The sequence below is a fragment of the Salvelinus fontinalis genome, chromosome 31 (assembly GCF_029448725.1).
Source record: "Salvelinus fontinalis isolate EN_2023a chromosome 31, ASM2944872v1, whole genome shotgun sequence".
Lineage (NCBI taxonomy): Eukaryota > Metazoa > Chordata > Actinopteri > Salmoniformes > Salmonidae > Salvelinus > Salvelinus fontinalis.
Window position 1 is genome coordinate 16,675,775 of NC_074695.1, and position 144,179 is coordinate 16,819,953.

General features: G+C 43.4%; 5 protein-coding genes across 8 annotated transcripts in view; 3 read left to right on the forward strand and 2 right to left on the reverse strand.

Annotated features, from left to right (window-relative positions):
- Window positions 1-1,949: 1,949 nt before the first annotated feature.
- LOC129829663 (tachykinin-3-like) lies at window positions 1,950-16,397 on the forward strand. Of its 2 annotated transcripts, XM_055891511.1 has the most exons (8): window positions 1,950-2,077; window positions 2,611-2,735; window positions 3,957-4,056; window positions 4,447-4,479; window positions 4,682-4,735; window positions 7,566-7,607; window positions 15,305-15,383; window positions 16,025-16,397. In XM_055891511.1, the coding sequence occupies exons 2-8, from the start codon at window positions 2,625-2,627 to the stop codon at window positions 16,041-16,043; spliced, it is 438 nt and encodes a 145-aa protein (XP_055747486.1). In that variant the 5' UTR covers window positions 1,950-2,077; window positions 2,611-2,624; the 3' UTR covers window positions 16,044-16,397. The 2 variants fall into 2 exon arrangements, with proteins under 2 accessions (XP_055747486.1, XP_055747487.1); XM_055891512.1 differs by lacking the exon at window positions 7,566-7,607.
- Window positions 15,947-36,055, reverse strand: LOC129829662 (glycoprotein-N-acetylgalactosamine 3-beta-galactosyltransferase 1-B-like). Of its 2 annotated transcripts, none has more exons than XM_055891509.1 (6): window positions 35,751-36,055; window positions 33,366-33,516; window positions 27,739-27,892; window positions 27,307-27,468; window positions 26,586-27,088; window positions 15,947-17,989 (listed from the first exon to the last, which is right to left on the reverse strand). In XM_055891509.1, exons 2-6 carry the CDS (start codon window positions 33,444-33,446, stop codon window positions 17,639-17,641), a joined length of 1,251 nt encoding a protein of 416 aa, XP_055747484.1. In that variant the 5' UTR covers window positions 33,447-33,516; window positions 35,751-36,055; the 3' UTR covers window positions 15,947-17,638. The 2 variants fall into 2 exon arrangements, with proteins under 2 accessions (XP_055747484.1, XP_055747485.1); XM_055891510.1 differs by lacking the exon at window positions 35,751-36,055 and adding an exon at window positions 35,040-35,347.
- Window positions 36,056-39,898: 3,843 nt separating this feature from the next.
- Window positions 39,899-62,296, forward strand: LOC129829664 (beta-1,4 N-acetylgalactosaminyltransferase 1-like). 2 transcript variants are annotated; one of them, XM_055891513.1, is made up of 11 exons: window positions 39,899-40,206; window positions 44,393-44,638; window positions 47,061-47,243; window positions 47,680-47,786; window positions 47,959-47,996; window positions 50,318-50,498; window positions 51,322-51,414; window positions 52,489-52,676; window positions 52,921-53,061; window positions 54,577-54,814; window positions 58,547-62,296. In XM_055891513.1, the coding sequence occupies exons 2-11, from the start codon at window positions 44,421-44,423 to the stop codon at window positions 58,753-58,755; spliced, it is 1,596 nt and encodes a 531-aa protein (XP_055747488.1). In that variant the 5' UTR covers window positions 39,899-40,206; window positions 44,393-44,420; the 3' UTR covers window positions 58,756-62,296. The 2 variants fall into 2 exon arrangements, with proteins under 2 accessions (XP_055747488.1, XP_055747489.1); XM_055891514.1 differs by lacking the exon at window positions 39,899-40,206 and adding an exon at window positions 40,549-40,894.
- Window positions 62,297-112,871: 50,575 nt separating this feature from the next.
- On the forward strand, window positions 112,872-115,932 carry LOC129829665 (transcription factor Sp5-like). Its single transcript, XM_055891515.1, has 2 exons — window positions 112,872-113,324; window positions 113,901-115,932. Exons 1-2 carry the CDS (start codon window positions 113,271-113,273, stop codon window positions 115,074-115,076), a joined length of 1,230 nt encoding a protein of 409 aa, XP_055747490.1. The 5' UTR covers window positions 112,872-113,270; the 3' UTR covers window positions 115,077-115,932.
- A 5,142-nt stretch (window positions 115,933-121,074) lies between these two features.
- Window positions 121,075-144,179, reverse strand: part of LOC129829666 (rho guanine nucleotide exchange factor 25-like) — a 103,136-nt gene continuing 80,031 nt past the window's right edge. The window contains exons 4-16 of the mRNA XM_055891516.1: window positions 142,768-142,892; window positions 140,906-140,972; window positions 140,239-140,342; window positions 140,069-140,138; window positions 135,486-135,575; window positions 134,859-134,951; window positions 134,123-134,173; window positions 133,801-133,878; window positions 133,106-133,297; window positions 130,906-131,080; window positions 129,507-129,751; window positions 127,290-127,439; window positions 121,075-123,700 (exon numbers count right to left, since the gene is read on the reverse strand). Of these exons, the coding sequence (XP_055747491.1) occupies window positions 123,572-123,700; window positions 127,290-127,439; window positions 129,507-129,751; window positions 130,906-131,080; window positions 133,106-133,297; window positions 133,801-133,878; window positions 134,123-134,173; window positions 134,859-134,951; window positions 135,486-135,575; window positions 140,069-140,138; window positions 140,239-140,342; window positions 140,906-140,972; window positions 142,768-142,892 (1,569 nt within the window). The 3' untranslated portion in view covers window positions 121,075-123,571. The remainder of the gene's footprint in view (window positions 123,701-127,289; window positions 127,440-129,506; window positions 129,752-130,905; window positions 131,081-133,105; window positions 133,298-133,800; window positions 133,879-134,122; window positions 134,174-134,858; window positions 134,952-135,485; window positions 135,576-140,068; window positions 140,139-140,238; window positions 140,343-140,905; window positions 140,973-142,767; window positions 142,893-144,179) is intronic.

The window sequence follows — 144,179 nt, forward strand, 5'->3', positions numbered from 1 at the left end:
CTAGTGCGCTTGCTAATTCAAGAGGGAAAATGGACGTTCTAATCCAAACAACGATTGTTCTTGACAAAGGACACCTTGTCCAACATTCTGATGGAAGATCAGCAAAAGTAAGAAACATTTTATGATGCTATTTCATTTATCTGTCGTGCATGTGAACTAGTCGCCGGCGCCCAACTTTGGGGTACTCTAACTATACCGAAGCTGGATGTCGTAATGAAGTTATTTTTTAGAATTCTAACACTGCGATTTCATTAAGAACTAATGGATCTATCATTTCCTATACAACATGTATTTTTTAGTTATGTTTATGAATAGCTATTTGGTCAGAATATGTGTGTCAGAAAAAGTGTCAGAAAAATATCGTTGCTGTTTAGACGTTGTGGAAAAAGTAGCTACGATAGCAACATGTATAACCACTGATTTCAGCTCTAAATATGCACATTTTCGAACAAAACATAAGTGTATGTATAACCTGATGTTATAGGACTGTCATCTGATGAAGAATATCAAGGTTAGTCAAAAAATATATATCTTTTACTGGTTTGTTACGATCGCTAACTTTTGCTACTGGGAAATGGCTTGTCTTTCTGGCTATTGTGGTAAGCTAATATAACGCTATATTGTGTTTTCGCTGTAAAACACTTAATAAATCGGAAATATTGGCTGGAATCACAAGATGCATGTCTTTCATTTGCTGTACACTATGTATTTTTCAGAAATGTTTTATGATGAGTAATTAGGTATTTGACGTTGGTGTCTGTAATTATTCTGGCTGCTTTCGGTGCAATTTCTGATTGTAGCTGCAATTTAAACTATGATTTATACCTGAAATATGCACATTTTTCGAACAAAACATAGATTTATTGTATAACATGTTATAAGACTGTCATCTGATGAAGTTGTTTGTTGGTTAGTTTGGTTAGTTCTTGGTTAGTTAGGTTGGCTTTGTGCATGCTACCTGTGCTGTGAAAAATGTCTGTCCTTTTTTTGTATTTGGTGGTGAGCTTACATAAATATACGTGCTGTTTTCGCTGTAAAACATTTTAAAAATCGGACATGTTGGCTGGATTCACAAGATGTGTACCTTTCATTTGCTGTATTGGACTTGTTAATGTGTGAAAGTTAAACATTTTAAAAATAAATAAATAATTGAATTTCGCGCCCTGCACTTGAGCTGGCAGTTGTCATATTGTGGGCGGCCTCGGGCTTGCAGCCATATTAATCAATAATCGTATTCCTTGTGAAGAATGGAATCGTACTCTTTGGGTCTAATGTCATGCTTGGTGTAAGTTGCAGAACCGATGTTTGTTCGCAACGGCTGTCAAACGCGCTTAAGTAGGAATTTAGCAGCAGAGGAAGCAATTTAAAAAGACCTTTGGAAACACACACACACACACTGACTGACTGCCAATCACTTTGACATCTTTAGAGGATCTCTTTCTGCTAATCAACCCGGCAAGCGGGCAGCAGCTCAATTAGCTGTCTCCAAGACATCCATCCATGTAGTCTCACGGTGCTGTGGCAGCTCCTATCTCTATAGTCTATAATGACTTCCTAGACGGATTGGGCACTTGTCAATGACCACCACAATTAAGCGTTCAAGAGCACAGGCCACCACGATGAGAGCAGCTTTTTAGCAGTTAACTAGGGCAGAGCAAAAACCAACTGAAACCATAATCCACTTATCTTCAGTACCAATTAGATTTGTGTCATGTATCAAATAATATGACTATGGAACCTTTGAGGCCACTGAATGGATCGTGGTGTTCGTTTTTCCGATGACAGCTAGGCGCCACGGGCTCCATTTGAACAGCATGGTCATCATCACGAGTATTATGAATATGAGTGTACACGAGAATGTGCTATGACGTCGAGAACCCACCTACGTTTCTGCAGCTGATTGGACTCGCGCAGATACCCAGCTATCATTTAATAAACAGAGGTGGACTGGACGTCTCACTTTCGTCGCGGATCTCGTCGCTACACTGCAGGAGCTATTCACGCCTTTCCTCACTCCAGAACGCACCTGGGAACACGCGCGGTGTAACAGAATATTACCACTTCGATCGGAAAACAGGTAAATAAGTATTTATTTTAGCTAAATATGCCCTGTATTGATGTATTATATATCTAGATGTTTTTAAATGATTGCTATGCTTGTCAAATGGCGTGCATATTTCAGGGACATTTGGAGACGCTGATAACCCAACCTTGGACGCAGCTGGGAAAAAAACAGAAATGTTGGACTGTTGTTGTTGAAACATGATTGATGTCCTTGAAAACATCCGAAAAAAGCAAAATAACTGCCATTGTTTATTAATATAGACTTTAAATTAAAAATGCATGGCAACATTTCCGTGCGCATTATGCGTAATTTCAAACAAGAAGCCATTTCCCTTTGAGTCTTTTTATTTTCAAACATTTTTTAAAGATTGTATTGTAGAGTCATATCTGTCAGCTATATTATATTTATTGAGGGACAATATTAATTCGCGTAAAATCAGGCTCAAATGTGATGCGAGTTTGGTTTCCGCGGAGCTCTTATGATAATGCAAACTTTTCAAGTTGTTTGGCTATATTGTTGCTAACCCATCGTCACTCACCTTATAGGTGGTGGTAAAAATATGAGAAGCGGCTTGTTGCTGGTGGCTCTGTTCGTCGCCATGAAACTCCACGCAAGCCAGTCCAGCTGCGAGGAACCTGCGGCTGGGGCACACAGATCAACCGACTCAGAGGTATGAAACAGATCATCAATGGCTGGTGTTTCAAAACTCCCAAGTACATTTTCAATTGACTGAGTACAACAAGCTAATTCACAAAGTCTCTTGTCCACTGCACCAAATCACTCTTCCAATTTGGATACATATTCAATCTAAGTATCTTCTTTTCAAAATGTAATATCCTCTTTACTTGTTTATGTCATTTGTTAACAATACAATTAACTATCACTTAATCAAACTGCTCAACACTGATAACTACTGAAACAAATGTATGTAGTGCCTAGTTAACATTATAGTTTGATTACTGCTGAACACTGTACATTCTATATATTTACCTCATAAATGTGTCAATTTGACATAAATTTATGTTGGAGGGTAAAAGCTAATCATATATGAATGTGGCTGTAAATACTCCATCATCATTCTCCATCAGCCAGTGTTCTTCAACAGGACAAAGTAGAAATAGTCACTATGTGCTACCATTTGGAATTATAGTGTAGTGTACTGCTGAAATACCTAAATATATATATATATATATATATATGTATATATATATATATATATACATATTATATTCCACTCGTTTTCTGAATTGCATTGATACACTGTAAGCAGAGAGACAGGCAATACTGTATCAGTTGACAAGTCAGGTAAAAAAAAACGTGATCTTGAAAAATGTTGCATGAGGCACAAATGACATACAACACTGTGCTACGTTTTTACAGTAGCCAACTGCTTTACAATACCCCTATTTTTGATGATTTGTCCTACGTATGTCATTTATAAGGATAATTAAAACTATAAGATTTACATATTTCTCAATATGCTCACAATCTGCAATTGGATACAAATATACTGTATGGGAAATTATACTTACCATCTACTATTCTTTCTATTCAGCACTATAAAAACAAACTTCATTTTTTTTCTATTGGATTAAATGGTAGTTAAAATGACTAAATGGTTAGCCTATCGTTATCTGATGTATTGGGTACCAAACAAAATGTTCTCATGGTATTTCACAGAAAAGGTTTTGGCATGGATGACTCAGGTGTGAAAGATGTGGGAAACCCCAATGTATGCACCATCAAAGGTTTTGAACGTAAAATAGGAGGCATTACAAGTGTTATCAGTTTAGAGTTTTGTACCTGGGAGAATACCACTTACATCTAAAAACTTCTACAAGTGATTGAACAAAAAAAAAACACTGAATACAATCATGTGTCATCATTACAGGAGGGTCCCGGTTTGGGAAATCTCCAGCGGACCATTCTGAAGAGATATAACGGTCTGGATTATGACAGCTTCGTCGGGCTGATGGGGAGAAGAAGCGCTGGTAAGCGTCTGCTCTGTCTACTCCACATCCTAGATCAATCAAATAAAGTTATTTAGAAATACCTTTTTACATCAGAAAGACAACAGTTGTCACAAAGTGCTTGCCCTGGCCTAAAGAGATGGTGTTGTGTTGACTCAAGCAATAGTCTTTCATGATGGATAGAAGTGTTTATACCAATGATACATTGGGTTGTACTGATAATGGTATTGTCACTGAGACTTCTCTGTTTTGACAAGATTGACAATTTGTCTTTATTTATTTCATAACATGTTCAATTCTGATGCTGGTGTTCACTGCTGGTAAATGACATTCTTCATAGGACTAATTCACTTTTTATTGGAGATCTATTGGGATTTATGATTTTTTGACAATTGACTTGTTTTTCCCCAGATATAAATGGTCTACCACCATCTCCCCATAAAAGTTAGTAATAACCCTTCATTTGCTGTTTCTTTTACATATCAATAGAATAGAATAGTTATTATCTTTAATAGAAAATTATGAGGCATTTCGTGTCATATAATAATAATTCATAAAGTGCTTTTTTCATACCCAAGGTACTAAAAAATGTAAATATACTGTGAGCACCTACATTTGATAATGACCTAAGCCTTTTTTGTAACAGGGGAGATGGACGACGTCTTTGTTGGGCTTATGGGCAGAAGAAACTCGGAACTTGGTGAGTGTAGGTGGATGGGTATATGTTACTACCCTCAGAATGGAGATCTGAGAGCAGTAAGGTAGCAATATGAAATGCGGTGTAAAAAAGGAAGCACATGAGAATGTTTCAACTTTATCAAGTGACTCCGTTTTAATAATGAATCAAAAGTTAAATAAATGAATATTCATATCAAATAAGTTTACCTAAATAGGAAATTATTCTTAGATTGAATTTCAAGAAATAACAAAAATATGATTGACATTACCCAATGAAACAAAACACCATTCAGTATTTCAATCTCCTCCATGAACACACTAACCTTCAGTCTCCCAGTCTTGTATAGCAAACGGCTTCCATTTTATGATGACCACATCAGCAAGAGACAAACAGTTCAAAAGAATGATGATAGAACCACGAAAGAGTATTACCTTGAACCATGAGATGACATTACTCTCCTGTTGTACAAATAAACCATCCAATACATTCACTGTAATATACATTAGAAAATGGTTACTTGGATATGGACACGCATTGCCCGGTCCACGAGCAGGCACCCTTTGAAGCTAGCTAGCAGCTCCTCTCAATAGCTAATGTAAACTCACGTAAACTCGTACATCGCCTTGGTCCGTACAATTGCCCTTATTTTAGCGCCCCAAAAACGTAATACTTCCAGATCAACTGTAATGTCAATACCATTGTGAAGGACAATTTATCCCCTTTCCAACATTATCAATTACATGACCTAAACGCTGCCCATTTCTGCATAATTCAAGCAGGCAATGAGCCCCGTCGGGTCTTTTTAAAAATGGCGGGTGGGGAAGCGAAACAAATGCGTGATAGTGAGAAGGAGAGATGTTGTGTGGGAAAATTGTTTTTTTTCACTCGATCTGTCCAACTTATCACCTTATCGCCTCTAAAATGTAAATAAAACACTATAAAGAGTTTATATAATGTGTTATTACATACCTATTTGAAGGTTTGTGTGGAATTTGAATCGGGTTTTAAGGGCGGTGCTAAAGTGATCTTAGAAGTAAACAGCGGCTTTGAGAATGATGCATGCAATGATGAAGCAAAAAATGACTAGGTATTACCCCCGTCACTGTCCATTTCTTGTTTTTAAACGATGAGAGAAGTGCTACACCTGGTGGAGAGAGATTGTAAGACAAAAATAGTTGCTTTATGCGTGCAGTACGTTACGACATGACACGTCACGATATAACGGAGGGTCCGTTTTTTCAACTTTTCTCCAATACTATAGAGCTATTACCATGTCGATCAACGCTTGAATAGAAACCTAGTTTGAAGTCAACACAGTCGCTACAGTCCCATTAGTTTTCTTTGTAGCCTCGTTTGAATGTTGCGGTTGCACACATTTGTACGGAATGGGGTGAGTTTACGTTAGCTAGCCTAGCTCACGAGCTTGTTAGCTACATTGAACTTTCATAAAAAATATAACCCCATGACCTATAAACATTATAAAGAATGTCAGACCATGTTCCTAAAGACCTTGTAACTCATCAACAACAAATAAAGGACAAATAAAGGAATATTTACCTGAAATGAGGTGGAAAAAAGGAAGCACATGAGAATGTTTCAACTTTATCAAGTAACTCCGTTTTAATAATGAAGCCAGCCAAGGTTGCCAGGTCGAGCTAAAATGTATAGGCCAATGACCCCTGAAAACCCACAAGACCTGACCAGTAGCCCCTAAAACATGTTTGTTGCAAGAGTTGACACATTTATCCAATAACCCTTTTTCCATAAAGTTATCAACCGAATGAAGAAGGAATATCAATGTCATTTTTAACGACTTAGAATAAGAAGGAAAATTCGTTTTTTCATCAAAATAACAATTCTTGCGAGTTTAAGAATATGTTGCAAGAGAAAAGATAAAACACCCTTATTAAACTCTCCAGATCGTTGTCCATCAATGGATACAACAACAAACTGAATGATATCTATTAAATCCGTTTGCCAGCTCCAGGTAGGCTACACAAGAGGCACACGTTGATTTGCATTGACTCCAGTGATATAATCATTTCAACATACTGTATTTATTGTATCAAATGGCAGGCTACAGTAGCCGACAATGGCATATAAATTAATAGCCTACTTGATGGCTATCAGATGCATATGTCGCCTATCAGTCTCCACATGTAATGTGATTTTCATTGTGGACATTTCCCCATAACACAAACACGCTAGGGAGTTCCATAACTTCCATTTCAAATGCAGTTTACTTTAAACCACATCTGAGCGAATTTATCTAATGTGCTCTAGTGCGCCTAAAGTCGTTTTCAAACGCGTTCTCGCCGTTATCAGTTCTAGCTTGTTAATGTTTTATGGAGAAAGGGTGCCTCCATAATGACCCATCTAAATAGCCTACCTACAACCGGTAAAAAGTTATCACGATGTTCGCGCGTGCTGCTCTGTCTCCCTGACTCAATGAAATATATATATATTTTAAAGACAAATACGATTGCGGTGCAATTGAAAGTAGCCCAAAAACCCGCCACCCGCGACCAATACATTTTCACCCGCAACATCGTTTTCAAAGTAGCCCAATTTCGCTGGAAGTAAATAAGTACTTACTCCCTTGATTCCTAGTCCAACACCAAAGTTAGAGCGCCCTCTTGTGTCCTGACTGTAATTGCATCGACTGCTGCATAATAAATACCTGACTGAATAGGAATGGATAGACTTAGAAAAGGTATCCCCTGAATCCCATGTACTTTTAGTTCTAAATCAATTATTTGCAAACCGCTACACTCTCGCCCTCTTTAAATAGTCCCTCCTGTTATTACTCAGTAAGTCTGTAACTGAGCGGTATGTCTGGTGTTTTGTATAGGTTTCGGCACTGGTATTGATATTGGTCACACTGCTGACATTGGTAAGTAGACATGCATACTGGTGGAGTAGATGGTAGAGTTTGCTATAAGGCATGAATGTTAGGTCTCCTTGGCTGTCCCAAGTGTGTCATAAGTTAGCTTGACCCTTGGTTTTTGGTAGTGGTGAAAAGTACTTAAGTAAAAATACTTTAAAGTACCTCTTGAGTTGTTTTTTGGGCTATCTGAACTTTACTTTACTATTTATATTTTTGACAACTTCTACTTTTACTTCACTACATTCCTGGAGAAAATAATGTACTTTTTACTCCATACATTTTCCCTGAAACCCAAAAGTACTCGTTACATTTTGAATGCTAAGCAGGACAGGAAAATGGTCCAATTCACACACTTATATCCCTGTTCATCCCTACTGCCTCTGAACTGGCGGACACACTAAACACAAATGTTTGTTATTTCGCTGAACACTAGATGGTTTAATTAGATTTTTTGGGCAGTGAAACGAGGCTACTCAGGCAAGAAAAAACCCTTACACAAATGTATAGCCCCGTTGGAAAATATAAACGGACTGTTTGAAAATGTGAAGAAAAAAACAAGGAAACAATAATAATATATATATTATTTTAAAAAATTGTGAATCACATTTTCATTTTTATTTGGCGTACCCCCGACGGCATTGCACATAAAACGTGCCCCCAACAGATTGTGTTTTCTTGTTTGTTTATCTGCGTTGTTTGTAACTTCTTTTTTTACTATTTTTGTACATAATTTTGCCGCTACCGTCTCTTATGACCGAAAATAACTTCTAGACATCAGGACTACGATTACTCACCACGGACTAGGAGAATCCTTTTTCTTCTTTCACGACTCTGGCGAGCCCGAGGCGGAGGATATACGGCTCCCTCGGGAACAGGACCCGACCCCAGTGATCTGCGTGAAGAGGAGGCGGTGAAAGAGAGGCCGGAGTGCGGGCTGCCTTCTGAGGAGTCGGAGGCGATCGAATAAACAACCACTCCCCTTAATTCTGCTAGCGAACAATAAAATGGATGAGTTATTGGGAAGATGAAACTACCAACGAGACATTAAAAACTGTAACATCTTATGCTTCACGGAGTCGTGGCTGAATGACGACAACATCAACATACAGCTGGCTGGTTATACGATGTACCGGCAGGATAGAACAGCGGCGTCTGGTAAGACGAGGGCTGGCGGTCTATGTATTTTTGTAAACAACAGCTGGTGCACGATATCTAAGGAAGTCTCGGGCTATTGCTCGCCTGAGGTAGAGTATCTCATGATAAGCTGCAGACCACATTACCTACTGAGAGAGTTTTCATCTATATTCTTTGTAGCTGTTTACATACCACCAGTCAGAGGCTGGCACTAAAAGAGCATTGGATGAGCTGTATTCCGTCATAAGCAAACAAGAAAACGCTCACCCAGAGGCGGTGCTCCTAGGAACCGGGGACTTTAATGCAGGGAAACTTAAATCAGTTTTAACAAATTTCTATCAGCATGTTAAATTTGCAACCAGAGGGAAAAGAACTGGACCAGCTATACTCCACACACAGAGATGAATACAAAGCTCTCCCTCGCCCTCCATTTGGCAAATCTGATCATAATTCCATCCTCCTGATTCCTGCTTACAAGCAGAAATTAAAGCAGGACGCACCAGTGACTAGATCAATAAAAAAGTGGTCAGATGAAGCAGATGCTAAGCTACAGGTGTAACGGCAGACACAGACACGGAAGACAATCACCCACAACGAACACTGTGACAACGCCTACCTAAATATGACTCTTAATTAGAGGAACGCCAAACACCTGCCTCTAATTAAGAGCCATACCAGGCAACCCAAAAACCAACATAGAAACAGAAAACATAGAATGCCCACCCAAACTCACGTCCTGACCAACTAACACATATAACAAACTAACAGAAATAGGTCAGGAACGTGACAACAGGACTGTTTTGATAGCACAGACTGGAATATGTTCCGGGATTCCTCCATTGGCATTGAGGAGTACACCACATCTGTAATTGGCTTCATCAATAAGTGCATCGATGACGTCGTCCCCACTGTGACCGTTTATACATATCCCAACGAGAAGACATGGATTACAGGCAGCATCTGCACTGAGCTAAATGCTAGAGCTACCGCTTCAAGGAGCAGGACTCTAACCGGTAAGCTTAAAAGAAATCCCGCTATGCCCTCCGACAAACCATCAAACAGCCAAAGCGTCAATACAGGACTAAGATCGAGTCGTACTACACCGGCTCTGACGCTCGTCGGATGTGGCAGGGCCTGCAAACCATTACAGACTACAAAGGGAAGCACAGCCGAGAGCTGTCCAGTAACACGAGCCTATCGGACGAGCAAAACTACTTCTGTGCTCGCTTCGAGGCAAATAACACTGAAACATGCATGAGAACACCAGCTGTACCGGAAGACTGTGTGATCACGCTCTCTGCAGCCGATGTGAGGAAGACCTTTAGACAGGTCAACATTCACAAGGTCGGATTACCAGGACATGTACTGCGAGCATGCGCTGACCAACTAGCAAGTGTCTTTACTGACATTTTCAGCCTCTCCCTGTCCGAGTCTGTAATACCAACATGTTTTAAGCAGACCACCATAATGCTTGTGCCCAATAACACTAAGCTAACCTGCCTAAATGACAACCGACCCGTAGCACCCTCGTCTGTAGCCATGAAGTGCTTTGAAAGGCTGGTCATGGCTCACATCAACACCATCAACACCATCATCCCAGAAACCATAGACCCACTCCAATTTGCATACCGCCCAACAGATCCACAGATGATGCCGTCTCTATTGCACTCCCTACTGCCCTTTCCCACCTGGACAAAAGGAACACCTATGTGAGAATGCTATTCATTGACTACAGCTCAGCGTTCAACACCATAGTGCCCTCAAAGCTCATCAATAAGCTAAGGACCGTGGGACTAAACACCTCCCTCTGCAACTGGATCCTGGACTTTCTGACGGGCCGCCCGCAGGCGGTAAGGGTAGGTAACAACACATCCGCCGCGCTGATCCTCAACACAGGGGATCATCAGGGGTGCGTGCCCAGTCCCCTCCTGTACTCCCTGTTCACTCATGACTGCATGGCCAGGCACGACTCCAACACCATCATTAAGTTTGCCGATGACACAACTGTGGTAGGCCTGATCACTGACAACAACAAGACAGCCTGTAGGGAGGAGGTCAGAGACCTGGCCGTGTGGTACCAGGACAACAACCTCTCCCTCAACGTGATCAAGACAAAAGAGATGATTGTGAACTACAGGAAAAAGAGGACCGAGCACCCCCCCATTCTCATCAACGGGGCTGCAGTGGAGCAGGGTGAGAGCTTCACGTTAACATGGTCCAAGCACACCATGACAGTCGTGAAGCGGGCTCGACAAAACCTAATCCCCCCCAGGAGACTGAAAAGATTTGGCATGGGTCCTCAGATCCTCAAAAGGTTCTACAGCTGCACCATCGAGAGCAACCTGACTGGATGCATCACTGCCTGGTATGGCAACTGCTCGGCCTCCGACCGCAAGGCACTACAGAGGGTAGTGCGAACGGCCCAGTACATCACTGGGGCCAAGCTTCCTGCCAACCAGGACCTCCATATCAGGCAGTGTCAGAGGAAGGTCCTAAAATTGTCAAAGACTCCAGCCACCCTAGTTGTAGACTGTTCTCTCTGCTAACACACGGCAAGCGGTACCGGAGCACCAAATCTAGGTCGAAGAGGCTTCTAAACAGCTTCTTCCCCCAAGCCATAAGACTCCTGAACATTTTGTCAAATGGCTACCCAGTCTATTCACATTCCCCCCCCCCCCTCTCCACACCACTGCCACTCTCTGTTGTCATCTTTGCATAGTCACTTTAATTATCTCTACCTACATGTACATACTACCTCAACTAACCGGTGCCCCCGCACATTGACTCTGTCCCAGCACCCACCCTGTATATATTGTTATTTTTTACTGCTGCTCTTTAATTACTTGTTACTTTTATCTCTTATTCTTATCAGTATTTTTTAAAACTGTACTGTCGGTTAGGGGCTCATAAGTAAGGATTTCACTGTAAGGTCTGCGACTGTTGTGTTCGGCGCATGTGACTAATAACATTTGATTTGATTTCAAGTCAAACCCATTTTGTTGTGGCTTACCACCTCCTTCCTTTATGAGCTCCTCAATAACATTAAAGCCTACAAGTGGGAAGTCAACAGAGCTCTGGCTCACTAGCATGGGAACCTTTATAGTCATATTTGGTACTTTGGATGTCCACCAGCACCTCAATCCACCCCTCAAAGGGTACTCTGATTCCATTTGCTGCTTTCACATTGCGGTGTTCTTTACCTCCAAGTAATGTGTCAATGGTGGGCAGTGTCTTCTCAAGCCATTTCTTTCCCACTATACTAACCTGTGCCCCTATGTCTAATAGTGCCTCACATGACACTCCATTCATGAGACATGAGAGCAGACACTTGCCCCCAATTAACTGTGCTATGTATTTTGCCCATTACTGTATTGTCCGTCTTCTGAATAAAGTGAGAATAATTCTGTCACTAGACCTTGCTGTAGTGTCGGTTTGGTCAGTAAATACCTCAGGAGGGGACTTTCCCATGTTTGAGGTCACTGGTCGTCCCTGCCCTGTGACCTCCTCCAGTTTCCCAGTCTCTATCCTTTCGGCAGACAACCCACTGCTCGGTGGCCAGCCTGTCCACAGTAGAAGCAATAGATACATTTATCTTGTTTCACACTGGTGTTCCATTTTCCCTTATCCTCCTTCTTCAAACACTACTGTGTTTGCTACCATAGAGTCAGCACACTGCTCACGCTCACTTTTTGGTCTGATCATTTTTTCCGGGTTCTTTGCGAGGACTGTGACTTGGGTAGTTAACTCTTGGATGGCTACTCTGTTTGCCTGTACATCACCTTGTATATGACCTTGGTTTTATTCCGTCACACTTTCAACTACTGAGCACTGTCTGTAAGACTCCATGGAATCTTGGATTTCTGCGTCATCCCTTGCTGGCTCAGTGATTAGATCTACAAGGAAATCATCTTTAATCTTAAAATCAGATACATATGCTTTTAAATCACTTCTTATATTTGCATGCTTGACACTGAACCCTTGATGTAAAGTGCAAAGGAAAACATGCTGGACCAATGGTTTGTCATATGTTAGTGTGTCTGTGTAACAGTATAACTGTAGACCGTCCCCTCGCCCCGGGCGCGTACCAGGGACCCTCTGCACACATCAACAACAGTCACCCACGAAGCGTCGTTACCCATCACTCCACAAAGGCCGCAGCTCTTGCAAAGCAAGGGGAACCATTACTTCAGGGTCTCAAAGCGAGTGACGTAACCGATTGAAACGCTATTAGCGCGGACCACCGCTAACTAGCTAGACATTTCACATCCTTAACACTCACCCCCCTTTCGACCTCCTCCTTTTTCCGCAGCAACCAGTGATCCGGGTCAACAGCATCAATGTAACAGTATAACTTTACGGCGTCCCCTCGCCCCGACCCGGGTGCGAACCAGGGACCCTCTGTACACATCAACAACGGTCGCCCACGAAGCATCGTTACCCATCGCTCCACAAAGGCCGCAGCCCTTGCAAAGCAAGGGGAACCACTACTTCAGGGTCTCAAAGCGAGTGACGTAACCGATTGAAAAGCTATTAGCGCGGACCACCTCTAACTAGCTAGCCATTTCACATCCGTTACATCTGCACCCTCGTGGCCAGCACTATGCGCTGGTTCAACCCAATAAGCCTATATGCAAATTGCTGTGGGGTCTCTTTATCTAGTCGTTTTGCACTGCTTAGTTTCTGAAACAGCTCACTAATGGCTTTATCTTTCATGTGTGATTTGAGAAATTACTTTAATTCCTCAACTGTAAGTCCTTCATAGTTAACTAAGATCTCTAAGAATGTGCCTGTTTCTGATGTGCCTGAACCTTGAGGACAGCTCTAACTACCTCTGATTCAGAAATGTTTGCGCTGGTTTCCTCTATTTGCTTAATACTATAACTAATATCAGCACCTGAATCGGTTATTTGACCACCAAAGACCTTCAATTCACGTTGTGGCAGAAGGGCTGCCACGTCTGACACTCACCAGAACACTAGGTCTCTGGATTTCTGGTGTCAGGAACGGCGACTTCCTCAGGAACCACCACATTGCCGCTGTACGTTGGTGTGTCTGAGAGTTTGTTGTCTGTTGACTCTCGTTGTCCTTGTTCGTTGTCCTTTGATGGAGTCCAGTTCATCTCTCTGGCTGTTGTGTAGTCGTCGGTGTCAAGATCCTGCAGAAATAGCAGCTGACCAACACCCTCATCTTCCAGCTCACTCAGCTGTTTACTGTTCATGTAACACAATGTAGTCATGCATTTCTGCATCAGTAGCCCCTGTGACAATGGGAGCCTCTACAAGCGTTTCCCCAATCAGGACAGCTGCCAGTTTGTTTAACTGCATTTCGTTGAGCTGGATCAATCGTTTTTGAATGTCCTACACTAGCTTTTTACATGTGTTAACTCGTGCCATTCCCCCTACCATCTATTGACTTCTCTGTGTCTACGTCGAACACTTCTGGAAAGGGGGATACCTAGTCATTTGTTCAACTGAATGCATTCAACTGAAATGTGTCTTCCGCATTTAACCCAACCCAGCTTGCTCTGGTCTCCAAGCGTTTGTCGCCGTGGTTCTTCCACCATCCACAACTCTGGTCATTGTTGTAGATCCCAGACGAGCCCCCAAAATGTTACTACCCTCAGAATGGAGATCTGAGAGCAGTAAGGTAGCAATATGAAATGCGGTGTAAAAAAGGAAGCACATGAGAATGTTTCAACTTTATCAAGTGACTCCGTTTTAATAATCAATCAAAAGTTAAATAAATGAATATTAATATGTCATCAAGTTTACCTAAATAGGAAATTCATCTCAGATTGAATTTCACAAAATAACAAAAATAGAATTGACATTACCTAATGAAACAAAACACCATTCAGTATTTCAATCTCCTCCATGAACACACTAACCTTCAGTCTCCCAGTCTTGTATAGCAAACGGCTCCATTTTATGATGACCACATCAGCAAGAGACAAACAGTTCAAAAGGCTGATGATAGAACCACGACAGAGTATTACTGTAATAACAGCCCAACTACGTTCTGCATCTCCCTTGAACCATGAGATGACATTACTCTCCTGTTGTACAAATAAACCATCCAATACATTCACTGTAATATACATTAGAAAATAGTTACTTGGATATGGACACGCATTGCCCGGTGCACGAGCAGGCACCCTTTGAAGCTAGCTAGCAGCCCCTCTCGATAGCTAGCTAACTCACTAGCTTGTTTGCTACATTGAATTTTGTTAAAAAATATAACCCTGTGACCGATAAACAGACATAGACGTAGTCCATCAAATCCGCTACACATACATGAGAATATAGTTTATATAATGATCCTCTGCAACTCAGCTTGTGTGGCTCAGTTGATAAGAGTGAGGTGCTAGTAACACCAAGGCCATGGATTCAATTCCTACATGGATCATACTGTATGTTAAGTCACTTTGGATAAAAGCTTTGGCTAAGTGGCATACATGATCATATTAATTAGTCTACGGTATCTATACCTCTATAGTAATCCAATGTACAATGGAGAAAATGTACAGTATCTTTTCAGCTAAGTCACTCAGTGTGGGCTCTGTCTTACAGGTAACATGCATCCTTTGAGGAAGGAGGTGTACCCGGAAACAAGAAAAGGAGGTCTATTCTTTAACAGGTGCAGACTGAGGTGAGTGTGTGTGGGTGTGTGTGTGTGTGTGTGTGTGTGTGTGTGTGTGTGTGTGTGTGTGTGTGTAAGGCATCTTCTCTCCCACGTCACTCAGTAGACTGCATGCATTTTATTATATTATATACTGGTTTCCATGCACGTGTTAATTACAAATGCATGATCTTAATTTGAGCCAGTTTGCTTGGCTTTAAAACAATCGTTAAGAAGCCAAGTCATTTCAACCATTTTACAATCATCATGACATCAAAAGCATCTACAGATGTAGGATCTTAATTTGAGCCAGATTGCTACAGCAAGAAAATTATCCTGCAGCAACAGGAAATGTGAATTATGTGGATTAAAACTAATGGACATTTTTGTAGGGGTTGATACATTTTTAGTTAGCAAATCAAATCTGAAATTTCTAAAGTGTAAATTAAACTTTTGAAGCCTTTTTAAAACTCAAATATACTACAAGTTTGCATTGCCTGCTGTGCAGGACAATTCTCTGTAGGCCTCCACTCAAATGAACAGCTTTGGTTCAGCTCATATTTCATGTTGAATTAAATAAAACTATAATACTATTTTAAAAACACATTTATGAACCTTTATTGATAATAAATGTATCATAGTGTACATCCACTGTTACTGTTTTGATCTAGGTTTCGTCGTGGGTTATAGACAAGACATTCATCTGGACCCATCTCTACCATCCAGCTAAGGCAACATCCCTTTTCAGAAGATTGGAGATATTATTATACAATACAGAAGAGCAACGATATATTTTACAAAACAAAGTATTCCGAAAACGTCAATGGAATTTAAACTGACCAAACCAACATATTACCGTAACTTTCCAGATGGATTGTCATAGTAACTAATAACTATACAGTTTGTATATAACATGTATTGTCACACAAAAAAATCAGTCACATCTGAAAAGATCTATTTCCTTAACATAGTGGGTTCTTTTTCTCCAAAAGTTCAAGATAAAACACTTTTTTGTTGTTGTTGTCAATTAAAATATTAATTTAACCCAGCTTTGTACTTCTTGTCATTTCACAACTGTAATATCTTATCAAATGGAAAAAGAGACTATGGAAATACAGGATCCCACAGCTGCCACCAATTATACTGGTAGAGTATACAGTACAAAAGGTAATATGATGTATACTAAGGCTGGGATTCAATACAATCACGGGTTATAGGCATTGCGGCTTTCAAAGGCAATGTTCCCGTTTTCGCAGAGATCCCATTCATGGTAAACAAAATTGCCTTTAAAAGCCGCAATGCCAATAACTGGCAATCGGATTGAATTCCACCCTAAATAGCTTGTTTCGTTCCAGCTGAAAAACATACAAGTCAATGTTGTGTCGAAAATTACGGTAGATATGAAATCTTCTCTTCGACCTCCCAAAAAGACAACGAAACCAGAGAACAAGGTAAATGGTTTAAAAACCACCGTTAAGAAAGAAGCCAAGTTATTCCAACCACATCAACCATTTTACAATCATCATGACATTCAAAGCATCTACAGATGTAGGATTTTAATGAGCCAGTTTGCTACAGCAAGAAAATAATCCTGTAGCAACAAGAAATTTGAATTATTATGTGGATTATAATTAATGGACATTTTTGTAGGGGTTGATACATTTTTGCGTAAGGGAAAATCAAGTCTGAACTTTCAAAGTGGAAATTAAAAACTTCAAAAGCATTTTTAAACCTCAAATACAATGCAAGTTTTAAACTATGCACTGAAAAGTAACAGGTGCAATACACATTCCAAAGGGCATCACAGCCTATTGTACCAAGTTATCAAGCGTAACGAAAGAGGCGTGCGTAACACCTAATAAGCTGTCAAGTACTGGAAATCGATAATGTAATAAGCTGTCTAGTACTGGATATAGATGAATGGTAAGTAACTGCATACTATTTCAATTGAAACAGAATATCATATTAAATAGCAACATATCAAATAAAAACAGTTAAGACTTTCAAGTTAAATGATTTACAGTATATGGACTCACTTAAAAGATAAATATATATATAAAATCCCCATAATCAATTAAACCTGCACTGTGGTGGAACTGGCCATAAGTGCACTATGTGGGTAATCATTTTTTCATTATTTCATTATTCATGTTTCAATTCCACTTCAATTCAGTCAATTCAGGAAGTAAACTTAAATTGCCTGAATTTAAGTGGAATTGCCCCATCCTGGTCCATACACTGCACATTCCCGTTCCAAAAACACATGTAAACCCATACAGAGAGAATCACCCATGTCTCTCCTGTGCGACTTCAGTCCTGTTGTTGTCAATGGAGATTTTACCCAAAGTCTCCTTCCCACCTTTGTCTGACAAAGGTTTTGCCCCGGACTCGGCTTTGGACTGGTCTCCATCACCACCAACAGTAATACCAGCTGGGGTTCTCCCTCTCCCAGCTGTACCCACTGTAGGCCTCTCTGTCTGGGCCAGCCGCTCCACCAGGCCCTGGGGTAGTGGAGGTCTGTAGCGGTACCTGTAGCCGTAGGCACGGAGGTGGTAGGTCCAGTACTCCAGTGTGTACATCAGCTCTGGATCCACATAGTGAAAGGATACTGCCAGGTCTGAGCAGCACCGGGGACCCTGGTGAAGGAAAGCACACACACACACACACACACACACACACACACACACACACACACACACACACACACACACACACACACACACACACACACACACAATTCTAAAACGTACTACATGGCCTTTCCCTTTATCTGTTGGCAGAGCGGGATACAGGAACCAAGGCTCCGAATCGCACCCTTAAAAATATCAGGGATTTTTGTATATTCAATTCAACAGCTTGAATTTATACCTGACTATTGTGGTGTTCACTGTCTATTTCACATGGCTTTGAGTATCTTGGGTACTATGAAAATCTCATTGCCCCTTTTTGACTGTCAGTCTGATAACCGTTTGGAAATAGGCTACCTTGGTATCGAACAGCAGAGACACTGGCTGTGTTTCCACCACAAATACGCTTGTTTAACCCTAATTGTATTGCCGTGTGTCTCGATGGTCTCTGTCTGACAGACTCATAATAGACTTGTCATTTGCATTGCAAAGCACAAACTAGCGCTATTATCTGTAACAAATTAGCAAATGTTCCTATTGTTGACAGAGTTTTATCTCTACTGCAATCATCCACTTCAGCATCAATGTAATTGATGTATTTATTTTGAAGCTGTACTAACCAGGGCCAAAGACTCAGTGGGACAGACAATCAGAAGTTCCGAATGTAACTATGGTTCTACGAATACTTGGAGACCGTCAGTACGGTCGCCACGAACATGCCCATCAGTTGTTGAACGTTCGTACCTTCACCAACGCGTTCAACAGGAATTGTTGCAGAAGAAGATGAATGCTGTCCACACACTGAGGTATTATACATGCCCTCATCGTGTGGAAGTTCAGAACTATGCCAATAAAAGGTGACCTTTTGGCTTGGTGTGAAGTTGCTATTTTCGTTGTTCACGGTAAGACCCAGTACGATGACGTGGGTCAGTGTCAGCGCTGTGCTCTCGGCTGCACACTCGCAAGAGTTTTTATTTATTTTATTTTACCCTTATTTTACCAGCTAAGTTGACTGAGAACACATTCTCATTTACAGCAACAACCTGGGGAATAGTTTCAAGGGACAGGAGGGGGGATGAATGAGACAAATGTAAGCTGGGGATGATTAGGTGACTGTGATAGTATGAGGGCCAGAACGGGAATTTAGCACCCCTAACACCCCTAATTGTATTATAAGTGCCATGGGATCTTTAGTGACCACAGAGAGTCAGGACACCCGTTTAATGTCCCATCCAAAAGACGACACCCTACACAGGGCAATGTCCCCAATCACTGCCCTGGAGCATTGGGAGAGGGGGCGCAGATGAGCCAGTCATCGAGATAAGGAAAGATCTTGATCCCCTGTAGGTCGAGGGAGCTCAGGGCTGCACTCACACATCTTGTGTAGACGCGAGGAGCCAGGGAGAGGCTGAATACAGTGAACTGGTATCCATGGTCTTGGAAGGCGAACCACAGAAAACGCCTGTGTTCCGGTAGCACAGGAACGTGAAAGTAAACGTCCTCGGACGTGAACCATTCCCTTGCGGCTACAGCCCGAAGAACATTGACCGTCCGCAACAAGTGAAAGGGAAGCATTTTTAGGAAAACATTGAACCGCTTTAAATACAGAACTGGATGGAAGCCAGGAAATAGGTTGAGTAAAAGCCATCTTGCTATTCTGATGCTTTTACTTTGTGATCACGCCCTTCTCCAGGAGAGATGTAATCTCCTGGTTGAGGATGCAAGCTTTCAGGGGGAATGTGACTGAAGTCATTCTGACCCCTGAGAATGGTGGGAGTTAGTGATGGAACTACAGCCTGTACCCTTGTGAGAGGGTCATCACCACCCATGGGTCTGAGGAGTAGGATGCCCAGTAGGTCAGGTTCTGCTGGGTAAATCGCCATTCAGTTTCTGCCCCCAAGCCTGTTTGTGGGGTTGGGGGGCTTACCACGGCCCCGGCAGCTCTTGGGGCCTGGGGGGGGGGGGGGGGGGGGCTGCATGACCGTCCGGGGCTGGTGAGCACCTGTGTTAGGCTGGTGGTATGGTCAAGGGCGTGTGAGAGCGGCGAGGTTCACACGCATCAGGCCTCCCTCTGCCATAACTCTGTGATGCCTGGTTTCTGGGCTGTGAGTTCCACAGTGGTGTAGCCTGACTCAGCTGTTTTCTACCTTCAAATGGGCCCCTCAGGAACGGGGCTGAAGAACACTATAAGGACCACTGGGAGATTTCTCAGCATCCGTCTAGAGCCATTGGACATTGGGGCTTGGGCGAGCCAGATCTGGCGACGAGTCATCACTAGGGTAGACATCAGTCTGCCTAGCTCTCTGGTCATGAACGCAAACACTTGAAGAGATGCGTCATTCAGTTTGCAGAAGTCCAGGCCTGAGTGCTCCGGCTGGAGCATCCTGTTCTGTGCTAGTGTAAGCACTGAGAGAGAGAAAGAGAGAGTTCTCAATGTGGGCCATACGGGCCGCTGTGTCGTAGGCTCGTGACAGTAGCTCCTTTGTGGCCTTGCACTGACGTCTGGGGCAGCAGGTGTCAACCTTCAGGGCTTCATCTGGGGAGAGCATCAGGTCTGCTATGCATTCACCCACTTTAGGCATATGGTCCAGCCCATGTTGTTTTGCATCGCACATGGCAGATAGCATCGTACTATCCTTGCCATGGTGGGCGAGAGCCCGCAGGTCGGCCCAGCATCTCTGAAGCTCCATAAGAAAAGCCGGTGAAAGTAGCACACTGAATGGTGTAGCTGCTGGGGCCTTCTTAAAGAACAGGTTGGCTGCAGGGGCTGTGGCTTGAGGGTCCTCAAGCTCTAGCCTAGGTAAGGCAGTACACAGGACAGGAAAGCGCGTAGTAAATCAGAGCTTTCTTCTTCAGTGTGATCAGAGCCTCGGAATGTCTCCTTTGACCTATCTTTAGCGTAGATGCTTAATGGGTCCACAACACTAGTTGGCACCCCCTTCGCCATGTTGGGCTTTTCATCATCCTGGTGAGTAAAGTGCCGGTTGGATGCCCGAGTGGAAAGCGGGTCATCATCAAGTCCTCTGGAGGGAGTGCTATAGGGCCCCGACTCAGGGGGCTCGAAGGAAGGCAAAATCATGTTTAGCTGCTCTAGCTCAGAGGATAGGGAATTGACATTCCGAGTGAGGCTCTTATATTTTTGACTTTTTCACCAAGGGGGCACCATCAGTTTTGTGGGATTTCCCTCTTTTGGTGGCCCTGGGTGGGTCCTGGCGAACAACGCCGGACACTGGTAAATTATCTGTGAAAACCAGGCCCTCAACTCTGGCTAGCCACACTTCCCTCACCTTCACAGGAAGGATGGTGCAATTAATGCAGGGGTCAGTAAGGGCCTCACGCAGGTGGCCAATGCCTAGGAAGGTGGGGCACAGGTCATGACCATCTTCTACTTGTAGTTCAGCTCCAGAAGAGAAACAGCCATGCATGCCCAGCATCATGGTGATGCAGTGTTCTCTCAGCTCAGAATGTGAAGGAAAAAAACTATAAAATATGAAATATTTCTTATGTAATATACTGATTCATCAAATTAGTGAGGTCAATATCCTTCCAGGATACCTGTGCCAGGTCGATTAGAAAGGCCTGCTCACTGTAGTGTTTAAGGGAGCGTTTGACAGTGATGAGTGGTGGTCGTTTGACCGCAGACCCATTACGGACGCAAGCAATTTTTATTTTTTTTATTTTTTATTTCACCTTTATTTAACCAGGTAGGCTAGTTGAGAACAAGTTCTCATTTGCAACTGCGACCTGGCCAAGATAAAGCATAGCAGTGTGAACAGACAACAACACAGAGTTACACATGGAGTAAACAATAGACAAGTCAATAACATGGTAGAAAAAAGAGAATCTATATACAATGTGTGCAAAAGGCATGAGGTAGGCAATAAATCGAATAATTACAATTTAGCAGATTAACACTGGAGTGATAAGGCAGTGATCGCTGAGATCCTGGTTGAAGACAGCAGAGGTGTATTTGGAGGGCAGGTTGGTTAGGATGATATCTATGAGGGTGCCTGTGTTTACAGATTTGGGGTTGTATCTGGTAGGTTCATTGATCATTTGTGTGAGATAGAGGGCATCAAGCTTAGATTGTAGGATGGCCGGAGTGTTAAGCATGTCCCAGTTTAGGTCACCTAACAGCACGAGCTCTGAAGATAGATGGGGGGCAATCAATTCACATATGGTGTCCAGGGCACAGCTGGGGGCAGAAGCTGGTCTATAGCAAGCGGCAACAGTGAGAGACTTGTTCCTGGAAAGGTGGATTTTTAAAAGTAGAAGCTCATTGTTTGGGCACAGACCTGGATAGTAAGACAGAACTCTGTAGGCTAACTCCGCCCCATTTGGCAGTTCTATTTTGTCGGAAAATGTTATAGTAAGGGATGGAAATTTCAGGGGTTTTGGTGGCCTTCCTAAGCCAGGATTCAGACACAACTAGGACATCCGGGTTGGCAGAGTGTGCTAAAGCAGCGAATAAAACAAACTTAGGGAGGAGGCTTCTAATGTTAACATGCATGAAACTGTCAGGACCCGGTGTGAGAAACAGTCACTAATAACCCAGAAGATGAGGCAGACTCAGCAGTACTAGAGATGGTGGTTTAATAAAAGAACAAGATCTTCAGGCAAAGAATATAAATCCATAACGTCCAAAATAAAGCCAAGAGGCAAAAATGGATATCCTCCAAAATACAAAGAAACTCCACAAAGTGGAAAAAACAGCAGGGAACAAACAAACCTCAAAAGACTAATCAAAAATAAACAAGAACTAAACCAGAGAACCTCTGGAAAATCCAACAAGAGTAAAATATGTTCACAGCAAGGCTGGGGCTGGGTGCTAACATACAAACACTGAGCAAAGAACTGAGGAACACACAGGGTTTAAATACCAACAAGAAAACGACACACAGGTGCAAACAATAATTAGAGCAAGGGAGAAAAAAAAAGGTTCAAAAAAGGTGCAATGGGGACATCTAGTGACCAAAACCTGAACAATCCTGGCCAAATCCTGACAGAAACGAAGGCTTTTACGTTTACAGAAGCCAACAAATGAGAGCACCTGGGGAATGGGAGTGGAGCTAGGCACTGCAGGGCCTGGATTAACCTCTACATCACCAGAGGAGCAGAGGAGGAGTACGATAAGGGTACGGCTAAAGGCTATAAGAACTGGTCGTCTAGTACGTTCAGAACAGAGAGTAAAAAGAGCAGGTTTCTGGGCGAAATAGAATAGATTCAAGGCATAATGTACAGACAAAGGTATGGTAGGATGTGAATACAGTGGAGGTAAACCTAGGCATTGAGTCACGATGAGAGAGGTATTGTCTCTAGAGACATCAATTAAACAAGGTGAGGTTACTGCATTGTGGGAGGTGAGACAAGAGGGTTAGCTGAGGCATATTGATCAGGGCTGGAGGCTCTACAGTGAAATAAGACAATAATCAATAACCAAAACAGCAATGGACAAGGCATATTGACATTAGGGAGAGGCATGCGTAGCCGAGTGATCATAGGGTCCAATGAGTAGCTGAACCATCTGGCAGTCCGAAGGACAAATCCGGGTTTGGCTGATGCCAGGAAAACACTACCTGCCCCAATGCACGGGGCCAACTGTACATTTTGGAGGAGGAATAATGGTCTGGGGCTATTTTTCATGATTTGGGCTAGGCCCCTTAGTTCCAGTGAAGGGAAATCTTAACACTACAGCATACAATGACATTCTAGAAGATTCTGTGCTTCCAACTTTTTGGCAACAGTTTAGCGAAGGCCTTTTCCTATTTCAGCATGACATGCCCCCCCCCCCCCCCCCCGTGCACAAAGTGAGGTCCATACAGAAATGGTTTGATGAGATCAGTGTGAAAGAACTTGACTGGCCTGCACCTCATCGAACACCTTTGGGATGAATTGGAAGGCTGACTGCGAGCCAGGCCTAATCACTGAAAGGAATTTTATAATATCTGTACATTATAGGAACACCTGTAATTACAAAAGTACAATGATTAATGTTTTGCTTTAGCTTGAGATTAAGAATCTGTGGTAGAGACTTTGTAAGTGCATGACAAGGTCAACTGTACAAAAGTCAGATGCCTGTGTGTTGGAACTATACTTTCAGTTCCTGTTGATACAATGTTCCAGTCTTACTTCTGGTAGCACATGATAACAATAGAAGGAAAAAGGATTGGGGAACTAACTGCAAATAACAATAAACTGAACTCCGCCTAGCAGAGACATCTTTGTATTAGCAACTATTAATTATGACCTTATATGGTATTAAAGTTAAATGATCTCACCCTGGTCGGGGTGATCCTCAGTAGGGGATAAAAAGGGAAAACACCATATTTTGTGCTGAGTGTGTTACTTGCAAATTACTGTAAGTGTATACTCCGGGTTGCAATCCGGCTTGCAATCCTTATTAAACAAACTAACCTCTGATCAAAGGAGTTTCCTGTGGTTACTTGTGTGCACATAGGGCAGAAATCCCTTACATCAACCAACATCAGTGCCCGACCTGACTAATGCTCTTGAGGCTGGATGGAAGCAAGTCCCCGCAGCAATGTTCCAACATCTAGTGGAGGCTGTTATAGCAGCAAAGGGGGGGGACGAACTCCATATTAATGACCATGATTTTGGAATGAGATGTTTGATACCAGGTGTCCACATACTTTTGGTAATATAGTACACCAGGGGAGAGGGATGCCTAGGGGAGGCAATCCGAATCTCACGTCTTATAGCTGACTAGGCTAACAACCTTTCCGGAAGCTGTTATCTCGGGAAGTGACCAGTTTGAGTTTTAAATAGTCGTGGCCTCGATAATGAGCACAGCAGTGGAGGATATCTTGACAAGGTTAGCATCAGAGTGCGGTGGCCAACACACACTCCCTAGCAGGTGGGCTAAATCCGCACAAGACAAGGAAGCCCGATATCCTCAGATAAAAGGGATAGGTAGGGGAGACCTGTCACATAGCCTTGGAGGGCGAATTTCGCGCTCTGACCCACAGGTCACAGGCTGTTGGTGACAGACCGACAGTACACACAACTCACATAGAGTTTAGCTTATCGTACCGCTACCTGGGAAGATGCAATCCCAAAACAACAGGAGCAGTGGAGCAGTCAACTTGCGTGATATGGCTAAGCTAACTTTGCAAGAAGAAATAAGAGACCGTGTGTGGTCTGAGGTACGGTTTTATATGAACCGTGGGAGGACGTCCTCCCACGCTGTCACGTCACCGGCGTGACTGTTGTTATTATTACTGGACCTGCACGGAGCACGAGGGATATAATCCACACTTCCAACGATACTGACGTTCTGAAAGGTATGAAGTAGAACCAACATTCATTAATATTGTCATTCACTGTGAGATATCCTTTACATAATATGTAGTTTATATTCAGGCCGTTTGTTCATTGAAAATAAATGTAAATATACCATTTACTGCACCAACAGGGTTTGTGTAAGACTGATGCCCTGGTCAAAAGATGCACTACCCGCACCCTTTAATAGACCAAAAACACTTGGTGTCACAGGAGGTTGGTGGCACCTTAATTGGGGAGGACGGGCTCATGGTAATGGCTGGAGCGGAATTGGGGGAATAGTAGCAAATACATCAAACATAGTTTCCATGTGTTACGTATACTAAGGCATTTGTGAAAATTCTATAGCAATATAGAGTGGGAAAGCGGAGGTGCATTTGTCATCATTCATCATTGCAACTGCGCAACTTTAGATCATTAGAACACATTTGCCAAAAGCCACAAAATACGCCTGAATGGATTTCTGCAAATATGTCAATATCACAGTCCTCTAACATTTGGTAACTTTACAGTCCTATTGATCAAACAACCATGAAAAGGTAGGCTCTCTCTCCCTCAGTTATGCACCTCAACAACAACAAGATCAAGAACTAATGCTAGCCAGGTCAAGTTGGGCTAAAATTTAACGAAGGAACATTTGATAAACCCTCTCAAACTTTTTCAGGTAGTTGGCCATAAAAATTGCACTGATAAACAATAGGGAATTGTAGCCTACTCATCCTTCTGCACCTTGTTTAAATGTTATCTGGAGCGTTCGTGACGAGCTATTATTTTGCCTGTGTTTACTGACACCGGTCATATTCAGCGGGTGTTGCTAAATTCATCAGTTATTCTGCGCCCTGGCGCACTCAGACGAGTGTGCTCTGAAATTGGGGTAAATAGCCAGAGTGAATTTGCAATCACAAGAGATATGCTAACTGGACAACAGTCGTTCAAGTTCTTGCTAGCTAACCAAATGACACCTGCATCACTAGCTGTGTATAGCAACCGAAAAATTATATGTGGGGAATAAGCCAGTCACTCACCCACTCCTCCAATGACATGACATCCTCCTAACAGCTAGCTAGCTAGCTATCTAACCAATGTTAGGCTCCGTGTTTTTAGCTTGGAATGTTGAATCAAATAGACCCTATTCTTAAAACCTCTTATAAAGTTTGTTTTGTAGCATAAACTGTGAATTTGATATTTTTGACTGATATTATGATCGTCTATTTGTTTCATATCTGCAAAGTAGTTAAAACGCTGTCAGTTCCACTTGAATAATCTGTGAAACTGAAAGCCAACAAGTAACAACAAAAGGACAGACCTCTACGATGGGGTAGTAGCAGTAGCTCCAGTACCAGAAGCTCTTGGAGAACTTCCCTGTCAGATGATGCTCGGGAACAAACGGATGAAACGTCTCCCGTTGCAGAGTATCCCTCGAGTCCATTGCCAGAACACCCATCTTCTCCAGACACTGTCCCAGAGCCAAGTCCTCCACAGAGGTGGTATGTGTACACACCTTGGTCTTGAACCCCTCCACGAACCTCCTGAGAGCTTCTTTACTCAACACATATCCTGCTCCGCCACTCATGTACCCCTGCTTTGCGTAGGGCTTGAAGCGCTTGCCAAAGTAGAGGGGCTCCTCGGGCGTGTGATTGGACAGGACCCAGCGGAGGTTGTCCACCACTACGAAGGTGTCATCGTCCGCCTTGAGGAACCAGTCGGCATCATTCCCATGATGCTCCAGGGCGTAGTGGAAGGCCCGGATGGTCTTCCAGTAAAGCTGGTCGCGGCCCTCCCCCGTGCCGAGCCCCACGGTGGGGAAGTCTGGAGAAGAAGAATGCTTTATTGCCCATTTTCCTACATTTCACCAACACTGGATCGAGAGCAGTTAGGGTTAAGTACCTTGCTCAAGGGCACAACAGCAGGAGACAGCATCTAGGATACTTTTAACCAGATTTTTACCGTTGGTCATGGGATTCGAACCGGCCACCCTCGAACCAGCCCGCCTCTCTGCCCTCTAGGCTACCTGGCTGGGTACCTACCTGGGTCGTCGATAGAGCTCATGAAGACCACCACGTTGCAGTGGCGGCTCCAGGTGGCCTTTACGTGGCGGGCCTTGGTCTGCAGGTTACTGGGACCAGTCATCACCCAGCACAGGATGCGCACCTTCCGGTACAGCTCATCTGCCACGTGACTGTCCTCACCTGAAAACCATAGCCAAATTAGAAACAACTTTAATTGATGGAAGAGAGACACTGTATAGTATTCATATTTCTATGGGGAGATGTATGGATGTTTTGGAAAGAGCCTTATTTCAATAATGAAGTGTCTTTGTGGCAGCAAAGAGATCTATTTTCTATATTAAAATACACAACACACACCTTTCATACTTCCACACAGAGTTATGAGAAACTTCAGAGGAAGTTCATTTCCTTTAACCTGAAGAGGTCCCGTGTCTTATTGGGCCTGTATACCTGTGTGGTGTGGGTGGTTGAGGTTGATGAGGGTTGCTCCTTCCATCCTCCAGATATTACTGTCACTAGCCTGTCTCTCCTTCGACAACGCTGCTACTGAGCTGTCCTGGCCCTCTCCCAGCACAGCGGGCTCCATGCTCATATCGAACCACACCTGTTTTTACAAATAAAGATGCCGTGATTCAAGTTCAACTAAGTTTACTGACTGATAACATCATAATACCATAGCAGGCATACAAAATACAGTAGGTACAGTCAACAGTAACAACAATGCAAGGAGAGAGTACCGTAATTACAGGAATATAGGTAGGGCTACCTGAATGGCAATTACAGGTGTATAGGTAGGGCTAACTGACGAGTAATTACAGGTGTAGGGCCACCTGATGAGTAATTACAGGTGTAGGGCCACCTGACGAGTAATTACAGGTCCAAATCCAAATACAATCTATACATATATACACCAATAACATATACTAAGCAGTAGATACTGTACATTACAATGGGTTATGTCAAGAATACAGTGTATAAATAAACAGTATAACAAAGTGCAATGTACAAGTAGTAGGTATTAGAATTAACTATCAAGAATACAGTATATGGCTACCTGAAGAGTAATTACAGGTGTATAGGTATGGCTACCCGACTAGTAATTACAGGTGTATAGGTATGGCTACCTGACTAGTAATTACAGGTGTATAGGTATGGCTACCTGACTAGTAATTACAGGTGTATAGGTATGGCTACCTGACTAGTAATTACAGGTGTATAGGTATGGCTACCTGACTAGTAATTACAGGTGTATAGGTATGGCTACCCGACTAGTAATTACAGGTGTATAGGTATGGCTACCTGACTAGTAATTACAGGTGTATAGGTATGGCTACCTGACTAGTAATTACAGGTGTATAGGTATGGCTACCTGACTAGTAATTACAGGTGTATAGGTATGGCTACCTGACTAGTAATTACAGGTGTATAGGTATGGCTACCTGACTAGTAATTACAGGTGTATAGGTATGGCTACCCGACTAGTAATTACAGGTGTATAGGTATGGCAACCTGACTAGTAATTACAGGTGTATAGGTATGGCTACCTGACTAGTAATTACAGGTGTATAGGTATGGCTACCCGACTAGTAATTACAGGTGTATAGGTATGGCTACCCGACTAGTAATTACAGGTGTATAGGTATGGCTACCTGACTAGTAATTACAGGTGTATAGGTATGGCTACCCGACTAGTAATTACAGGTGTATAGGTATGGCTACCCGACTAGTAATTACAGGTGTATAGGTATGGCTACCTGACTAGTAATTTCAGGTGTATAGGTATGGCTACCCGACTAGTAATTACAGGTGTATAGGTATGGCTACCCGACTAGTAATTACAGGTGTATAGGTATGGCTACCCGACTAGTAATTACAGGTGTATAGGTATGGCTACCCGACTAGTTATTACAGGTGTATAGGTAAGATTACCTGACTAGTAATTACAGGTGTATAGGTATGGCTACCCGACTAGTAATTACAGGTGTGTAGGTATGGCTACCCGACTAGTTATTACAGGTGTATAGGTATGGCTACCTGACTAGTAATTACAGGTGTATAGGTATGGCTACCTGACTAGTAATTACAGGTGTATAGGTATGGCTCCCTGAATATTAATTACATGTTTATATGGCTCCCTGAAAATTAATTGCAGGTGTATTGGGCTACCTGATAGTAATTACAGGTGTATGGGGGTACCTGAATAGTAATTACAGGTGTATAGGGCTACCTTTAGGGTAATTACAGGTCTTTATAGTTACCTGAAGAGTAATTACAAGTGTATACAGTTGAAGTCGGAAGTTTACATATGGTTGGAGTCATTAAAACTCGTTTTTCAACCACTCACACAAATTTCTTGTCCACAAATGATAGTTTTGGCAAGTCGGTTAGGACATCTACTTTGTGCATGACACAAGTCATTTTTCCAACAATGTTTACAGACAGATGATTTCATTTATAATTCACTGTATCACAATTCCAGTGGGTCAGAAGTTTACAAACACTAAGTTGACTGTGCCTTTAAATAGTTTGGAAAATTCCAGAAAATTATATCATGGCTTTAGAAGCTTCTGCTAATTTACAAAAAACAAAAAAAAAAATCTATTTATTTATTTATTTTTATCCCATTTTCTCCCCGAATTTTCGTGGTATCCAATCGCTAGTAATTACTATCTTGTCTCATCGCTACAACTCCCGTACGGGCTCGGGAGAGACGAAGGTTGAAAGCCATGCGTCCTCCGAAGCACAACCCAACCAAGCCGCACTGCTTCTTTAACACAGCGCGCCTCCAACCCGGAAGCCAACCGCACCAATGTGTCGGAGGAAACACCGTGTACCTGGCCCCCTTGGTTAGCGCGCACTGCGCCCGGCCCGCCACAGGAGTTGCTGGAGCGCGATGAGACAAGGATATCCCTACCGGCCAAACCCTCCCTAACCTGGACGACGCTATGCCAATTGTGCGTCGCCCCACGGACCTCCCGGTCGCGGCCGGCTGCGACAGAGCCCGGGCGCGAACCCAGAGACTCTGGTGGCGCAGATAGCACTGCGATGCAGTGCCCTAGACCACTGCTCCACCCGGGAGGCTAATTTACATAATTTGAGTAAATTGGAGGTGTACCTGTGGATGTATTTCAAGGCCTACCTTCAAACTCAGTGCCTCTTTGCTTGACATCATGGGAAAATCTAAAGAAATCAGCCAAGAGCTCAGAAAAATAATTGTAGACCTCCACAAGTCTGGTTCATCCTTGGGAGCAATTTCCAAAAGCCCTGAAGGTACCACGTTCATCTGTACAAACAATAGTACGCAAGCATAAACATCATGGGCCCACACAGCCGTCATACCGCTCAGGAAGGAGACGCATTCTGTCTCCTGGAGATGAACGTACTTTGGTGCAAAAGTTCAAAGCAATCCCAGAACAACAGCAAAGGACCCTGTGAAGATGCTGGAGGAAATGGGTACAAAAGTATCTATATCCACAGTAAAACAAGTCCTATATCGAAATAATCTGAAAGGTCACTCAGCAAGGAAGAAGCCACTGCTCCAAAACCACCATAAAAAAGCCAGACTACAGTTTGCAACTGCACATGGGGACAAAGATCATACTTTTTGGAGAAATGTCCTCTGGTCTGATGAAACAAAAATAGAACTGTTTGGCCATAATGACCATCGTTATTTTTGTAGGAAAAAGGGGGACGCTTGTAAGCCGAAGAACCCCATCCCAACCGTGAAGCACGGGAGTAGAAGCATCATGTTGTGGGGGTGCTTTGCTGCAGGAGGGACTGGTGCACTTTCACAAAATAGATGGCATCATGAGGAGGACAATTATATGGATATATTGAAGCAACGTCTCAAGACATCAGTCAGGAAGTTAAAGCTTGGTCGCAAATGGGTCTTCCAAATGGACAATGACCCCAAGCATACGTCCAAAGTTGTGGCAAAATGGCTTAAGGACAACAAAGTCAAGGTATTGGAGTGGCCATCACAATGCCCTGACCTCAAACCCATAGAAAATGTGTGGGCAAAACTGAAAAAGTGTGTGTGAGCAAGGAGGCCTACAAACCTGACTCAGTTACACCAGCTCTGTCAGGAGGAATGGGAAAACATTCACCCAACTTATTGTGGGAAGCTTGTGGAAGGGTACCTGAAACATTTGACCCAAGTTAAACAATTTAAAGGCAATGCTACCAAATACTAATTGAGTGTACGTGAACTTCTGACCCACTGGGAATGTGATGAAAGAAATAAAAGCTGAAATCAATAATTCTCTCTGCTATTATTCTGATGTTTCACATTCTCAAAATAAAGTGGTGATCCTAACTGACCTAAGACAGGGATTTTTACTAAGATTAAATGTCAGGAATTGTGAAAAACTGAGTTTAAATATATTTGGCTAAGGTGTATGTAAACCTCTGACTTCAACTGTAGGTAGGGCTACTTGAATAGTAATTTCAGCTGTATAGGGCAACATGAATACTAATTACAGGGCTATAGAGCCACTAGAATATTGGAAACACTTCAGGAAGTAAAGCTAAACAAAGAGATGTATTCAATCCACTAATACTAAATATGGGCTTGTAACATTTAAACATCTTTATTTTTTGTCTTCTGATCTTGAACAATGTTTCTTAGAGGTATGGATAGTGCTATGTTGAAGTGCCTTAGTAAACATTGATAGTAGTGAGAAAATTGTGAGTTTTGGCACAGAGACTGAAAGTGAATCCTGCCACCAGGAGGCGCCTTACTTCTAGTGGACCTGAAAGGTTTCTCATAACTTCGAATGCTCTGTCATTTAGATCAAGACAATTACATTTAAGAAACTGTATACAATTAGTTATGTTGGTAATTATAATATTTACATTTCCAATTTAAGTCTGTGAAATGAAATGTTGATAACAAGCCGAGTAGACTATCAGATAAAACAAGGCAAGGTAGCTAGCTAGCCTAATTGATTTAGCTTTTCTCCTGTCTTGTCTTTTTGATGTAAATGTTTTCATTGATAACTGTACAAAATAAAATACTCATACTTGACATTTTGAAGAGCATTTTTCATTAGGTATGAGCTAGACCTAGATAATATGAACTGGCTAGTAATTAAGTTAAGATATGAAGCTAGCTTGCTAGCTAGCCAGTCATACAGAAGACAGGGCTGCTGCAGGATTGCTATTTTACCTGTAAAATGTATCATCCCTATATAGCTAGCTAGGTAACTACATAGCTACATATCTCGATATAGTGGAATTATGTTTTTAGAATGTTTTACTAATTAAAAATTAACACCTGAAATGTCTTGAGTCAATTATTTATTCAACCCCTTTGTTATGGCAAGCCTAAATAAGTTCAGGAGTTAAAATGTGCTTAACATGTCACATAATAAGTTGCATGGACAGTGCAATAATAGTGTAACAAGTCAGTGAAACGTCTGTAACTCATTCACAGTAAAAGCTATCACTATCATGATTTCAAATTATCAGTATGTTTTTTTTCTTTAAATTCATTAGGAAGTTGTGTAAATGGCAGTTGTTTGGGGAAAAAGCATATCTGTTACGCATTTTCACAGGTGTTTTTTCTTGACTGATTACCATTTGATTGATGTGCTGCTACATATGTAGGATCTTAGTTTGATCACTTTTGTTGATGAGAATTTTCCTGCAAACTTGTAGTGTATTCAAAGTTTAAAAGGGCTTCTAAAGTGTGTAATTTCCACTTAAAATGTTCAGACTTGATTTGCCCTAACATAAAATGTGTCAACCCCTACAAAAAAATTTCATTAATTATAATCCACATAATAATTCAAATTTCCTGCTGTAACAAACTAGCTCAAATTAAGATCCTACATCTGTATTGCATGTTATGTCGTTTGAAAGGGCTGTTTCTCAGCTTTCAAAATATGTATTATGTTTTCATTTATGGTTTGACACCAGCAAATAATGCTCATTAATGTACGCAGAGGCCATGGTCTCAATAAATTCAGGAATTCCAAAACTCTCCTACAGATGATGCAACAATGCCAATATGGCGATTTACAGTTACAGTTAGCTGGTGTTCTGAAGCCTAGTGTTTCCATTTCCCTTTAACCCACCTGGCGCAGGAAGTACAGGCTGAGGGTTCCCACTAAGAAACCCATGTAGAAGCAGCATCTGGAGCCACTCAGGCCTTTCATGGTGACCTCCTCCCTCCCTCTCCTCGTCTCTAGTAGTTCCTCCTTGTCACTATGATCACAGCATCTCTGTCTGAGATTGAAAGAGAACAGTAGGGATGAATAGGCAGACAAGATAACCACCTAGAAGCAACAATAATTTCAAAAAAAGTTTCCTTCACGTAGCCAGAAACCAACTGATTGTTAATCATAAATGTCTGAATGGTTTAAAGGACAACTCCACCCCTTTTAAACATCATTTTCCAACTCTCCAGCACAATGCCAGTGTGCACATAAAGTATGTGAAAACGGTACATTTCTACATTTTGTAGAAAAAATTCAAATTAAAAAGTTTTACACGATGACATCATCAAAGGTTTAACCTCACTAGGGTCTGTGGCCAACATCCAGTGAAATTGCAGAGCGCCAAATTCAAAAACAGAAATACTCATTCTAAACATTCATAACACATACAAGTGTTATACATCGGTTTAAAGATTAACTTCTTGTTAATCCAACCACAGTGTCAGATTTCAAAAAGGCTTTCCCGCGAAAGCATACCATGCGATTATCTGAGAACAGCGCCCAGTGGACAAATCATTACAAACCAGTTTAGTAGAGGAGTTACACAAGTCAGAAATAGCGATAAAATGAATCACTTACCTTTGATGATCTTCATTTGGATGCACTCACAAGACTCCCATTTACTCAATAAATGTTTGTTTTGTTCGATAAAGTCCCTCTTTATATCCAAAAACCTCAGTTTTGTTTGCGCGTTTTGTTCAGTAATCCACAGGCTCAAAGGCAGTCACAACATGCAGACGAAAAATCCAAATAGTATCCGTAAAGTTCGTAGAAACATGTCAAACGATGTTTATAATCAATCCTCTGGTTGTTTTAAACCTAAATAATCAATAATATTTCAATCAGACAATAACGTTGTCCATATAAAAGGTAAACAAGAAAGGTGCGCTCTCGGTCGTGCGCATTAAAAACCTCTGGGACACTGCAGGGTTCACTCATTCAGAGTGGTCTTACTCCCTAATTTTTCAGAATACAAGCCTGAAACAATTTCTAAAGACTGTTGACATCTAGTGGAAGGTTTTGGTATTGGTTAATAGTGCAATTTGAGTCCTAAGTGAATGGATACTGTAATGGCATTCAATAGAAAACCCACTTCCTGGATTGATTTTTATTATGTTTTTACTCTGGTTTTTACACACATACATTATTTTTAACAGTTTTGGAAACTTTTGAGTGTTTTCTATCCCAATCAACCAATTATATGCATATCGTAGCTTCTGGGCCTGAGTAGCAGGCAGTTTACTTTGGGCAGGCTTTTCATCCAAAATTCTGAATGCTGCCCCCATCCCCCAAAAGTTAAGTATTTCAATAACAGTGATTTTCTTACTTTTAACCCTGCCCTGTGTTGTCTCAGAGAATAATTTTTGAGGAACTTCTCATCTTTTTAAACACATATCATAGAAATGCAAAATGTTCACATATGTATAAACTGGCATTGTGCTGAAGATAATAAATTGTTGAAAAGTGGCGGAACTGCCCTTTAAGTAGTAAATTGTTTGTTTTGCATGAATCATGACAGCTCAGCCCAACTACCTGTGAAAGTACACACTGGAGGTGTGTCAGGAACCTTGCTTTTCTGTAGTCTTCGTCTAGAGAAACCAGTTGGCCGATAGCAATAGAATATACCCAGTACGGGAAACTTGAGTCCATGCAATCTTATCACCCAGGTGTATGCTCTTGTTGGATTAATTTATTTTAGATGAGAGTGAAACTACAAGAGTGAAAGCGCAAACAGGAGTGGCCAGTTTACTAGAATCCGGTCCATTGACTAGAAGTTCAATTTCAAAAGACATTTCAGACGTGCAATGGAAATACAGAGACCCTTAGTTTTCAGATAAACAAGCTCACTTTAGCACATATGGAGGTTAGAGACCTCTAATCATGGACCAGGAAGTTAATTATTTACACTAAATAGGCCAAGCTTATATAACCCCTTAACAGACAGACTAGGTTACACTGTCTGTACTCCCTCTGCTGCCTGCTGTACTGCACTGAAAAACATGTCTAAACACAATGACACAATGGTAACATTGTATACTACAGTTTGCAAGCTACCCCGTGTCTTCCCTAGCCTAAATCTCCTGGTGGGGGAGAATTTGGACTAGTCCTAATGACTGGAGAAGATAAATTGATACAATGTTACAGAGACACCCACGACAACATAACAGTGACGCGTGTTACAGCTATCATCTTTCCCCGTCAATACATTTTATCATCAGTTGTGTTCCAAAATATAATAATTACCTGTGTTTGTTGACCAGAGACCAGAGTTTGTTGACGAGAAGATGGAAAGCAACCTCCACATTGAGAGTGCAACCTAGCCTACAATGAATTGATGAATTTCGAGACTAAAGTACGGCATATAACATTACACCATCACACAGTGGGTCAGTCCAGTATTGAAGTTTGTAAAGGTCTTTATGTACACAACCGCTCAGAAAATAAACGACAGCATGACTAACGTCACTGTAAAATCCACATGTTTAAGCATTACAGTGTATCGCGTTTGACCTAAGAGCCCGCCTCCTTCCCGAAACCACGCTCCTAGATTGAGACGATCAAAATGTGCGAGACGCTGCGCAGAATTACAGATTTTTGCAGCCTCTGTAAAGATCATTTAAAAAAACGATTTGCAGGTTAGTTATTTCGCAGTGGACAACCATTTGCAGATCAGTGAATCTGCGCATCACCTTGTTCGCAATGCATGATAATTTGTAGATCAGTGAATCTGCGCTTCACATTGTTCAAGCCAAAAACAGTACAAAAACAAATAATCGTGAGTATATTGGGTGCGTTCCAGATCTGATAAAATAACAGAGATACAACCATTTGCCTAGGATGCAGGATGTATCCAGGATGCAGGAAGCAACTGAAAATACAATTCAATAAAATGTTATTGGTCACATACACATATTTAGCAGATGTTATTGCGGGTGTAGCAAAATGCTTGTTTTTCTAGCTCCAACAGTGCAGTAGTATCTAACAATTCAAAACAATGAAACGCTTCACACAAGTTTTCCAGTCATTTTAATCAATGAAATACCAACATTTATTTAGAAGAATATGACTTTAAATACTTTAACGAGATTAGTAGCCTACACTACGTATCTTTATAGGCCTATGTGTCTGCAGTTATAACTAGGCCTTTATAGCCTACTCAGAACTTCTGGGTAAATAACTGCAGCCTGGTAGTATTTGCACGATTCTAATCACATTAGAGCACGTTAGCTCAACTGTCCCGGTATAGGAACACCGATCCCGTAGATGCACTTTTTTGGTTACTACATGATTCCATATGTGTTATTTCATAGTTGTGATGTCTTCACTATTATTCTACAATGAAGAAAATAGTAAATATAAAGAAAAACCCTTGAATGAGTACTTTTTTTATAACTTTTGTCTGGTTCTGTAAATTATACCAAAGTCAGTTAGAATTGTGCAAATACTATCAGGCTGCATAGATTTTGTTGTGGTATTTTTGTGGCCTTTTGTTTGTTTGCTTTGGCACCTTTCAACACCCCTCATTATCACATTTATGCATGCAAAACACTCACTTACACTACTGATTACTGATTACACACACCATTGTTAATTGCATTTAGGTTACCTTAGTTAATAAATATATTTTGTTATTCCTTATCTCCACGTTGTCTCCCTTTTTGTTACGGGCTTCGAGCCGGTTCGTGACAGTATTAAAAGTCATATTCTTCTAAATAAATGTAGGTATTTCATTGATTAAAATGACTGGAAAACCTGTTGACTGTGCATGCCTTTATCAATAGTTTTTTTCCAGCATGTCCCTCTCAGTTCAAAAGCCTCCACTTTGCATATCTGATATAGTTTTTTTTTTAAGGTAATAGACTAAACTTGTGTGAAGGGACAGCAAACAGGCAGTGCCTGGCTAGCCTATGTGGACGAGGTGAGGAAATCTTGTTCTATCAGACACTCGCGCACGTATGCACGCACTCACACAATTGAGGCACAATCTCTGTTAAATATTAACCAATACCAAATCGGGAAAGATAGGTAGGAGCAAGCCCATGTAATGCTTTGTAGGTTAGCAGTAAAACCTTGAAATCAGCCCTTGCAGGAAGCCAGTGTAGAGAGGCTAGCACTGGAGTAATATGATCAAAGTTTTGGGTTCTAGTCAGGATTCTAGCAGCCGTGTTTAGCATTAACTGAGGATTATTTAGTGCTTTTTCCGGGTAGCCAGAAAGTAGAGCATTGCAGTAGTCTAACCTAGATGTGACAAAAGCATGGATACGTTTTTTCTGCATCATTTTTGGACAGAAAGTGTCTGATTTTTGCAATGTTACGTAGATAGAAAAAAGCTGTCCTTGAAACAGTCTTGATATGTTCGTCAAAAGAGAGATCAGGGTCCAGAGTAACGCAGAGGTCCTTCACGGTTTTATTTGAGACGACTGTACAACCATCAAGATTAATTAAACAGAAGATCTCTTTGTTTCTTGGGACCTAGAAGCTTCTCTGTTTTGTTCGAGTTTAAAAGTAGAACATTTGCAGCCATCCACTTCCTTATGTCTGAAACACAGGCTTCCAGGGACGGCAATTTTGGGGTTTCGCCATGTTTCATCGAAATGTACAGCTGTGTGTCATCCGCATAGCAGTGAAAGTTAACATTATGTTTCCGAATGACATCACCAAGAGGTAAAATATATAGGGAAAACAATAGTGCTTTTTCAGTTTTGCCCACACATTTTCTATGGGTTTGAGGTCAGGGCATTGTGATGGCCACTCCAATACCTTGACTTTGTTGTCCTTAAGCCATTTTGCCACAACATTGGACGTATGCTTGGGGTCATTGTCCATTAGGAAGACCCATTTGCGACCAAGCTTTAACTTCCTGACTGATGTCTTGAGATGTGGCTTCAATATATCCACATATTTGTGTTGCCTCATGATGCCATCTATTTTGAAAGTGCACCAGTCCCTCCTGCTGCAAAGCACCCCTAGAGCATGATGCTGCCAACCCTGTGCTTCACGGCTGGGATGGTGTTCTTCGGCTTGCAAGCGTCCCCATTTTTCCTCCAAACATAACGATGGTCATTATGGCCAAACAGTTCTAGTTTTCCAAAAAAAGTAGGCTCTTTTTTGGGGGGGGGGGTTGGAGCAGTGGCTTCTTCCTTGCTGAGCGGCCTTTCAGGTTATGTCGATATAGGACTCGTTTTACTGTGGACATACATACTTTTGTACCTGTTTCCTCCAGCATCTTCACAAGGTCCTTTGCTGTTGTTCTGGGATTGATTTGCACTTTTCGCACCAAAGTACATTCATCTCTGGGAGAGAGAACATGTCTCCTTCCTGAGCGGTATGACGGCTGTGTGGTCCCATGGTGTTTATACTTGTGTACTATTGTTTGTACAGATGATCGTGGTACCTTCAGGTGTTTGGAAATTGCTCCCAAGGATGAACCAGACTTGTGGAGGTCTACAATTCTTTTCTTGAGGTCTTGGCTGATTTCCTTTGATTTTCCCATGATGTCAAGCAAAGTTTGAAGGTAGGCCTTGAAATACATCCACAGGTACACCTCCAACTGACTCAAATTATGTCAAATAGCCTATCAGAAGCTTCTAAAGCCATGACATAATTTTCTGGAATTTTCCAAGCTGTTTAAAGGCACAGTCAACTTAGTGTATGTAAACTTCTGACCCACTGGAATTGTGATACAGTGAATTATAAGTGAAATCATTTGTCTGTAAACATTGTTGGAAAAATTACTGTCACGCCCTGGCCTTAGTTATCTTTGTTTTCTTTATTATTTTAGTTAGGTCAGGGTGTGACATGGGGGATGTTTGTGTCTTTTTGTCTCCTATAGGGTGTTTGTATTGTCTAGGGGGTGTTTGTAGAATTCATGGGGTTGTGTACAGTGTAGGTGTTTATGTAAGTCTATGGTTGCCTAGATTGGTTCTCAATTAGAGACAGCTGTCTATCGTTGTCTCTGTTTGTGAGCCATATTTAGGCAACCATAGTCATTAGGTAGGTTGTGGGTAATTGTCTATGTGTAAGTTGCCAGTGTCGGCACTGATTTGTTTTGTATAGCGTCAAGGTCGTCAGTTTGTTGTTTAGTTTGTTTTAGTGTTCTTCCTCTTTTTTTAAATAAATACAGTATGATTTTATATCACGCTGCGCCTTGGTCCTCTCTTTCACCCGAAAACGATCGTGACAATTACTTGTGTCATGCACAAAGTAGATGTCCTAACCGACTTGCCAAAACTATAGTTTGTTAACAAGAAATTTGTGGAGTGGTTGAAAAACGAGTTTTAATGACTCCAACCTAAGTGTATGTAAACTTCTGAGTACATCTGTGTCAATTTAGGTGTAGGAATGCAGCTCGTGTTTTCAGATTTTATAGTGGATATCAAGGCGGATTTAGGCGGTCCATAGCAACCTACCCACCTGAGTTTTGCTGAGCACATTATTTGCCTGGAATAGCCTAGGCTTACATGACATTTTATGGAATTTCTAAATTTTGAATATGACTAGGCCTATAGTTAACTTTATTTCACATTCATTAATTTGTAAGTACGTTTTCATGGTAGGCTATTTAAAGCTCTGAGCACATCATGGACACCAATAGGAAGTGGCAGGAGATGACTTTCAGCAGATTGCCAACTACAACTACTTGAAAGGGCACGCAACTCAAACTGTGACAGCAGCGCGCTAAATGAAACAATTTTGACAGGTACGTTTCTACTACATCTGAATTATCGAAGTGTGCCTATTCGATGGTAACACTTTAGACTATTAGACTATGCTACTTTAAATATGTCCATTCCTTTTTGCGACGTTCAATGTGTTTGCATCACATTTTCAACGCTACGGATATGTTTTCTTTTTTTAATGTTGCCCTAAATAAGAAATGTTTATGTGCGCTCTAGGCAACAGCTGGTAGGCTGATCTACAAGAATAAATAATTATAGATAAGAGAGATTTTTATTTGTCAAAGCTGTCAAGAGTCGATTATCATGTCACCAGAATCAGACACTCGATGTTTAGGCTGTTGGGAAGTCCTCCAAGATCACCGTGGACTTTCAACACCCTGTGAAGTTCATTATAAATGATTTCATTAATAAACTGCATGGTTTCCCAAGTCGTAGAGGGAGGACTACACAATATATCATAGCGTGACTTCAATTTTACTTCGATATTATGGTTATTATATCAATATTTGCTCATGAAGGCGTTTCCACCGCCGTTGGTTGCATAAGTAATTTTACCAATAGCAAAAGATCTCAGTATTTCGAACGAACAAACATAGTCGCAGCCGTCATGTTTTTTTATATATGGGAAGACTTCACTCGCATAAAAACTGGATGGATACGTGGTTATTGAGACGATAATGAACAAAGATATTTCTCTCCTGTCACACTGTAAGATATTACTTATTTGTTTTATTTTATCTTGATTGACAATTGATCAACTAAATTTGACCAGTTGTTTAAACATTGACAACGACTATTATTACAATAAGATTAAATTGCATGTTTTGCTCCATTATGCCTTGAGTCTTAGGTGTACTACACTATACGCGTGTGTTTGAGTGTAGATAGGCCTACATTCAAGTGTTACATTTGGGTGCGTACTGACTCTCTTCTAGTCCACTATGCAAACTACATTTGTTATCTGTAATAGCCTACGGCACAACTGTCGTAATGTCACGTTGACACTGCCAATGTCATACTATATATGTAATTTCAAATCCTATCATTCCCTGTAAAATATGATGACCCTTTCCCATTAGAAGTGACAACACCAGTGACAGTTTATTTCTGATACAAATACTAGTGACTGTTAATGTCAGGTGTCATTATTTCTGAGAAAAAAATGTCTGTGTAATCCACAGATCTTTATTCAGTCAAGCTCTAAAACAGAATATAATAAAATAGCAAATTAACTGAACAGAGTAGTTACATGCAGGTAAAACAGTATTTAGGCTAAGCTCTAATTAAGCATTTAATAAGTAAGTAGCATTGAGCCGGAACGGCTCATAGGTATGGGTACCGGTCTATTTAGCTATCATGCCACTCCTTGCCACCCCTGTCACGCTAAACATCTTTGGCATATGACAAAGAGTACAAGGAGTGGAATGTTAGCTATATCCTGTTTCTGTATGGTTGATTTTGCAAAGACGCGCACTTTTGGATGTTCAATGTTTTGGAAAATGAAACCTCTTGAAACTGCTTTTTATCTATCTGAATATGTTCTATACTCTGTCCGGAAACCAGATCTAATAGTGGCTGAGACCATACTATTTAAGAATATCAAGATATTTATCGGTTTCCTCAAATACCCGAGGGGATATGTCATTACCACCAAGTCATACAATTAGCTTTTTTAGTTTGAAAGGAAATTACAGAAATATAACATTTAACATGAATTGTATTTTTTAATGTTTTTTTTTTTACAATTTCGATTTTTTCTTAATTATATGCATTCATCATTGTCATGTCTAAATGTCCATAAATGCCTTGATGATGCTCAGAAACATGTATTTACCATATCAAAATCGTAATATGTTACATTACTTTAGAAATTATCTTAAGAACTAGCATATAAGGTTCACATATGGGAAAAATCATAAATATCAATTGTAATTTAATACACATTTGCCTCAAAAATATGTACCATTGCGGTAATGGCAGAGTGTAGTGGAAATTATATTTCATATAAAGCAAATGATGAAAAATACCATTAAACATTTTAATATAATGTTTGTACATGTTTAATTTGATTGAAGATATAGAACAGACCATTCCGTCCAATTCATACCAAAGATGTTTTATGGGGTTGAGGTCAGGGCTCTGTGCAGGCCAGTCAAGTTCTTCCACACCGATCTCAACAAACCATTTCTGTATGGATCTGGCTTTGTGCATGGGGGTATTGTCATGCTGAAACAGTAAAGGGCCTTCCCTAAAACTGTTGCTACAAATTTGGAAGCACAGAATAATCTAGAATGTCATTGTATGCTGTAGCGTTAAGATTTCCTTTCACTAGAACTAATGGGCCTAGCACAAACCATGAAAAACAGCCCCAGACCATTATTCATTCTCTACAAAACGTAGGAAGATGATTTTTATCCGCTACACGCTTCAGCAGTTCCGTTCTGTGAGCTTGTGCGGCCTACCACTTCCTGGATGAGTCGTTGTTGCTCCTAGGCGTTTCCACTTCACAATAACAGCACTTACAGTTGCCCGGGGCAGCTTTTGACGAACTGACTTTTTGGAAAGATGGCATCCTATGACGGTGCCACGTTGAAAGTCATTGAGCTCTTCAGTGTGGACCATTTTACTGCCAATGTTTGTCTATGGAGATTGCATAGCTGTGTGCTCGATTTTATACACCTTTCAGCAACGGTGTGGCTGAAATAGCCGAATCCGCTAATTTGAAGGGGTGTCCACATACTTTTGTATATGTAGTGTACGTCCTTGTCCTCTCCCTGTTTGATTTATAGGACATCTTATAGAAACATTTAAAATAAATAATTAAAGTAAGTACTAATCATTGTAAGTCACATAAATAGACATCAAAATCACTCAATCACCCAAACATAATATAACATTTAATGGTCTTATTTAGCAAATAAGTGTTCATTTTGTAATTTGTTTGTGTTTTCAGGTCTTAAGGTAAGTAAAAATGTATAAACTAATACATTTTGTCATTACCACCACATTCTGTCCTTACCATCACAGTTCATTATGTGGTGGTAATGATGTGTGGTGGGAATGACATTTTAACAGTATTTGGTCATAAATAGCAGGGATTATAGCATGCTAACTCCAGTTGAACAGCTAGAATACAACGTATCCTAAATACACATAATTTAAACATAATTTAAAAAATCTAACATCATTTGATGAAATTATAGCCTATTTGGTAATGAAGTACAATATTTTACTTATTTTATTTTCTGTCATTTCCTGACAACAAAATTGGAATTCCCCTCCATATGCTCCACTGTCACTATTCATTGCCATGGTGACCAAGTACAATAACTTTTGAAAATGTTATTATTATGTAATGTGCTTGTCGTGGTGGTAATGACACAATACTTTGAGATGACTGTGTTTTGTGTACAAAAAGTATCAAATAGAAAATGGCTTATGCACATCTAATATGTTTATAGTTTCCATTTATTTGACTCTTTTTTTAAACAGGTGCATTAAATATTTTGTAATTATCAAGACTTTTGTAAGTGTAATACATAGAATAATGTCAAAAGTCTGGATGTGAGACAGGACAAAAACAGTGCAAAACAGTTTAATCCAGACATGAAATGCTTTAGAAAATAAAAACATTTTGAAAGCTGAAAACTGTTTAAGGTTATTTTAGTCTCTACTTAATGTATGTGAAATAAAACAAGTAAATTAAAATGTTATCTTAAAAATCTAACCCTGCGACACAAAAAGGCCTGTGTTCGCAAAATCACCCAAATACTGTTTGAAGAAAAATAAACTGAATGTCAAACCAATATCAAATCATGTGAAACAAGTGTAACATAGTAGCCTAAGGAAGTAAATATTATTATTATATATTTTTAATCACAAGTAGTTGAATATCGGAATGTAGGCTTATTTGGAAATACACTTAAAGTATTAGCATATATTTGAAAATACATATTGCCTGTTTTGGTATTCGAAATAACCTATTTGAACATATTTTCAAATAGAAGGCCATCATAGGAAGTTAATTGAAATTCTTTCAAATACGTCCAATAGAAGCAGTGGTTTTGTGCCACATTATTTGAAATGACTCAAATACATAGAAAATAAGTATTTCAAAAGCAAATAATAATAAAATACCCATGTATTTCAACCCAGGTCTGAAACACATGACTGACTAGTGTCTTATTGGTCTGATCTGTTCTTTAGTGACATCGATCTGTGTCTGACTGTGTCCATGATGCGCTGCCTCGTTCAGAAGAAAACATGCCTCATCATTTTATCTTCACTGCTACTGTTCCCCCTCCTCCGCTATTGGACTCGAAGGGCCACCACCCCTGTTGACGTGGGACCAGGTCAGAGCTACAAGGCACAGAAGGTTCTGAAGGAGAGGCTACAAAATGTCCAGAATAGTTATGACAATATCCCATATGTCCTGAAGGAAAGTGTGGCAGGGTGAGTTCATATGGGCAAATGGTATAACACATGTATAATACATTCATAAATGGCGAAAATGACAAACAAAAAAGTTAAAATACAAAACAAGGTTTTGAAGTGTGACCTAAATCTAGAAGATATAAGAGAACTCGGGAAATAAATAAATACATATATATACAGTGGGGCAAAAAAAGTATTTAGTCAGCCACCAATTGTGCAAGTTCTGAGGCCTGTAATTTTCATCATAGGTACACTTCAACTATGACAGACAAAATGAGAAAAAGAAATCCAGAAAATCACATTGTAGGATTTTTAATGAATTTATTTGCAAATTATGGTGGAAAATAAGTATTTGGTCACCTACAAACAAGCAAGATTTCTGGCTCTCACAGACCTGTAACTTCTTCTTTAAGAGGCTCCTCTGTCCTCCACTCATTACCTGTATTAATGGCACCTGTTTGAACTTGTTATCAGTATAAAAGACACCTGTCCAACAACCTCAAACAGTCACACTCCAAACTCCACTATGGCCAAGACCAAAGAGCTGTCAAAGGACACCAGAAACAAAATTGTAGACCTGCACCAGGCTGGGAAGACTGAATCTGCAATAGGTAAGCAGCTTGGTTTGAAGAAATCAACTCTGGGAGCAATTATTAGGAAATGGAAGACATACAAGACCACTGATAATCTCCCTCGATCTGGGGCTCCACGCAAGATCTCACCCCGTGGGGTCAAAATGATCACAAGAACGGTGAGCAAAAATCCCAGAACCACACGGGGGGACCTAGTGAATGACCTGCAGAGAGCTGGGACCAAAGTAACAAAGCCTACCATCAGTAACACACTACGCCGCCAGGGACTCAAACCCTGCAGTGCCAGACGTGTCGCCCTGCTTAAGCCAGTACATGCCCAGGCCCGTCTGAAGTTTGCTAGAGAGCATTTGGGTGATCCACAAGAAGATTGGGAGAATGTCATATGGTCAGATGAAACCGAAATATAACTTTTTGGTAAAAACTCAACTCGTCGTGTTTGGAGGACAAAGAATGCTGAGTTGCATCTAAAGAACACCATACCTACTGTGAAGCATGGGGGTGGAAACATCATGCTTTGGGGCTGTTTTTCTGCAAAGGGACCAGGACGACTGATCCGTGTAAAAGAAAGAATGAATCGGGCCATGTATCGTGAGATTTTGAGTGAAAACCTCCTTCCATCAGCAAGGGCATTGAAGATGAAACGTGGCTGGGTCTTTCAGCATGACAATGATCCCAAACACACCGCCCGGGCAACAAAGGAGTGGCTTCGTAAGAAGCATTTCATGGTCCTGGAGTGGCCTAGCCAGTCTCCAGATCTCAACCCCATAGAAAATCTTTGGAGGGAGTTGAAAGTCCGTGTTGCCCAGCAACAGCCCCAAAACATCACTGCTCTAGAGAAGATCTGCATGGAGGAATGGGCCAAAATACCAGCAACAGTGTGTGAAAACCTTGTGAAGACTTACAGAAAACGTTTGACCTCTGTCATCACCAACAAAGGGTATATAACTAAGTATTGAGATAAACTTTTGTTATTGACCAAATACTTATTTTCCACCATAATTTGCAAATAAATTCATTAAAAATCCTACAATGTGATTTTCTGGATTTTTTTCTTCTCATTTTGTCTGTCATAGTTGAAGTGTACCTATGATGAAAATTACAGGCCTCTCATCTTTTTAAGTGGGAAAACTTGCACAATTGGTGTCTGACTAAATACTTTTTTGCCCCACTGTATATATGCATATATATATATATATGCATTTACATTTTTTACACATATTTAACTCGTTTTTCGGGGTAGGCACAAAACTGCCTTCATACTTCCATTACTTGTTTTAAACGGGAACTTGTTTTCTTCAAAGTCGTGTGACACTTATGGGGGTCATAAAGCGGAGAACTGCATCGTGTTCATGAGAATCTCCCCTTTCCATAGTGGTGTCCCATTAGTTTGCAGGCCAAAACATTCGGACGCTACAGACGTTTTCGCGAGAGGAATGATTTTCGGGATGGTCTGACAAACACCCTCTAGCGCTGCCACCTTTCATCGAAGATGCGGAAGTGCGACATCGGCGGACGTGGTAGATTGAGACGCATCCAATGCAAATAACAAAAAACAGATATCTCTAGATAAAACTGACGTATATTTCTGTATATTTTGTTATTATGTAACTTAGTTATTTAGTCAATCGACTATAGGTGGTTAATATATAATTCCATTTGAATTCGGTCAACTGAAATTCCAGGTCCAATTACAAGGTCCAATTTCCTCAATGAGTTTCTGATTTCGAACTACTTCCTAATTCGACTCAATCAAATCAACCTGCATGGTTTCCATTGCACTAATAGTGACTTATTTTGTCCCATACTCTTACCAACCGTCCACAACGCTCTTCATTAATCTCAATCAGGCGTCTGGCACTGAACGAGTGTGTTTGTGAGGCAGATAAGAAGCCTGCCATCGACCTGCCTTTTGCCCAAGTGCTGTTCCCCCGTGTCTGGGCCCAGGATGACTTCCACACAGCCTTCCAGGAGGCAGAGCTGGCTCAGGTGAAAAGTCGCAGGCAGCAGGAGTACAACAGCTTCCAGCAGAGGTAACTGTACAGTACACAGAAGTGTTGTGCTTTGCTTTGCAGTGCATTGGAATTTAGTGATTTGCTTTGCTGTGCACCTTGCGACTATATACTGCAACTCCCCACTGTTTTCAAGTTATGGGCCCACCCCTCTTTGCCTTCTCTCCATCAATTGAGGCCAACATCCAACATAAAATATGTGACGTACATGACGTGTTTACAATGCTGCTTTTAGTTTAAATGCACCATATTGCTGGAACAAAATTCAAAATACATTTCAACTTGATGTTGTGTGTGTGTGTGTGTGTTGTGTATACAGGGCGCATTTGTAAAGGAGACCTTGGTCTCAATATGTCTTCCTGTTAAAATAAAGGTACAAAATAAAAAGTACATTACACCATCATACTTTAGCTTGAGTTTATTTCTAGTCTGGCTAACTTCTCCATGTTGGCTGCAGGTACCAGACTCCCGCAGACCTCCTTGTTATAGCAGAAGCCAACAGTCCCCTGCAGTACCCTACCCAGGGGGTGGAGGTTCGCCCTCTCAAGACAATCGTTATCCCTGGTAAGACTAAACAAAGTAGTTATTCCACTGAAAAGATTTACACACTGGGGAGAAGGGATTTTTGCAGCTTTGTTGTAAATATGACCTTTGCCCCAACCATAACTGTAGAACAGTTAAAACAAAACTAACCTGACCTTATGACTGAAGGTGGAATTCTCTTCTGTTTTTTAAGGGTTGGGTCTGAAAGAAAAGCATAGACAACTTCATACAGTAAGTTTATCTCCATTTATAATACTACATTGAACAAAAACATAAACGCAACATGCAACAATTACAAAAATCTTACTGCGTTACAGTTCATATAAGGAAATCAGTCAATTTTAATAAATAAATTAGGCAATAATCTATGGTTCTCACATGACTGGGAATACAGATATGCATCAGTTAGTCACAGATACCTTGAAAAAAAGGTAGGCTGCGTGGAACAGAAAGTCAGTATCTGATCTGACCACAATTGTGACTCACCACCTGGATGTGGTCTTTTGTAGCAACATTTGAAATCGTGTTTTTTACATTGGATAAAAGTAGAGACTCAGAGCTGCAAAATGGTATGTCATACACTGCATTTTTAAGGAACAATGGGAAAGTAATTCTTTGAAAGTTGATGAACTTGTGAACTCACTTTTGAGAAAATGGTCAAATGGAAAATGATCTAGTGAAGAGCTCTTCTATGTTCATACCCTATTAAGCTCTAGCCCCACCCATTACGTTTCACTCTCGGAACGATCAGAGCGCACACTGACGCTCTGGCCGATTGTTTGTTTACCTCTGGATAACATGAAAACAGCCTAACCAGCTCTGCTGCCAACAATTTCATTATGCTTTTTTGCCAACGTTTACTGACACTGGCTGTATTCAACAGGTGTTGTACACTTTATCTTAAGACATGTAGCTAGTCAGCTAGGTAAACAATAAACCTAGCTTGGTAAACAACGTGTAAGATCATACACGTCACATAATGTTAGCTAATGAGCCTTCCAGCTAACGTTTGCTAGTTAAAACAACAATGAACATAGTGCCAAATCATGTCGTTACTACCCTGCATGAATCTGCTGGGAGCTAACCAACCGGGTTCAATGTTAACTAGCTAACATTAAGCTCTAACTAGCCAAGCAAACGGTTCTGGGATACGAATGATAATGTCATACACATAACGTTAGCTAGGGAGCCAGCCAGCTAAATGTGTAATATCTGAAAATGTAGCTAGCTAGACTATCTTACATACATCATCATGTATGATGGACGCGTCTCCCTGTCACGGATGCCATGCCACGGTTGCTCTTAGTTTGAAGATGTAATCCGGAGACAGGTGTTTTCTCCATCTCTTTAGCTATCATACACTAATTCCACTGATTTCGATACTCCAGAAAGTGGAGGGCAACACTTATGCAGCTCCACTACATGATATATTTAAAAAAGCTGTGTTCTACAGGATTACCAACACAGATTGACCAACTGAAATAGACAGAAGCCTTCTATATGGCAGACCAATCTGAACTCCTCTCTCGGCATGTCTAGCCCACTCATTATCTCAGCCAATCATGGCTAGCGGGAAGGTTGCTGGCTTTTTCTGTGGCTTAACCAATAAGGCTCGTAATTGAACAATTTTATTCGTACTTACAGATGGCATACAAGATTGTTATTATTAAGGCACATGAAAGTTCACATGTTCCAGAAGACATTTCTGCCAAACAATGCATTTTGATAAAAAAAATAAACGTTCAAATGGCTCTCCTGTGAAATCGTGACATATGCCTAGTTTCATGAAATGAGAAACAATTTGCCTCTTGCAGCACGACACATCTCCTTCACATAGAGTTGATCAGGCTGTTAATTGTGGCCTGTGGAATGTTGTCCCACTTCTCTTCAATGTCTGTGCGAAGTTGCTGAATATTGGCGAGAACTGGAACATGCTGTCGTACATGTTGACCCAGAGCATCCCAAACGTGCTCAATGGGTGCTATCATGTCTGGTGAGTATTCAGGCCAATGAAGAACTGGGACATTTTCCGCTTCCAGGACTTGTGTACAAATCTCTTCTACATGTGGCCGTGCATTACCATGCTGAAACATGAAACATGAGGTGACGAATGGCACGACAATGTGCCTCAGGATATCGTCACGCTGTGCATTCAGATTTACATAGATAAAAGGAAACTTTGTGCATATGGAACATTTCTGGGATCTTTTATTTCAGCTCATGCAACATGGGACCAACACTTCACCTGTTGCGTTTATATGTTTGTTTCAGTATAGGTTTGTTGTAGTGGCAGGTAATCTAGCGGTTAGAGCGTTTAGCCAGTAACCGAAAGGTTGTTTGTTGTCGGCTCAGGGAGTCAAACCATCTGTCTATGTGCCCTTGAGCAAGGCACTTAACCTGTAAGTCGCTCTGGACAAGAGTGTCTGCTAAAATATAAAAGGTTGATTCATGTTTAACATAAAGGGATCTACAGTCATTTTGTGACTATTGTAATTGCCCCAAGCAGACTCGTTTTTTGAATGAAACTGAATCCTCCCTATCATGTCCTATAGGTGAATCTGACTGCTACCCTGGGGACATTTGATGTGTTAGCCACCGTAGACGGGGTCTCCATTAGAGGACAGGGAGTGATGCACATGACTTTGTCCAGTAGACTCCTCTCCACTCTGAACAGACAGCTACAGTTTGTCACCTACACCAACACCTTGTTCCACCCTAGGACGGCTGATACAGGTTGGTCAGCCCCTCTGTGTGTGTCTAGTCCTGAGTCCTGATACTGCAATACAGGGTTTTGAAAACTAACTTTTTAGTGCCTGCAGCTGTACAGGAGCTGTATGCCATACTATACAATACAATGTTATTGTCCATTTAATAACAGCAAACAACAGAAATGTGTATTTTGTGCCGTTCTCAACCCCCGCCACCCAATTCCCCATTATCATGCCACTCCCTGTCATTCCACTCCTTGTCACTTTTTACTTCAGTACGTCAACACAGAGATACACAACACTTCATTTCCTGCATGTCTCAAATTCTTTATAAACCTGTCTATTATTCCCTGGAAGGGGCACACAACTAGCCTACACTATAATTACACAGTCCGTGTGTTTAGGGAAGAGAGCATGCCGCAACTGGAGAAAAATAAGTCGTTGCTGGTATTTGACATTCCATGTTACAATGTAGGTGTGGTAGACTATAGACTACAGCTTGTTTGCTGAACGAGACTTTGAGTCTAGAGAGCGTTTCTAAGTAAGTTTAGCTGTTTGGGGAAAGAGATGTTAGCACAGAGGCAGACTAGGGGGAAGCGGTGTTTTGTGTACAACAATAACCGTGTTGTCACTATCCATATGTTAACGTGGATGTTATAAAAATAACAAGTATCTGTAGACCTACTGTTAAACAAGTTTGATCTCTTATTGCCCATTAGGCATTGAATGTAAAGTGAAGTACATTTTTGTTTTGTTCATTTGATTATATTTAATCAAATTAAATATACTGTACTGTGATATACTTGAGATATTAGAGTGATGAAACGTGTTTCTCTGCTCTATTCCAGTGCAGTTTGAGACTGATGGACACCAGTCCGTTTTTACCATAAAGGTTGGACATGCTGTTATTCCCAAGCTCTATCACGCAGGTTACACTGGAGGTATGTACTGTATGGGTTGTTCATTTGCCATTTGACCACTGTACAGTTATTTGTATCTGTACAGTTATCGTAGGCATCCAAGGTGCTACATTTTGCAATGTTGTTTAAGGCCCAGTGAAGTCAAAATTCAGTTTTTCCTGTGTTTTGTATCAAATTGTATAACAGCTGATGAAAGTGTGAACAAATTTGATGAGTTTTATTTCTTGATAGTTGCTGGTTGAAAATTCAATCTACACAGGACCTTCTAGGAGTTTCGGGCTTTCCATGGTGACATCACCATGCTGTAAATTGGTTAAAATAGTTCCAAATCTCTCTACCAATGACAGCTAGTGTTCAGTTTTGCTCTCCCCACTCAGACCACTCACAGACAGTCCTAGCAAAATTCTTGCTTGAGAAATAGGTTTTTTTGCTAAAAAAGCTATTTTGGCCCATTTGATAGGAAATCTATTACATTAAAGTACTTATAGGACAATTCCACCCCAAAACTAACTTTTGGTATTTGTTTTATTAGTCCTAGCAAAATTCTTGCTTGAGAAATAGTTTTTTTTGCTAAAAAAGCTATTTTGGCCCATTTGATAGGAAATCTATTACATTAAAGTACTTATAGGACAATTCCACCCCAAAACTAACTTTTGGTATTTGTTTTATTAGTCCATTGTTGACATAGTCCCAAAATGTTTTGCTTGTCAGCAATAAAGTTTTCAAGATATGTAACTTTCAAAATATAGAAGTCATCACATAGGGCTCCTGAGTGGCGCAGCGCGCTAAGACACTGCATCTCAGTGCAAGAGGCGTCACTACAAACCTTGGTTCAATTCCAGGCTGTATCATAACCGGCCGAGATTGGGAGTTCCATAGGGCGGTGCACAATTGGCCCAGCATCGTTAGGGTTTGGTCAAGGTAGGCCGTCATTGTAAATAAGAATTTGTTCTTAACTGACTTGCCTATTTAAATAAAAAATTATGCATTTTGCATCATATGGGTGATGATTTCTGTATTATGAAAGTAACTGAAGTTAAGTATAAGTATGAATATTCATAATTGGGTATGAACACGCCTTTCCTTTTTCCTCAGAATTCAGCATAAGCTCACTTGTCACCATAGCTACCAAGACATTTCTGCGTTATGACAAACTGCAGGATCTGATTGACAGCATACGGGAGTTCTACCCCACCATCGCCATAGTGATAGCAGATGACAACGAGCACCCCCAGCCAGTGATAGGTCCACACATTGAACATTACATAATGCCGTTTGGGAAGGTAAGCAAACTTTATTTTAGGAAGTGTAGCTCCTGTTTCATCACAGCAATCGTCTTCAGTTCTGGTCTTGGGGGACCCACAAGTTGTCCTTTTGTTCCAGCCCAGTATTTCATTTACTTGTGATTCCCTCCTGATACTCTGAGGGTCTTCATGTCCAGGATTTAAGAACACCTTGGCTATCAAACGTTCGGCTATCGCCAAATTGGTAATTAAGTCTTTGTCCTGTCTGTCCACCTCTGTGCAGGGTTGGTTTGCAGGGAGGAATCTGGCTGTCTCTCAGGTGACCACCAAGTATGTGCTGTGGGTGGACGATGACTTCCTCTTCACCTCCAACACCAGGCTGGAGAATATGGTGGAGATCCTGGAGAAGACCACCCTGGACATGGTGTGTGTTTGTGTGTGTGTTTGCGTGTGTGTGCTCATAGATCTGGACCTGGTGAGTGATGAGGGTGAGGCCTCTCTGAATGACTAAAACCAGGGTAGAATCAGGTTAGAACCATAGTAGATCCTGGGATGGAATTGGGGGGATCGCGCATGGGAACCGAGTTCTCAAAGTGAAAGTCATATCGACATGTACGTATAATGTTTTTGGGGCTGGATTAAAATGTTTGTGGTGAGTTCCCAAAGTGGTTTCATACAGTAGCCTAGGCTAGGGGGGCGACTTTCTATCCACGCCAAACTTGTTACAAAACCACGCCCACGAGTAACCTAGCAACATTCAAAACTGCATGAGAGCGCTGACTAGATGGTCGAAGAGCCTCATCCTGGCAGGTGAAAATGGGATCGAAGTCGAAAGTTATTTACGATGTTTTAGCTTTGAATTTGGCCCAATATTACTGGATAAAGTACAAGCATAATTCATGTGTGGTAACTGTTGTTTACTGGCTTGCAAAACTTCCTTGCATAACTTGATTTTAGCAATACTAGTTTGAAAGGCTTGCTTGCAAAACATGATTTTAGGAGATCAAATATCTACATTTTAAATATCAAGGCTGTAACACAACAAAATGAGAAAAAACTCTAAGGGTGTGAATGCTTTCTGAAGGCTGTCACGCCCTGACCTTAGTATTCTATGTTTTCTGTATTATTTTTGTCAGGTCAGGGTGTGACAAGGGTGGATATGATTGTTTTGTATTGTCTAGGGTTTTTGTATGTCTAGGTGTGTAGTCTAGGCATATGTAGGTCTATGGTGGCCTAGATTGGTTCCCAATCAGAGGCAGCTGTTTATTGTTGTCTCTGATTGGGGATCCTATTTAGGTTGCCATTTTCCAGTTTGGTTTGTGGGTTATTGTCTATGTGATGTTGCATGTCTGCACTCGTGTCGTTTAGCGGTCGTTTTGTTATTTTGTATAGTTTGTTCAGTGTTCTTCATTATTAAAAGGAAGAATGTATTATCATCACGCTGCGCCTTGGTCTCCTCACTACGACGATCGTGACAAAGGCGCTGTAGTTATGGTGGGAGAATCAGTTAGTCAGGAAATACTGCTTTTGAGCCGGAAGTGTTGTAATCTAGAGCTGTGCAAACTTGAGTAACTTGTTTGTTCTGTTTTTTGACAACTTCCCAGTTGTGGTTTAGTTTTCCACTTTGACATAAAAAGAGGGTTTTCTACCAACTCGGTTTCTGTACCTTTGGAATGTAGATCTTCTGGTTTTGAAGTGGTTAAACAAACCAAAGTTCAGCTGGTTAATCAGGTCAACGGTCTATGATGTGTGTGTGTGTGTGTGTGTGTGTGTGTGTGTGTGTGTGTGTGTGTGTGTGTGTGTGTGATCACAGGTGGTAGGTGCTGTGAGGGAAGCTACACTGACACCCTGAACTGGATGATTTTACATTGTGGCAACTCATTTGTGGTGACTCGTATTATCTTCCCACTCATTTAGTTCTTTTTGTCTGTTACCCCAGGTGGGTGGTGCTGTGAGAGAAGCTACAGGCTACACTGCTACTTACCGCCACACCATCTCAGTGGAGGAAGGGGGTGAGGAGGGGGACTGTATACACATCAGAAATGGATACCATCATGTCATTGAGGGCTTTCCTAACTGTGTCCTAGCTGACGCTGTTATCAACTTCTTCATGGGGAGGACAGACAAGATGCAACAAGTGGGATTCGATCCTCGTCTGAACCGTGTGGCTCATCTAGGTGAGTGTCTTTGTCTCATCACTAGAGCCCAGAGGTTTTCCTTATTTCTGATCAAAATATTGCTTTTATTTCAATTGAAACACAAATCAAAGGGACAGCAAAATACCAACATACTTTAGGTGTAATACCCCCAGGGGTGTGTGATTAGTCCCCTCCTGTGCTCCCTTTTCACCCACAACTTCCTGGCCACACACAACTCCAACACCATCTTATGTTTGCTGACAACAAAACGGCATTAGGCCTGATCACAGACGACAATGAAACCACCTATAGAGAGGTCAGAGACCTGGCAGTGTGGTGCCAGGACAACAACCTCTCCCTCAATGTCAGCAAGATAAAGGAGCTGATCGTGGACTACAGGAAAAGGAGGGCCGAGCACGCCCCCATCCACATCGACAGGTCTGTAGTGGAACGGGTCGAGAGCTTCATGTTCCTCAGTTTCCACATCCCTAAAGAATTAACATGGTCCACACACATGTGGGGTGGCAGGTAGCCTAGTGGTTAGAGCGTTGGACTAGTAACCAAAAGGTTGCAAGATCGAATCCCTGAGCTGACAAGGTACAAATCTGTCATTCTGCCCCTGAACAAGGCAGTTAACCCACTGTTCCTAGGCCGTCATTGAAAATAAGATTTTTTTTCTTAACTGACTTGCCTAGTTAAATAAAGGTAAAAATAAAATAAAACACACACACACCAACACTGTTGTGAAGAAGGCACGACAACACCTCTGCCCCCTCAGAAATCTGAAAGGATTTGGCATGGACCCTCACATCATCAAAAAGTTCTACAGCTGCACCATTGAGAACACCTTGACTGGCTGCATCACCACTAGGTATATATCAATGATGTCGCTCTTGCTGCTGGTAATTCTCGGATCCACCTCTACGCAGACGACACCATTCTGTTACATCTGGCCCTTCTTTGGACACTGTGCTAACAAACCTCCAAACGAGCTTCAATGCCATACTTCCGTGGCCTCCAACTGCTTTTAAATGCTAGTAAAACTAAATGCATGCTCTTCAACCGATCGCTGCCCACACCCACCTGCCCGACTCGCATCACTACTCTGGACGGTTTGGACTTAGAATATGTGCACAACTACAAATACCTAGGTGTCTGGATAGACTGTAAACTCTCCTTCCAGACTCACACTAAGCATCTCCAATCCAAAATTAAATCTACACCTCGGCTTCCTATTTTGCATGCTGTATAAGATCTGCATAAGATCAATTGTAAATGTTCAGCATTTTGCCCAAGGTGTAAAACGGGGATGGGCACAGTGATGCATATGTTTTTGTCCTGCACTGAACTAATCAATTATTGGAAAGACATTATTCAGATCTTGTCACAGGAGAGACATTATTCAGATCTTATCACAGGTCACTAATATGATGGTACAGGTTAGGCATTATATTGCCACTCAGCAGGGAGGTAGGATTCAGCCCATGAGTAAACCTATAACTGATTAACTGTGGCTGGAGAGGAAGGAGGTAAAAGGTCTCATTTCTTACATGTACTCTAGGCTTCAAGCTCTGTAGGGAAACGATGAACCTCCGAAAGCTTGCACGAAGTGGCATGATGACCTTGGTCTCATTGTTGAGGATGAGAAATGGGGAAAACTCTTTTTAGATGCTCAGCGTCTTTCATCTAACACAAGGCACAAGTTGATGCAATTCAATATTTTACATAGAGTCTACTTTACACCAGATAGAGACTGTATAAGATCAATTGTAAATATTCAGCATTTTGCCCAAGGTATTAAACGGGGATGGGCACACTGATGCATATGTTTTTGTCCTGCCCTGAACTAAGCAATTATTGGAAAGACATTATTCAGATCTTATCACAGGTCACTAATATGACGGTACCACTAGATCCTTCCCTTATTCTTCTTGGAGATGATTCTGTTCTACCAGTTAATATTGGTAGCAAAACCAGATTCGGGCTTGTCTGGCTTCCATGCCTTAGCTGGCTCGAGAGGTATCTTTGCCTCGTCTCCAGCGTCTGTCCTTACAGAATGCTGACATCAATATTTGAAGCATCAGGGAGGTTTTTGTTTTTTGTTTCGTTGGTGACGTCGGTCCGGGTGCCACTGCCGATGGAACCGACGGTGCTTCAGCTGGCTTGTTGGGCTTCCACGCCTTAGCGTGGCCTTAGCGTGGCTCATCTATTTCATAGTTTTGATGTCTTCACTATTATTCTACAATGTAGAAAATAGTAAAAACAAAACTTGAATGAGTAGGTGTTCTGAAACGTAGTGTACTTAAGTGTAAAATAAAAGTATAAATCACTTAATTGCTTATATGAAGCAAAGCAGACAGAACCATTTTCTTGTTTTAAAAATGTATGGATAGCCAGGGGCACACTCCAAAACTCAGACATTATTTACAAAAGATACATTTGTGTTTAGTGAGACCGCCAGGACAGAGGCAGTAGGGATGACCATGTGTTCTGTTGATAAGTTAGTGAATTTGACAATTTCCCTGTCCTGCTAAGCATTCAAATGTAACGAGTACTTTGTATGGAGTAAAAAATACAATGTTTTATTTAGGAATGTAGAGAAGTAAAATATTTCAAAAATATAAATAGTAAAGTAATTACAGATACCCCCAAAAACGACTTAAGTAGTACTTTAATGTATTTTTACTTAAGTACTTTACACTACTGCTAAAATGTTTTGAGTCAATAAGTGATGAACCCCTTTGTTATGGCAAGCCTAAATAAGTTCAGGAGTGTGCTTAACAAATCGTATTAGTTGCATGGACTCAGTCTATGTTTAATAATAGTGGTAAACGTGATTTTTCAATGACTACCTCATCTCTGTACCCCACTCATACTAGTATCTGTAAGGTCCCTCAATCTAGTAGTGAATTTCAAGCACAGGTTCAACCACAAAGACCAGGGAGGTTTTTCAATGCCTTGCAAAGGGCACCGTTTGGTAGATGTGTTTAAAAATAGTGAAGTTATTCATTAGGCTTTGGATAGTGTCAATACACCCCATCACTACACAGATATAAGTATCCTTCATAACTCAGTTGCCAAAAAGGAAGAAAACTTCTCAGAGATTTCACCATGAGGTCAATGGTGATTTTAAAATGTTTACATAGTTCAATGGTTGTTGTGATATGAGAACTGAGGATGGATTAAAAAAAGGAATTGTAGTTACTCCACAATCCTAACCTAGTTGACAGAGTAAAAAGAAGGAAGTCTGTACAGAATACAAATATTCCAAAACATGTTTGCAACATGGCACTAAAGTAAAACTGCAAAATACATGTGGCAAAGCTATTGAGTTTTTGTCCCGAATACAAAGTATTATGTTTGGGCAAATCCAATACAACACCACTCTCCATATTTGCAAGCATGGTGGTGGCTGCATCATGTTATGGGTATGCTTGTAATCATTAAGGACTGGGGAGTTTTATTATAAAAATGAAATTGGATGGAGCTAAGCACAATCCTATTGGATTGTTCAGTCTGCCTTCCTACAGACACTGGGAGATTAATTCATCTTTCAGCAGGACAATGACCTAACACGAGGCCAAATCTAAGCATTTCACTTTTAGTTTACACCTGTTGTTTACGAACCATGTGACAAATACAATTTAATTTAATAAGTAAATCCTTCTAGACTGAGAACATAAACTATGACTTGTCACTGAAAGTCTGCAACAAGAAAATAAGACAATCCTTTTGTGATTAAATTGTAAAAAGCTTTTATTGCATCCTCAGAGTTCTTCATCGACGGGCTCGGGATTCTCCACATAGCTTCCTGTGATGACATCATCATAAACCATGCATCTAAGATCAAATTGCCATGGGGCAAGTCGGACAGTGAGAAGGCCTACGCCAAGTTCCGCTACTCCTCATCGGATGCTGCCCAAATCAAAAATGCCCTTTTTTACTTCAAGAACAGACTCAAATGCATGTCTAGTAACTGAAACAGGCTCTACAAGCTATCACTTGAGGTTTTAAAACTGAGGTTTTTATTTTTGTTACACTGAGTAGCCATTTTTTGTCATCACCAGAGGTGTCATGCCCATAGGGGGCATAGGGGCACGTCCCCCCCCTCGGATTGTATTTTTTGCATGTCATTTTTGTTGTTTCTCTACTACTAGCCACCAATGATTTTTATGAGGTTGGCTTTAGCTAATCCAGATTGGGAACCTCTCCAACCTCATAACTAGCTAACAACAAGAAGCCATTTCCAGATATCAATCAAGCTAGCGTAGCTGGAATGCCTGCTGACAAGGTTTGTATACTTTAGAAAAGAACGCAACAACTAAATACACTGAATAAGACTCACATTCCTTTCAATCTTTTACCCAGGTTTTAGCAGAGATGCAGAGAAGCATATTTATCACCAGTCAGGAGGATACAGACTGCTCAAGAGGGTATGCTAAGTAACCAGTAAAATATACATATTTTTAAATATATATTAAGCGTAATGATTACAGCTATAGATGGCAGGAAAAAGCTGTTTCGGGTTTTTGGGACAAATGTAAAATCTCCAACTTCCAGACGAGGAACATAACCCCCCCAGCCATCCTCGTGTACTTTGTGCCCACTCTGATTTTTGGGGTGCATGATGCCCCTGGTCACCACCACAGTATTTGTTGTGGACACAGTGACTGTGTGGAAACAAACATTGAAAGTGAAGAACCAAGCCAATGAGCCTCTCCTTTGTCTGTGCGGATCAGGCTTTGGTCAAGGTGTGTTTCCATCGTAGAGAATGATGGAGACCTTTCTATATGTCCCATTATGACATCTGGGAGCGCACGGGCAGCGCCATTTATTTATATACTTTTTTGGTCTTTATGAAACTGGTATGCTTTTTTACTTATTTTCTTTAACCAATGTTGGTCTTTAATGCAGAGACGACAGACAAGTTCCTTACTTTTCCCCCCTTCCACTTGCCTTTTCCATTTTTGCAGTAATGCTGCAATTAGTTGGTTGTAATTTTGGGTTGAGCAGACTTTTGTTAGCTGCATGTGTGACAACTTCACCAGTCCTATTTATGATATAATTTACAATAATTGCCTATTTACGGATAATTGGCTGTCTGCTTTGCTTAATTTAAGGAATTTGAAATGATTTATACTTTTTTATTTTAGCAATTACATTTATTTTTGATAACTAAGTATATTTTAAACTAAATACTTTGACTTTTACTCAAGTAGAATTTTACTGGATGAATTTAACTTGAGTCATTTTCTATTAAGGTATTGTTACTTTTAGTAATGTATTGGGTACTTTTTCCACCTCTGCAAACAAAGGGTGAATACTGCGAACAAATGTTTGCTCATGAGTATAATTCATTGGCTGAGCCCTCCTTGTGACCTGGATATAATTGTGAGCCTTCCTTAACCTATTAGAAGTCCCACCTAGTTGACTGCTTTTAAAATGGTTGAAGCCCTCAAGGGCAATGTCCATGCCAAAACAGGTTTTATCAATCTAGAGTCCTCTAACTATGGTATTAACAGACTGTGCCAAAGTGTGAGTCATGCCATAGTACTGAAGTGCAACGTCTTCTTCCTCCTGATTACTTTAATTACCTGACTTAAACCCTCTTGCTCTTTGAGGAGCATATGATATCCTCCCACTCATACTCTGGACAAAGTTATCACTGTTCAATGTTTACGTGGCAAACCTGTCTATCATGGGGTTTGCCACATAAATGGGGCGGCAGGTAGCCTAGCGGTTAGAGCGTTGGACCAGTAACTGAAAGATTAAATCCTGAGGTGACAAGGTAAAAAAAACTGTCGTTCTGCGCCCGAACAAGGAAGTTAACCCACTGTTCCTAGGCCATCATTGTGAATAAGAATTTGTTCTTAACTGACTTGCCTTGTTAAATAAAAAATCATGGTCTGTTTATGGCTCCCTATATAGTGCACTACTTTTGTATAGGGAATAGGGTGCTATTTGGGACACACACATGGTCTGAGCTCACAATATGAACTTTACTTTATGGAGACTGACATTCTGAATATTGTCCTGAATTCATGCCATCCAAACATATTTTCATCTAGCTGCAGCTCTTCCAACCAATCAAACACTTCCTTTTGAAAGGAAATGTAGGTTTACATATAATATGATTTTCTATTTTTGCACTCTTCATGAAAAGCATTTTGATTGATGAATTTCATTAACTTGCTGTCACTTTATTTATACAAAGAACTGTAATGATCTGTTTGTATTGCATAATCATGGACACCTACCAGAGCATGATGTCCTGCCAATGTAATAATGATATAGCCAGGCAGGTCACCCGTGATACAAGTCAGGAATCAACGTGATATAGATTAATGTATTCTCTTCACGATGAATTCAAGCAGTCATACTTTTTGTATTATTTTGCATGAATGTTACTGAGACTGATATCTCGTTACATGCTGCCGTTATACTATTTGACCACAAGGTGGAACCAGAGACCTGAATAATGATTGTCTATAGAAATCTAATACTGTTTTGTTCCTAATGTCAAGTTCAGTTTTCTACAGTTTAATGATGAAATGTATTTTTTATTATTAAAATGTAATGTTTATGGATCTGATTTTGAGGAATTGCATTTTCCGTTTCTCCTGTTATAATGTAGGCTGCAAACTGTATGAATTCTTCTCGACTAAGTAGAGCAATGACCAAGAGGTGCATGGTTTCTATTCACTGTTAGAACATGCTGATTGGCTGACAGCCGTATTATAGCAGACTGTATACCACAGATATGACAACCATTAATTGTTTTGCTCTAATTACTTTGGTAACCAGTTTATTAATAGCAATAAGGCACCTTGGGTTTTTGTGGTATATGGCCAATATACCACGGCTAATGGCTGTATCCGGGCACTCTGCTTTGTGTCTTGCGTAAGAACAGCCCTTATCTGTGGTATATTGGCCATATACCACACCCCCTCTGGCCTTATTGCTTAATTGTATATCACGTCACAAGTCTATACGCTGTACCATTGGCAAAACCTAGCAACATCACTTGTTGTTAGTTGGTAAATAGTTGCTCCTTGTACTATTGAATATGATACTGGGTGCGATAGGCCTTCTGTTCTTTTATTTGCGGTCTTATTTCCATTGTACGATGAATGATGTGTTATTTGTAATGTAGGGTCAGACAATCACCTGTCTTTGTGATTGTCTCCACCCACCTCCAGGTGTCCCCCATTTTCCCCATTAGTCCCTTGGTATTTATTTCTGTGTTCCCTTTTTGTCTGTTGCAAGTTCATCTTGTCAAGTCAACCAGCGTGTTTTTCTGTGCACCTTCTTTTTCTTATCGCTCTTTTGCTAGTCCTCCAGGTTTTTGACCCTTGCCTGCCTTGACTCTGAACCCGCCTGCCTGACCTTACTGCCTGCCCTGACCTCCAGCCTGCCTGCCACTCTGTACCTCCTGGACTCTGACCTTGTTATGATCTTTTGCCTGTCCACGACCATTCTCTTGCCTGCCCCTTGGATTATAATAAATATCTGAGACTCGAACCATCTGCCTCCCGTGTCTGCATCTGGGTCTCGTCCTGTGTCCTTAATGTTCGAACTGGGCATGACAGACCCAGCAAACTTGGACTAGCTCTGCCATGCTGTCTCCCTGCAGGGAACCACCATTGGGAGGCATGAGGAGCTATTGCTGGACATTTTGGAAGGGCTTCGTTCCCTCTCTTCTCCAGGGTCTTCCTGGCCTTCTCTCTCCCTATTCTCCGGGGTATTCCTGGCCTTCTCTCTCCCTCTTCTCCGGGGTCTTTCTGGCCTTCTCTCTCCCTCTTCTCCGGGGTCTTTCTGGTCTTCTCTCCCCCTCTGCTCCGGGGTCTTTCTGGCCTTCTCTCTCCCTCTGCTCCGGGGTCTTTCTGGCCTTCTCTCTCCCTCTGCTCCGGGGTCTTTCTGGCCTTCTCTCTCCCTCTGCTCCGGGGTCTTTCTGGCCTTCTCTCCCCCTCTTCTCCGGGGTCTTCCTGGCCTTCTCTCTACTGGAGATCCTCTCCCAGGGGAGATCCAGCATAAGACTCATGTCCTCTCTGAAGAAGCTGTGATTGCCGTAGTAGATGAGCCCATTGTATATCAGGATCTTCAAACCAGGAACCTCGTAGCACTAAGGAGAGAGAGAGACGCAGCGGTTAGGTTAACAGGACACTAGGGAAAGGGGAAATATTATAATGACACAGGGCGAGACCCAGATGCAGACACAGGAGGCAGATGGTTTGAGTCTCTATTTATTAAACAACAAGGGGAAGGCAAGAGGCAGGTTGAGGACAGGCAAAAGTTCATAAACCAGGTCAGTCCAAACGGTACAGGGCGGCAGGCAGGCTCGAGGTCAGGGCAGGCTGAATGGTCAGGCAGGCGGGCTTAGTGTCAGGGCAGGCAAGAGGTCAGAACCGGGAGGACTAGAAATAAGAGATTAGGAAAACAGGAGCTCGGAAAAACATGCTGGTAAGCTTGACAAGACGAACTGGCAGCAGACAGAGAACACAGGAATAAATACACTGGGAATATTGAGGAAGATGGATGACACCTGGAGGGGGGGGGGGCGTGGAGACAATCACAATGACAGGGGAAACAGATCAGGGTGTGACAGACATGCAGTAATCAGGTTAACAGGACACTAAGGAGAGGGGGGAGAGAGCGAGTCAGGTTAACAGAGCACCCATCCCAAACCTCACTTGTAAGGTGTTTCTTTTTTTTTTAAAGGGAGGGCAGATGGAACAAGTCACTGCATAAAAAAACAACACTTTAATAACTTAGCAGACGCTCTTATCCAGATTGGCTCACAATAAGCTCATTCAACTGAAGTTAGTTAGCAGGTGTGTGTTCAAAGGGACAAGGTGACAAATCAACATTGATCACTGTCTGACACTATGGTACTGCGTCAAGCATACCTGGAATTACTGCCTTGTGATTAATATTACAGACAGAAAGGTGTCTTCAATCTGTACAGAAGTCCACTCACCTTGTGGTTCTCTAAAGGTCTGTAGATCTGTGTTGCTCACCCTGTCCAGCCCTAAGGAAAACAATATTATTGTGCAAATGTTTACATATATTGTAAGTCTACCAACTTTATGTTTACAATATTGTGAGCTTACTTGGTTGTAACCAGTCATATACTGTTTATCTATCTCTCTCTATGACTCTGGTTATAACAATTCTACCTCTCCCTTTGGCGAGTGTATTAAGCAAGGCAGTCGACCCCCAGCAACAACTGATGATGTGAACGTTGATTAAGGCAGCCCCCCGCACCCATCTGATTCAGAGGGGTTGGGTTAAATGCGGAAGACACATTTCGGTTGAATGCATTCAGTTGTGCAACTGACTAGGCATCCCCCTTTAACCTACTAGTTCATATCATATCCTACAGGACCAACAGGCAGATGAGAGCTACTAATTCATCCCTATGAGAGGTAGTAATTAACACTGCTCTGCTCTAGAGGCCTCAATCCAGGGCGTTGCATCACGTTATTGAAAATCATAATGAACTGGATTATAGTGTTGCTGATTATTATTTTTTCTGATAAATGTACAAATCGAATTAATATAGATGTAATAAAAATAGCTAGATGTACAGTGCATTCGGAAAGTATTCAGACCCCTTGAATTTAAAGCCTTATTCTAAAATTGAAATTGTTTCCCCCCCTCATCATTCTACAAACAATACCCCATAATGACAAAGCAAAAACAGGTTTATAGAAATTAAGCAAATTTATAAAAAAGCAGCAACTGAAAACACATTTACTTAAGTATTCAGACCCTTTACTCAGTACTTTGTTGAAGCACCTTTGGCAGCGATTACAGCCTTGAGTCTTCTTGGGTATGACACTACAAGCTTGGCACACCTGTATTTGGGGAGTTTCTCCCAATCTTCTCTGCAGATCCTCTCAAGCTCTGTCCGGTTGGATGTGGAGCGTCGCTGCACAGCTATTTTCAGGTCTCTCCAAGGATGTTCGATCGGGTTCAAGTCTGGGCTCTGGCTGAGCAACTCAACGAAATTCAGAGACTTGTCCCGAAGCCACTCCTGCGTTGTCTTGACTGTGTGCTTAGGGTCATTGTCCTGTTGGAAGGTGAACTGTCGCCTACTCAGGTCCTGAGCAGGTTTTTAAATCAAGGATCTCTGTACTTGGCTCCGTTCATCTTTATCCTCGATCCTGACTAGTCTCACCGTCCCTGCTGCTGGAAAAACATCCCCATAGCATGATCCTGCCACCACCATGCTTCACCATAGGGGTGGTGCCAGGTTTCCTCCAGACGTGGCACTTGGCATTCAGGCCAAAGAGTTCAATCTTGCTTTCATCAGACCAGAGAATCTTGTTTCTTCCAGAAGGACAACAATCTCTGCAGCACTCCACCAATCAGGCCTTATGGTAGAGTGGCCAGACGGAAGCCACTCCTCAGTAAAAGGCACATGAAAGCCTGCTTGGATTTTGCCAAAAGGCATTTAATGACTCTCAGACCATAAGAAACAAGATTCTCTGGTCTGATGAAACCAAGATGGAACTCTTTGGTCTGAATGCCAAGAGTCACATCTGGAGTATACCTGGCACTATCCCTAAGGTGAACCATGGGGTGGCAGCATCATGCTGTGGGGATGGTTTTCAGCGACAGGGACTGGGAGACTACTCAGGATCGAGGGAAATATGAACAGAGCAAAGTACAGAGAGATCCTTGATTAAAAACCTGCTCCAGAGCGATCAGGACCTCAGACTGGGGTGAAGGTTCACCTTCTAACAGGACAACGACCCTAACCACACAGCCAAGACAATGCAGGAGTGGCTTCGGGACAAGTCTCTGAATGTCCCTGAGAGGCCCAGCCAGAGCCCGGACTTGAACCCAATCTAACATCTCTGGAGATACCTGAAAATAGCTGTGCAGCTACGCTCCCCATCCAACCTGACAGAGCTTGAGAGGAGCTGCTGAGAAGAAATGTGAGAAACCACCAAATACAAGTGTGCCAAGATTGTAGCATCATACCCAAGAAGACAAAGTCTGTAATTGCTGCCAAAGGTGCTTCAACAAAGTACTGAGAAAAGGGTTTGAATATTTACGTAAATGTAATATATATATATTTTTTTTATATATACATTTTCAAAAATGTATAAAAACCTGTTTTTGCTTTGTCATTATGGGGTATTGTGTTTAGATTGATTAGGGGGGAAAACAATTGAATCCATTTTAAAATAAGGCTGTAATGTAACAAAATGTGGAAAAAGTAATGGGGTCTGAATACTTTCCGAATGCACTGTATCCTACTGGGATGTGGCCAACTATCTCACCATCATAGGCAGACTCGAGGAAGGAGGCATAGGCCATTCCTGTAGCTACTATCACCTGTGAGAGAAAAACCAATATCACATTTAGCTAGAACACACCTAGAAACACATCATCAAAATGACATTATAGCTACATAGAGCTACTTAGAGCACTATAACAGCTAGTAACTATTAACTGTTAATAATTCGTTGTGACTGTGTGTGTGTTTGTTTTCGTTGTGACTGACCGTCAGGATCTCTACAAGGATGGGTGTGTGTGTGTGTGTGTTTGTTTTCGTTGTGACTGACCGTCAGGATCTCTACAAGGATGGGTGTGTGTGTGTGTGTGTGTTTGTTTTCGTTGTGACTGACCGTCAGGATCTCTACAAGGATGGGTGTGTGTGTGTGTGTGTGTGTGTTTGTTTTCGTTGTGACTGACCGTCAGGATCTCTACAAGGATGGGTGTGTGTGTGTGTGTGTGTTTGTTTTCGTTGTGACTGACCGTCAGGATCTCTACAAGGATGGGTATGTGTGTGTGTGTGTGTTTGTTTTTGTTGTGACTGACCGTCAGGATCTCTACAAGGATGGGTGTGTGTGTGTGTGTGTGTTTGTTTTCGTTATGACTGACCGGCAGGATCTCTACAAGGATGGGTGTGTGTGTGTGTGTGTGTTTGTTTTCGTTGTGACTGACCGTCAGGATCTCTACAAGGATGGGTGTGTGTGTGTGTGTGTGTTTGTTTTCGTTGTGACTGACCGTCAGGATCTCTACAAGGATGGGTGTGTGTGTGTGTGTGTGTTTGTTTTCGTTGTGACCGACCGTCAGGATCTCTACAAGGATGGGTGTGTGTGTGTGTGTGTGTGTTTGTTTTCGTTGTGACTGACCGTCAGGATCTCTACATGGATGGGTGTGTGTGTGTGTGTGTGTTTGTTTGTTTGTTTTCGTTGTGACTGACCGTCAGGATCTCTACAAGGATGGGTGTGTGTGTGTGTGTGTGTGTGTTTGTTTTCGTTGTGACTGACCGTCAGGATCTCTACAAGGATGGGTGTGCGATGGCGCTTTCGGAACCTCACGGTGACCGTTTTTACCGGCACCAGGATGGACAGACACCAGGGAGATCAGTAGCTTGGCCATGTTGGTGTGGCGAAGGTTCCCTATGACGGACGCCAGGGTCTGGAGGACACAGAAAGGGGGGAATGTATTACATCAAATCGTATTGGTCACATACACATGGTTAGCAGATGTTATTGCGAGTGTAGTGAAATGCTTGTGCTTCTATTTCTGACAGTGCAGTAATATTTAACAAGTAATCTAACAATTCCACAACAACTACCTAATACACACAAATCTAAGTAAAGGGATGGAATAAGAATATATACAGTTGAAGTCGGAAGTTTACATACACTTAGGTTGGAGTCATTAAAACTCATTTTTCAACCACTCCACAAATTTCTTGTTAACAAACTATAGTTTTGGCAAGTCGGTTAGGACCATCTACTTTGTGCATGACACACAAGTCATTTTTCCAACAAATGTTTAGACAGATTATTTCACTTAACATTCACTGTATCACAATTCCAGGGGGTTAGAAGTTACCAGACACTAAGTTGACTGTGCCTTTAAACAGCTTGGAAAATTCCAGACAATGATGTAATTGCTTCAGAAGCTTCTGTTAGGCTAATTTACATAACTTGAGTCAATTGGAGGTGTACCTGTGGATGTATTTCAAGGCCTACCTTCAAACTCAGTGCCTCTGCTTGACATCATGGGAAAATCAAAAGAAATCAGCCAAGACCTCATGTCACGATCGTGTGGCGGATTGATGGACCAAAACGCAGCTTTTGGAAAGTAAGCCATCTTCTTTTATTTTTTAAAGATGACAAAAAATAAACACGACACGAAACACTTTAACAAAAACGAACAAAACAACAAACGACCGTGAAGCTAAATAACGTTGTGCACTTACACACACATGCTACAAACGTTCTACATAGACAATTACCCACAACCAATGAGAGCCTATGGCTACCCTAAATAAGGCTCCCAATCAGAGACAACCGAAATCAGCTGTCTCTAATTGGGAACTCATTCAGGTAACCATAGACTCTCCTAGACAACTAAACATACATAGACAACACTAGAAACATGTACTCCACACAAACCCATATACTATACAACAACCCCTTTACCATAAACAACACCCAAAACCAACAAAACAAAAACATTCCCCATGTCACACCCTGACCTAACTAAAATAATAAAGAAAACAAAGAATACTAAGGCCAGGGCGTGACATAACCCCCCCCTTGAGGCGCGAACTCCGGGCGCACCATACACAGTCTAGGGGGGGGTCTGGGTGGGCTTCCATCCACGGTGGCGGCTCCAGCTCTGGTCGCGGTCCCCACGTCACCACAGTACCTAACCACCTCCTAGGCTTCCTCCAAACGACCCCCCTCCACATTAACCCCATTGCATTAAGGGGCAGTTCCGGACTAAGGGGCAGTACCAGGGTAAGGGGCAGTACCAGGGTCAGGGGCAGTACCAGGGTCAGGGGCAGTACCAGGGTCAGGGGCAGTACCAGGGTCAGGGGCAGCACCAGGGTCAGGGGCAGCACCAGGGTAAGGGGCAGCACCAGGGTAAGGGGCAGCACCAGGGTAAGGGGCAGCACCAGGGTAAGGGGCAGCACCAGGGTAAGGGGCAGCACCAGGGTAAGGGGCAGCACCAGGGTAAGGGGCAGCTCCGGACTGAGGAATGGCAGCTCCGGACTGAGGAATGGCAGCTCCGGACTGAGGGACTGCAGCTCCGGACTGAGGGACGGCCCATGGCTGGCTGACAGATCTGGCTGCTCATGGCTGGCTGACGGATCTGGCTGCTCATGGCTGGCTGACGGATCTGGCTGCTCATGGCTGGCTGACGGATCTGGCTGCTCATGGCTGGCTGACGGATCTGGCTGCTCATGGCTGGCTGACGGATCTGGCTGCTCATGGCTGGCTGACGGATCTGGCTGCTCATGGCTGGCTGACGGATCTGGCTGCTCATGGCTGGCTGACGGATCTGGCTGCTCATGGCTGGCTGACGGATCTGGCTGCTCATGGCTGGCTGACGGATCTGGCTGCTCATGGCTGGCTGACGGATCTGGCTGCTCATGGCTAGCTGACGGATCTGGCTGCTCATGGCTAGCTGACGGATCTGGCTGCTCATGGCCAGCTGACGGATCTGGCTGCTCATGGCTAGCTGACGGATCTGGCTGCTCATGGCTAGCTGACGGATCTGGCTGCTCATGGCTAGCTGACGGATCTGGCTGCTCATGGCTAGCTGACGGATCTGGCTGCTCATGGCTAGCTGACGGATCTGGCTGCTCATGGCTAGCTGACGGATCTGGCTGCTCATGGCTAGCTGACGGATCTGGCTGCTCATGGCTAGCTGACGGATCTGGCTGCTCATGGCTGGCTGACGGATCTGGCTGCTCATGGCTGGCTGACTGATCTGGCTGCTCCTGTCTGATTGGCGGCTCTGGCAGATCCTGTCTGGTTGGCGGCTCTGGCAGATCCTGTCTGGTTGGCGGCTCTGGCGGATCCTGTCTGACGGACGGCTCTAGCGGCTCCTGTCTGACGGACGGCTCTAGCGGCTCCTGTCTGGCTGGCGGCTCAGTTGGCTCATGGCAGACGGGCGGCTTTGCAGGCTCATGGCAGACGGGCGGCTTTGCAGGCTCATTGCAGACGGATGGCTCAGATGGCGCTGGGGAGACGGATGGCTCAGATGGCGCTGGGGAGACGGATGGCTCAGATGGCGCTGGGGAGACGGATGGCTCAGATGGCGCTGGGGAGACGGATGGCTCAGATGGCGCTGGGGAGACGGGCAGTTCAGTCATCGCTGTGCAGACGGCAGACTCCTGCCGGCTGAGGCGCACTGTAGGCCTGGTGCGTGGTGCCGGGACTGGTGGCACCGGGCTGGGGACACGCATCTCAGGGCTAGTGCGGGGAGCAGCAACAGGACGCACAGGACTCTGGGGACACACAGGAGGCTTGGTGCGTGGTTTAGACACTGGTGGTAAAGGGCTGGAGACACGCACCATATAGCTAGTGCGTGGAGGAGGCACTGGTGGTACTGGGTTGGGGCGGGGAGGTGGCGCCGGAAATACCGGACCGTGCAGGCGTACTGGCTCCCTTGAACGCCGAGCCTGCCCAACCTTATCTGGTTCTATGCTCCCCGTCGCCTGACCAGTGCGGGGAGGTGGAATAACCCGCACCGGCCTATGTAGGCGAACCGGGGACACCATGCGTAAGGCTGGTGCCATGTACGCCGGCCCGAGGAGACGCACTGGTGACCAGATGCGTTGGGCCGGCTTCATGACATACGGCTCAACGCTCAGTCTAGCCCGGCCGATACGTGGAGCTGAAATGTACCGAACCGGGCTATGCACGCGTACAGGAGACACCGTGCGCTCTACTGCGTAACACGGTGTCTGCCCGTACTCTCGCTCTCCACGGTAAGTACAGGGAGTAGGCGCAGGTTTCCTACCTGACTTCGCCACACTCCCTTTAAGGCCCCCCCCAAGAAATTTTTGGGTTGTACTCACGGGCTTCCAGCCTTGTCTCCGTGCTGCCTCCTCATATCGCCTCCTCTCGGCTTTAGCTGCCTCCAGCTCTTCACGAGGAAGGCGATATTCTCCCGGTTGAGCCCACGGCCCCTTACCATCCAGTATCTCCTCCCATGTCCATGAATCCTGTGTAGGTAGATCCTGTTGCCGCTTTCCATGCCGCTTGGTCCTATGGTGGGTAATTCTGTCACGATCGTGTGGCGGATTGATGGACCAAAACGCAGCTTCTGGAAAGTAAGCCATCTTCTTTTATTTTTTAAAGATGACAAAAAATAAACACGACACGAAACACTTTAACAAAAACGAACAAAACAACAAACGACCGTGAAGCTAAATAACGTTGTGCACTTACACACACATGCTACAAACGTTCTACATAGACAATTACCCACAACCAATGAGAGCCTATGGCTACCCTAAATAAGGCTCCCAATCAGAGACAACCGAAATCAGCTGTCTCTAATTGGGAACTCATTCAGGTAACCATAGACTCTCCTAGACAACTAAACATACATAGACAACACTAGAAACATGTACTCCACACAAACCCATATACTATACAACAACCCCTTTACCATAAACAACACCCAAAACCAACAAAACAAAAACATTCCCCATGTCACACCCTGACCTAACTAAAATAATAAAGAAAACAAAGAATACTAAGGCCAGGGCGTGACACCTCAGAAAAAAAATGTAGACCTCCACAAGTCTGGTTCATTCTTGGGAGCAATTTCCAAACGTCTGAAGATGCCACGTTCATCTGTACAAACTATAATACGCAAGTATAAACACCATGGGACCACGCAAACGTACTTTGGTGCGAAAAGTGCATATCAATCCAAGAACAACAGCAAAGGCCCTTGTGAAGAAGCTGGAGGAAGCAGGTACAAAAGTATCTTTATCCACAGTAAAACAAGTCCTATATCGACATAACCTGTAAAGCCGCTGAGCAAGGAAGATGGGAAGTTTACATACACCTTAGCCAAATACATTTAAACTCAGTTTTTCACAGTTCCTGACATTTAATCAGAGTAAAAATTCCCTGTTTTAGGTCAGTTAGGATCCCCACTTTATTTTAAGATTGCGAAATGTCAGAATAATAGGAGAGAACTTCTGACCCACTTGGAATGTGATGAAAGAAATAACTCAATTAGCCTATCAGAAGCTTCTGAAGCCATGACATCATTTTCTGCAATTTTCCAAGCTGTTTAAAGGCACAGTCAACTTTGTGTATGTAAACTTCTGACCCACTGGAATTGTGATACAGTGAAATAATCTGTCTGTAAACAATTGCTGGAAAAATTACTTGTGTCATGCACAAAATACATGTCCTAACCGACTTGCCAAAACTATAGTTTGTTCACAAGACATTTGTGGAGTGGTCGAAAAACTAGTTTTAATTAATCGAACCTAAGTGTATGTAAACTTCTGACTTCAACTGTATATTAATATTATTATAGGTCTTCTGATCTTGTCCTCCAATCCTCTCCTCGCTTCCCTCTCCTCGCAAGGAATCTGTAGAATATGCTTTTGAGATTCAACCAGAGAGAACTCTGCAACTGCTTCAACATGGGGTAACCAATCAGTCGCTCTAGGGACCTCTCACCATCATGATCCCTGAGAGCAGGGCTACAGCGGAGGTCACCCCAATCCTATGGGCCTCCTAGTCTGCAGCCTCTGGAGTGGAGGAGTTGAGCTGTAGATGGGTGGGCACCAGCTGTTTCACCACTGCAAAGGTACCTGGGACACACAGATACAGAAGCTCTCTTGGGTTTCCAACCTCACCTGCACACCTTTTTACCTTGTTTTTATCTGCACTGTTTGTCTTTCACTTGTCTTTTTGTGAATAAATAAAATGAAAACAAAAAAACTAAGATGAGTAACTTTGGCTTTAGCTCAGGTGGCTAACACAGTCTTATAGGCAGAGGAGACCCGGATTCAAAGCCAGTCTGTCACAAAGCCACCCTGTGTGTTTTATCCACATACACTTTTCAGGCTCCAGTCCTGGATTAACAATATCAGTGTGTATTACCAGTGGAGACATGTATTCCTGTGCCAAACAGCATGTAGAGGACTACAGGAAAGATGCAGGTGTAGAGGCCGTAGATAGGCACCATTGATGTCAGTAAGGCAAAGGGCTACAACAGGTTGCCATCACATACGCTTATACCTGTAACTACATAAGTGTTACTTTGATATTGTTGCAAGTAATTCTGCCAATTTTACTACTGTTTTACTACTACTGCTTTCAATGCTGCTAATTTCTTGACCCCATTATCTGAAAAGCCTGGGGATGTTACATCCATCAAGATGAATTTTTTGCTGTCAAGCTCAGCTGAGAATACATTGTTCATTATGTGTGTGTGAATGGCATATTCACAGAGGGTAAAATATATATTCAAGCTCATCAATTATCTGTTGTGGACAAAAAGTCCACATTTAAAGATAATCAAAAAGAAAGGAGGACCAAGGCACTCTTCCTACAATTAATTCAAATGTCTTTATTTGTATGGCATGTTCAAAGGGAACAAAGTTTTAAAACTCTGACGCATTTCGGCTGCATGGCCTTCGTCAGGATATACAAAGAAATGCTAATACGATGTCCTCTTTTGAACAGCTTTTTCCAATCAGCCCTGATAAATGGGAGGCTATTCACAACAAGTGTTCTTTTGACCTAATGCTACTTATAAATAAAGCACAAGTAGTTCAAACACAAATTTAAGAAGTAAAAAGGAAAATCACAGAACACAGTGACTTTTCTAACAAAGCACAATGTGATGAGATCTTGAAAGAGAAAATAGACACATTCACTCTAACATTGAAGCAAGACAAGCTAAGAAACTTTAGAAGAGATGAAGTAGACTATAGAAATGGCAAGGTCTTTGCCTTAAGAAAACCAACCTCCAAGAATTCAGAATCACATCCGCAGAGGAGGAAGCCTAGATCTGTTTCTTTCAACTTTACGAGCAGTGACGATGAGGATTACCCCAGACACTCAGAGGCCAGCTCCTCCCAAGATTTTTTAGATCAGGAAGAGGAGTCACACAGGTTCCTCAACAAGAGAGGGAGAGGACGCGGAAGAGGCCAACACGGAGGGGGAGGAAGAAATCAAGACTATCCAATCACACGGAGCAGGACCAGAACAAGGCTGTGATCAACATTTCTGGAGAACCCCTATCTGAGGATTACATAAGGGTCTTGTCTAAAGGACTGTCCTTTGCCCCCATATACTCAAGTAATTAATTTAATACAAAGATGGACCTATTTCGTTTCTTCAGGAATCTACATCTGAAGGCCTGGTACAAGCAAAACATCTCTCCAACGACAGACGCCAGTGTCTCAGGTCAGGCAGTTTCTGTTCCCTCAAAAACACCTTTTAAGCCCAAGTCCACCTTTTGTCCCATCGTCCAGAATGCCACACTAAATACATTTGCCAAGAAGGTGAATTTTGTGATGGAGAATCTGTTTAAGGGTAAATTGACTCTAACCAAACACGACATAACCTTTTTAAGAAAGAGAGGGCTGCAGTTGAATCATTGTACAAAAATGGAGGGATTGTGGTTAAAAAAAGCAGACAGGTGGCGCTACAGTAGTGTGGAGTAAAGACAAATATGTGACAGAAGCCTACCGTCAATTAGACAATGAAGAATTCTGCCAATCTCTTACCTTCAACCCCACAGAAGACCTAAAAACATAATTGAAAGGGATCCTCACTGTAGCTAAGGAGAATGGTTACATTTCAGACAATGAGTTCAAATTTCTTTTCAATGACAGTATGGCTTCTTTTTATGTTCTTCCAAAAGTCCACAAGAATCTTGAAAACCCCCCAGGCAGACCAGTCATTAGTGGTAATGGAAGCCTGACAGAACCCATCTCTAAGTACATTGATTACTTTATTAAGCCTTTTCTGCTGTCACTCCCAGCCTTTCTTCAAGACACCAAAGATGTGTTGAACAAAATTAAGGAATTTAACAATGTACGTATAAGCTTCCTTTTTAGTCAGCATGGATGTGGAGTCTCTATACACCACCATTGAACATGAACAAGGTTTGACAGTTATGCACCATTTCTTGAGTACCCAGCCTGAGACTGAGATGCCTCCCACATAATTCATTGTCTCACTGACTGAATGGACTCTTGATAATAACATCTTTGTCTTTCAGGACGGCTGTATTGATGATGTTTGCCTGTTTTGGTCCGGCTCAGAAGATTAACTTATTTCCTTCCACCAATACCTTAACAGTATTAACCCTAACATCAAACTAACTATGGAATACAGCAAGGATAAAAATACTTTTTTTGGACCTTGACATCAGTAAAAATTACAAAAGTATTTTGCACACATCAATCTTTAGAAAGCCTACAGATGGGAATACCGTTCTGAGGGCAGACAGCTTTCACCCCAAAAGGCTAAAAGAGAACATTCCATATGGCCAATTCCACAGTCCGCAGAATTTGCATTCAGGAAACAGACTAGTGTCAAATCTGCTGAATTGGAGAATCGCTTCTTGAATCGGGGCTACAGCGTTCAGGTCCTGAAAGATGCAGGTATAAGGGCTGGATTACTTGACAGAGAGAACTTGTTGCGAAGGGGAGTGCCTCGTGATACATCAGAGAGAATGTATTTTGTTACAAAATACTGCACTGAAGCAGAGAACATTAAAATAATCATTAAAAAGAATTGGGGAATCATCCAAAGCGATACGCTACTACTCCAAGTCTTCCCAGAGCCACCAGTCATAAGCTCAATTAGAAAAGGGACCGTCTTAAACAGCTAAACCAAAGGGAAAGTATTGGGATTTACAAACTACAGGCCACTAAGTACCCTGGTTTAAATGAAGATATGGATTTACAAACTACAGGCTACTAAGTACCCTGGTTTAAATGAAGATACGGATTTACAAACTACAGGCCACTAAGTACCCTGGTTTAAATGAAGATATGGATTTACAAACTACAGGCCACTAAGTACCCTGGTTTAAATGAAGATATGGATTTACAAACTACAGGCCACTAAGTACCCTGGTTTAAATGAAGATATGGATTTACAAACTACAGGCTACTAAGTACCCTGGTTTAAATGAAGATATGGATTTACAAACTACAGGCCACTAAGTACCATGGTTTAAATGAAGATATGGATTTACAAACTACAGGCCACTAAGTACCCTGGTTTAAATGAAGATATGGATTTACAAACTACAGGCCACTAAGTACCCTGGTTTAAATGAAGATATGGATTTACAAACTACAGGCCACTAAGTACCCTGGTTTAAATGAAGATATGGATTTACAAACTACAGGCCACTAAGTACCCTGGTTTAAATGAAGATATGGATTTACAAACTACAGGCCACTAAGTAGCCAGGTTTAAATTAAGATATGGATTTACAAACTAAAGGCTACTAAGTACCCTGGTTTAAATTAAGATATGGATTTACAAACTACAGGCCACTAAGTAGCCAGGTTTATATTAAAATATGGATTTACAAACTACAGGCCACTAAGTAGAAAGGTTTACATTAAGATATGGATTTCACATACTTCCTGTAGGGTTGTGGTAGGTCCATTTGTTGTCATCTAGTGGACATTTTGCTCTATTGCCCTCAGCTATGTTTAGACTGTTGTTGTCCATGTTGGCTGTGTTCTAGTGTACTATGGAATAGATGGCTCTCCTATTCTTGGCACTTTCCCAGTCATATTTAAGGCTATAACTACCTTTCTAGGTGTTCTGATGCTTCTAGCTTTGTGTTGAATTTCTTGATAACATATCTACAGTATTTCACTTTTTAATGTGTATAGTATTGCTTACTACAGTAGGTGTTGTCCAACGAATTCTGTAACCACTCCCTCTTCAAATCAGGGCTGATTGGAAAAAGCTGTTCAAAAGATTTCTTTGTATACCCTGATGAAGGCCATGCAGCTGAAACGCGTCAGAGTTTTAAAACTTTGTTTCCATTGAAGATGCCATACAAATAAAGGCATTTTAATGAATGATATGAAGAGTGCCTTGGTCCTCCTTTCTTTCCGATGATGATACATTTACCCCTTTTACCAGAGAGCACCTTCTGTCTAAAAATCTACTATTGTGTACCTTAGCAGCTTCTGTCTACCAAAATCTACTATTGTGTACCTTAGCAGCTTCTGTCTACCAACATCTACTATTGTGTACCTTAGCAGCTTCTGTCTACCAACATCTACTATTGTGTACCTTAGCACCTTCTGTCTACCAACATCTACTATTGTGTACCTTAGCAGCTTCTGTCTACCAACATCTACTATTGTGTACCTTAGAAACGCTTCCCTTCCTCCTCTTTTCTTCCATCTTTAAAGATCTTTATTTTGTTTACGTTACCAAAGCAATTTGACACTTATCTTCTTCAGCTCAATCAATTACATGATTGGTTAGTAGGCTACATGTGAGAAATAAAATATCCTCACCATAGCCACGGGAAGTGGAGCCTATAAAATCCCACAATATTATAGGCTCCTCTATTCAATATGGAGCGGGAGGCCTGTAAAATCCCACCATATTATAGGCTACTCTATTCAATTACGGAGTGGGAGTACTGTAAAATCCTACCATATTGTAAGGTACTCTGTTCAATTACGGAGAGGGAGGCCTTTAAAATCCCACCATATTATAGGCTACTCTATTTAATACGGAGCGGAGGCCTGTAAAATCCCACCATATTATAGGCTACTTACTCTATTCAATACGGAGTGGAGGCCTGTAAAATCCCACCATATTATAGGCTACTTACTCTATTCAATACGGAGCGGGAGGCCTGTAAAATCCCACCATATTATAGGCTACTCTTGTCACGACTTCTTCTGAAGTCGGTTCCTCACCTTGTTCAGGCGGTGTTCTGCGGTCGATGTCACCGGTCTTCTAGCCATCGCTGATTCATTTGTTTTGTCTTGTTTTCCCACACACCTGGTTTTCATTCCCTCATTACGTGTTGTGTATTTAACCCTCTGTTCCCCCCATGCCTTTGTGTGGTATTGTTTATTGTAAGTGCTTGTGCACATTGTGATTGGTGCGCGTCGGGTTTTGTACCCATATTTTGTATTTTCTGGATGCCGTTGGTTTGGTTTATTAAACTGCTCCAGTTATATCCCAGTTCTGCTCTCCTGCGTCTGACTTCCCTGCAACCAGTTACGCACCCCTTACACCTCTATTCAGTTACGGAGCGGGAGGCCTGTATAATCCCACCATATTATAGGCTACTCTGTTCAATTACAGAGTGGGAGGCCTGTATAATTCCACCATATTATAGGCTCCTCTATTCATTTACGGAGCAGGAGGCCTGTACAATCCCACCATATTATAGGCTACTACTTTCTTCAATACGGAGAGGGAGGCCTGTAAAATCCCACCATATTATAGGCTACTACTTTCTTCAATACGGAGAGGGAGGCCTGTCAAATCCCACCATAGTACATAGGCTACTCTATTCAATATGGAGAGGGCGGCCTGTTAAATCCCACCATATTATAGGCTACTCTATTCAATATGGAGAGGGAGGCCTGTAAAATCCCATCATAGTGCATAGGCTACTCTATTCAATACGGAGAGGGAGGCCTGTAAAATCCCATCATAGTGCATAGGCTACTCTATTCAATATGGAGAGGGCGGCCTGTTAAATCCCACCATATTATAGGCTACTCTACAGTAACAGTCAAAGATTTGGACACCTACTCATTCAAGGGTTTTTCTGTCGTTTTTGTAACGGCTGTTTGAAGAAGAGGACCAAGGTGCAGTATGGTACGCGTTCATGATTTTTAATACAGCTGAACACTAGAACAAAGAATAACAAAGCGGAACAAATGAAAACGAAACAGTCCTGTCAGGTGCAGCAACACAAATCAGAAAACAACTACCCACAAAACCCATGTGGGCAAGAGCTACCTAAGTATGGTTCTCAATCAGAGACAACGATAGACAGCTGCCTCTGATTGAGAACCACACCCGGCCAAACAACAAAGAAATACAAAACATAGAACACAAAACATAGAATGCCCACCCCAACTCACGCCCTGACCAAACCAAAATAGAGACATAAAAAGGATCTCTAAGGTCAGGGCGTGACAATTTTACTATTTTTAACATTGTTGAATAATAGTGAAGACATCAAATATATGAAATAACACATATGAAATCATGTACAGTAGTAACCCAATTTGTTTTTAAATAAATCAAAATATATTTTTGATTTTAGAATCTTCAAAGTGGCAACCCTTTACCTTGATGACAGCTGAGCACTTGTGGCTGCTTTTCCTTCACTCTGCGGTCCAACTCATCCCAAACCTTCTCAATTTAGAACACTGTGTTAACAAACCTCCAGACTAGCTTCAATGCATTACAACACTCCTTCCGTGGCCTCCAACTGCTCTTAAATGCAAGTAAAACTAAATGCATGCTCTTCAACCGATTGCTGCCCGCACCCGTCCGCCCGTCTAGCATCACTACTCTGGACGGTTCTGACTTAGAATATGTGGACAACTACAAATACCTAGGTGTCTGGCTAGACTGTAAACTCTCCTTCCAGACTCACATTAAGTATCATCAATCCAAAGTTAAATCTAGAATCGGCTTACTATTTCGCAACAAAGCCTACTTCACTCATGCTGCCAAACATACACTCCTAAAACTGACTATCTTACCGATCCTTGACTTCGGCGATGTCATTTACAAAATAGCCTCCAACTCTCTACTCAGCAAATTGGATGTAGTCTATCACAGTGCCATCCGTTTTGTCACTAAAGCCCCATACACTACCCACCACTGCGACCTGTATACTCTCGTTGGCTGGCCCTCGCTACATATCCGCCTCCAAACCCACTGGCTCCAGGTCATCTATAAGTCTTTGCTAGGTAAAGCCCCGCCTTATCTCAGCTCACTGGTCACCATAGCAACTCCCACGCGTAGCACGCGCTCCAGCAGGTATATTTCACTGGTCATCCCCAAAGCCAACACCTCCTTTGGCTGCCTTTCCTTACAGTTCTCTGCTGCAAATGACTGGAACGAATTGCAAAAGTCACTGAAGCTGGAGACTTATATCTCCCTCACTAACTATAAGCATGACCTGTCAGAGTAGCTTACCGATCACTGCACCTGTACACAGCCCATCTGTAAATAGCCCACCCAACTACCTCATCCCCATATTGTTCTTTTTTTTGCTCTTTTGCACCCCGGTATTTCTACTTGCAGATCATCTTCTGCGCATTTATCACTCCAGTGTTAATGCTAAATTGTAAATATTTTGCCACTATGGCCTATTTATTGCCTTACCTCCCTAATCTTACTACATTTGCACACACTGTATATAGATTTTTCTATTGTGTTATTAACTGTAGGTTTGTTTATCCCATGTGTAGCTCTGTGTTGTTGTTTTTGTCGCTTTGCTTTCTTGGCCAGGTCGCAGATGTAAATGAGAACTTGTTCTCAACTGGCCTACCTGGTTAAATAAAGGTGAAATAAATACATTTAATAATCCTTGGGTTGAGGTTGGGTGATTGTCTGATGCAGCACTCCATCACTCTCCTTCTTGGTCAAATAGCCCTTACACAGGCTAGAGGTGTGTTGGGTCATCGTCCTGTTGAAAAACAAATCATAGTCCTACTAAGTGCAAACCAGATGGGATGGCATATCGCTGCAGAATGCTGTGGTAGCCATGCTGGTTAAATTCTAAATAAATCACAGACAGTGTCACCAGCAAAGCACCTCCACACCTTCACACCTCCATGCTTCGTGGTGGGAACCACACATGCAGAGATCATCTGCTCACCTACTCAGCTTCTCACAAAGACACGATGGTTGGAAACAAAATCTCAAGACCAAAGGACAAATTTCCACCGATCTAATGTCCATTACTCGTGTTTCTTGGCCCAAGCAAGTCTCTTCTTATTATTGGTGTCCTTTAGTAGTGGTTTCTTTGCAGCAATTCGACCATGAAGGCCTGATTCACACAATCTCTTCTGAGCAGTTGATGTTGAGATGTTTCTGTTACTTGAACTCTGTGAAGCATTTATTTGGGCTGCAGTTTCTGAGTCTGGTAACTCTAATGACATCCTCTGCAGCAGAGGTAACTCTGGGTCTTCCTTTCCTGTGGCGGTCCTCATGAGAGCCAGTTCCATTATAACGCTTGATGGTTTTTGTGACTGCTGTTGAAGAAACTGACTGACTTTCCCGGATTGACTGACATCCATGTCTTAAAGTAATGATGAACTGTCATTTCTCTTTGCTTATTTGAGCTGTTCTTGCCATAATATTGGCTTGGTCTTTTACCAAATAGGTCTATCTTCTGTATACCACCCTTACATTGTCACAACTGATTGGCTCAAACGCATTAAGGAAAGAAATTAAACAAATTAACTTTTAACAAATCAAATGTTATGCGCCAAAAACAACAGATGTAGACCTTACAGTGAAATGCTTACTTACCAGTCCCTAAGCAACAATGCAGTTTATAAAATATGGATAAGAATAAGAAATAAAAGTAAAGCAATTAAAGAGCAGCAGTAAAATAACAATAGCAAGACTATATATGGGGGGGTACAGGGGGGTACAGAGTCAATGTGCAGGGGGCACCGGTTAGTTAAGGTAATATGTACATGTAGGTAGAGTTATTAAAGTGACTATGAATAGATGATAACAGAGAGGAGCAGCAGTGTAAAAGAGGGGGGGGTAATGCAAATAGTCTGAATAGCCATTTGATTAGGTGTTCAGGAGTCCTATGGCTTGGAGGTAGAAGCTGTTTAGAAGCTTGGACCTCGGACCTATACTTGGCACTCTGGTACCGCTTTCCTTGCGGTAGAAGAGAGAACAGTCTATGACTAGGGTGGCTGGAGTCTTTGTCAATTTTTAGGGCCTTCCTCTGACACCGCCTGGGTTAGAGGTCTTGGATGGCAGGAAGCTTGACCCCAGCAATGTCTTGGGCCGTACGCATTACCCTCTGTAGTGCCTTGTGGTCGGAGGTCGCGCAGTTGCCATACCAGACAGTGATGCAACCAGTCAAGATGGTGCAGCTGTAGAACTTTTTGAGGATCTGAGGACCCATGACAAAATGTTTAATTCTCCTGAGGGGCAATAGGCATTGTTGTGCCCTCTTCATGACTGTCTTGGTGTGTTTGGACCATGATAGTTTGTTGGTGATGTGGACACCAAGGAACTTGAAGCTCTCAACCTGCTCCACTACAGCCCCGTCGATGAGGATGGAGCGTGCTCAGTCCACCTTTTTCTGTAGTCCACAATATTCTCCTTTGTCTTGATCACATTGAGGGAGAGGTTGTTGTCCTGGCACCACACTGCAAAGTCTCTGACCTAGAGGCTGTCTCATCGTTGTCGGTGATCAGGCCTACCACTGTTGTGTCGTCGGCAAACTTAATGACGTGTTGGAGTCGTGCTTGGGTGAACAGGGAGTACAGGAGGGGACTGAGCACGCACCCCTGAGGGGCCCCTGTGTTGAGGATCAGCGTGGCAAATGTGTTGTTACCTACCCTTACCACCTGGGGGCAGCCCATCAGGAAGTCCAGTTGCAAAGAGAGGTGTTTAGTCCCAAGGTTCTTAGCTTAGTGATGAGCTTTGAGGGCACTATGGTGTTGAACTCTGAGCTTTAGTCAATGAATAGCATTATCATGTAGGTGTTAATTTTGTTCAGGTGGGAAAGGGCAGTGTTGAGTGCAATAGAGATTGCATTCTTTATGGATCTGTTGGGGCAGTATGCAAATTGGAGTGGGTCTAGGGTTTCTGGGATAATGTTGTGGATGTGATCCATGACCAGCCTTTCAAAGCACGGGTCTGTAGAGAGTACTACGGGTCTGTAGTCATTTAGGCAGGTTGCCTTTGTGTTCTTGGGTACAGGGACGAGGGTGTTCTGCTTGAAACATGTTGATATTACAGACTCCATCAGGGACAGGTTGAAAATGTCAGTGAAGACACTTGCCAGTTGGTCAGCGCATGCTCAGAGTACACGTCCTGGTAATCCGGCCCTGCAGCCTTGTGAATGTTGACCTGTTTAAAGGTCTTACTCACATCGGCTGAGGACAGCATGATCACACAGTCGTCCGGAACATCTGATGCTCTCATGCATGCTTCAGTGTTGCTTGACTCGAAGCGAGCATAGAAGTTATTTAGCTCGTCTGGTAGGCTCGTGTCACTGGGCAGCTCGCGGCTGTGCTTCCCTTTATAGTCCATAATAGTTTGCAAGCCCTGCCACATCCGACCAGCATCTGAGCCGGTGTAGTATGATTCAATCTTAGTCCTGTATTGACGCTTTGCCTGTTTGATGGTTTGTCGGAGGGCATAGCCGGATTTCTTATAAGCTTCCGGGTTAGAGTCCCGCTCCTTGAAAGCGGCAGCTCTACCCTTTAGCTCAGTGCAGATGTTGCCTGTAATCCATGGCTTCTGGTTGGGGTATGTATGTAGGGTCGCTTGGGGACGACGTCATCAATGTACTTATTGATGAAGCCAGTGACTGATATGGTGCACTCCTCAATGCCATCGGAAGAATCGCGGAACATATTCCAGTCTGTAGCTTAACATCTGCGTCATCTGACCACTTCCTTATTGAGCGAGTAACTGGTACATTCTGCTTTAGTTGTTGATTGCATGCAGGAATCAGGAGGATCGAGTTATGGTCAGATTTACCAAATGGAGGGCGAGGGAGAGCTTTGTACGCATCTCTGTGTGGGATAAAGGTGGTCTAGAGGTTTTTTTCCCTCTGGTTGCACATTTAATATGCTGATAGAAATGAGGTAAAACAGTTTCCCTGCATTAAAGTCCCTGGCCAATAGGAGCGTCACCTCTGGATGAGCATTTTCTTGTTTGCTTATGACCTTATACAGCTCGTTGAGTGCGGTCTTAGTGCCAGCATCGGTTTGTGGTGGTAAATAGACAGCTACAAAAAATATAGATAAACTCTCTTGGTAAATAGTGTGGTCTACAGCTTATCATGAGATACTCTACCTCAGGTGATCAACACCTCAAGACTTCCTTAATATTAGATTTCATGCACCAGCTGTTATTTAAAAGTAGACACAGACCGCCACCCCTTATCTTACCAGAGGCAGCTGTTCTATCTTGCCGATTTACCGAAAACCCCGCCAGCCTAATGTTATCCATGTCGTCGTTCAGCCACAACTCGATGAAACATAAGATATTACAGTTTTTATTGTACCGTTGGTAGGATAGTCGTGATCGGAGCTCATCCATTTTGTTATCCAATGATTGCACGTTGACTAATAGGACTGATGGTAGAGGGAGATTACTCACTCGCCGTCGGATTCTTACAAGGCACCCCCACCTACGTCGCCAATATCTCTGTCTCTTCTTCATGTGAATGACAGGGACCCCGTAAAACTGCAGCCATCTCTTCTGGCGCCATCACATAAATTGGGGGAAAGTTTACGTGAAGGATAGATTTCTGGTGTATAAATCCCCATAGCCCATAGGGAATAGGCCTGGGAACGCCTGTGATTGCCAATAGAGAACACGTCTGGATGGAGAAAAAGTGAAAAAGACCCCTGTTCTGTGAAACGATATCAGACACGACGAACTGCTGTGATTCATTGATAAAAACCCACCTTGCCTCTCTTTTTATTTTATTTTATTTTTTACTTCAGTTTATTTAGTAAATACTTTCTTAACACTTATTTTTCATAAACATGCATTGTTGGTTACGGGCTTACAAGTAAGCATTTCACTGTAAGGTCTATCTATACCTGTTATATTCAGCGCATGTGACAAATAACATTTTATTGATTTGATGAGTGAGCATTTCATTGATCAAAACCCACCTTGACTCTGATGAGTGAGCATTTGTGTGTGATGATGTTTTCCTCTCCATCTCACAGGGAGAACAGAGGAGACTAAAGTATGCCTACTTGAACCGAGACCAGGTCAAAGCTCAGAGATTAGATATTTGCAGTTTTGGATTTAAACACATTTGAGGCCTATATTATGACGAAAGTTTTACTGTAGTTTACCAATTTGTTTTGCATATTGCAGTTCAGGGAGCAAGTTGTTGGCAGTTGTGATACAGGAAGGTTGTCCATGGATGTGGTTTTCTAGCGTGTCCAGATTGAAGTAGTCATATAAAGAAGGTCAATGGTAAGAAACTGATGACATTTGGGTGGGAAATGGGTGAGGCAGTTTCCACTGTCGAGTGAACGTGGTGCAGGTCATTTCATTTGGCTTCACTTGGCTATGTACCCCCGCACATTGACTCAGTATCAGTACCCTTGTATAAATCCTTGTTATTGTTATGTCATTTTCTTGCATTCATTTTTATTTCATGTTTTACCTTATTTTATTTCGTAAATATTTTCTTAACTCTATTTCTTGAACTGCATTGTTGGTTAAGGGCTTGTAAGTAAGCATTTCACGGTAAAGTCTACATCTGTTGTATTCAGAGCACTTGATACAATTTTATTTTATTTGACAACCATTGGCCTGTAAAATCCCACCATACTATAGGCTACTCTACTCAATTACGGAGTGGGAGGCCTGTTAACTTCTCTAGGCTAGGGGGCGGTATTTTCACGTCCGGATGAAAAGCGTGCCCAAAGTAAACTGCCTGCTACTCAGGTCCAGAAACTAGGATAGGCATATTATTAGTAGATTTGGATAGAAAACACTCTGAAGTTTCTAAAACTGTTTGAATGATGTCTGGGAGTATAACAGGACTTATTTGGCAGGCGAAACCCCGAGGACAAACCAAACAGGATTTTTTGTTTGTTTGAGGTCACTCTCTTTTCAATGGGTTGCAAATCAAATCAAAGTTTATTTGTCACGTGCGCCGAATACAACAGGTGTAGACCTTACAGTGAAATGCTTACTTACACGCTCTAACCAACAGTGTGAAAAAAAGGTGTGTGTGTGTGTGTGTGTGTGTGTAGGTAAGTAAATAAATAAATAAAACAACAGTAAAAATAAATTTGAAAATAAGAGTAGCAAGGCTCTCTTATTAGTCAGGCATTATTGAGGTAGTATGTACATGTAGGTCTGGTTAAAGTGACTATGCATATATGATGACAGAGAGTAGCAGTAGTGTAAAATGAGGGGTTGGCGGGAGGTGGGACACAGTGCAGATAGCCCAGTTAGCCAATGTGCGGGAGCACTGGTTGGTCGGGCCAATTGAGGTAGTATGTACATGGATGTATGGTTAAAGTGACTATGCATATGAGATAAACAGAGAGTAGCAGCAGTGTAAAAGAGGGGTTTGGGGGGGCACACAATGTAAATAGTCTTATGGCTTGGGGGTAAAAACTGTTGAGAAGGCTTTTTGTCCTAGACTTGGCACTCCGGTACCGCTTGCCATGCGGTAGTAGAGAGAACAGTCTATGACTGGGGTGGCTGGGGTTTTTGACAATTTTTAGGGCCTTCTTCTGACACCGCCTGGTGTAGAGGTCCTGGATGGCAGGCAGCTTTGCCCCAGTGATGTATTGGGCCGTACGCACTACCCTCTGAAGTGCCTTGCGGTCAGAGACCGAGCAATTGCCATACCAGGCAGTGATGCAACCGGTCAGGATGCTCTCGATGTTGCAGCTGTAAAACCTTTTGAGGATCTCAAGACCCATGCCAAATCTTTTTAGTTTCCTGAGGGGGAATAGGCTTTGTTTTGCCCTCTTCACGGCTGTCTTGGTGTGTTTGGACCATTCTAGTTTGTTGTTGATGTGGACACCAAGGAATTTGAAGCTCTCAACCTGCTCCACTACAGCCCCGTTGATGAGAATGGGGACGTGCTCGGTGCTCCTTTTCCTGTAGTCCACAATCATCTCCTTAGTCTTGGTTACGTTGAGGGATAGGTTGTTATTCTGGCACCACCCGGCCAGGTCTCTGACCTCCTCCCTATAGGCTGTCTCGTCGTTGTCGGTGATCAGGCCTACCACCGTTGTGTCATCTGCAAACTTAATGACGGTGTTGGACTCATGCCTGGCCATGCAGTCGTGGGTGAACAGGGAGTACTGGAGGGGACTGAGCACACACCCCTGGGGAGCTCCAGTGTTGAGGATCCGTGTGGCAGATGTGTTGCTACCTACCCTCACCACCTGGGGGCGACCCGTCAGGAAGTCCAGGATCCAGTTGCAAAGGGAGGTGTTTAGTCCCAGGTTCCTTAGCTTAGTGATGAGCTTTGAGGGTACTATGGTGTTGAACACTGAGCTGTAGTCAATGAATAGCATTCTCACATAGCTGTTCCTTTTGTCCAGGTGGGAAAGGGCAGTGTGGAGTGCAATAGAGACGGCATCATCTGTGGATCTGTTTGGGCGGTATGCAAATTGGAGTGGGTCTAGGGTTTCTGGGATAATGGGGTTGATGTAAGTCATTACCAGCCTTTCAAAGCACTTCATTTAGGCAGGTTGCCTTTGTGTTCTTGGGCACAGGGACTATGGTGGTCTGCTCGAAGCATGTTGGTATTACAGAATCAATCAGGGACATGTTGAAAATGTCAGTGAAGACACCTGCCAGTTGGTCAGCACATGCCCGGAGCACATGTCCTGGTAATCCGTCTGGCCCCGCAGCCTTGTGTATGTTGACCTGTTTAAACGTCTTACTCACGTCGGTAACGGAGAGCGTGATCACACAGTCGTCCGGAACAGCTGATGCTCTCAAGCATGCCTCAGTGTTGCTTGCCTCGAATCGAGCATAGAAGTGATTTAGTTTGTCTGGTAGGCTCGTGTCACTGGGCAGCTCGCGGCTGTGCTTCCCTTTGTAGTCTGTAATAGTTTGCAAGCCCTGTCACATCCGACGAGCATCGGAGCCGGTGTAGTATGATTCAATCTTAGCCCTGTATTGACGCTTTGCCTGTTTGATGGTTTGTCGCAGGGAATAGCGGGATTTCTTGTAAGCTTCCGGGTTAGAGTCCCGCACCTTGAAAGCGGCAGCTCTAATCTTTAGCTCAGTACCAATGTTGCCTGTAATCCAGGGCTTCTGGTTGGGGTATGTACGTACAGTCACTGTGGGGATGACGTCCTCAATGCACTTATTGATAAAGCCAGTGACTGATGTGGTGTATTCCTCAATGTCATCAGAAGAATCCCAGAACATGTCCCAGTCTGTGATAGAAAAACAGTCCTGTAGTTTAGCATCTGCTTCATCTGACCATTTTTTTATAGACCGAGTCACTGGTGCTTCCTGCTTTAATTTTTGCTTGTAGGCAGGAATCAGGAGAATAGAGTTGTGGTCAGATTTACCAAATGGAGGGCGATGGAGAGCTTTGTATGCGTCGCTGTGTGTGGAGTACAGGTGATCTAGAATTTTTTTCCCTCACATTTAACATGTTGATAGAGATTTGGTTGAACTGATTTAAGTTTCCCTGCCTTAAAGTCTCCAGCCACAAGGAGCGCCGCCTCTGAGTGAGTGGTTTCCTGTTTACTTATTTCCTTATACAGCTGACTGAGTGCGGTCTTAGTGCCCGCATCTGATTGTGGTGGTAAATAAACAGCTTCAAAAAGTATAGCTGAGAACTCTCTAGGCAAGTAGTGTGGCCTGCGAATTTATCACAATATACTCTACTTCAGGCGAGCAAAATCTAGAGACTTCCTTAGATTTCGTGCACCAGCTGTTGTTTACAAATATGCACAGACTGCCCCCCTTCGTCATACCGGAGTGTGCTGTTCTATCTTGCCGGTGCAGCGTGTTGAATATATTCCGCTAGCTGAATATCCATGTCGTCATTCAGCCACGATTCCGTGAAACATAGGATATTACAGTTTTTGATGTCCCGTTGGTAGGGTATTCGTGATCGTACCTCGTCTAGTTTATTGTCCAATGATTGCACGTTGGCGAGTAATATTGACGGTAACGGCAGCTTTCCTACTCGCCTTCTGCGGATCCGGACGTGGCATCTGGCTCTACTTCCTCTGCGTCGCTTCCTTATGCTAATAATTGGGATGTCTGCCCTGCGGGGTGTTTGGAGAATAGCAGCTGGCCGTGCAGGTGCCTCCTTCCTGTAGTATAGCAGCTGGCCGTGCAGCTGCCTCCTTCCTGTAGTATAGCAGCTGGCTGTGTAGGTGCCTCCTTCCTGTAGTATAGCAGCTGGCCGTGCAGCTGCCTCCTTCCTGTAGTATAGCAGCTGGCCGTGTAGGTGTCTCCTTCCTGTAGTATAGCAGCTGGCCGTGCAGCTGTCTCCTTCCTGTAGTATAGCAGCTGGCTGTATAGGTGCCTCCTTCCTGTACTATAGCAGCTGGCGGTGCAGGTGTCTCCTTCCTGTACTATAGCAGCTGGCTGTATAGCTGCCTCCTTCCTGTAGTATAGCAGCTGGCCGTGTAGGTGTCTCCTTCCTGTAGTATAGCAGCTGGCCGTGCAGCTGTCTCCTTCCTGTAGTATAGCAGCTGGCTGTATAGGTGCCTCCTTCCTGTACTATAGCAGCTGGCGGTGCAGGTGTCTCCTTCCTGTACTATAGCAGCTGGCTGTATAGCTGCCTCCTTCCTGTAGTATAGCAGCTGGCCGTGCAGCTGTCTCCTTCCTGTAGTATAGCAGCTGGCTGTATAGGTGCCTCCTTCCTGTACTATAGCAGCTGGCGGTGCAGGTGCCTCCTTCCTGTAGTGTAGCAACTGGCCGTGTAGGTGCCTCCTTCCTGTAGTATAGCAGCTGGCCGTGTAGGTGCCTCCTTCCTGTAGTATAGCAGCTGGCCGTGCAGCTGTCTCCTTCCTGTAGTATAGCAGCTGGCCGTGCAGCTGCCTCCTTCCTGTAGTATAGCAGCTGGCCGTGTAGGTGTCTCCTTCCTGTAGTATAGCAGCTGGCCGTGCAGCTGTCTCCTTCCTGTACTATAGCAGCTGGCTGTATAGCTGCCTCCTTCCTGTAGTATAGCAGCTGGCCGTGTAGGTGTCTCCTTCCTGTAGTATAGCAGCTGGCTGTATAGCTGCCTCCTTCCTGTAGTATAGCAGCTGGCCGTGTAGGTGTCTCCTTCCTGTAGTATAGCAGCTGGCCGTACAGGTGCCTCCTTCCTGTAGTATAGCAGCTGGCCGTGTAGGTGCCTCCTTCCTGTAGTATAGCAGCTGGCTGTGTAGGTGCCTCCTTCCTGTAGTATAGCAGCTGGCCGTGTAGGTGCCTCCTTCCTGTAGTATAGCAGCTGGCTGTGTAGGTGCCTCCTTCCTGTAGTATAGCAGCTGGCTGTGTAGGTGCCTCCTTCCTGTAGTATAGCAGCTGGCCGTGCAGCTGCCTCCTTCCTGTACTATAGCAGCTGGCTGTGTAGGTGCCTCCTTCTGTAGTATAGCAGCTGGCCGTGTAGGTGCCTCCTTCCTGTAGTATAGCAGCTGGCCGTGCAGGTGCCTCCTTCCTGTAGTATAGCAGCTGGCCGTACAGGTGCCTCCTTCCTGTAGTATAGCAGCTGGCCGTGTAGGTGCCTCCTTCCTGTAGTATAGCAGCTGGCTGTGTAGGTGCCTCCTTCCTGTAGTATAGCAGCTGGCTGTGTAGGTGCCTCCTTCCTGTAGTATAGCAGCTGGCTGTGTAGGTGCCTCCTTCCTGTAGTATAGCAGCTGGCCGTGCAGGTGCCTCCTTCCTGTAGTATAGCAGCTGGCCGTACAGGTGCCTCCTTCTGTAGTATAGCAGCTGGCCGTGTAGGTGCCTCCTTCCTGTAGTATAGCAGCTGGCTGTGTAGGTGCCTCCTTCTGTAGTGTAGCAGCTGGCCGTGCAGGTGCCTCCTTCCTGTAGTATAGCAGCTGGCCGTGCAGGTGCCTCCTTCTGTAGTATAGCAGCTGGCTGTGTAGGTGCCTCCTTCTGTAGTGTAGCAGCTGGCTGTGTAGGTGCCTCCTTCTGTAGTGTAGCAGCTGGCTGTGTAGGTGCCTCCTTCTGTAGTATAGCAGCTGGCTGTGTAGGTGCCTCCTTCTGTAGTGTAGCAGCTGGCTGTGTAGGTGCCTCCTTCTGTAGTATAGCAGCTGGCTGTGTAGGTGCCTCCTTCTGTAGTGTAGCAGCTGGCTGTGTAGGTGCCTCCTTCTGTAGTGTAGCAGCTGGCTGTGTAGGTGCCTCCTTCTGTAGTGTAGCAGCTGGCTGTGTAGGTGCCTCCTTCTGTAGTGTAGCAGCTGGCTGTGTAGGTGCCTCCTTCTGTAGTGTAGCAGCTGGCCGTGTAGGTGCCTCCTTCTGTAGTATAGCAGCTGGCCGTGCAGGTGCCTCCTTCCTGTAGTATAGCAGCTGGCCGTGCAGCTGCCTCCTTCCTGTAGTATAGCAGCTGGCTGTGTAGGTGCCTCCTTCTGTAGTATAGCAGCTGGCCGTGTAGGTGCCTCCTTCTGTAGTATAGCAGCTGGCTGTGTAGGTGCCTCCTTCCTGTAGTATTGCAGCTGGCCTTGTAGGTGCCTCCTTCCTGTAGTATAGCAGCTGGCCGTGTAGGTGCCTCCTTCCTGTAGTATAGCAGCTGGCTGTGTAGGTGCCTCCTTCCTGTAGTATAGCAGCTGGCCGTGCAGGTGCCTCCTTCCTGTAGTATAGCAGCTGGCTGTGTAGGTGCCTCCTTCCTGTAGTATAGCAGCTGGCCGTGTAGGTGCCTCCTTCTGTAGTATAGCAGCTGGCTGTGTAGGTGCCTCCTTCCTGTAGTATAGCAGCTGGCTGTGTAGGTGCCTCCTTCTGTAGTGTAGCAGCTGGCTGTGTAGGTGCCTCCTTCTGTAGTATAGCAGCTGGCCGTGTAGGTGCCTCCTTCTGTAGTATAGCAGCTGGCTGTGTAGGTGCCTCCTTCTGTAGTATAGCAGCTGGCCGTGCAGGTGCCTCCTTCCTGTAGTATAGCAGCTGGCCGTGTAGGTGCCTCCTTCTGTAGTATAGCAGCTGGCTGTGTAGGTGCCTCCTTCCTGTAGTATAGCAGCTGGCCGTGCAGGTGCCTCCTTCCTGTAGTATAGCAGCTGGCCGTGCAGGTGCCTCCTTCCTGTAGTATAGCAGCTGGCTGTGTAGGTGCCTCCTTCCTGTAGTATAGCAGCTGGCTGTGTAGGTGCCTCCTTCTGTAGTATAGCAGCTGGCCGTGCAGGTGCCTCCTTCCTGTAGTATAGCAGCTGGCCGTGTAGGTGCCTCCTTCCTGTAGTATAGCAGCTGGCCGTGCAGGTGCCTCCTTCCTGTAGTATAGCAGCTGGCCATGCAGGTGCCTCCTTCCTGTAGTATAGCAGCTGGCTGTGTAGGTGCCTCCTTCTGTAGTATAGCAGCTGGCCGTGTAGGTGCCTCCTTCTGTAGTATAGCAGCTGGCCGTGTAGGTGCCTCCTTCTGTAGTATAGCAGCTGGCTGTGTAGGTGCCTCCTTCCTGTAGTATAGCAGCTGGCCGTGTAGGTGCCTCCTTCTGTAGTATAGCAGCTGGCCGTGCAGCTGCCTCCTTCCTGTACTATAGCAGCTGGCTGTGTAGGTGCCTCCTTCCTGTAGTATAGCAGCTGGCCGTGTAGGTGCCTCCTTCTGTAGTATAGCAGCTGGCCGTGCAGCTGCCTCCTTCCTGTACTATAGCAGCTGGCCGTGTAGGTGCCTCCTTCTGTAGTATAGCAGCTGGCCGTGCAGGTGCCTCCTTCCTGTAGTATAGCAGCTGGCCGTGTAGGTGCCTCCTTCTGTAGTATAGCAGCTGGCTGTGTAGGTGCCTCCTTCCTGTAGTATTGCAGCTGGCCGTGCAGGTGCCACCTTCCTGTAGTATAGCAGCTGGCCGTGTAGGTGCCTCCTTCCTGTAGTATAGCAGCTGGCCGTGCAGGTGTCTCCTTCCTGTAGTATAGCAGCTGGCCGTGCAGGTGCCTCCTTCCTGTAGTATAGCAGCTGGCTGTGTAGGTGCCTCCTTCCTGTAGTATAGCAGCTGGCCTTGTAGGTGCCTCCTTCCTGTAGTATAGCAGCTGGCCGTGTAGGTGCCTCCTTCCTGTAGTATAGCAGCTGGCTGTGTAGGTGCCTCCTTCCTGTAGTATAGCAGCTGGCTGTGTAGGTGCCTCCTTCTGTAGTATAGCAGCTGGCCGTGTAGGTGTCTCCTTCCTGTAGTATAGCAGCTGGCCGTGCAGGTGCCTCCTTCCTGTAGTATAGCAGCTGGCCTTGTAGGTGCCTCCTTCCTGTAGTATAGCAGCTGGCCATGTAGGTGCCTCCTTCCTGTAGTATAGCAGCTGGCCGTGTAGGTGCCTCCTTCCTGTAGTATAGCAGCTGGCCGTGCAGGTGCCTCCTTCCTGTAGTATAGCAGCTGGCTGTGTAGGTGCCTCCTTCTGTAGTATAGCAGCTGGCCGTGCAGGTGCCTCCTTCCTGTAGTATAGCAGCTGGCCGTACAGGTGCCTCCTTCCTGTAGTATAGCAGCTGGCCGTGTAGGTGCCTCCTTCTGTAGTATAGCAGCTGGCCGTGTAGGTGCCTCCTTCCTGTAGTATAGCAGCTGGCCGTGTAGGTGCCTCCTTCTGTAGTGTAGCAGCTGGCTGTGTAGGTGCCTCCTTCTGTAGTATAGCAGCTGGCTGTGTAGGTGCCTCCTTCCTGTAGTATAGCAGCTGGCCGTGCAGGTGCCTCCTTCCTGTAGTATAGCAGCTGGCCGTGTAGGTGCCTCCTTCCTGTAGTATAGCAGCTGGCTGTGCAGGTGCCTCCTTCCTGTAGTATAGCAGCTGGCCGTGTAGGTGCCTCCTTCCTGTAGTATAGCAGCTGGCCGTGTAGGTGCCTCCTTCTGTAGTGTAGCAGCTGGCTGTGTAGGTGCCTCCTTCTGTAGTATAGCAGCTGGCCGTGCAGGTGCCTCCTTCTTGTAGTATAGCAGCTGGCTGTGTAGGTGCCTCCTTCCTGTAGTATAGCAGCTGGCCGTGCAGGTGCCTCCTTCCTGTAGTATAGCAGCTGGCCGTGCAGGTGCCTCCTTCCTGTAGTATAGCAGCTGGCTGTGCAGGTGCCTCCTTCCTGTAGTATAGCAGCTGGCTGTGTAGGTGCCTCCTTCCTGTAGTATAGCAGCTGGCCGTGTAGGTGCCTCCTTCCTGTAGTATAGCAGCTGGCCGTGTAGGTGCCTCCTTCCTGTAGTATAGCAGCTGGCTGTGCAGGTGCCTCCTTCCTGTAGTATAGCAGCTGGCCGTGTAGGTGCCTCCTTCCTGTAGTATAGCAGCTGGCCGTACAGGTGCCTCCTTCCTGTAGTATAGCAGCTGGCCGTGCAGGTGCCTCCTTCCTGTAGTATAGCAGCTGGCTGTGTAGGTGCCTCCTTCCTGTAGTATAGCAGCTGGCCGTGCAGGTGCCTCCTTCCTGTAGTATAGCAGCTGGCCGTGTAGGTGCCTCCTTCTGTAGTATAGCAGCTGGCTGTGTAGGTGTCTCCTTCCTGTAGTATAGCAGCTGGCCATGCAGGTGCCTCCTTCTGTAGTATAGCAGCTGGCCGTGCAGCTGCCTCCTTCCTGTAGTATAGCAGCTGGCCGTGCAGGTGTCACCTTCCTGTAGTATAGCAGCTGGCCGTGTAGGTGTCACCTTCCTGTAGTATAGCAGCTGGCCGTGTAGGTGTCTCCTTCCTGTAGTATAGCAGCTGGCCGTGCAGGTGTCACCTTCCTGTAGTATAGCAGCTGGCTGTGTAGGTGTCTCCTTCCTGTAGTATAGCAGCTGGCCATGCAGGTGCCTCCTTCTGTAGTATAGCAGCTGGCCGTGCAGGTGCCTCCTTCCTGTAGTATAGCAGCTGGCTGTGTAGGTGCCTCCTTCCTGTAGTATAGCAGCTGGCCGTGCAGGTGCCTCCTTCCTGTAGTATAGCAGCTGGCCGTGCAGGTGCCTCCTTCCTGTAGTATAGCAGCTGGCCGTGCAGGTGCCTCCTTCCTGTAGTATAGCAGCTGGCCATGCAGGTGCCTCCTTCTGTAGTATAGCAGCTGGCCGTGTAGGTGCCTCCTTCCTGTAGTATAGCAGCTGGCCATGCAGGTGCCTCCTTCTGTAGTATAGCAGCTGGCCGTGTAGGTGCCTCCTTCTGTAGTATAGCAGCTGGCCGTGCAGGTGCCTCCTTCCTGTAGTATAGCAGCTGGCTGTGTAGGTGCCTCCTTCCTGTAGTATAGCAGCTGGCCATGCAGGTGCCTCCTTCTGTAGTATAGCAGCTGGCCGTGTAGGTGCCTCCTTCTGTAGTATAGCAGCTGGCCGTGCAGGTGCCTCCTTCTGTAGTATAGCAGCTGGCTGTGTAGGTGCCTCCTTCCTGTAGTATAGCAGCTGGCCGTGCAGGTGCCTCCTTCCTGTAGTATAGCAGCTGGCCGTGCATGTGCCTCCTTCCTGTAGTATAGCAGCTGGCCGTGCAGGTGCCTCCTTCCTGTAGTATAGCAGCTGGCCATGCAGGTGCCTCCTTCCTGTAGTATAGCAGCTGGCCGTGCAGGTGTCACCTTCCTGTAGTATAGCAGCTGGCCGTGCAGGTGCCACCTTCCTGTAGTATAGCAGCTGGCCGTGCAGGTGTCTCCTCTGCGTCTGAGTAGGGGTTGTTGACACTGCTCCTTTTTCACAGGGCTTTCTGAGACTCTAGGACCATTTAGCACCTGGATGTGTTCCTACATGAGAGTCAACTGAGCTGTAGCAGTTGGAATGAGGAAAGAGAGCTCTATGAGCTCTAGCCACTTGGAAAGTTAGAAACGGCTATACTGGGTTAATAACTATATGTATTGTTTCCGTAAGAACAGCCCATGTTCTGAATTCTGTCGCTGTACATTTCAAAAGTGCTAAACAAACAGTTAAATTGACTACGTCCGTCCTAGCTCGCTCATTAATGTCTTAATCGGAATTACGGATTGCCTCTTATCCACTTGTCGTCCCCTTATGCCATTGTTTGTACATCTCAATTGTCATTAGAAACCACATTTGTTTAAGCAATTTAGCCATATCAGCTGTGTATTTTTAAAAGTCAGTAAATGAGGCTGAATGAACTGTTTTGTGCCAGACAAGGCTCTGTTTTGTGCCAGGTGTAGCAGTGGTAAGATGTTGGGACTGCTGTTCGGACAGCTTTATGTAGGCCCTAACCATTTGTGGGCACCGTTTGTCATCGTTATAATGCAATGAATGTATTGTTTAGTGTTGTGTTGTGTAGTGGCTTTGCTGGCATTCATTCCACTTTTTGCCCCACCAAGATTCACATGCTTAATCGCTGCTGAGTAGTCATCCATTCAAACATGGAACTAACAGATAGATCATGGATCAATTCTGAATCAATACGCCATAAAAATAGAAAGGGACCCTCATGAAACAACCAGAGAACCCTTTTAACTCAAACTGATTCATCCCCTACATTTTCCTCTTTCTTTTTCCAATATCAAGCAATGGCAAAAAGTTGAATTATTTGGCTTCTTTGATCTACACACACAAGTGAGAGTTCATTTCCATTTTTGATTTTTTCTCTCTCTCTCTCTCTCTCTCTTCCTCCTTTCTGTAAGACTGCCAACATCAAGATTTACCTTGGTATGCAAATGTACTGGAATAAGTTGAAAGAAAAGTGTGCCGCCTCTCTCAAAGGCAGCACAAGTGCAGATGTTATGAAGTTAATTAAAAATGTAGCTATTCATTTCTCCCTGTCCCAATGTAGGTTGCATCAAATGGACAAAAACAGAAGGAAAAATAACTTATGGGAGAAGTCTATAATAATAACATGGTCTTTTGATATATACAGTAGGTCATTTCAAGATGTGGAAAAATACATCTGTAGTGTAAAGCTGGTATGAAACATAAACTCTCCCACACTTCTGTAGAGAAATATAATTCATTTTCACTCTGCCTTAGCTTTATTTTTGTTAGATTTCAAAACATAATTTTATCAATGCAGAATTTACTTACAAATCTGTAGTATATTGATCCATTCTGATCATTACATTATCATACATTTTTCTCATTTTTATCAATATTACAATACTTTTTTCTCTTAGCCAGGTGAGTCCCATTTGAGGTAGGAATCTATTTTACAAGGAAACAGATGTGCTGTTAAGTCTGTCACATTCTGTCAGAGATCCAGAAGAGATTAGTATGAAACTAATTGTGACAGTCCAGTTTGGGATCAGATGGTCTGTAGGGGGCGACAGATAGCCTAGTGATGAGCTGACAAGGTAAAAATCTGTCATTCTGCCGCTGAACAGGCAGTTAACCCACTGTTCCTAGGCCATCATTGTAAATAAGAATTTGTTCTTAACTGACTTGCCTAGTTAAATAAATACAAAATTATTATGGCACACCTTTAACACATTTAGGTGACTCATTTCGAAAACAAAAGAGATAAACACATTTAACTAAGATCCCCTCTCCTCTTCCTCCTCCCACCAAGTAACCCAGCTTTATTTAATGCAGTAATATGTTTACTGAAATTGCATCGGTATGTTGATTGATGACACAAGCCTTGTGTTTCTCTTTACTGACTCTTCGATCTCCTCCCAAATCATTTTGCCTTCCACAGAAAGGTTGTCCAGTCTCAAGATGGTGCCCAGCCCTTGTCCTATGCTCCTCCTCCACAACCCCTCCTATCAAGCTGACGATTCCAGAGGGGGTTTATCATTTCTGCTGCACAGGTGTTGCAGTTGCGCTTGACGTTTCAACTCAATTCCCCTCTCTGCTGCCTATCGCTGCTCAGCCATAGCCTCTCTGTACTGCTGCTACCCTCAGCGGGGAACTCTGACCAGCGATATTGCAAGTGGCAGCCACAAGCCTCAGATCTGTATTCACCCGGGCTCTCGCACGGTCCTGGGTGAATAGCTCTTGACTTGTTACAATTTGTTTAGAAGCCTCGTAAAAGCCACATTTTTTGCATAAATCATACCCTGTCTCCATTCTCACAACTGCTTAAAAATGCAACATCTGCTTTACAGGAGTCCGTGCTTTACAGGAGTCCGTGCTTTACAGGAGTCCATGCTTTACAGGAGTCCATGCTTTACAGTTAGTTTGGCAACATCCATAGACTGACTCCCTATCATTTGTCTTGTGTTTTAACGGCAGCACATGTGTATGGGGGTAATAATATTTTTGTCAAATAAAATGTCCTACAATATTGTCGATCTTCACCTATCAAGATGATACACTTTCCAAAGTTCTTCCTCAACTGTTTAGGCAAGAGCCCTCAAATCAAATAATATTTTATTTGTCACATTATTCATAAACAACAGGTGTAGACTAACAGTGAAATGTTTACTTAGGGGCCCTTCCCAACAATAACGTGGCTATATAGACAGGGTACCAGTACTGAGTCGATGTGCAGGGGTACGAGGTAATTGAGATAGATAATACACTACATGGCCAAAAGTATGTGCTCGTCGAACATCTCATTCCAAAATGAGGGGCATTAATATGGAGTTGGTTTCCCCTTTGCTGCTAGAAAAGCCACTCTTCTGGAAAGGCTTTCCACTAGATGTTGGAACATTTCTGCAGGGACTTGCATCCATTCAGCCACAAGAGTGCAAGTGATGTCGGGCACTGATATTGGGCGAATAGGCCTGGCTCGCAGTCGGCGTTCTAATTCATACAAAAGGTGTTCAATGGAGTTGAGGTCAGGGCTCTGTGCAGGCCAGTCAAGTTCTTCCACACTTATCTCGACAAACCATTTCTGTATGGACCTTGCTTTGTGCACAGGGGCATTGTCATGCTGAAAAGGGAAAGGGTCTTCATAAAACTGTTGCCACAAGGTTGGAAGCACAGAATCATCTAGAATGTCATTGTATACTGTAGCATTAAGATTTCCCTTCCCTGGAACTAAGGGGCCTAGCCCGGACCATGAAAAACAGCCCTAAACCATTATTCCTCCTCCACCACCACTTTACAGTTGGCACTTGCATTGGAGCAGGTAGCATTCTCCTGCCATCCACCAAAATCAGATTAGTCCTTCGGACTGCCAGATGGTGAAGCGCGATTCATCACTCCAGAGAACACATTTCCACTGCTCCAGAGTCCAATTGCAGCAAGCTTTACACCACTCCAGCTGACGCTTGGCATTGTGCATGGTGATGTTAGACTTGTGTACAGCAGCTCGGCCATGGAAACAAATTTTATGAAGCTCCCGACGAACGTTTCTTGTGCTGACGTTGCTTCCAGAGGTAGTTGCAACCGAGAACTCGTCCCGTTCTGTGAGCTTGTGTTGCCTACCACTTTGCGTCTGAGCCGTTGTTGCTCGTAGACGTTTCAACTTCACAATAACAGCACTTACAGTTGACCGGGGCAGCTCTAGCAAGGCAGCAATTTGATGAACTGACTTGTTGGAAAGGTGACATCCTATGACGATGCCACGTTGAAAGTCTCTGAGCTATTCAGTACGGGCCTTTCTACTGCCAATATTTGGCGATTGCATGGCTGTGTGCTCGATTTTATAACTGAATCCACTAATTTGAAGAGTTGTCCACATACTTTTGGCTATTTATATACATACAGGTCGGGGTTAAGAAAGGATAGACATTAAACATTTTCAACCTCTCCCTGACCCTGAATGTAATACCTACAGTACATGTTTAAAGCAGACCACTATAGTCCCTGTGCCCAAGAATGCCAAGGTAACCTGTCTAAATGACTATCGACCCATGGAACTCACATCCATAGCCATGAAATGCATTGAAAGTCTGATCATGGCTCACATCAACACCATCATCCCAGACACCCTGGACCCACTCCAATTTGGTCTTAGTGCCAGCATCGGTTTGGGGTGATAAATTCATACTATTTACTCTTGGTAAATAGTATGGTCTGCAGCTTGAGGTATTCTAACTCAGGTGAGCTAAAACTTGAGACCTAGATAACAGCAGCTGGTGCACAATCTCTAATGTTAATAACAAAGAGACATACCCCTCCCCCTTGAGCTTACCCGAGACTGCCGTCCGGTCTAGACGAAGAATGGAGAAACCCGCAAGATATATATTATCCATCTTCTTGTTCAGCCAAGACTCAGAGAAACATTGAATATTACAATTCTTCAGGTCTGAGATCAGAGAGGAGTTATAAATTGGTTTACCCATGGTAACCTACTTAGGAAGGAGGAAGTGTCATGGTTATGAGGCATGTTTGTTACCAGGCCATGTTGTTAATTCTTTCATCAGATCTGTTCATCTTTTTCTTTTGTTGGTTTGTTTTGCAAAGCACCAGCCTTCTGTTCATCTCATTTCAGCTGTGGGAATGAAAGAACCAGGGAATGGAAGTTAGTTAATCGGATACACAGAGCAGCGTAATATTGACAGTGAGGAGAGAGACTGTCACTACCACTATCTGTGAGTGACACTGAGGCTCAGGTTAGACCTCAGGGGGATGGAGTACATGATGCAACACAGGATAGGTGGGTATCTTACTGTTATTCCTTCTCCTGTACTACTGGAGCTATAAGAAATTCTTATTAAGAATTACTATGGGGAAGTAATATGAACGCTAAATCTATATGCTAGACACTCCTATGTTGAATAATTTGCTATGTGTAGGTTTTATACCTCATTGCGTAGATCATTTTCATAACATAATAGTTTAAAATTGAAAAAGTTGTTTACACTCATTATTGTGACAGGACAATTAAATAAATTTTGGGATTTATTGAGGGTTTATTAATCAGTTATAATCAGTTTTCTCATAATAGACTTTGTCTACTACCACTCACATTGTCAAATACCACTCACATTATCTAATATCACTGTCACGACTTCTGCCGAAGTCGATTCCTCTCCTTGTTCGGACGGTGTTCGGCGGTAGATGTCGCCGGTCTTCTAGCCATCACCGATCCATTTTTCATTTTCCATTTGTTTTGTTTCGTTTTTCCACAAACCTGGTTCTCATTTCCCTCATTATGTGTTGCGTATTTAACCCTCTGTTCCCCCCATGTCTTTGTGTGGTATTGTTTATTGTAAGTGCTTGTGCACATTTTGTTTGACTGGTGCGTGTCGGGTTATTGTGCCCATACTTTGTATTTCTTATGCCGTTGGTTTTACTATTTAACTAATTAAGATTACTCTGTTTTTGTACGATGTACCCAATGACTAATGAAAACTTGCTATGTCCTTGTAGTGGTTTTATAGACGTGTTTAATAGGTCTTATTTATACACTTTTGTAATATTTATGAAATGCATATTGTTATATTTGGTAGCTCTTAATTGTTTTCCCTTTGCCTCAACCCCTTTCGATGCGTGGAACGGATGTGTGTGGGGCTAGGTCTACATAAGGGTGCAAATTTTTTTAAATCACAAAAGCTCTGACGAAGGCCGTGAGGCCGATGCGTAAGCTTATTAAATATTGGTGATACTATCAAGAGCAGTGTGCGGTTTCCTTTTTCCTTCATCTTGTTCAATTGTTGCCATGCACCTGCAAATAAGATTGCTCAGATGTGCGAGTGCCTTTTGAATTTTGTTGGTTTTACTATTAAACTGCTCCGGCTATTACTAAGTTCTGCTCTCCTGCGTCTGACTTCCCTGCCACCAGTTACGCACCCCTCACATTGTCTACCACCACTCACATTTTTTTATTTTACCGTTATTTTACCAGGTAAGTTGACTGAGAACACGTTCTCATTTGCAGCAACGACCTGAGGAATAGTTACAGGGGAGAGGAGGGGGATGAATGAGCCAATTGTAAACTGGGGATTATTAGGTGACCATGATGGTTTGAGGGCCAGATTGGGAATTTAGCCCGGACACCGGGGTTAACACCCCTACTCTTACGATAAGTGCCATGGGATCTTTAATGACCTCAGAGAGTCAGGACACCCGTTTAACGTCCCATCCGAAAGACGGCACCCTACACAGGGCAGTGTCCCCAATCACTGCCCTGGGAAATTGGGATATTTTTTAGACCAGAGGAAAGAGTGCCTCCTACTGGCCCTCCAACACCACTTCCAGCAGCATCTGGTCTCCCATCCAGGGACTGACCAGGACCAACCCTGCTTAGCTTCAGAAGCAAGCCAGCAGTGGTATGCAGGGTGGTATGCAGGGTGGTATGCTGCTGTCTACCACCACTCACATTGTCTACTACCACTCACATTGTCTACTATCACTCACAGTGTCTAATATCACTCACATTGTCTACTATCACTCACATTGTCTACTACCACTCACATTGTCTACTACCACTCACATTGTCTACTATCACTCACATTGTCTACTATCACTCACATTGTCTACTATCACTCACATTGTCTACTATCACTCACGTTGTCTACTATCACTCACGTTGTCTACTATCACTCACATTGTCTATCACTCACATTGTCTATCACTCACATTGTCTAATATCACTCACATTGTCTAATATCACTAACATTGTCTAATATCACTCACATTGTCTACTATCACTCACATTGTCTAATATCACTCACATTGTCTAATATCACTCACATTGCCTACTATCACTCACATTGTCTACTATCACTCACATTGTCTAATATCACTCACATTGTCTAATATCACTCACATTGTCTACTATCACTCACATTGTCTACTATCACTCACATTGTCTAATATCACTCACGTTGTCTACTATCACTCACGTTGTCTACTATCACTCACGTTGTCTACTATCACTCACATTGTCTACTATCACTCACATTGTCTACTATCACTCACATTGTCTACTATCACTCACATTGTGTTACGTTTCCAATGGTGAATGAAGGAGTCAGGTGCAGAGAGCAGGGTAGTTTCGAGCAAGTGGATATATTTTAATATTCCAAAATAGAATATAAACGAGACGGCTACGCCACACAACAAAAGGGCGCGTCAACATCCAGTCCACAATAAACAAGGACAAAATCCACACGAATACAAACACCACAAACAGAATAACAAGCCCGCACAAAAGCCAGCGGGCCTACTGCCCTTAAATAGCCTACCCACAAAACTAAACTCAAAACAGGTGCACCCAGTCAGCCCAAACTAACAGAAACAAAAAGAAGAGAATCGATGGCAGCTAGTAGACCGATGACGACGACCGCCGAGCGCAGCCCGAACAGGAAGAGGCACCATCTTCGGCGGGATTCGTGACACATTGTCTACTATCACTCACATTGTCTAATATCACTCACATTTGCGTCATTTTCTGTTCTTGTCCTATTACTTTTAAGATCAAAACCCTCCCAAACTGATCCATCCTTATACTCAAAACAAAACAAAAATGAAACATGGATCGGTGGCGACTAGAAAGTCGGTGAAGACTCCACCATAGTCTTCAAACCCTCATCAGTAGCATTAATAATTCCTTTTACGGAAAGAGAAAAAAAAATATCCCCCAAAATATTTTTATTTTCAAAGGTGTGCATTTGATCAGTAGTCATCAATTAAACTTACTGAGGTGCAAATTACGGCGCGCAGATTAGATGAAAGAGTCTCTCTGTAATTTCTCAACTTGCCTCCTCAAAGCTGTGCTACGTTCACCGTACACAAACACACAGCGGGTTGATCCCTGGCATGGCGGTGACAGGGGTGACACTTCTCTCTACATTACAGGGGCTGAGCTGTAGACTGTGTCTGAGGGGGCTAACAGATAGTGGCATCAGAGGTGGAGTGTGTGTAGGGCGTACGTTTACAAATACATCTACTGCTCTTCAAGGGAGATACTCTGCTGCAGGTGTAGGAGTTGGAGACTCTGTCTTTGTGTTTAGGCTATGATTCTTCTCTGTGCAACTGATTTAGATTGGACACATGCCACTGGCACCAATTCTCTACTCTTCAGTCCCCTGGCTGAACAATTTAACAAGATCCCAACAGACAACCCAGTCATAGGCAGTCCTGTTGTAGATTATTCCTCCATTCTCCCATTTCATCTTACTGTTGTGGCGCCATCTTCATTCATGTGGCCTCGTTGTAGACATGAGTATGCAGCAAGGATACTATCTGTAGCCCAGATACAGTTTGGGGACAGCCTAATTTGAGAGAACAGTCAATCCCATAAGAGTACATTAGCTAAGATCAGACGCCATTGTCAATGCCACACATGCTCACATCTTCTGCTGTCACTCTTACAACACTGTAAGATAAACTGCCAGGGGTCCAAGCTTCAGCACAATACAATGCCCACATTAGCTTGATGCCTGTGAAATCACATTGTCAAGTGTTTGAACTAATTATTTACGTGTGTGTGTGTGTGTGTGTGTGTGTGTGTGTGTGTGTGTGTGTGTGTGCGTGTGTGTGTGTGTGTGTGTGTGTGTGTGTGTGGTTGTGTGGTTGTGTGTGTGTGTGTGTGTGTGTGTGGTTGTGTGATTGTGTGAAGAGCTGCTTCTTGATTGATCAGTCCCATTGTTCCCTAGATGTTTCTATTATTCATATTATTCTGTGGTATAATGTGACAATAGACAGCTATTGCATTGTGGGGAATTAGTCATTTTAGGGAGTTTACACCGCAAATCCTATGAATAAACAGTTTAGTTATTTCACAGTAAAATTAGTTATCATACATTTTAAATGTTGTTATGTTGAGATGACTTAAGATAAAAGTATGCCTACGGTTCACAGTAAGCCAATACTCCTAGGCCTTGTACAATAGCAGTAGGAATAATCAACATGTTCTTTGTAGCAATTTGAGTTGTCACATTTTTTTTTCTTCCATACAAAGTTATCATATCTTCTCCCTGAATGAGCCTATGTATAATGAAATGATAGTGACATGAAAGTGACATTTAGGCAGCTTGGACCTTAATCATATTTTCGATAGTTCCATGTTGTTGATGTAAAGAGAAAATGTGGTCAAAAATCAATAAATATCAGCTATAAAGCAAATAATTTGACTTTGTGCAAAATGACGTTGAAAGGAAAAGACATATTAACGATTCCTTCAATCCATCTCTCTTATAGTTTCTCCATGCCCTTCCACCTTCCCTAGATCTCTCTCTCTCTCTTTACTCCTTCTTTTTCGTATTTTGCTTCTGTGAGTACGGGTGCATGTCAAGCGATTGTTGAATTGAAATATTGATGTGGAGTATCAAAGCCGTGCGTAGCACTCGTGTGTTTTCAGAACTAATCGCGAGGCGCTTTGATCACACACTCCTGTGTTCTGACTTCTGAAGTTGTTAAGAGTGTCAGAAAAACAAAATGCAGACAAACTTCAAGTGGTCCTGGTATTGATAAAAATGTTATTTGACAAGTGGAGATGTGTGCTGTCTGTCTGTGTCTGCCCAGGTGACTGGAGAAGCTGTAGCCTATCTACAAGCTAATAGACAGGTGTAGGGCCAAGCTGTACATGTGTACATATATTATTTCCTCTTTTCTACATCTGGATTCTGGATTTTTTTCCAATCCCCCCCATATATATATATATTTCCAGCTATCTCTACCATCTATCTCTGAAAACCGTTGCACAAAAGTTCTGGACCTTTCTTTTCTCATAGTTTCTACAGATAGTAAATTAAAGACAATCATTTTTGCTAGGACTATTATATTATTGATCGATTGACAGTGACTTTTCAATACCTCTGTTTGTTCCATCAGTATTTGAAGACTTATATTTCACAGTATCTACCTGTACTATACTTATGAAGATCAGGATAACAATCATAACTTATTAAGCACTCGTTTGGACAGTGGTCGTTTAATTTTAATTTTGTAGTTTAAGTTTAATTTCCCTGCTAAATGTACTGAAATCCCCCCCTACTCTCCTCCTCACCACTCTGTAGAAGTCAGGAAAGGATGGAGGTCTGATTGAACTTTAAAATACTCGTACTATAGCCTACTGTAAAGTCCAGATGTTGAGGTTAATCCTCATTTCAATAATACGATACTGTCACAGTAATTACACACCATATTTTCTTCTTCTTCTCCTTCTGAATGCTTCTAAAGTAAAGCAGTGCAGGCTTTAAACCTGCTTTCTATCCCCTGTCTTGTCCATCAGCTCACTGTTTATCACATGACTGGCATTTAGTCATTATTAATCAGCTTGGTGCTGTAAAACAGAAGCTGTCTGACATTGGCTTACGTCCCAAATGGCACCCCTATTCCCTATATAGTGCACTACTTTTGACAAGGGCCCATAGGGCTCTGATCAAAAGTAGTGCACTGTGTAGGGAATAGGGTGCCATTTGTGATGTAACCCTGGGCCACCAGTACAAAGGCTGTTCCTCTCTCCTCTGCCCTGTGTCTGTGTGGCTGCATGGCCTTTTAGGGTACAGATGGTCATGACAGCTGGGACAATTTAGTGATCTGAGGGCTTTTATACTGCCCCCCCCCCCCCCCCCCCCCCCCCCCCCCCAGGCATGATGATAAAATAGAAAAAACAGCTTGACTAGCTACTAGCATATTCTGCAAGTATTGTTTTGGTTGTCTTTAAAGAGGGAGTTAAGGGGATTGATTGGTGACAAAAACCTGATGTTTTCTTTAGCTGTAATGGGTGAAAAGTATGACAGTTTGATATACATGTCACGATCGTGTGGTGGATTGACGGACCAAAATGCAGCTCTTGGAAAATAAGCCATCTTCTTTATTAACACACAACACGAAGATGAACACGACACAAAACACTTTAACAAAAACAACAAAACGACCGTGAAGCTACAAACGTTGTGCACAAACATACAGGCTACTAACGTTCTTACATAGACAATTACCCACAACTAATGAGAGCCTATGGCTACCCTAAATAAGGCTCCCAATCAGAGACAACCGAAATCAGCTGTCTCTAATTGGGAACTCATTCGGGTAACCATAGACTCTCCTAGAATACTAACCACCATAGACAATACTAGACATCTACACTCAACACAAAACCATACACTACAACCCATAACCCCTTTACCAAATAAACACCCAAAACCAACAAAACATAAACATTCCCCATGTCACACCCTGACCTAACTAAAATAATAAAGAAAACAAAGAATAATAAGGCCAGGGCGTGACATAACCCCCCCCTTGAGGCGCGAACTCCGGGCGCACCATACACAGTCTAGGGGAGGGTCTGGGTGGGCTCCCCTCCACGGTGGCGGCTCCGGCTCTGGTCGTAGTCCCCACGTCACCACAGTACCTAACCACCTCCTAGGCCTCCTCCAAACGACCCCCCTCCACATTAACCCCATTGCATTCAGGGGGAGTTCCGGACTAAGGGACAGCTCCGGACTAAGAACCAGTACCAGGGTCAGGGGCAGTACCAGGATAAGGGGCAGTACCAGGGTAAGGGGCAGCACCAGGGTAAGGGGCAGCACCAGGGTAAGGGGCAGCACCAGGGTAAGGGGCAGCACCAGGGTAAGGGGCAGCTCCAGGGTAAGGGGCAGCTCCGGACTGAGGAATGGCAGCTCCGGACTGAAGGACTGCAGCTCCGGACTGAGGGACTGCAGCTCCGGACTGAGGGACAGCCCATGGCTGGCTGACAGATCTGGCTGCTCATGGCTGGCTAACGGATCTGGCTGCTCATGGCTAGCTGACGGATCTGGCTGCTCATGGCTAGCTGACGGATCTGGCTGCTCATGGCTAGCTGACGGATCTGGCTGCTCATGGCTAGCTGACGGATCTGGCTGCTCATGGCTAGCTGACGGATCTGGCTGCTCATGGCTGGCTGACTGATCTGGCTGCTCCTGTCTGGTTGGCGGCTCTGGCAGATCCTGTCTGGTTGGCGGCTCTGGCAGATCCTGTCTGGTTGGCAACTCTGGCAGATCCTGTCTGGTTGGCGGCTCTGGCAGATCCTGTCTGACGGACGGCTCTAGCGGCTCCTGTCTGGCTGGCGGCTCTAGCGGCTCCTGTCTGGCGGACGGCTCAGTAGGCTCATGGCAGACGGGCGGCTTTGCAGGCTCATGGCAGACGGGCGGCTTTGCAGGCTCATGGCAGACGGATGGCTCAGATGGCGCTGGGGAGACGGATGGCTCAGATGGCGCTGGGGAGACGGATGGCTCAGATGGCGCTGGGGAGACGGATGGCTCAGATGGCGCTGGGGAGACGGGCAGTTCAGTCATCGCTGTGCAGATGGCAGACTCCTGCCGGCTGAGGCGCACTGTAGACCTGGTGCGTGGTGCCGGGACTGGTGGCACCGGGCTGGGGACACGCATCTCAGGGTTAGTGCGGGGAGAAGGAACAGGGCATACTGGACCCTGGAGACGCACATTAGGCCTAGTGCGTGGGGCCGGAACTGGTGGTACCGGACTGGGGACACGCATCTCAGGGCTAATGCGGGGAGCAGCAACAGGGCACACTGGACTCTCAAGGCGTACTATAGGCCTTGTGCGTGGTACCGGTACTGGTGGTACCGGGCTGAGAACCCGCACATCAGGGCGAGTACGGGGAGAAGGAACAGTGCGTACAGGACTCTGGAAACACACAGAGGGCTTGGTGCGTGGTGTAGGCACTGGTGGTAATGTGCTGGAAACACGCACCTCAAAGCTAGTGCGGGGAGCAGGAACAGTGCGTAAAGGGCTCTGGAGACGCACCTTAGACCTAGTGCTTGGTGCCGGAACTAGTGGTACAGGGCTGGGGACATGCATCTCAGGATGAGTGCAAAAAGTAGGAACAGGACACACCGGGTTGTGAAGGTGTACTGGAGACCTGGTGTGTATAGCCGGCATCAAATCTTCCGGAACTTTAACACGAGTTTCAGGCTGAGTACGAGGAACTGACACAGGTGGCATCGGACAGCTAATACGCTCCTCAGGAATAATGCATTGCATACTCTGCCAAACCAACAGCTCTCTCTCTTCACTCTCCTCCAATTTCGTCAACAACTCTTCGAATGTCTCATAATCTCCCCTTCGTTCACTCTCCTCCAATCTGTCCAATAACTCCTCGACACACTCAGACTCACCCCTCAACTTCGCCGACTGCTCCAAGTGCCCCCCTCCAAAAAACATTTTGTGCTGTCTCTTGGGCTTCCTCCCGTGTCGCCGTGCTGCCTCTATCTCTGCCTTGGGGCAGTGATATTCCCCTGGCTGTGACCAGGGTCCTCTCCCGTCTAGAATTTCCTCCCATCTCCAGAAATCCTGTGTAGGTAGGTCCTGTTGCCGCCTTCCATGCCGCTTGGTCCTATGGTGGGTAATTCTGTCACGATCGTGTGGTGGATTGACGGACCAAAATGCAGCTCTTGGAAAATAAGCCATCTTCTTTATTAACACACAACACGAAGATGAACACGACACAAAACACTTTAACAAAAACAACAAAACGACCGTGAAGCTACAAACGTTGTGCACAAACATACAGGCTACTAACGTTCTTACATAGACAATTACCCACAACTAATGAGAGCCTATGGCTACCCTAAATAAGGCTCCCAATCAGAGACAACCGAAATCAGCTGTCTCTAATTGGGAACTCATTCGGGTAACCATAGACTCTCCTAGAATACTAACCACCATAGACAATACTAGACATCTACACTCAACACAAAACCATACACTACAACCCATAACCCCTTTACCAAATAAACACCCAAAACCAACAAAACATAAACATTCCCCATGTCACACCCTGACCTAACTAAAATAATAAAGAAAACAAAGAATAATAAGGCCAGGGCGTGACAATACATTAATTCACACATTACAATATTACACTGCAGAAATTTACCCTGAGATAGTTTGTGTTCTGACCTATTTCATACATGTTATTTCAATTACCAATCTATTCTCCCTTCAGTTTAAATTCTTTAAATGGCCCCAATGATATATTATTATAACCCTGAAGTCCTTGTTTTTTATATTCCGGAGGCCGGCTATCTGTCCTCAGCAACCATGAGTGTTTACAGTTGAAAGGCTATCACAACAGCTGAACACTGGGACGGCTCTCTCCCTGGAAATGAGGGAATGTTTTATAAGGAAGCCTGCTCGCAGTTTGTTTCAGGTTTATTTAAATGAGCTAACACGAGGAAGGGAAGGAAGCCTGCTCGCAGTTTGTTCCAGGTTTATTTAAATGAGCTAACACGGGGAAGGGAAGGAAGCCTGCTCGCAGTTTGTTCCAGGTCTATTTAAATGAGCTAACACGGGGAAGGGAAGGAAGCCTGCTCGCAGTTTGTTCCAGGTTTATTTAAATGAGCTAACACGGGGAAGGGAAGGAAGCCTGCTCGCAGTTTGTTCCAGGTCTATTTAAATGAGCTAACACGGGGAAGGGAAGGAAGCCTGCTCGCAGTTTGTTCCAGGTCTATTTAAATGGGCTAACACGGGGAAGGGAAGGAAGCCTGCTCGCAGTTTATTCCAGGTCTATTTAAATGAGCTAACACGGGGAAGGGAAGGAAGCCTGCTCGGAGTTTGTTCCAGGTCTATTTAAATGAGCTAACACGGGGAAGGGAAGGAAGCCTGCTCGCAGTTTGTTCCAGGTCTATTTAAATGAGCTAACACGGGGAAGGGAAGGAAGCCTGCTCGCAGTTTGTTCCAGGTTTATTTAAATGAGCTAACACGGGGAAGGGAAGGAAGCCTGCTCGCAGTTTGTTCCAGGTTTATTTAAATGAGCTAACACGGGGAAGGGAAGGAATCCTGCTCGCAGTTTGTTCCAAGTTAATTTAAATGAGCTAACACGGGGAAGGGAAGGAAGCCTGCTCGCAGTTTGTTCCAGGTCTATTTAAATGAGCTAACACGGGGAAGGGAAGGAAGCCTGCTCGCAGTTTGTTCCAGGTCTATTTAAATGAGCTAACACGGGGAAGGGAAGGAAGCCTGCTCGCAGTTTGTTCCAGGTCTATTTAAATGAGCTAACACGGGGAAGGGAAGGAAGCCTGCTCGCAGTTTGTTCCAGGTTTATTTAAATGAGCTAACACGGGGAAGGGAAGGAAGCCTGCTCGCAGTTTGTTCCAGGTCTATTTAAATGAGCTAACACGGGGAAGGGAAGGAAAGCTGTAAGCAGAGCACCACCACATCAGCATTGTTTTCACAGTTCAAAGTGAGGAGAGAGTACTTTGCACTTCAAAGCACCTCATCTGGGAAGGTGGGAGGGGAGGGAGGCAGTCCTACAGTGGGGGAGGGGTAGGAGGGGAGATGGGGGGGAGGAGCGGAAGTGTGTGGACAGGAAATAGGAATCAGGGTAATTAACAACTAGTGCTGTGTAATAAAGCCTAAGGAGACACACAGCAGCAGCCTGTGTACCTCTGCCTCATCACGAGCCTTGAAGACGGGACTCATATCTGATGTCTTCCTCCTTGGAAGAGCTCTTCCTGTTCTTTTTTATTTCAATCATTCCTTATACTATTCCATTTTTTATTTCAATCATTCCTTATACTATTCCATTTTTAAAGCTGCACTGGGAATCTGAATCCAAAGATAATAGATCAAAGTGCATTCTGTGAATAGTTTTTTTTCTTAGAGAACATGGAGACATAACCGTTTTAAAAGGAATGCATTTCAAAGTGAAAATACTGTTTCAACATACTTATTACAGATGCATTTTAACAGGCATATTTTGGGGGGAAGAATTAGGGAGGATTTCCTCATCAAAAAGCCATGTTATCTTTAGTTTTTTGATGGCGAGCTAAGGTTACAGACGATAGAATGGATATCTTGTACTGTTCACAAAGGGTGGGTGTAACAACACATTTGTAGAAGGAGCTGAATTCTACTGCGTAGTAGACAAGGTCCTTCAGAGCTGAGAGCCAACCACATACTTTTCTTTGTAGTATTAAGTTAAATGCATAACTTGGGTCATATTTATTGAGATTACATAATGTATGTTTATGCACCAAGTAATAGATCCTCTCTCTTGAGCCAATATAAAATGGCCATGAAAGGCCTTCAACTCAAAGTGATTAACATCCTTCATTGCATTAGCATTACATCAAATCATGAGCTATAAACCTATAATTTATCAAACATTTTAAATATAAAGTAATTATACATTTCCTGTCCCCTGCTGTCACTTTCTTCAGGATGTTTGCTTTTTTATTTAAACCATTACCATATTCTATTACACCAATTGTAACACACACACACACACACACACACACACACACACACACACACACACACACACACACACACACACACACACACACACACACACACACACACACACACACACACACACACACACACACACACACACACACACACATATATATATATATAATAGGGGCAACGCTGCCCCACACTTCTAGCTACAAGCCTTTTTCTTTACAAATGGCAGAGGAAATCATCTCCGCCTCAGATGGTCATAGGGCAAACTCAATCATGTGATGGTGTTATAATAATTTATAGCAGCTGTTCAATAATCACAAATCCTGTGGTCAGATTAGATTGACAGTGACAAAATTTGTAAATATTGCCTGGTGTTAATGTTTAATGCTTGCCCATTCTTGTCCGCATTCAACTAAACTTTTACAAATAAGGTAGCTAGAAAGTAAATATACTGGTTGCTTACAGTATATGACTGATATACAGTTTGTCTTTAATAAGACTGGTGTTGTGTAAGAACACACAAATTCTGTGAATTATCTGCAAAGTTTTCTGCATTCTCTTGGCATGAAAACCCCAGACCTATGAGGATAATGTGGTACATTGCGAAGAGAAGAGGCTCAGGCTTTGTTCCTCCATTTACATGAGAAATGAGGTAAACTTCAGACTTAGATTTAAGCTCAACATTGTAATGGTGAACAGACCTACAGAATGAGATTAACTCTCCCAATCTCTATTCAATGTGCTAGATCTGAAACGACCTTTCCATGACCCTGAAGTGTGAAGGAGTCAAGCACGGCAGGACCTATTTGATGTGTCACCTAGCAGTGAGAATTAGGGAGGCTTTGATTCGGTTTTATCAATTATCTTTGTGAGGGAAAATATTTAATGTTTCGGGAGTGAGGGCGATGTGTCAGACACTCTACAGTCCGATCCCAAGTGAAATGCCTGGGGAGGTGTAACCATGAGAAAGAAAGAAAGAAAAGAGAGAAATTCAGGGAAGATGATTAAAAGCTTTTTAGTTATTTATATGATTAAACTTATTTGGTTGTGACTTCTTAACGGATTTGATGATGTATTGCAAACCCTGGTATGATACAGTGTATCGCCAATGTACTTGACTCTAAATACTCTGTGATGGCTAATTCATCTCATCTAAAAAAAATACAAAAATAACATTATGATGCATTGAACACAATTTAAGACATGCATTTATGACCTTAACTGCTCATGAACTGTTTATCATTGATATTTTATTGTATAAATTTAGCCTATATTTAATGAATTATCATGCCTATTTTTATTATGATTTGGCATATTATTATTCATAATAATACCGGTTGCAGATATACTAAAGCAGTTACGCAGTTTATATGCAGATAAAATCGAGAGCACATCACTCCTCCAAATAGTAGAATATTAGAGAAGACCTTTATCACGCATCAAAGTTATTCAGAACAATTGAGGAAGGAGTTGTTTCGCGAGGTCAGGATTTGGTTGAAATTGAGTGAAATTATGAGCAACCCACCCCCTCACCTAATTTACTATCAATGTACCCCCCCCCCCCCCCCTCACGTCCCACACATCCCTCTCTCTCTCTCTTCGTTCACTGGTTCTCTTGGAGACCCGGTTGAGAGGACCCTTTCGCTCCATAAAGACGTGATGCAGCTGCCTTTGACATTATACACAGCATTCATATTGCAATAGTTCATTCCTCACTCGCACTTCAAAAGACACGCTCTGCTCTGTGGTTGAATGCGACTGCTTGTGACCGAAAAGGATTCAAATAAAGTGGAATGAGTTTGGGTTTTTCATTCATTCAGACCATTTCATGAGTTGTAACCAGACGGACTGAGGGCAGTACAATTGTCTTGAATGACATTGGATTACTTTGTTTCGGAATAGGACTGTTTTTATTTTCAGGGTCGCTACTGACCTGAACGCTTGCTTTTGCGCTTCTCTACACCGCCATCGCTGCTGGTCCGCGCAGCTCGTGTTGAGCGAGACAGAGCAGGTGAATGGATGGCAGCTTTGACGATACAACGGACTGACAACTTTCTGCACACCTTTTTACAGGTTTGTTAGTAATTTGATACAGATGAGTATAGGCAGTTCTACATATACCGTTAATGGAGTCCTCATAAATGTGTGGCAAGAAGAACTTGCGCAACAACTCATTAATAATTTCAGAGTTCTAAAGCTTGATTTCCCCTGGATTTTCAGTAGGCTATTCACTGTCTGATGCGTTTATAACTAAGAAAACGTAAATTATTGTAAAATCTTAAAGAATGAACGAATGTTAGGAAGTTTTATTTTGAACAAATAACATGCTATCATGATCATTTAATTATTGTGATTGATTAGTGATTGATAACGATTTGCGAATATTGTAGTGTACATTAGTTTGCAAACGTCTGTTATCTGATATTCAACAGCAAAAAAAAGTATGAAGTGAGAAATAACATAATTATTTACACTATTAATTAATAGAATTACTGAAATGTAATCATACTTATTGTGAAAGCACTTTATACAACTTCTGATGTAAAACGTGAGTTCTGAATGCATTTGATTGATTGACTCTGAAGTTTTAATGAGCTTGGCTCATTAGTGTGAGGTAGTGAATCATGTTCTTTATCCATCTTCTACCAGGACCGGACCCCCAGCTCGTCCCCAGAGGGAGCCCCCAACGCCCTGTCCTTCTTGGCCACCACCTGTAGCCAGGCCTGGCAGGTGGGGGGGGCGGTTGTGGGCGGCACTGTGGGCTCCACGGTGGGCTCCGATGGTTCCCAGTTTCCCTATGAGGGGTCCGTGAGGGTGGGCGCAGCCTCCGGGATGTTCCAACTGTGGAGCAACGAGGTGGCGGTGGCCCCTAGTTCTAGTCTCAGTGCCTCCAGCCTCACTGCAGCTGCGGCCGCCCACCAGGCCATGACGTTAACGGTGCCCAAGGTCAAGTTCCCTGTTGGATGTGGACACAGTCTGCAGTCTGGCCTGGGTCCTCACCCCCACCCCCACGCGCTCCACCATCACCACCACCATCACCACCACCACCACGAGCTGCCCCTGACTCCGCCGGCCGAGCCTCCGTCCGCCTACTCCTTCGAGCTCTCTCCAGTCAAGGTCCTCTCGTCCCAGAGCCAGGGCCCCAACGGGCCGACCTACTACCCTCAACACAACGCAGTCTCTGTGGGACAGAACTTCCCCAGCTTCCTCCAGAACTCTGTCTCTTCCGCCAGGCACCATCTATCCGGAGGACACCACCACGTGGGGGAGGAGGGCCAGCAGGGGTGGTGGAGCCTCCCCCAGACCACTGGCTACAGCAGCTCCTCCAACCACCCCCACGCCTTCTCCCTGGGCCGGCAGCTGGTCATGGGTCAACAGCCCCAAATCACAGCCCTCCTCCAGGGCACCTCCAAGGGCCTGTTATCCTCCACACGCCGCTGCCGTCGCTGCAAGTGCCCCAACTGCCAGGCCAACGGCGGGGGACTCGAGTTTGGCAAGAAGAGACTGCACATCTGTCATATCCCAGAGTGCGGCAAGGTGTACAAGAAGACGTCTCACCTGAAGGCCCACCTGCGCTGGCATGCCGGGGAGAGGCCGTTCATCTGCAACTGGCTGTTCTGCGGGAAGAGCTTCACCCGCTCCGACGAGCTACAGCGCCACCTCAGAACACACACCGGAGAGAAGAGGTTCGGATGCCAGCAGTGTGGGAAGAGGTTCATGAGGAGCGACCACCTCTCCAAACACGTCAAGACCCACCAGAGTAGGAAGAGCCGGTCCGGTGGGAACACGTCAGGCTCTCTATTGGCCAATATCAAGAGAGAGTAAAGCAGACTATGAGGGCCACATTATAGAGCCAAGAGATTGCAATGTGTGACTGTACTGTAACTCACGGCCACAGACCCTCTGAGAGAGAGTGGAGCGAACCACGAGGACAGACTATACACTCTAGCATATTCTGTTGTCATGACCCTTTCCAGACTGTCTGCAAAACGTTTTTGAGAGGGTATTTCATAACAAGGGAAGCCAAGTGAGTGGCGAGGTTTAGGATTTGTATATGGATACAGAGCATTCACTGTGATGGGCATTTCTAGTTATCACACAAAATGATCTCCCATAGCAATATTAAAGGCACTCTTTCCCCTTAATGATGACATGGTTCCAACAGTGATCATATATCAAAATCCAAGGTATTCATTTGATTTAGATTTCATTTGTAATATTAAAATGTAAATAATTCAGCAAATGTGTGTAACATGCAAATAATCAACTTTCTGCATGTTTCACCTTTTAGAATCTGGAGATGTTTTTGTTAATTAACTGTTAAATACCTGAGGAGGAACATGTATCTGAAATAAGTATACCACACATTGGTTGATTTTAGAAATGTCCTGTTTGGCCAAATGTAAACATTGATCTGACGGTTGATTGGTGGGATCAGTGTTATAATGTTTTATTAATGGATATAAAACATGTTTAGCTCAGTTTTCATCTCTTGTTGAAATTGATTCATGTTATTTCATTATAATGTGAATCGCCATTACTATACTGTAGATACAAACAAACATTTGTAAGACTTTGTAAATAATGTATATATTTATTTCACGCACAACCTTATTCAAGTTAAGACCGCATGTACATTTTAATAAATGTAAATTCCTTGCTAAAGCAAATCCATGTTCTCTGATGTTATTTTCTCCTATTTTGTCAGAGTGATAATGTGAGACTCAAATACTTGCTATGCCTACTTCAACCTAATACTACTATTGTGTGAATTTCACTATTGTATCATTGAAGTGTGAAGGAATGTTTGGGGGCAGTTTGGGGGGGGGGGGGGGGGGGGTAGGTTGGGCGATGGCTGTTTGGGGGCAGTTTGGTGGAGGGGATGGGGGCTGTTTGAGGGCAGTTTAGTGAGTGGGTGGGGGGGGCTGTTCAGGGAGTAGTTTGGTGGGGGGACGGGGGCTGTTTTTGGGCAGTTTGGGGGGGGGGGGCTTTTCAGCGGTAGTTGTTTCGCCTTCTGCAATCAAGTTCACAATCATATGGCTTTAATGGCTGTTTACTTTCTCTGAATGGAGGAGATTGAGTCAACAGATGCACTGGCCCTCCACTTGACAGGACTTCCCCTTGAATGGGACCCACCGTTGCTCAGACCCCCCTGTTGCTCAGACCACCCCAGTGGTGACAGGAAAGCCCTTTGATTTTTCCCCCTTGTGAAAGTTATTAACCTCTTCATTCCCCCTCTCTAGCTCCCAGCCTCAACCCCTCTCTCCAAGCCTCACCCCCCTCTGACCTCTTTCTATCTCCCAGACTCCTCCTCTCCCCAAGCCTCACCCCCTCTCCCCAAGCCTCACCCCCTCTCTGACCTCTTTCTATCTCCCAGACTCCTCCTCTCCCCCAGCCTCACCCTCTTCCCAAGCCTCACCCCCTCTCTCACCTCTTTCTATCTCCCAGACTCCTCCTCTCCCCCAGCCTCACCCTCTCCCCAAGCCTCACCCCCTCTCTCACCTCTTTCTATCTCCCAGCCTCCCCCTCTCCCCCAGCCTTACTCTCTCAATTTTAAGGGTCTTTCTCTCCCATTAGCCTCCTCCCAATTGCCCCCAGCCCCTATATTCTACATCACAGCCGTGTTACGATCAATACTTTACCAGAACTACCCTTCATTCAGAAGGAAGCTAGCTAACAGATGCATAGTCAGTTTCAAATCCAATCAAATTGTATTTGTCACATGCGCCGTGAAATGCTTTCTTCAAAAGCCCTTAACCAACAATGCAGTTCAAAAAATAGTTAAGAAAATATTTACTAAATATACTAAAGTAGAAAAATAATAAAAAAGAGGACAAGTACATTAGAGTGTCTAGTTTGAGAAACAGACGCCTCACAAGTCATTAAATAGTACCAGCAAAACACCAGTCTCAACGTCAACAGTGAAAAGGCGACTCTGGGATTCTGGCATTCTAGGCAGAGTTCCTCTGTCCAGTGTCTGTGTTCTTTTGCCCATCTTAGTCTTTTCTTTTTATTGGCCAGCCTGAGATGTGGCTTTTTCTTTGCAGCTCTGCCTAGAATGCCAGCATCCCAGAGTCGCCTCTTCACTGTTGACGTTGAGACTGGTGTTTTGCTGGTACTATTTAATGAAGCTGCCAGTTGAGGACTTGTGAGGTGTCTGTTTCTCAAACTAGAAACTCAAATGTACTTGTCCTCTTGCAGAGTTTGGGAGCCGGAGCCTCCCACTCCTCTTTCTATTCTGGTTAGAGCCAGTTTGCGATGTTCTGTGAAGGGAGTAGTACACAGCGTTGTACAAGATCTTCCGTTTCTTGGCAATTTCTCGCATGGAATAGCCTTCATTTCTCAGAACAAGAATAGACTGACGAGTTTCAGAAGAAAGTCTTTGTTTCTGACCATTTTGAGCCTGTAATCGAACCCACAAATGCTGATGCTCCAGACACTCAACTAGTCTAAAGAAGGCCAGTTTATTGCTTCTTTAATCAGAACAACAGTTTTCAGCTGTGCTAACATAATTCCAAAATAATTCTCTAATGATCAATTAGCTTTTTAAAATGATAAACTTGGATTAGCTAACACAACAGGCCATTGGAACACAGGCGTGATGGTAGCTGATAATGGGCCTCTGAACGCCTATGTAGATATTCCATTAAAAATCAGCCTTTCCAGCTACAATAGTCATTTACAACATTAACAATATCTACACTGTATATCTGATCAATTTGATTATTTTAATGGACAAAAAAATAGCTTTTCTTTCAAAAACAAGGACATTTCTAAGTGACCCCAAACTTTTGAATGGTTGTGTAGGTCCTCGATGTGAGGATGCTTGGCCCCATATGCACTACCCTCTGAAGCGCCTTACGGTCAGATGCCGAGCAGTTGCCATACCAGGCGGTGATGCAACCGGTCAGGATGCTCTCGATGGTGCAGCTAATAGAACATTTTGAGGATCTGGGGAACAATGCCAAATCTTTTCAGTCTCCTGAGGGGGAAAAGGTGTTGTCGTGCCCTCTTCACAACTGTTTTGGTGTGTTTGGACCATGATAGTTCTTTGGTGATGTGGACAACAAGGAACTTCAGCCCCGTCAATGTTAATGGGGGCCTGTTTGGCACTCCTTTTCCTATAGTCCATGATCATCTCCTTTGTCTTGCTCACTTTGAGGGAGAGGTTGTGGTCCTGGCACCACACTGCTAGGTCTCTGACCTCCTCCCTATAGGCTGTCTCATCGTTATCGGTGATCAGGCCTAATACTGTTGTGTCATCGGCAAATGTAATGATGGCGTTGGAGTCGTGCTAGGCCACGCAGTCGTGGGTGAACAGGGAGTACAGGAGGAGACTAAGCACGCACCCCTGAGGGACCTCAGTGTTGAGGATCAGCATGGCAGTGTTGTTGCCTACCCTTACCCTGCCTTCATGTCCATATCTATGTCAAGTACCTTGTACCTCTGCACATTGATCTGATACTGGTACTCCCTGTATATAGCTCCACATTGATCTGGTAATCCCTGTATATAGCTCCACATTGATCTGGTACTGGTACTCCCTGTATATAGCTCCACATTGATCTGGTAATCCCTGTATATAGCTCCACATTGATCTGGTACTGGTACTCCCTGTATATAGCTCCACATTGATCTGGTACTGGTACTCCCTGTATATAGCTCCACATTGATCTGGTACTGGTACTCCCTGTATATAGGTCCACATTGATATGGTACTGGTACTCCCTGTATAATGCTCCACATTGATCTGGTACTCCCTGTATATGGCCTCACATTGATCTGGTACTGGTACTCCCTGTATATAGCTCCACATTGATCTGGTACTGGTACTCCCTGTATATAGCTCCACATTGATCTGGTACTGGTACTTCCTGTATATAGCTCCACATTGATCTGGTACTGGTACTCCCTGTATATAGCTCAACATTTATCTGGTACTGGTACTCACTGTATATAGCTCCACATTGATCTGGTACTGGTACTCACTGTATATAGGTCCACATTGATATGGTACTGGTACTCCCTGTATATAGCTCCACATTGATCTGGTACTGGTACTCCCTGTATATAGCTCCACATTGATCTGGTACTGGTACTCCCTGTATATAGCTCCACATTGATCTGGTACTGGTACTCCCTGTATATAGCTCCACATTGATCTGGTACTGGTACTCCCTGTATATAGCTCCACATTGATCTGGTACTGGTACTCACTGTATATAGCTCCACATTGATCTGGTACTGGTACTCCCTGTATTTAGCTCCACATTGATCTGGTACTGGTACTCCCTGCATATAGCTCCATTCTTGTCACGCCCTGGCCATAGAGAGGCTTTTATTCTCTATTTTGGTTAGGCCAGTGTGTGACTAGGATGGGCATTCTAGTTTCTTTATTTCTATGTTTTCTATTTCTTTGTGTTTGGCCATGGTGTGGTTCTCAATCAGAGGCAGCTGTCTATCGTTGTCTCTGATTGAGAACCATACTTAGGTAGCCCTTTTTTCCACCTGTCTTTGTGGGAAGTTATCTTGTTAGCGCCATTATTGCAGAGTTAAGCTTTACGGTCGTTTCTGTATGTTTATTGTTGTTTTATCATTAAAATAAAAGTATGTACACTCACCACGCTGCACCTTGGTCCTCTTCTTTTAACGGCCGTGACAATTCTTGTGTTTTTGATTTTATTCCTCTTGTGTTAGTTGCTATTTTATTTGTTATTCTTTTTTAACTCTGCATCTAGGGAAAGGTTCGTATTCAAGCATTTCACTGTAAAGTCTACAACAGTTGTATTCGGTGCATATGATAAAATGAGATTTGATTTAACCAACAAACTATCCCCTTTTTGAGCTGACAGGAACTCTCTTTGATTTGAGCCCCTTTTGATTTGAGCCCCCCAGTCCCTATATCACAGATGCCTTATGATGAATATCAACCCCTGTTTACTATCCCACTGACTAACCTTTATTCTGAGGGGAACTAACTGACCAACTAACCCCCTAGGTGATGGGAACTTGCTCTGATTTTGGCCTAATACCCTTTAGTACCCCACCCTCTTCCCCAGCCTCACCCCCTTTACCTCCTCCCTCTCTCCCTCCCAGACCCCATATGTCACAGGCTTGTTACGATCAGGACAAGCCCTGCTTTACTTTACAGCCCAGGATGACCCTTCCTTTATTCTGAATACCAGATATCTGGTGGCCCGTATCCAGGGGTTCTCTGTCTTCAGAGGCTGTAGAAAGTCAACTTTTTATTCGTTTAGGCCGGGTATGTGGCACTAGAATTAACAACGTGTGAAATTCCTCCTTGTTGTTTCTGTATGAGCAGGGCTCAAGTCATCGTTCCTTTTAGATTAGAATAAAGAGACAAACTGAGACTGACATTAATTATTAAATTCAGATATACACTGAACAAAAATGTATACACAACATGCAACAATTTCTAAGATTTTACTGAGTTAAAGTCAAGTTAAAATCAAACAATTTAAATAAATTCATTAGGCCCTAATCTATGGATTTCACATGCCTGGGAATACAGATATGCATCTGTTGGTCACAGATACCTTTAAAAAAAAAGTTGAGACGTGGACCAGAAAAGCAGTCAGTATCTGGTGTGACCACCAGTCGCCTGATGCAGCGCGGCACATCTCCTTCTCATAGAGTTGATCAGGTTGTTGAATGTGGAATGTTCTCCCACTCCTCTTCAATATTTTCAACGGATTCGGTTGTAATCCCCATGTATTAATACTCCTGATATATTTCCATATATACTCAGATTATCTCAATGTTAGATGGATATACCTTCAGAAATTACATAAAAAATAGGCCATTCTTAATTTAAAAGTTCACTTTATTTAATATAATACAACAGATTCTATTCCGTCAAATATGTCATCTTAAAAACCCATATTTCCGCTCTTTAGTCTATATTCATTTCAGGAGTGGTATTCCTTCATATTTAAGTCACATGCACGAAATGCTAGATCAATAATTGCCACTGAAATATGACACTCTTCACTGTTTAACTTTACAAACGGCACCCCGTGGTCATTTAGTACTCTGGGTTTGTGTTCTGTGTTGTGTGTTGTGACTTGAAACAGTCATGGTAGGGCTCTCCTCGGTGCTGATATTTGAAATAGATATAGCTAGAGGTGCCATTGGAACTCGAAGCCATTGGTCTTTGGTGCAGAGGTCTTATTAGACTGCTATCTGGATCCGGAAGCCTTATATTGACCTGTACTGGCCATAGAGAGGAATTCACCTATAGCGGACATGCTAGATGTCAGACTCTCCTCTTATCGTCTCTGTTTACAGTCATTTGCTTTGATTAATAAGAGGAAAGGTTGGGCGTCGAAATACACAACATCACAACTACTTTTATTTGATGTGTTAAACACAACAGTTGGTAATAATATTGTAGTGGCAATACGAACTGAATTATTTGACGTCTCAAAAACGTCCGTTTTGCCACACATCTCATTTTGATGTGGACAGAGGATGCAGAACTTTTTATCCATAATGTCGACTGACACAATAACCCAAGTAGTTAGCAGGCTCTCTACACTGTCTTCCTTTATCTAGAAGCAGAAATGTAAGCCCGAGCCAACAGTATGGTGTGTAGTAGTGTGCAGTAGCAAAAGCCAGCCGAGATGAATAAATACAGCAGAAAGCTGTGGCACATTAACATTGGACTTAACTGACAGACGACTGTGTGACATCTTATTTCATATTTTAACACAACCCATTAATGTTTCCTAGGACGTACCTAGAGGACGTCAAGAAAATATAAATTTGAAAAATCAGTTGGTCTCTATCCCCAAGCATTGGCATAGTCATTTCTCTGGCCACATCTTCATAGTCCTGGCTCGATTCCTTCCTCTCCTCCCATCCTCTCCCCATCTCTTATAATCCTCTCCTTTCTCTCTGACGTTTAGCGAAAGGATGGGAGCAAAGGACACAAGGGGAAGACCTCAATTACATACTCCTTGCGTCCTCTCTCTTCTTCTCCTTCTCAAAACTAATTGAATGAGAAAGCCAGAGGTACCTTCCCTCTGACCATTTCCTCCAATGGGTTTTGAGAAGGAGACGAGGAGAGAGGATGTGAGGAGTATGTAATTGAGAACTTACCAACGAATCCATCTGTATCTGAATCTGAGGAAAGACTGAGTCTGAGTGATGCCACGCCTGCAGAGTGCCTCCAGGGGGCTCCCTCACCCCTTTATATTATTGAATATTCAGATCAAACAAGAGGGGGCTCCCTCACCCCTTTATATTATTGAATATTCAGATCAAACAAGAGCCAGATTTGGTCAAACAGAGAAAGAGAACATGGGAGTTCTCTCATTCTCGTCTTTTTGAAACACTGCGGCAGGAGCAGAAAAGCTATTTTCTATAACAGATGAATCCAAACTTCTACATATGTACAAATCAAATGTATTAATCTAGCTGGCATCCCCTCTCTCCTCATTGTCTACTACAGCAACATAGTGTACTGTAGGCCCCGTTTAGTGGACGAATGATGACATGTTTCGACAATGGCCTGAAAATACAAATAGTTGTCTTTTAATCGGAGGGATAGAAGAATCCAGCAGTGTGAGAGAGCTGAGAGAAAGAGCCGTTCTGATCGACAGTCCTGTTCTGATCGACAGTCCTGTTCTGATCGACAGTCCTGTTCTGATCGACAGTCCTGTTCTGATCGACAGTCATGTTCTCTTCAGGGTGGAGTCCTTTTATCTGCATGTTGGCACAAGAAGAGCAACCGCCTATCCTGTACACACACACACACGCATTTTACAGACATGGAGTATGTACACAGTTCTCCAATAACCCCCCCCATGGCATTTTATTTTCCTGTGAATAAATCCCCCGGCCTGTAGATAGACAGTACAATAGATACTGTATAGAGATTCTCCTAACAATAAAACAAGCAAAGTCATCAGTCACCATAATACCTGATGTCCATAGAGTTTTCTCCATACAGTCAGCCATCGCATCATCTGGCTGGGTGCTACACATGTCTTCAACCTTGCATCACATCGCAAAAAAAATGATCTAATGACTGTTTATAATTTCTGCCCATACTGTATATTCCATTAGAATACTGGGATATTTTTCTCATGATGTCAGTGAACCCTCCTGTAACAGTCTGAAAAAGCAGCCTCCATCCAGTCCTTGCTCCATAAAGAGATTCATCCATCCATCTTTAAAAGGTCCCTAAAGTTAAAATAGCATCAACAGACGTTAGGCCTAGATGAGGTCATCCTGCTTCTCTCTGCGCTAGCTGTGGAGGTCCATGACCTTCCAGTTTTCCTCCCATCCGTCACGGTTCATAGGTCATCTTCATTGAGCTGGGCCAGGTTGCTGGAGCGCCGGCCAGCCGAGGGACCAGGGATGGATACAGGAGGAGGTCCAGCCTCACCAGGCAGCACTCTGCTACGGCAGCCCTCTCCTGCTCTCTGCTGGGGGAGAGGAGGACACTCAGTTTAAAATACGTTTTTACTTGAAATGTTGATAGATTGAATGAAATGTAACCTAAATAACTAGTACTAGGTTAATGTTGTTGTTTTTCTCTTGAACAGATGCATATGCCTTACTATAGCCATTGTGAATAACTCTGGGTAGAAATCTAGATGTCAGAAAATCTGTTCAGGGGAAATGTTAAAGAACTAAGATGCTTAGCAAATGAGTCATCATATCAGCAACAGCCATTTGTGGTTTGTTTTTTCTGTTAACAATATCAGTCACAACAACACAATGCGGAAATTCCACCATGAGAGAGAACAATTAGGCCATTGATAGGCATCTCTGACTTTCGGACTTGCTTCTCTGGGTCAGCCTCTTTCCTGTTTGTTATGTACCCATAGGCCCCATGCAGCCCAGAGTACATAGAACAGTACATAGTACATAGAACAGCTAGTCAGAACCAATGTTAGTCTGTCGGCACCACTCAGAGATGGTCTGTATTAGTGAAGACAGAGTGTTGTGGTCTGAGACACTCAACAGAGGTCAACAACAGGATACCTAGCTAGCTATTGTTCCCCAGTCAAAGGAGAGAAGGAGGATGATGATGATGATGATGATGAGTTGTGGCTAAATAGAGCAATTAGTGTACAGCAACACACCTCCAATCTGTGGTTCTTCATATTGTTTCAGACAAAACACCTCTACAATATTCCCAATGCTCTTTCATTCTGAAGAATAATTCTGTTTTCTGTTTCTGGCCAACAGGGGGAGTAGTAGCCTACCTCTCATTTTGATGCACATTCCTTTTACTTAAATTCCTCCTCTATTCCTGTACAAATCATTCGCGTTTACCGAAGCCTTTCAAATTTTTATGAACGTAAATGAGCGTATAATAATTATAATTGTATGAACCATTATTAATTATTTATCTAAATGTTCTTGACATGGGTGATAGATCATGCCTATAAGACATACAATAAAACTAGAAAGCAGATTGAAATGTAGTGATGTGTAAATTATATAATTACATTTCAGCATGCATGCTTTCCATAACAAAGCAGGGGAATAGGTTCTAGGAAAAGTAACCGGCCTGTGTGCGTGTGTGCGTGCTGTGTATGGTGCGCGCTGTGTGGTGCGTGCTATGTGTGTGGTGCGTGCTGTGTATGTGGTGCGTGCTGTGTGTGTGGTGCGTGCTGTGTGTGTGATGTGTGTGTGTGGTGCGTGCTGTGTGTGTGGTGCGTGCTGTGTGTGTGGTGCGTGCTATGTGTGTGGTGCGTGCTGTGTGTGTGTGGTGCGTGCTGTGTGTGTGCTGTGTGTGTGTGGTGCGTGCTGTGTATCTGGTGTGTGCTGCGTGTGTGCTGTGTGTGTGTGGTGCGTGCTATGTATGTGGTGCGTGCTATGTGTGTGTGCGTGCTGCGTATGGTGCGCGCTGTGTGTGTGCTGTGTGTGTGTGGTGCGTGCTGTGTATCTGGTGCGTGCTGCGTGTGGTGCGCACTGTGTGTGGTGCGCGCTGTGTGTGTGGTGCGTGCTGTGTGTGTGGTGCGTGCTGTGTGTGTGGTGCGTGCTGTGTGTGTGGTGCGTGCTGTGTGTGTGGTGCGTGCTGTGTGTGTGGTGCGTGCTGTGTGTGTGGTGCGTGCTGTGTGTGTGGTGCGTGCTGTGTGTGTGGTGCGTGCTGTGTGTGTGGTGCGTGCTGTGTGTGTGGTGCGTGCTGTGTGTGTGGTGCGTGCTGTGTGTGTGGTGCGTGCTGTGTGTGTGGTGCGTGCTGTGTGTGTGGTGCGTGCTGTGTGTGTGGTGCGTGCTGTGTGTGTGGTGCGTGCTGCGTGTGTGTTTTCATGCGTCCCTGCTAGGGTTGAATAGCTTCCCGGCATTTGACAGAAGTTCCATACCGAGAATAAATCACTTTTCTCCCAGGTAACCTGGCATATGTATTCACACCCTTTGCTATGAAGCCCCTAAATAAGATCTAGTGCAACCAATTACCTTCAGAAGTCACATAATTAGTTAGATTGCACACAGGTGGACATCATTTAAGTGTCGCATGATCTGTCACCTGATCTCAGTATATATACACATCTGTTCTGAAAGGCCCCAGAGTCTGCAACACCACTAAGCAAGGGGCACCACCAAGCAAGTGGCACCATGAAGACCAAGGAGCTCTCCAAACAAGTCAGGGACAAAGTTGTGGAGAAGTACAGATCAGGGTTGGGTTCTAAAAAATATCTGAAACTTTGAGCATCCCACAGAGCACTATTAAATCGATTATAAAAAATGTAACGTATATGGCACCACAACAAACCTGCCAAGAGAGGGCCGCCCACCAAAACTCACAGACCAGGCAAGGAGGGTATTAATCAGAGAGGCAACAAAGAAACCAAAGATAACCCTGAAGGAGCTGCAAAGCTCCACAGCGGAGATTTGTCCATAGAGCCACTTTAAGCCGTACAATCCACAAAGCTGAGCATTACGGAAGAGTGGCCACAAAAAAGCTATTGCTTAAAGGAAAAAATAAGCAAATACGTTTGGTTTGCCAAAAGGATTGTTGGAGACTCCCCAAACATATGGAAGAAGGTACTCTGGTCAGATGAGACTAAAATTGAGCTTTTTGGCCATCAAGGAAAACGCTATGTTTGGCGTAAACCCAACACCTCTCATCACCCTGAGAACACCCTCCCCACAGTGAAGCATGGTGGTGGCAGCATCATGCTGTGGGGATGTTTTTCATCGGCAGGGACTGAGAAACTGGTCAGAATTGAAGGAATGATGGATGGCGCTAAATACAGGGAAATTCTTGAGGGAAACCTGTTTCAGTCTTCCAGAGATTTGAGACTGGGACGGAGGTTCACCTTCCAGCAGGACAATGCCCCTAAGTATACTGCTAAAGCAACACTCGAGTGGTTTAAGGGGAAACATTTAAATGTCTTGGAATGGCCTGGTCAACGCCCAGACCTCAATCCAATTGAGAAGCTGTGGTATGACTTAAATATTGCTGTACACCAGTGGAACCTATCCAACTTGAAGGAGCTGAAGCAGTTTTGCCTTGAAGAATGGGCAAAGATCCCAGTGGCTAGATGTGCCATGCTTATGGAGACATACTCCAAGAGACTTGCAGCTGTAACTGCTGCAAAAGGTGGCTCTCCAAAGTATTGACTTATTTTTTGGGGGGTGAATAGTTATGCTTTCTGTTTTTTGTCTTATTTCTTGTTTGTTTCACAAAGAAAAATATTTTGCATTTTCAAAGTGGTATGCATGTTGGGTAAATCTAGTGATGCAACCCCCCCACCCAAAAAATCTATTTGAATTCGAATTTGAATTCCAGGAAAAATGCCAAGGGGGTGAATACTTGCGCAAGCCACTGTAATTTGCTAGTTCCGTTTCACGCCATGCTGTTCATACAAATATTGTTTTATAATTTACTGGTTTCTCGCAGTTATTTATCCTGATTAAAGGGAGTGATTTTGTCCAGGTAAATCCCGGTGACCGGGTTATACAAACCCTAGTCCGTGCATGTGCACCAATGTGTGTGTGTGCGCGTGCATCTGTGGGCTTGCATGTGTTTGTGTGTGTACGTGTACGTGCGTAGACCTGTGTGCTATACAGCCCGTTGGACACAGCTTGGCACTGCAGGGGGGTTTGTGTCCTGGAGTAGTGAGACAGGCCAGACTGGTCGGTGAAGGCTAGCTGGATGTGAGACTGAGAGGCTGTTGTCTGGGAGTTCCTACTGACCAGAGGAGACTGCAAACACACACACAAGACCACACACAACACAACTAAACATCAGATACTGAGAGCTGAGAGCAAAAGAATTATTGTTCATCTTTATTGTTACATGAAAAAAGTTTGTCATGAGATCTCAGATTATTTCAGATTTTCAGATGAGGATATTAATTAAAGGATTCCCGATCTAGACATGTAGGGTGGATGTTGTGGTTTATGTGATGTAGTCTATAGTGTGGATGTTGTGGTCTACGTAATGTAGTCTATAGTGTGGATGTTGTGGTCTATGTAATGTAGTCTATAGTGTGGATGTTGTGGTCTACGTAATGTAGTCTATAGTGTGGATGTTGTGGTCTATGTAATGTAGTCTATAGTGTGGATGTTGTGGTCTACGTAATGTAGTCTATAGCGTGGATGTTGTGGTCTACGTAATGTAGTCTATAGTGTGGATGTTGTGGTCTACGTAATGTAGTCTATAGTGTGGATGTTGTGGTCTACGTAATGTAGTCTATAGTGTGGATGTTGTGGTCTACGTAATGTAGTCTATAGTGTGGATGTTGTGGTCTATGTAATGTAGTCTATAGCGTGGATGTTGTGGTCTACGTAATGTAGTCTATAGTGTGGATGTTGTGGTCTACGTAATGTAGTCTATAGTGTGGATGTTGTGGTCTATGTAATGTAGTCTATAGTGTGGATGTTGTGGTCTACGTAATGTAGTCTATACTGTGGATGTTGTGGTCTATGTCATGTAGTCTATACTGTGGATGTTGTGGTCTATGTCATGTAGTCTATGGTGTGGATGTTGTGGTCTACGTAATGTAGTCTATAGTGTGGATGTTGTGGTCTATGTAATGTAGTCTATAGTGTGGATGTTGTGGTCTACGTAATGTAGTCTATACTGTGGATGTTGTGGTCTATGTCATGTAGTCTATAGTGTGGATGTTGTGGTCTACGTAATGTAGTCTATAGTGTGGATGTTGTGGTCTATGTAATGTCGTCTATAGTGTGGATGTTGTGGTCTATGTCATGTAGTCTATAGTGTGGATGTTGTGGTCTATGTAATGTCGTCTATAGTGTGGATGTTGTGGTCTATGTAATGTAGTCTATAGTGTGGATGTTGTGGTCTACGTAATGTAGTCTATACTGTGGATGTTGTGGTCTACGTAATGTAGTCTATAGTGTGGATGTTGTGGTCTATGTAATGTAGTTTATAGTGTGGATGTTGTGGTCTATGTAATGTAGTCTATAGCGTGGATGTTGTGGTCTATGTAATGTCGTCTATAGTGTGGATGTTGTGGTCTATGTCATGTAGTCTATAGTGTGGATGTTGTGGTCTATGTAATGTCGTCTATAGTGTGGATGTTGTGGTCTATGTAATGTAGTCTATAGTGTGGATGTTGTGGTCTACGTAATGTAGTCTATAGTGTGGATGTTGTGGTCTATGTCATGTAGTCTATAGTGTGGATGTTGTGGTCTATGTAATGTAGTCTATAGTGTGGATGTTGTGGTCTACGTAATGTAGTCTATAGTGTGGATGTTGTGGTCTATGTAATGTAGTCTGTAGTGTGGATGTTGTGGTCTACGTAATGTAGTCTATAGTGTGGATGTTGTGGTCTACGTAATGTAGTCTATAGTGTGGATGTTGTGGTCTACGTAATGTAGTCTATAGTGTGGATGTTGTGGTCTATGTAATGTAGTCTATAGTGTGGATGTTGTGGTCTATGTAATGTAGTCTATAGTGTGGATGTTGTGGTCTATGTAATGTAGTCTGTAGTGTGGATGTGGCCAGAGCCCATTCCAGTACAGCGAGCTAAGCGGGGACGGCAGCGTCTCCTTATTTTTGGTCAAACAGAAGCAATGTGTCTGACAGCTGTAGGTCACTGTTGTGTCTGTGTGTCTGTGTGTCTGTGTGTCTGTGTGTCTGTGTGTCTGTGTCTGTGTCTGTGTCTGTGTCTGTGTCTGTGTGTGTGTGTGTGTGTGTCTGTGTGTGTGTGTGTGTGACTGGACCCCTTACCGCTGGCAATGCGTGTGACCCTAACTCCCAGGGTGTGTGTCTGTGTGTACAGTTTAAATGTGTGACCTTACCTCCTGGGGTGTGCTTGTTTCGCCAGGTCCCTGGGGGCAGGTTCCCCCCTGGCTGGGCAGGTAGAGGATGGGGAGGGAGGTGTTGTACGACAGGAGGCAGGGCAGGCGCTGGCGGTCGATGGAGGCTGAAGAGTGGGGGCGCAGGGGGCCGCTGGTCGCAGACAGGGGGGCTCTCATGCTCCGGCCCAGGCTGTTGGACTTGCTGTTACTCTCCCTCCGCTGGTACTCAATGGGAGACTGGAGGGCTGGATGAATGAATGGTAGAAGACGGAGAGAGAGGACTTAAACTAGGCACCTTTTTTATTTTTAGTGTTTTTTTATGGTCAAATTATTAGTATTGGTAATTGTAGTTTCATGGCTTGTGTAAGTCGACTTGATACTGAACTGCTTTTGGCTAACATTACTGCTCAGCAGAGGTGTGGACTCAAGTCACATGATTTGGGCTCTAGTCAGACTCGTGTCACAAATATGGTGACTTGCAACTCGACTTTGACTTTAACACCAATGACTCGTGACTTAACTTGGACTTGAGCCTTTTGACTCGAACTGACTTGATACCCTCCCCAAGGCCAAATATTAAAAATGACGCTATTAAAAAAAGTGTGCCTTCAAAATCAACCCTTCATTTAACGGATTACCGTTTGAATTGGACAGCAGCCAATCAAATCGTGCCAGCTGAGAAAAAGTTGCGCGTGGCAGTGCAGAGGAACGCCGGTGGGTGAATTCAGACGGAGCCCTTGGAAAGATGATACCCTAAATTATTATTTTCGGATATAAAGACTATGTTGCAGTCAACTCCAAAACCAAAGTCCATAATAAAATAAATGTGGGTACAAGAACCCGTTGCACACCAATCCATAAAACAATCTCTGACAAGGACATGAGAGGAAACAGAGGGTAAAATACACAACATATAATGAATGGGATTGGAACCAGGTGTGTAAGAAGACCAGACAAAACCAATGGAAAATGAAACATAGATCAATGATGGCTAGAAGAACGGTGACGTCGATCGCCGAGCACCGCCCGAACAAGGAGAGGCATCGACTTCGGTAGAAGTCGTGACATGAGGGCTAAGACTTGACTTACTTGTGACTTGTAAAACAATGACTTGGTCCCACTGCTCAGTGCTCACATTGCATAAGTGGCAAGAAAGCTGAAAGGTCTAAACATCAGATGTGTGACTGGTAAAGGTTTGTTTTGCCATCAGTTTGTCTCCAATCGGACCATTTGAGGAAGTTGAGCTTAAGCCAAAGGGCCAGACATGAGTAACTTGTAAGTGGTTGTTTACTGTTTGGTTTTGTCTGTCTGGGTCTGCAGCCCTACCATTGAGCACTTTGGCAGCATGGAGTCTAGATATGAATCCTGAAAGTAAAGCTGTTGTGTTTTTCCATCCTACCATTGAGGAAGTTCTTCTGGGTCTCCAGGAGCTGTCCCACATCATCGACCCAGACCCTGCAGACCTCTGGGGAGGTGGTCTGCAGCACATAGCGTACCACACTCCCGTCAGTTCCCCGTGACGTCAGCACCAGGGAGTCCGCCTCCACTGGAACCTCCACCCCCAGACAGCTCACCTGGAACACACAGCAGGTGTAGGCAGTAGAGTGGCACAATTCTGGTTACTTAACCACAACTCCCAGCTTTTCCAGAAATCCTGGTTGGAAGATTTTCTGGAATAAGGAAGGAATCCGTGAATCCTCCAACCAGAATTTCTGGAAAACCTGTGAACGTTACTGATGGGATTAATTGAGTTGACACGATTACCTATTCCAATCATATTTGTTCTACGTGATGCATATCTATCTGAACATTCCTGTAATGTTCCATCCACCTGTAACAGACCACATCTGACCTCCATCTGGTGGAGGAGAGCAAGTCATTAAATACCTCACCAACACTGAACAAAGACCAGACACAGATGCTTCAGAGACTTCCAAGAACACTCACAACCCTGTCCATGTGTCTCGGACTGCTGGTGGTTATGTAATTGGTACTGTCATGACGTTGGCCTGGGGGTAGGTTTATGACAGTCATAAATACCTCTTTCCCCCCTCACCCGTTCCTCTTCCCTACTGATGTGACATAAGAAAACCCCTTGGTTAACATAGAGATTCTGGGAACATCAGAAGTCGGGGGGAAATGAACTATATTCTGGTAATCCGACCAACTGAACATATGCGGTGGTACTTAAGGTATATTATGTCAGTTCGGTTGCCCTCTGACACATTCTCATCAATGATAGAATGACATAAACTCTACTGTGGAAAGTCTAAACATCAGAGGTATCGGATTCACATGGAATTGTTGTTTAATTCAAATTTTTGAATATGAAATTATTTGTGAAGAAATTAAATGTAATTTTAGCTTCCAAATGAGAGATTTGGGTTTTCATAAGTTTGGGAATCTGTTCAACCAGGGGCCCGCCCCTGTGAAGAGACATGGGTTACAAACTTTTCAGACACACCCCTCTCCCTCCACTATATAAAGCCCTTGACAAAAATATAACTTCCTGTTCCGGGTACATTAGGATGACGATCCGATGTCAGAATGGTTCAGATAATAACTACAGAACTAAGCCAACATCAGCATGAACTTTGGTTGTAAATGGCATGAACTTTGAACTCGTATTCACTACAGAAGTGATACCTCCTAGCTGTTGAGTTAGCAACAGCTGCTACAAACACAGGTTAGGAGGGACAGTCCGAGTATCCCGTCTACTACATAACGACGTTACTCCAACGTATCCAGTGACCACCAGAGACATTCTTCAAAGGACAGAGTACTCGGGTTGGCGATACGGTCTTCCATCTACCACCAACCTACTGAAGCACAGCTCAGAGTAAATATTTATTGCATTTTCCTTTTCCAAATGGGCGGTAATTTAGAATGCATAAGATACTGTATTTACGATAGCACAGCGTCGCCTATGTTCCAGTCTCCCGCTCTTTCACTAAAATCCCGCCCCTTTTCTTTGTGTAACAAGCTGTCTTATCCGTTCCGCCCGCCAGGGACGTTTTCCTTTATGACGGCAATTTGTAATCAAGTTATGATTTAATTGTGTATGTGTGATTCTGTGTGATTAGTTAGTTACTTAGTAAATAAATAATTAAACCCAATTTTGTATTGCTGATTCAACTTGTTAGCCAGGATTCTTGCAGATAAACAAGAATTTACAACTTTCAGATGAGACTGAAGTAAGATGACGATTGATGTTGACTGCTATTGACGTAAAATATTACTAAATCTTTAAGAGTTTATTCGGAAGATAACAGCTCTATAAATATTATTTCGTGGTGTCCCTCTCTAGGTAATTACATTTACATGATTTGTTCAATCAGGTAGTATAAATTACGGAGAAATTATTTTATAGAATAGTATGTCATAGCAATTAATCTGGCATAGCCAAAGACACGACAGTACACAGCGTTAGATTTGGACAACCATTTTGTTTGTTTACACTGACTGGTTATGCCAGTGTAGCTAATAACAGTCACATTTTATTGTTTTGTTTCTAACTTTATTTGAAGTTTCTGCATTCAATCTAATCTGAAATTAAATAAGAGAATAGAAGAAGAATTAGAAGAAGAGAAGAGACCCACCTTGATGCTGCTCTTGAAGGTGTAACCAGGAAGTGAGAACCCTTTCTTCCTGTCGATTGGCTCGCTGAAGATGACCAGCTGTTCGAACAGGAAGACCCGCCTCTCCTTGGCTCGGGACAGAAAGCTGCTGTCCTGTTCCACCACTGTGAAGGTGTCCTGCTGGAGCAGCTTCCCCTGCGCTGTGATCTTACCCTGGGGACGAAAGGACGGATGGAGGGAGAGATGGAGAGAAGAGACACAGGATGAATAGAGGACAGAGGTTTACTATATGGCTTGCAGCGGACATCTGCTTGAGCCCCCGGCCAGTGACTTGATGTTTTCCAGAATTAGCAGACCTGATTAAAATGATCACCTAATCACTAAACCCCTCATTAGTTGAATGAACAGTTCTAGTTCTGGAATACATCAAATAAATTGACTGGCTGGGCCTGGAGTTACTTCAGAAGAGGTTTGGGAAACACTGGCTTACAGTGCAGTACATCAATTGTGAGAACTATTTTAATAAAGAGAGACCTAATTTGTGCCACGGAAGTTCATCACTATAGAAATGTGAAGATCATTTCCAATTGAGCTGACATACGCAACGTTTAACGTGTCCGCAGTCTTGGCCAACGCGGGAACATCGCGTTTACATTTCAACGGAGCTGAAGTTCCACGATACAGATTAAACTGAGCCCTAAATTCCAACGTCTTACCTCAAAGCCCTGCAGGCGTCCCACATTCATCATGTCATTGCAGCGTTTGGGCACAAAGCACATCACCTCTACCGCTTTCTGTGTATGTGTATGTGTGTGGTTGTGTGTATGTGTGAGAGAGAGAGAGAGATAGAGAGAGAGAGAGAGAGAGAGAGATCCTTAAAACTAGCAAATCTTGAATACAGGGTGTTTGACTAGAGAGAACAAAATAACACAGAGCCTCACATGCTCTAGTAGTTGTCTGTTCCTAGGGAACTAGTAGCTGTAGATGCATGGTAGAAACTGGTAATAACAGCATGATCTGTATCAGAGCAACACCCACCTCCAGCTCTTCTGTGTCCATCCCAGCTTTGGTGTAATACTTGAGGAAGTCCTGTTCACATAAACGCAGCATGGACAGTTCCAGTCAATGTAAGGTGAGGACATCTGGAAGATGCTTTCTTAGTTTCTTAGATCAGTTTGAATACCAGAGAGAGTACAAGCTTGGCACTAGGTGATAGTTGTATGACCATGTTCATTTCCCCAGTATCCATGCTTTAGAGATGTGGACGATGACTATGACGTGTCTCCTCTCTAACGCCCAGGAAGTTACAATTCAAACTCCCATGACACAGCTCTGCAAGTGTTATAATGTCAAAATACTTTTGTTACGCACCAAATATGGGGTTTCGCTGAGCAACTATCTTCATATACTCTTGTTACGGGCCAGTATTTACTTACAGAAGAGGTCAAAATAAAAATGTAGAAGCAAAAATGACTCGTTGTAATTCTGTGTTTGTGTGTCTTTGTGTGTCTGTGTCTGTGTGTCTGTGTGTCTGTGTGTATGTGTCTGTGCATGCCTGCACTGCTGTGCGTGCCTGCGCGTGCATGCATGTACTGTATATCTGTCCGTGTGTGTATGTCTACATGTGTGTGCGTTTGTGTGTGTGTCCACATGCGTGCCTGCACGCGCGCATGCATATACGTGCTTGTGTGTCTACAAGCGTGTCTATGTGTGTGTGTCTGCTTGCGTGTGTGCGCATGCCTGCGTGTGTGCGTATACTGCACGTGTGTGTCACCTTGAGCAGCAGCTGGTACTTCATGATCCTCTGGACTGGTTTGATCAGCAGGTCGTTGAGTTGTAGTCTGTGACCCAGATGTTGTCTCAGCTCCTGATAGGGCCAACACACAAAGGGTGGATGGGGGTGTTGGGGGGATGGTGCAACTCAATATTAGGACGCTGTTCTTAATGTTTTGTTAATTCAGTGTATATCAATATGATATACCTCAAAATGTCATTAATACGACCAACCATAACATTGAATTCCTACAACATCAAATATGGCATAATTACATAGTGTATAACAGGGCATAGCATTATGCCATGGATTGGGACACACACACAGACATGACCTCAAGCATGTATTATTAATCTGACCTGTCTTCATGTGACATACAGACTCATTATCACAACCACCCATCAATGTGACATGTTATTACCTTCACATGACCACATCAACAAAGCACAGCATTATTCCCACGTGACATATTACGTTACTAAAACCAAACCTGTCATTACCACAATATGAAATAACATTCCAGAAAAAGGAGTCTAATGAAACTGAATTGTATTTTTCGAACGAGAGTTTCAGTAAGATAACAGTGATGTATGGTGGACTTAGCTGTACGTTTGCTAAGATACTAACCTGGAAGTAGGTCTCGATGTACTCAGAGACAATGTGTTCCGACTTGGGTTTATTCTGACAATAAACCACGTACATGTGGAGACGCCTCTCCTGTAATACAAACATACGCACAGACAGTCAACCTTATAGCAATTTAACATATCAGAAAATAAACAGTACAGTACACAGTATAACTGCTTTGAACATATTGAACTAGATTCAAAATATGATCAAAACAAAAGTTTATTGTGTTGCAAAACTTTGATTTTGACCTTAGGGGTTCAAGCCCTGATTTCTGATTGGCTGAAAGCCATGGTATATCACGGATATGACAAAGCATGTATTTTTACTGCTCTAATTATGTTGGTAACCAGTTTATGATAGCAATAAGGCTCCTCCAGAGTTTGTGATTAATGGTTGCGTTGTTTCGTGCCTAAGAACAGCCCTTAGCCGTTGTATATTGGCCATATACCACACCCCCTCTGGCCTTATTGCTTCAGTATACAATGCAGTTAACAATAGCTTTAGATTCTAAATAGGCCCACAAAGTAGTGTGAAACACTGCTGTAAGAGCTTAAGGATTCATCCCACGAGGAGGTTACAAAACCAAGGGTTTGCAAAACGAGGGGGTTACAAAACCAAGGTTTTGCAAAACGAGGAGGTTACAAAACCAAGAGTTTGCAAAACGAGGGGGTTACAAAACCAAGGGTTTGCAAAACGAGGGGGTTACAAAACCAAGGGTTTGCAAAACGAGGAGGTTACAAAACCAAGGGTTTGCAAAATGAGGAGGTTACAAAACCAAGGGTTTGCAAAATGAGGAGGTTACAAAACCAAGGGTTTGCAAAACGAGGGGGTTACAAAACCAAGGGTTTGCAAAACGAGGGGGTTACAAAACCAAGGGTTTGCAAAACGAGGAGGTTACAAAACCAAGGGTTTGCAAAACGAGGGGGTTACAAAACCAAGGTTTTGCAAAACGAGGAGGTTACAAAACCAAGAGTTTGCAAAACGAGGGGGTTACAAAACCAAGGGTTTGCAAAACGAGGGGGTTACAAAACCAAGGGTTTGCAAAACGAGGGGGTTACAAAACCAAGGTTTTGCAAAACGAGGAGGTTACAAAACCAAGGTTTTGCAAAACGAGGGGGTTACAAAACCAAGGTTTTGCAAAACGAGGGGGTTACAAAACCAAGAGTTTGCAAAACGAGGGGGTTACAAAACCAAGAGTTTGCAAAACGAGGGGGTTACAAAACCAAGGGTTTGCAAAATGAGGAGGTTACAAAACCAAGAGTTTGCAAAACGAGGGGGTTACAAAACCAAGAGTTTGCAAAACGAGGAGGTTACAAAACCAAGGGTTTGCAAAACGAGGAGGTTACAAAACCAAGGGTTTGCAAAACGAGGGGGTTACAAAATGGAAGGTAACAAAACTTCAGGAATCGACCTTATTAGACAAAACGTATCTCTCTTTTAGCACAAATTAATATGTCTGTTTGACTGGCGAAAATGTATCTGGAATCTACAAAGATCAATGTGTGATGATGTCTTTCTCTGAGCCATTGCCCATTAAAAGGAAGGAACAGAACAAAGAAACAATTATTTGTCTTTAAGCGAAACTGAAGTTGCCCCTCTCTCTTTCTCACATACTCTCTCTCCTTTCTCTCTCTTTCTCTCTCCCTCTATTTCTCTCACATACTCTCTCTTTCTCTCTCCCTTCTCTCTCCTCATCTGGTCCAGTCTAGTGTGACTAATTGTCAGATGAAAGAAGAGCAGCTGTGGTAAACCTGGGAGTGGTAATGTGTGTGTGTGTGTGTAAGTAATGGAGTTACCTGTGAATGAACATATGTATAATGTACCCACAATGCTGTCATGCTATCCTCCACGTAACCAGAGCCTTTGACAGCAGAGCAACCTAACTCTACCTTCGACCTAGCACTTCTTCTGAAGCTCTGCATCCTGGAGACCAGACCAGGTAGGGGAATTACAGGATGTCTATGGGCCAGGGGGCTAGGAGGCTGTGAGGAAGAAACACTGCAGTCAATGTGTTGTTGTGAACAGATCAGTACTGTATGGCGAGGGCAAGCTCTGGTAGTGCCAGCGATAGAAATCAGCTGTTTTCTTTGAGTGTGAGTGTGAGTGTGGGCGGCAGGTAGCCTAGCTGTTAAGAGCGTTGAATCAGTCACCTAAAGGTTGCTGGTTTGAATCCCCGAGCAGAATAGGTGAAAAATCTGTTGATGTGCCCTTGAGCAAGGCACTTAACCCTAATTGCTCCTGTAAGTCACTCTGGATAAGAGTGTCTGCTTAAAGACTCAAATGTAAATTTAAAAAAATGTGTCGGGGGGTCAAAATGCTCTAAATATGTGGTTGCTTCAAGATGTGTATTTACGGTCTTGTTGGTATACTGAACAAAATTATAAACGCAATGATTTTACTGAGCTATAGTTTATACAGACAAATCAGTCAATTGAAATAAATTCATTAGGCCCTAATCTATGGATTTCACATGACTGGGAATACAGATATGCATCTGTTTCTGTAGTCACAGATATATAAAAAGAGGGGTGTGGATCAGAAAACCAGTCAGTGTCTGGTGTGACCACCATTTGCCTTATGCAACGCGACACATCTCCTTCACATAGAGTTGATCAGGCTGTTGATGGTGGCCTGTGGAATTTTGTCCCACTCCTCTTCAAATGGCTTTGCAAAGTTGCTGGATATTGGCGCCAACTGGAACACGCTGTCGTACACTTCGATTCAGAGCATCCCAAACATGCTCAATGGGTGACATGTCTGGTGCGTATGCAGGTGTAACGATTGTTGTTGGAAGGATGGTCGGACCAAGATGCAGCGTGGGGTAGGTTAATCATTTTTTATTTAAGATAACCGGCACAAAACAAGAAAGAGTAACAAACGAAACGTACAGCCTTGTAGGGCTAAAAAGCAACAATACAAAATCAAGATCCCACAAACAACAGGTGGAAAAAGGCTGTCTAAATATGATCCCCAATCAGAGACAACGATAGACAGCTGCCTCTGATTGGGAACCATACCAGGCAACCATAGAAATACACAAACTAGAGTACCCACCCTAGTCACACCCCGACCTAACCAAAATAGAGAATAAAAAGGCTCTAAGGTCAGGGCGTGACAGCAGGTCATGAAAGAAATGGGACATTTTCAGCTTCGAGGAATTGTGTACAGATCCTTGCTAAATGGGGCTGTGCATGATCATGTTGAAACATGAGGGGATGACAGCGGATGAATGGCCTGACAATGGGCCTCAGGATCTCATCACGGTATCTCTGTGCATTCAAATCGTCAACAGTTCAAATGCAATTGTGTTTGTTGTCCGTAGCTTATGCCTGCTCTGCTCTTACCATAACTCCACTGCCACCATGGGGCACTCGATTCACAACATTGACATCAGCAAACCGCTCGCCCACACAACCCATACACGTTGTGTGTGGTTGTGATGCCGGTCGGACGTACTGCAGAATTCTCTAAAACGATGTTGGAGGCGGTTTATGGTAGATAAATTAACATTCAATTCTCTGGCAACAGCTCTGGTGGACATTCCAGTCAGCATACCAATTGCACAAACTTGAGACGTCTCTGGCATTGTGTTGTGAGACAAAACTGCACATTTTAGAGTGGGCTTTTAATGTCCACAGCACAAGGTGCACCTGTGTAATGATAATGCTGTTTAATCATCTTGTTGATATGCCACACATGTCAAGTGGATGGATTATCTTGGCAAAGGAGAAATGCTCACTAACAGGGATGTAAACAAATTTGTACACAAGACCAGAGAAATAAGCTTTTTGTGTGTATGGAACATTTCTGGGATCTTTAATTTCAGCTCATGAAACATGGGACCAATACTTTACCTGTTGCATTTATATTTTTGATCAGTATATTTGGGACCGCTCAGTAAAAAAATCTCTGTTGATCAGCAGCTTATCGACCAGATACAGTACATGGGCAGATATAGTCATCTTTAGGGCCGGAGGAAAATAGCCACCATATCAAAGAGTCTAGTCAAGTGTTTATTATTCATGTGGCTTTTTTCTGCTTGCTTCTTCAAACTGCAGCTGTTTTTCTCCACATGCTTCCTGACCGCTCGGTCCAGCTACACACACACTTCCTGACTGACCGGTTCTGTCTGGGCTGGTCAAGATGCTAGCCAGCCTGTCTGTGGCTAGGAAAACACAGGCAGGTCTGAAATCCTTGGTATCAACAACACGGAAGTGGAGGGTGTGTGTGTGTGTGTGTGTGTGTGTGTGTGTGTGTGTGTGTGTGTGTGTGTGTGTGTGTGTGTGTGTGTGTGTGTGTGTGTGTGTGTGTGTGTGTGTGTGTGTGTGTGTGTGTGTGTGTGTGTGTGTGTGTGTGTGTGTGTGTGTGTGAGGGGGCGAGTGAGGGGGCGAGTGAGGGGGCGAATGTTAGCAGCTGAAATACAGAGATGTGTTGGTGGATAAATAGGAGCTTTTCATGTGTTTTCCTTACAGCGTTATACCTCAACAGACACCAAATGGACACAGGATACACCTGTATCTGTGTGTGTCCATGTGTGTGTCCGTGTGTGTGTCCGTGTGTGTCCATGTGTGTAGACTCACATGCTTTATGAAAAGTTGGGCCAGTCTCTCTGGTTCTGCTATACATTTCTCCAGCTCGCCCATGAAGTAGCTAGAGAGAGAGAGACAGGTTACAAACATCATGCGCACACACACAAAGACACACACCATGTGCACACACACACACACAGTACAGTATCGCCGATACTCACTCTTTATGCCAGTCGAAAATTTGATGAATATTTCCGAACACGATCTTGTCTTTTCCCTTCATGTCGTCTGGTATACCTTTAGTAGTCATAGTAACCATGTAGCCCTGTACAGGAAACATACAGCCAACCTCAGATCTCATATCCTGTACTTACTGACTGGGATTCAAGCCCAGGTCTCCTGCACACAACAAGACTATGTTAACCTGTTGAGCTAAAGTCTATGTATTAACGCCACATATACTGTACACCTACTTACCCGGAAAACAACTATTTCTGACTTGGAAAAGCTTTCCAAACATAGGCATGTCGCTATTATGTTGCTATAACATCACTGGGCCAAAAATAACTTTCGGAAGTCTTCCATTTCTTCACCTAGAATATATCAAACTCTGTCAGACTATACTAATATATATATATTAATAAAATCAAACCCAATAAAATAAATGTCTGTTTTTGGAGCCAGACCAAGCTGTGTTGAAAGAAACTGAAGGTGTTGCGTTGACAAGGATTTCCAGGCCAAATCATTGAATAACTGGGTGTTGGTTCTTCTTCTGCCTTGGTTGATACAAAAGTTGTCAGATTTCAAACTCCAGCCGTGAAACAGTGGTTTCTTCAGCCACTGTTGATATCACTGTCCCTGGAAATGGTTCTAATACTGTATTCTCACCTCTACTATGCGCCCCAGGTCCTCCACATACAGTTTCTCTGTCTCTAGGAGTTCCTTTAGTACGTACCTGGACAGAGAGACGATACTGACTGTTGGTCATCCCCATCAATACAAAGTCTTTCCAAACAGTCTTGTCTGTTTAAAGGGGCAATCTGCAGTTGTTACATCCATTTTTGGACTTTTAAAATAACTATATGTACAGTTGAAGAAGTTTACATACACTTGGAGTCATTAAAACTCGCTTTTCAACCACTCCACAAATTTCTTGTTAACAAACTATTGTACAACTTGAAAGTATGCTTGGGGTCATTGTCCATTTGGAAGACCCATTTCCAACCAAGCTTTAACTTCCTGACTGATGTCTTGAGATGTTGCTTCAATATATCCACATAATTGTCATGCCTCATGATAGCCATCTATTTTGTGAAGTGCACCAGTCCCTCCTGCAGCAAAACACCCCCACAGCATGACGCTGCCACCCCCGTGCTTCACGGTTGGGATGGTGTTCTTCGGCTTGCAAGCATCCCACTTTTTCCTCCAAACATAACGATGGTCATTATGGCCAAACAGTTCTATTTTTGTTTCATCAGACCAACCAGAGGACATTTCATCAAGAAGTACAATCTTTGTCCCCATGTGCAGTTGCAAACCGTAGTCTGGATTTTTTATGGCGGTTTTGGAGCAGTGGCTTCTTCCTTGCTGAGTGGTCTTTCTGGTTATGTCTATATTGGACTCGTTTAACTGTGGATGTAGATACTTTTGTACCTGTTTCCTCCAGCATCTTCACAATGTCCTTTGACGTTGTTCTGGGATTGATTCACACTTTTCGCACCAAAGTACGTTCATATCTAGGAGACGGAACAAGTCTCCTTCCTGAGAGGTATGACGGCTGCGTGGTCCCATGGTGTTTATACTTGCGTACTATTGTTTTGACAGATGAACGTGGTACTTTCTGGGTTTGGAAATTGCTGCAAAGGATGAACCAGACTTGTGGAGGTCTACACATTTTTTTCTGAGGTCTTGGCTGATTTCTTTTGATTTTCCCATGATGTCAAGCAAAGAGGCACTGAGTTTGAAGGTAGGCCTGAAATACATCCACAGGTACACCTCCAATTGACTCTAATGATGTCAATTAGCCTATCAGAAGCTTCTGAAGCCATGACATCATTTTCTGGAATTTTCCAAGCTGTTTAAAGGCACAGTCAACTTGACGTATGTAAACTTCTGACCCACTGGAATTGTGATAAAGTGAATTATAAGTGAAATAATCTGGCTGTAAACAATTGTTGGAAAAATGACTTGTGTGACATGCACAAAGTAGATGTCCTAACCGACTTGCCAAAACTATAGTTTGTTAACAAGAAATTTGAGGAGCGGCTGAAAAACGAGTTTTAATGACTCCAACCTAAGTGTATGTAAACTTCCAACTTCAACTGTATATGTCAACAGTCTAAGCCAACCGATCTGTTTTGCTACATAGTTGCGCATTCATGAGTTTTGTTGCTAAACAACCAACCCGTCCATAATATAACTTGTAAATATCTCATGAGCTTAGTTCCAGTATCCAGTTCCATTATCTTTCCCCATCACAACCCCAAGCTTGTTTTACTCCAACTCTGTAATTATAAACAAACTGTATCGGCTCAAAACATGGTTAAAACTATCATGGTCAGTCCTTCACCAAAATAGTGGTGGGTTTAACCCATTTGTAATTGTTTGAACTGCAGATTGCCCCTTTAAGATAATTGTTTGCAGCTATACATGATGTTCATGGAAATGCTGTGTTGTACATCAAACTTTGATCAGTTTTAGAGTAAGGGGTAGTAAGGGCAGTGTTGTGTAATTACAGTTGAACCACTTACATGCTCTTCTCTAAGGCACTCCTCCTCTCCTCCTCACTGTCAGCCGCCGCTGATGATTGGCTGGGGGTGTTTTCCATCAATACTGAGACGTTGTCATCTGGACAGACATTGGTGGACTGAATATCCTGGTCAAACAGACGGGACAGGGAATAGGGTTATGATATAATCTGTGGTCCGTTGACATTCTGAAGATAGTGTGTGAGAGTGAGAGTGAGAGTGAGAGTGAGAGAGAGAGAGAGAGAGAGAGAGAGAGAGAGAGAGAGAGAGGTGGAGGCAAGGTGTTAGAGAGATAGATCAAATAAGGAAGAGGGAGGCAGAGTGAGGTAAAGAGAGAGGGAGAGGCAAAGTGAGAGAGAGAATGAGAGGATAATGATGCAGGTTGCCAAGGTGACCAGGGAGGGAGGAGGAGCAGCCAGACACTATGGACCATGACAGAAAGAAGGGGAACTCACTGTCACCAATAATGGTGTAAGGCAGGGTTCCCCAAACTCGGTCTTGATAACGAGTTGGTTGTTTTTATAAGCCAGGACAAAGTCTAGGAACTCTGGTGTAGGATATGGTGAAGTCACCATGAAAAAGGAGTGAGGGAGAAATATTGGACAAGTAACGGAGTGTGGTGTACAGAATGTCTTGGGCATAGAGACAGTACAAATAGACAGCACTGAACATGGTGTCATCATGGATTTCCACATCCAATTCATTCAGGAAGTGCCTGACAAAGATCTGCATACGGATCCCAGCGACCTAATCAGTTGGATTGATGAGGTATGCATGAGGCTACTTTCCTGGAATTTACATCAATTCCCAAGGAGATTTTTGAATGAACATTGAAGCATTGTCTACACATTCTACACTACAGTAATGCTTGTGTGAGCAGTAACATACACTCTTATGCTTGTCTGAACATACAATATCTTGTTCTTGTTCAGTGTCATGTTCATTGGCCACAGTCTTCCGATCGGCATGTACATCATTTTAGAATAGTGGTTGTCAACCTATTTACGCCTGGCCAAGCATACACACCAGAGGAGGCTGAGAAGTTTGGTGGGAGGAGCTATAGTAGGATGAGCTCATTGTAATGGCTGGCGTTCCATTTATTCCATTCCAGCCATTACAATGAGCCCATCCTCTTATAGCTCCTACCAGGAGAATGCTTCCTGCCCCAACTCATAGTGCCAACTGTAAAGTTTGGTGGAGGGTGAATAATAGTCTGGGGCTGTTTCTCATGGTTCGGGCTAGGCCCCTTAGTTCCAGTGAAGGGAAATCTTAATGCTACAGCCAACAATGACATTCTGGACGATTCTGTGCTTCCAACTTTGTGGCAACAATTTGAGAAAGGCCCTTTCCTGTTTCAGTATGACAATGCTAGCAGGTAACCTAGTGGTTAGAGCGTTGGACTAGTAACCGAAAGG

Excerpts from the sequence above, each read along its gene's own strand:
- LOC129829663 (XM_055891511.1), top strand. The coding sequence starts at position 2,625 with ATGAGAAGCGGCTTGTTGCTGGTGGCTCTGTTCGTCGCCATGAAACTC. Across the intron at positions 2,736-3,956 it reads ACAGATCAACCGACTCAGAG|GAGGGTCCCGGTTTGGGAAA; the intron begins GTATGAAACAGA and ends TCATCATTACAG. Across the intron at positions 4,736-7,565 it reads CAGAAGAAACTCGGAACTTG|GTTTCGGCACTGGTATTGAT; the intron begins GTGAGTGTAGGT and ends TGTTTTGTATAG.
- LOC129829662 (XM_055891509.1), bottom strand. The coding sequence starts at position 33,446 with ATGAAAGGCCTGAGTGGCTCCAGATGCTGCTTCTACATGGGTTTCTTA. Across the intron at positions 27,469-27,738 it reads CAACCACCCACACCACACAG|GTGAGGACAGTCACGTGGCA; the intron begins GTATACAGGCCC and ends TATGGTTTTCAG. Across the intron at positions 27,089-27,306 it reads GAGCTCTATCGACGACCCAG|ACTTCCCCACCGTGGGGCTC; the intron begins GTAGGTACCCAG and ends CTTCTTCTCCAG.
- LOC129829665 (XM_055891515.1), top strand. The coding sequence starts at position 113,271 with ATGGCAGCTTTGACGATACAACGGACTGACAACTTTCTGCACACCTTT. Across the intron at positions 113,325-113,900 it reads TTCTGCACACCTTTTTACAG|GACCGGACCCCCAGCTCGTC; the intron begins GTTTGTTAGTAA and ends ATCTTCTACCAG.
- LOC129829664 (XM_055891513.1), top strand. The coding sequence starts at position 44,421 with ATGATGCGCTGCCTCGTTCAGAAGAAAACATGCCTCATCATTTTATCT. Across the intron at positions 50,499-51,321 it reads CCCTAGGACGGCTGATACAG|TGCAGTTTGAGACTGATGGA; the intron begins GTTGGTCAGCCC and ends GCTCTATTCCAG. Across the intron at positions 53,062-54,576 it reads AGAAGACCACCCTGGACATG|GTGGGTGGTGCTGTGAGAGA; the intron begins GTGTGTGTTTGT and ends CTGTTACCCCAG.